The sequence below is a fragment of the Polyodon spathula genome, chromosome 3 (assembly GCF_017654505.1).
Source record: "Polyodon spathula isolate WHYD16114869_AA chromosome 3, ASM1765450v1, whole genome shotgun sequence".
NCBI classification, from domain to species: domain Eukaryota; kingdom Metazoa; phylum Chordata; class Actinopteri; order Acipenseriformes; family Polyodontidae; genus Polyodon; species Polyodon spathula.
The window spans coordinates 16,949,679-17,068,219 of record NC_054536.1 but is presented as its reverse complement, the minus strand read 5'-3'; the positions used below and the strand labels follow the sequence as shown (position 1 = coordinate 17,068,219).

At 37.8% G+C, this 118,541-nt stretch overlaps 4 protein-coding genes across 5 annotated transcripts; 2 read left to right on the top strand and 2 right to left on the bottom strand.

The window, feature by feature from the left end:
* Positions 1-775: 775 nt before the first annotated feature.
* LOC121312785 (probable G-protein coupled receptor 141) lies at positions 776-20,507 on the top strand. Of its 2 annotated transcripts, XM_041244543.1 has the most exons (5): positions 776-1,014; positions 1,338-1,437; positions 1,532-1,642; positions 5,765-5,857; positions 19,598-20,507. In XM_041244543.1, exon 5 carries the CDS (start codon positions 19,614-19,616, stop codon positions 20,487-20,489), a length of 876 nt encoding a protein of 291 aa, XP_041100477.1. In that variant the 5' UTR covers positions 776-1,014; positions 1,338-1,437; positions 1,532-1,642; positions 5,765-5,857; positions 19,598-19,613; the 3' UTR covers positions 20,490-20,507. The 2 variants fall into 2 exon arrangements, with proteins under 2 accessions (XP_041100477.1, XP_041100478.1); XM_041244544.1 differs by lacking the exons at positions 776-1,014; positions 1,338-1,437; positions 1,532-1,642; positions 5,765-5,857 and adding an exon at positions 11,801-11,936.
* Positions 20,508-23,433: 2,926 nt separating this feature from the next.
* On the bottom strand, positions 23,434-59,673 carry LOC121312784 (vacuolar protein sorting-associated protein 8 homolog). Its single transcript, XM_041244542.1, has 45 exons — positions 59,564-59,673; positions 58,129-58,197; positions 57,830-57,969; positions 57,263-57,356; positions 57,138-57,170; positions 56,972-57,026; positions 56,700-56,824; positions 55,879-55,965; positions 55,354-55,421; positions 54,750-54,903; positions 54,562-54,621; positions 52,950-53,057; positions 50,629-50,706; positions 50,061-50,231; positions 49,578-49,652; positions 49,157-49,192; positions 48,976-49,066; positions 48,480-48,526; positions 46,952-47,041; positions 46,410-46,456; positions 45,918-46,140; positions 45,651-45,740; positions 45,508-45,553; positions 45,358-45,400; positions 44,882-44,954; positions 44,517-44,636; positions 43,523-43,594; positions 43,169-43,288; positions 42,909-42,965; positions 42,271-42,353; positions 41,064-41,148; positions 40,841-40,939; positions 39,930-40,022; positions 39,610-39,656; positions 39,285-39,432; positions 38,394-38,483; positions 36,443-36,503; positions 35,802-35,917; positions 34,315-34,396; positions 32,375-32,457; positions 31,709-31,789; positions 30,792-30,958; positions 27,195-27,342; positions 26,518-26,589; positions 23,434-24,877 (listed from the first exon to the last, which is right to left on the bottom strand). The coding sequence occupies exons 1-45, from the start codon at positions 59,636-59,638 to the stop codon at positions 24,755-24,757; spliced, it is 4,125 nt and encodes a 1,374-aa protein (XP_041100476.1). The 5' UTR covers positions 59,639-59,673; the 3' UTR covers positions 23,434-24,754.
* A 5,890-nt stretch (positions 59,674-65,563) lies between these two features.
* LOC121312783 (secreted frizzled-related protein 4-like) lies at positions 65,564-71,650 on the bottom strand. The gene is made up of 6 exons (XM_041244541.1): positions 71,073-71,650; positions 70,619-70,699; positions 70,372-70,437; positions 69,755-69,953; positions 69,051-69,114; positions 65,564-68,139 (listed from the first exon to the last, which is right to left on the bottom strand). The coding sequence occupies exons 1-6, from the start codon at positions 71,512-71,514 to the stop codon at positions 67,957-67,959; spliced, it is 1,035 nt and encodes a 344-aa protein (XP_041100475.1). The 5' UTR covers positions 71,515-71,650; the 3' UTR covers positions 65,564-67,956.
* Positions 71,651-76,766: 5,116 nt separating this feature from the next.
* Positions 76,767-91,023, top strand: epdr1 (ependymin related 1). The gene is made up of 3 exons (XM_041244540.1): positions 76,767-77,182; positions 86,954-87,162; positions 89,306-91,023. The coding sequence occupies exons 1-3, from the start codon at positions 76,929-76,931 to the stop codon at positions 89,494-89,496; spliced, it is 654 nt and encodes a 217-aa protein (XP_041100474.1). The 5' UTR covers positions 76,767-76,928; the 3' UTR covers positions 89,497-91,023.
* Positions 91,024-118,541: the final 27,518 nt, after the last annotated feature.

The window sequence follows — 118,541 nt, the reverse complement described above, 5'->3', positions numbered from 1 at the left end:
ATGTTAACATTCTTTGCGGTTGGGCTGATGGTTCATTTGGTGTTCTTTGGCTCAATATTCGTTCATCTATTTCACCTCTCTATTGGTCCATAGCATGACTCTGCATCAGCCACGGCTCCCGCTACCAGCCAAACGACTTGCGTTGTTTGTAGCAGACGGTCTTCGAGCAGACACCTTTTATAAACCGGATGCAAATGGATCTACCAGGGCACCTTACCTGTGGTACAGTGTTTGCAGCCACACTTTATCTTGCCTTTGCAGGAGTTGCAGCCATATGAAGAGTTTTAAAAGGTACTTTACAGATAGGGAATTTAAATAAGACTCCCTATCTGCTTATGAGTTTCAATCCTCCATAATTTACAGTTAATGAATAAACACAGTTTATTTATTACAGTCCCATAAACCTTTAAACCTGGCAGCTACACGTTGTGCACTTCTTTTGCTGGTCACTCTTGATTTTTTGGCCAGTCATTTTTTTGTCATGAAAATAACATTTTTGACATTTTAATAAAACTGTAACAGACTTTGTGACAATAAGGAAAGCACAGCTGCATTCACTATATAAAGTACAGCTTCTTGTTTTCAAAGGTCTAAATTGTTGTTGCAAAGACCAGTAGTTAGGGGGTCTTTACTTGTGTTTCCATAACCTAAATATAAATTGTATATAAAATAATAATAATTTTTATCTCAGGAATGTGATTGAAGAAAAAGGCAGCTAGGGTCTCATACTCATGTTCCAGGTCTGGGCATGTAGCTTTGTTTGCCGGATTTTTTGAAGGTGTAAACACCATTGCTAAAGGTTAGTGCAAATCCAGTCTTGGCCACCTCCTTTTTCCTAACAGCTTGTGGTTAGTCATGTGATATACTAGTTCCAACAGACGGAAGCAACTGAATATCGCTTTGAAGATAGATAGTTAACAGTAATAAAATTTCACATTTGGACTAAAGCATTAACATAATAAGGACATGTTCTTTATTGGAGTGCCAAATCCACCGGATGTCCACTGATTTAAGGTACTGTATACTTTTGGTTACAGCATTTCCCTGGCCTGCATGTGATTTGTACTGACACCAGGATTTTACTTATAGTGCTACACTTCAATTGTAGGACAACATTTTATTTTATTTTTTTTTTTATTAAAATGCACATTTGTCCCAGAGGTTTTCTTTATTCTTAAGACTGAACTGAGGTAAGGAATATGTCAGCTAAGAAGCAATATGTCAAAGTTACATGTTCCTTAAAGGTAATTAGAAATGCCATTGCTTGAGAACCAGAAATGTTTTTTATTTTTATTTGTGGCTATAAATAGCAACATCTTGCATGTCTTTTAACACAGGTTGGAAAGAGAATCCTGTGGAGTTTGATTCTGTGTTTAATGAAAGTAAATACAAATGGAGCTGGGGGAGCAAGGATATCTTGCCAATGTTTGCAAAAAGGTAAAGTGGCCATTCCTATGAGCTGCACATCTGTTTTTCCACTTTACCAATACAACTTGCATTCACGTTGATCATTTCTTCCTCTGTGTTTTAGGCGCAAGCGGGGATCATGTGTACACACACACACACATACCCAGCTGAGGATGAAGACTTTGCTGCAAAACATGCTTCCAAACTCCACACGTGGGTCTTTGATGACATTAAGGTATTTTAAGATGCTATTATTTTTGCATGCGCCGTGTTTTAGCACACACATGTAAATAGGCTCTTCTTCTCATCACTGATGAATATAATCCTCCAGAAAAGCAGAAACATTTTGCAGACATTGCGTGTAATCTGTGCCGTCCTTACTTAAAACAACTGCTCCCTTCAAAATAATATAGAAAAAATAAAATATGAAATACTAACTTTGTATCTGAGCTTGAGGCAAACCAGAGAGGAAAATTTCAACGGGACTTAGTAAAAATTAGTTCCCAGTAAAAATTGGAATGGCTCAAAATGCTATTGAGTGGCCTTATTTCCACCTGGGTTAACTGTCTGGTGTACCCTGTTTCTCAGTACAGTATTCTCTCATCAACCTTTTTATAGTACAAATTGTACATAATGTGGGGACTGAAATTAATGTCTTCCTACATGTATGGAAATCGAAAAAATTGCTACTTCTGCCTGAAACAACTTATTTTCTGAAATGAGGTTGTGTAGTCTACACTGGTGTTAATGGTCAATATACAGAACTTCTTTCAATCTGCAAAAGGAAATGAAACATTGCTGTCACAGTTACACAAGGAAAAGATTGTGTTTTTACTTCATCTGCTTGGCTTGGACACCAATGGGCATGCTCACAGGCCTATGTCAAGGTATATGATTTTTTTTATATATATCTTATTTCTAATCAACAGTTAGACTTGAGTTCCCAAGACAGCTCTTCAGAGTAGGCCTATGTGATTAAAGTTTTTAAAATCGTAAAAGGAATTGACATAGTTAATCCGAATCGATACTTTAAAGAGTAAGAAGCAGGGTTCTGAAAAATATGTGTTGCTACAACTGTTTAAATAACGTACCTGTAATTTTTCTTTTTATTGTTAACATCCTGACAACTTTGTACACTCATCACTCTAAGCTCTTTTTAAAATGGCCACTCTGATGCACTGAGGTTTGAGATCTGTCCTCTAAATCACTGCAGGAAGAGCGATAAAAAAAAAAAAACAGACTTTTCTGTTCTATACCACATTATGGACCATTATTGCTGTGTTACCTGTTTGACAATGTGGGCAATAATCCTTACACTATCAGTGCACTAGAGCAGACATTTTGAAAAGAGCTTTGAAACAGACTTTAAAGTTATAGTGTTAAAAGTTGTCAACAATGAAAAGAAAAATTACAGGTATGTTATTTAAACAGTTGTAGCAACACATATTTTTCAGAACCCTGCTACTTACTCTTTAAGCACAGTACAAAAAACAGGACCAGAGGACACGGTTAAATTAAGTGGAGATAGACTTGGGACAGAGGGAAGGAGACACGTCTTCACACATAGAGGGGTGAGGGCATGCAATAGGTTACTTAGTCATGTTGTGGGGGCAGAATCCCTTGGATCCTTTAAGACCCAACTTGATAAAGTTCTTAAATCAATCAGTTACTAGGAATTGGCCTCCTCTCATAATTTGTATTAAGTTCTGCCTTGCGATTCATTATCTTCCAAGAGATAAAATGCTCTCACAAGATAATAGCTTAAAAAAGTGGCCTAGGAGCAATCTAAATTGTCTTCAAAATTCTTAATGACTAAACTAAGTGGAAACATATATTATTATTATTATTATTATTATTATTATTATTATTATTATTATTATTATTATTATTATTATTATTATTATTTATTGTTATTATTATTATTATTATTATTATTATTATTATTATTATTATTATAGTGCAGTCCATTTATAAGAATCACATCCGTACCAGGTGTTTTGATTCTTATAAGCGGTTGATTTTTAAAAGCGGACCAACATGATTACTGTGGTGCAGAATCAAACTTAGTATTAGAATGATAAGAGCTTGTTCCTGGCTGCAGTGTAACGGGTTGACCACTAGATGTCCCGAGTTCCCGCATGTATGCACCCCCATGAAAAAAACACAGCTGCTTTCCTTAACGAATTATGGATAATAGTTAATTGGTTAACTGCTTGTTAACGTTAATGACACCTAGATAGAAATGGCTTAGCTGATAGCTTTGTGATGGGGGTATAGAGGCGTAAGGAAGCAGAAGTAACAAAAAGAAACCAAAACTTCAATAAGAAATCTAGTGTTTGTTCCACATGAAGTACTGTTAGTTAGTGCTCCAGCTGAGAGCTAGATTTATTTTGTTTGTTTTGTTAGCGGTTGTTTCACCACAGCAGTGTAAGAAAAATAAAACCAACACCGGTTTAAAACTGTAAATCAAGACTCCAGCCTGATAATTTGCATTGTCCTCAGCCACTCTGTTGCATTACAGTTAGCAAAAGCATGCCATTAGCAGTTTAAATACAGTATACAAATGCCAATGATGGTCAGTCACTGAGGACAATACATCAAAACAAGTCCTCATGGGTAAGCAACTTGTTATATGATCACGATTATATTTACTGAAGGCTGCAGAATCCTATTGTACTACAGTATACTTGCGAAGTGATCATCTCGTGAGGGTGCCTAGTTTAACTGCTGTGTGGTGTTACGTGTAATGGCCTTTTAATTAAAATGACATTACAGCACAGTGTTTTACTGTCAGGACTACCACTGCGTTTAAACATTTTTTAAACATTTTGTAGACACCGAACGATAAAAGTCAACGTTACGTTTTAGTGTCAATCAGTGATTCGTTCACTGCGTCAGTGAGGCGTTAGGGTGGGTGAGGACCCCCCCCTCCCCCTCGCCCCCTCCTCTTTCCTCCCCCTTCCCCTCCCCCTCCTACCCCCCCCCTCCTCCTTCTCCCCTCCTCCTCCTTCCCCTCCTCCTCACCAGCATGCTGCCACTCAATAAGACTGCTATACTCAGTTTGTATTCAATGAATGTGTATTCACTTTATTAAAATTTTTTTCACTAACAGAACACAAAAAAAAGCATACCTGCACTGTTTAATTACAAACTTGTCAAGTGTTTTCTGCATCATTGCATGATTAACGCTGCTTTTGGGTTATATTATGCATTTGCCATAGTTTACCCTGGTTTACACTGCACATCCATGCTTTACCATGCTTTCACTATGCCTTACTACACTTTACTATGGGAAACTTTTATAAACAGACCTAATCCACTTGATGTTTGAGTTTAAAATTCTAATACAACATTGCAACCTGGATTAACAATGGTCATTTTTCAGTTTCACATGCTTTTACAGGTTTTTTTTTTTTCACATAGTTTTACTCTACCATAGTATATGTTTAGAATAGAACAAAGTGTCTAGTTTCATTCAAATATATCTTTGATTTGTTTGCAGATTTGACTCTATATTCCCAATTTAAATTTATGCTGGTATTAATGACAGTTTGGATGGGAATGGTTGCGTTATTTCACAACAATGTACAATAATATGGAAGAGGTAAATATAAAAAAGCCTATAAACCAAAACCTGTATGCAGAGTACAACTGGGGTTCATTTGAAAGAGAGAACATTGTCATTTCATGTAAAAGTGCATTTTATTTCACAGTATACTGTCTGCATTGTGTAGATCGCTGGATTCCACTTCAGTTTTAAATGACAGGTATTCATTTAGGTCCTGGGGGGATAACAAGGAATATAACAAGGAGGGGAATAGTGCTGTCTAATTCTATTTCAATTACAACATACAGAACATTTGAAAGGCATCTAAAATCCAATTTGTTTTCTATATACTGCTCTGAGTTGCTATGGTCAGCCTAACATATGTAGACCTGAAGCTAGGCTGCTTGAAGCGGACATAATGATGCTGCAGTTGAACAGTTTTCAGTGTGTATAATTACAGTATTTTCATACACTGTAACCATGGAAGCAAGCCCCCTTTTCAGTGAATATAAGGCAAAGTGTTTTTGATATTTTGTTTGAGTGGTTAGTTCAAACAGAAAAATAAACAAACTGGTAACTATGGGATCAAAATGAGCAACCACTTGAAGCCACTGCATTCTTACGGGTTTGGAAAGATAAATACATGACAACAATAATTATCAGGTAATTACAGTAATTACAGTTAACTGCTGTAGTTTATACAGATATAAAGATTTACTAATAAATAACATGACAACAATATCTGTAGCATCCCTTCTAATGCTTTGTCACACAGAGATTGAACTGCTTTTCCTGTGTTGTTTATTGCAGGACGTCCTCCCTGTGGACTATGTGAACAGCACCAACCACTTCAAAGCCAAAAGCATGTTTGCAAATGCCATTCAAATTCAGGAGCAGTTGAAGGTAACTAATTTCAGCTGTCTATTCTAGTCTCACCTCAATGGAATACATTACTCCCCATATTAAGAGGGTTACAAAAACTCTATCCTTAAATAGACAGAATTTAAGGGTATAGATTCAGTTGATGGCCTAGCAATGGAAGTTTGTATATTGGTCTCTCTGTTGATATGTTTTTAGTTCATAACCATATGACCTTTGGTTTGTGGCGTATATGTTTATTAATTAGGTTGTGAACATACTCTTACGTTGGCTGAGGATTCTGGAGTGTGTGTGTGTGTTCTGAAGTGACAGCACCAATTGTCAGTATGAAGTTTTTGGGTAAATATGGAGATCTGTCTGTCTGTACATGTACACCACCCACTTAATATATCGCGGATATCGGGGTCCAATACAAATCTGCTATGTATCGAGGGTTGCAATATAGAGAGAGACCCATGGAAAAACAAATACTGTCAACCACTCCCTCATTTTATCATGGGATGTCACTGCCCTGTGACTTTTGCTAGTGGCTGGCGCTAACAAATATAAAAATACTTTCGCTTATCCTGCCTTCTTTACATATATCTGTAACAGGCAACTAGAAACATAGTCAAAGCACCTTAACACAGTCAAATCAACAATACAAACCCTGAATAGTTGAGTGATTGAAAAAGAACCACATAGTGTGATTGCAAACATCATAAAAGTAAGGGAACTGTGAAAAAAAGAAGAATGTTTAGTTTAAGCTACTTTCTTTGAAATAAAAAAAAGTTTCTTTATGAAAATACCATTGGTCAGTTACTATGTGCATTCAAGTTAGTAATAATAAGTAATCAGACAGTATCCTTAATGTTCCAGTTTTACAGCTGTATACTGTATGGTCATTTTGATCACATAACTGGTGTTTCTTTAAAATAAAGTCTTTTTTTTAAGGTTAAGATGGCTCAGAAAAAGCCAACCACTTTACCATTCCTGTTCACTCCATTTAAGTAAGTAGCTTTCCATTTTCAGTGCAATAAGATGTATTTGCTCATTCTGTTCCGAGTCATTATCCCAGCAATGGGACTTGTGAGTCAGATCCCAGCAAAAAAACAGAATGAGCTTTAGAAGTGTTAGAAGTCAGGATGTGTTGAAGCTGCTCAAATGGAAAGCACTCGATGTGTTTGCTAATCTGTTTCTGCTCGATGCGTCGTCCTTGCAGTAAGACCCCTTGCCATGTGCTGCTTCACTTTTAGTGAAGTGTGGGAAGAAATGTGCTTTTACAAGAAAAACAAAAACAATGTCTCCATTCCTGGGACATTTTTTTTTTTTAAAGGAGAAAAAGCAAATGTTCATTTTACTACGGTCTGAACACTTGCAGTTATTGCTTAAAATTATTCATCCATAGCACATTCTATGTCTGGACACTATGTGAGGACCTGATTGGATGTGGATTAACCCTGGTGTGAGGCACATTCCCCTGCTATACTCTGGATCCCCTGATTACTTTAGAAGGCTGAACCCTAACCCTAACCCTAACCATCTGGCTGCATCCAGTTGTTATAAGTATGACTGAATTGATTAATATCCCTCAAGACACATACTCGCGCCATCGTGTCAAGGCTGTGATCAGGGAAACTTCAAATAACAACACTGTCAGACCTTTTTACTGGTAAACACCTGCCACACAGCATTGTTTGAGTAATACAGATTATTTATTTGCAAAATTCCATAGCGTTAGAATTCTAAGTAAACAGAATTCCTCTTATAGGTTGCTTCCAGAATCAGAACAAGCAGATTTCATACGCAGAGCAAGATCTCTAATCCAACACCGAAGTTATCACCAAGCAGTTAGTAGTGAACAGTGTTTTGGGGTAGACAGTAATATTTGTTTATAACATTATGTTCAGGGTCAATGTGAGAAATGTTAGACTTATATATAATATCCAGCTAAAAAGTGACAGCAGAGCCAATAAACTGTGACATGCGTAGAGAGTGGAGTTGTCAGGGTAGCTTCAACATCCCCAGAAAGGTGGTCTATATCAAAGTACTGTTTGAAAAAACAGTGTACTATAAAACTTTAAATAAATGCCCTGGTGTTTATTTACAATATTTGCCAGTAGCCCCGGTGCCTATATAGACCGGCGACTATTTGAGACTCTGTGTTTATTACGTAAAAGAAGAATTCTCTTTTTATGTTTATTTTCTGTGAACATTAGTGTATAGATAATCTTGTTTGCTTTTAAACCAATTAAATTGTTACAAAAAAAAAGACTATTCTGTAGTCCATTAATTTTAATTCTGTACACGTTCTTGTTGTACTAGTGCTAAAATATACACTGCCTTTTTTCTTTATATATTTACCTGAAACCTCGCTTAATATAATTTTAGGAAATTACATGTCAGCACTGTACTTGCATCCAGAGCGCGTCTGTCGATGAAAATAAAAATAAGGCTAAAAACAAAACAGTATTCAGTTCAACAGAGACAGTCAGTAGCTTAAAAACAAATAAGCTAAATGCTTTGTGTCTATCTATGTAGTTTGAAATTTGAATGTGCCACCCCTGCTTGCTCTTTTCAACTTCCCATCCCTGCCTATTTGTACTGTCATGCTCCTCCAATCTGCGGCTTCCACATTGTTTCCTTTTTGGGAGGGGAGAGCAGGTACCCCGGCATGCACTCGTCAGACTGAAAGGAGAACAGAATGAAGAGAATGAGCTAAAGAGAGAACGAGCTAGAGCAAAGAAAGCTAAAAAGAAAGGGCTAGGAGATGAACAAGCTAAAGAGAAGAAAGGGCTAGAGAGAAGAAAGAGTTAAAGAGAGAGCTAGAGAGAACGAACTAGAGAGAAGAGCTAAAGAGAAGAAAGGGCTAGAGAGAAGAAAGCTAAAGAGAGAAAGCGCTAAAGAGAGAAAGCTAGAGAAGGGGCTAGCGAGAAGAAAACTAAAGAGCTAGAGAAGAAAGAGCTAGAGAGAAGAAAGAGCTAGAGAAGAAAGAGCTAGAGAGAAGAAAGAGCTAGAGAAGAAAGAGCTAGAGAGAAGAAAGAGCTAGAGAAGAAAGAGCAAAAGAAAGAAAGCTAGAGAAGGGGCTAGCGAGAAGAAAGCTAAAGAGCTAGAGAAGAAAGAGCTAGAGAGAAGAAAGAGCTAGAGAAGAAAGAGCTAGAGAGAAGAAAGAGCTAGAGAGAAGAAAGGGCTAGAGAGAAGAAAGCTAAAGAGAGAAAGCGCTAAAGAGAGAAAGCTAGAGAAGGGGCTAGCGAGAAGAAAGCTAAAGAGCTAGAGAAGAAAGAGCTAGAGAAGAGCTAAAGAGAGAAGGCTAGAGAAGGGGCTAGCGAGAAGAAAGCTAAAGAGCTAGAGAGAAGAAAGAGCTAGAGAAGAAAGAGCTAGAGAGAAGAAAGAACTAGAGAAGAAAGAGCTAGAGAGAAGAAAGAGCTATAGAAGAAAGAGCTAGAGAGAAGAAAGAACTAGAGAAGAAAGAGCTAGAGAGAAGAAAGAGCTAGAGAAAAAAGAGCTAAAGAGAGAAGGCTAGAGAAGGGGCTAGCGAGAAGAAAGCTAAAGAGAGAAAGAGCTACAGAGCTGGAGAAGAAAGAGCTAGAGAGAAGAAAGAGCCAGAGAAGAAAGAGCTAAAGAGAGATAGAGCTAGACAGAAAGTTAAAGAGAAGAAAGGGCTAGAGAGAAGAAAGCTAAAGAGAAGGGCTAGAGAGAAGAAAGAGCTAAAGAGAGAAAGATATAAAGAGCTAGAGAAGAAAGCTAAAGAGAAAAAGGGGCTAGCGAGAAGAAAGAGCTAAAGAGAGAGAGCTAGAGAAGAAAGAGCTAAAGAGAGCAAGCTAGAGAGAAAGAGCTAAAGAGAAGAAATAGCTAAAGAGAAGGGCTGGAGAGAAGAAAGCTAGAGAGAGAAAGCTAGAGAAGAAAGAGCTAGAGAAGAAAAAGGTAGAGAGAAAGCGCTAAAGAGAAGAAAAAGCTAGAGAAAAAGAGCTAAAGAGAAAAGGAGCTAAAGAGAGGAGTGAGCTGACTAGTAGAAGCATGAGCTGTGGCTGACAGCAGCCTTGTTAAGCAATAATTGAACCTGAACAAATAAAAAGTTTAGCCTTGAAACCTTGCCTTGCATCCTTCTTGACACTATATAGCCCTTTATATTAGTTTAAGACAAGGAATTAGTACTGGATCCTACGCTAAGGTTCTGTTTAGTAATGCACATGATTTAACAGGTTTACATGTATATTTACGGATTCAATAGTAGTCGTAGTTCATTTTTTTTATTTGTAGGTGTTTGTGAGGAACACATTCCCTAAGGAGCACAAGACATGTGGGTTAAAATGACAATCAGGATTCCTGATCCTGTATATCATAAGATAAATTACATTATATATATATATATTATATATATATATATATATATATATATATATATATATATATATATATATATATATATATATATATATATATATATAGGTATAGAGTATATATGCATATACCATCTCAGTACCTGAGCAGTCTCCCAGAAAATTAGGTAAGTGATCATGATGTGATTTTTGTTTCAAACTGCCTGCTGTATTTATTGTGTCTAATGATAAATGTTTACATTGCAGATGTGTAGCTTTTGAATATTGGAATAAATAAATGGAGACTTACAAACATAGCATTGGTATTGTGTGCACTCGTAGGCAGCCATCAAATTAAATTAGTTTCTTACACAAGAGGGGGAAGTTATGTTTATGTCTCGATCACAAGATCCATTTGCCTGAGGAGCTTTACATTTAAAACCATTATATTGAGATCACAAGGTTACAAAAAATATGACCTGCACTGCACCATATTCAGTCGCGTTTTTTATTAATATCCCCAAATCTCTAAAGGCGTTAAACGTTTTTGCTTATCAAGGATTGTGACAGGAAATGGCGTTGCGGTGACGTCAGGCCAGAAGGAGGAAGAATAGCAAACAGGCAGGGTAACTTCAGTTCAAAAAGAGACGCAGCGTGCCGTTTATTTTTAATGCACAAAAATAAATAAAATATTTAAACAAAAAACACTCTTTCTCACAGAGCGAAATAAAAGATTTAAACAAAATAATCACGAACACAAAAATACAAATACGATCCAGGTCAAGCTGGGCAAGTCACCTTCACTGTTCCTAGATGTTTTAAATATCCTCTCTCGCTCTCCTCTCCTCCGTACTCCCTCCCAGAGTGCAGAGAGCTGCAGGTATCTTTACAGGTTACCATGGAAATGGCCACCTTCTGCACAAGGTTTCGTTATTAACGTGGAAGGGCTTCCCATCCACGCTGCAACAAAATACAAAAATAAAACAGAAGTCCCCGGCGTCATTTACAATGAATAAATTTGCAAAACAAAACAAAACGCACGGCTTCGCCGACATATATATAAATCATAGTACAAAATAACACGGGCGGAGGGGGAGACCCCGTTCTAAATATAACTGAACAGGGCTGCTCGCCGTGTTACAAGGATTAATTCACAACTATAGTCCATTACTGGGTTTTTTTAGGTCCTATAGCATTTGCACTCAGTCAACATTTATTTGGAATAGCATATTTTTGTTTTGCTTAGTGCATAGTGCTAACTGGTGGTCAGACATTTTATATCATAAAGAAATAGGAGAGGCTGTCTCATAGCCTACCTAAGTGCATGTGTGCGTGTAGCTGAACTTTGTGAACTCTGCTTTCATATGTTTATCTAACATTATCTAAACACTTAACACTACCCTAAGGAATCACTGTAAATTACAGTTGTTGGGGGTGACCAAATTGTATACCTGTCGAAGTTTTTGTTCTATCCTTTCCCTAAATAGTTAAACCTGAAGAAAAACTACAGAAATGCAATGCAAATTACAGTTAGCAGAATATTAGACAAAGGAAATGTTCACTTTCTTGGACCAACACAAGTAATAATAATAATAATAATAATAATAATAATAATAATAATAATAATAATAATAATAATAATAATAATAATAAACTAACAAAACTACAACTGTGTCCGTTGCAACGCCCCTCCCCTTTCCTGTATTTTAACCAGCATGTCAGTTTGGCAACTTTTGCAGTCCAACTCAGAAACATTAGCTGTGCATCCAGTGTTCGTCAACATCTTTTAAGAAAAACTAAGCTAGGTAAGACACAAGTGACTATTTCCTGGTTTTTTGTATGAACTAATGAATCATTTATTTGCTTAAACTGAAATATACATACTTGAATTGTTAAAAAGTACATTTTATACTGTACAGCATGTGAATACAGTTTATTAATAGCAATCTAAAATTACAATATTAAGACCTCTGCTGGTTTCACTTTAAATAAGTCATGACAGAAATACACCTGATGAAATTTGTTGTATAGGTAAATCCAGATGGAGAGTGTTTATCTAGTTGATGGAATATTATTCATTACATTAACCACTATTAAGTCTTGTTTAATACCAGAGTCCTAATGCATCCAAGTTACAGGCGAAGTACACTTGAGTTTACTTGGCTAACAAAACTGCATACTGTGTGTGTGTGTGTGTGTTTAATAAGAACCAATGAAGATAACAGCCTAGTTGTTTCATATATTAAAAAAAAAAAACAGAATTGGAACAAGGCTTTGCTAAATGGTTCTGAGAAGTCATTGTGTCAATACTGGAAATCTGGAACAGGGGGGGGGGGGCATGCCTAACCCGTAGGGTCTTCCTTGTAATGGACCCTCTAATGTGGCACATTCATTTGTAGCTCATTTTTAATTTCTAGAAAAGAGGCATATCAGAGAAGGAAGTAAGTATAAGGTTTCTTTTCATAAGAGATGATCCCTCTGTTAGGTTAAGCTCTGTCTTTGATCTGCTTAAGAACTGGTTAAAATATAATTCCTTGAATTGTGTAAATATCTTCGTCAATATATAGCCCAAGAGCCTATATTTTATTGTAACCTAAGAGCCTATGTTTTATTATATATTGTATTGTAATATGTTAGGAGACTCTTGTGGACATTTTGCTTTTGCTAACATATTGTTTAGTGTGTCTCTCATTATGTAGACTGTCCCAAGTTCTTTACATATACTTTTATATAAAAGTTTTTATATTTGCGGAGTAATCTAGGAAGCTGTGCTTTTGTATTTTTCATATAAGGTAGGGTGAAGTACATTGTTTAGGCAGATTTGGTGATGGTCTGTTACTTGTGTCCTGTTTTATTTAAGTAACAGTTGTTCATATTATCCTGCACAATGAGAATTTAACTGTTCAGTTTTCACATGTAATCGTGTGCTCTTTGGCGTAGTTACTCCACAAACATTCAATTATCCTATAGTACTGCGTCAGCTGCCCTTGGCCCCTTGTTTCATATAGTAGCTAGGGTGGCTCTCCTTAGTGATTTTCTTCCACACACTTTAAGCACTGAATAAGACAGCAGGTCCAAATTGTGTTAGCGCAAGTTGTAACCAACTTTTAACAAGAAATGCCTCAAGCTTCCTTAACAAGCCTTAATCTCAAGAAATTTGACAAGTCTACGATGTTTACATGAAAACCTCTAGTTTTTCTAGTGCAATGTGGTTTCCAGGAATACAGTCAGGAAGGGGGCAAGTACAAGTTGTTGCAAATTTCAAACTATTAACAATGGTTATTTTAAGTTCTATATATTTTGCAGCATGTTTAAATTGCTCAAATTGGTTTCTCATTGAACCTGTTTCCAATTACATAGATTTTTTTCTTAAGACCCATTGTTATTGAATTGCCTTTATATTTAAGGGATTCAGGTGACTTTATTGGTCAATTAGCCAATGTAAGATTACCAAATGAAAATGTTATTCTAGCTACAGTTGATGTTGTAGGTTTATATACTAATATTCCACATGGTGATGGTCTCAATGCTCTTAAATTTTGTCTTGATAGGAGAAGTGACATCCAGACACCAACTGCATTTTTACTTAACATGGCACATATGGGTCTCACTAAAAATTACTTTCTCTTTGAGAAAGATTTTTATCTCCAAATCCAGGGCACAGCAATGGGAGCTTCATTTGCACCCAACTATGCCAATCTCTTTATGTGCTACTCTTCAAATAGCAGTGTGCGGTTCATTTTTAACTTTTAATTACTTCATGCATTTGGAGATTGTAGGGTTAATTTGCTGAAGCTCTAAAGTTGCTCAAAGACAAACGATCACACCGATCTTTGCATCAAAGGTTTATTGCAGTGGTCATCAACAACAGAGATCTCCGGAGAACATCAGTCACTTCATCAGTTACTAGAGTATTCTACCGGGGTAAAGTATGTACATGGGTTATATAGTTTCTACATAGCATCCCTTACCCCTGTCAGAATCGAGCACACAGCAAACAATTCATTACTCACTGCCTCTTAATTATTGCTATACGCCTTGGTTTAATCAATCAGCACTGGCTTTGGGGCTCTATTGTCCCCTCCCTGTGCGTTTGTTATGTCCATTTCAGAAACTAGTTAATTCTGTCCTTTCCTCCTCTTTTTACTAGCTGCACAAGTTACAAGCTGCAAACTGTGGGGGTGTTTGTTGCTTTGATATCCTTTTCGGTCCCTTCAGTCCCCCCTTATGGTCCATGACCATAGGTCAGATATACCATAGAAGCTGGCTGTTGAGTCCCCGACAGAGGTTACTAGCACTTGTTGGGGACGCCGCTCTTTAGATGCTCAGGGCGTCGTTGTAGGCAGGTGCTGTAGGTCTCGGGGGTGTATTGATCCTGCAGGTGTCTCCTTTCTCGTCATATGGTGTGCATATTCCGCCTCATTCTCCAGAACAAGAGGAGCACGATGAGCAGGCATATGAAGGATCCTAGGGAAGCAATCCTACCTGAGATGTTCCACCACCCAAACCAATCAGGTCCGCCCTGGCCGAACTCCCAGTCCTTACCTCATGTCCGGGACAAACTAATCTTAGCGAAGTCAGTAGCCATATTGGCGTGGACCTCAGCCAGCACCGCTTTGTGCTGGATTTCAGTTAAAGCTGCAGTGATTTTATAAGGGTCTGTGGTCTATTTTATGTAGGAATGCTTGAGCCTGCTGGTCCTGGTAGGGGGTAAGGGATGAATTACGTGGAGCATCCTAAGGTTACAATATAATTTACATATAAGCAGTAGCTGGTGTTAGTGGCACAGAGGCGGGTACCCATTGGTAGGTTTGTCAAATTCATTCGAGCATTACAGGTACATACACAACATTCATTACTAAGTATGCTTCCATTACCCACCCATCCCACATTATTCAAGGTATAGACATGGTTTCCTTCTGGCATCCCCAACGCTTGTACCCGGCGCAATGCCTGGCGTTGGATCGGTGTCCCGGAGGGGATCATAATTTGGTAAGTAACATTAGAGGTATGTCTGGAGTCTTGGGTTGGGCGGGTGAGTACAGCGTCCCATATGTCAGCTGCCCATTCAATCCCGAGGCCGCCTTTTTTACTTTTTAAAGATAACCTGTGCGAAATAGGGAGCCTATTGCTTAACAGATCAGTTATATCACGATTAACGTGTGCCATCATGAGGGTTCCCATTCTACAACACCTTTCTTCAGTCTGAGTAATATTTACATCTGACATTATGGCGGTAATTAAATCCCTGCGAATCTCACTACCAGTTTGTCCCATCATTTTGCCGTTTCTGGAATTCAGTATTCACATTGTTATCGTGTGAGGGCATCCTTCGTTTGATCTAGGAAATCTTTAGTTAGAGATGGGAAACTGGAGCAATTGGTCTGGAACAGTTTCAGCGAGTAATCACAATGCACTGTGACTCGATGCCAGACCACATCCTCAATGAGCCCTAAAGGTTCCCCCATTTCTATGAACCCAGGTGGTGAAGGGGTGAAGGTATGGGGAGCAAAGGGGGATCTGATGGATCCACCGATGCCACGTTCCCTTTCCCGTGACTGTAGCGGTCCTTCTGTTACTCCAGGTGTGGGTTCTGGCGATTTGGTCTAGGCATGTTTGATTGGTGGTATTGTGCACAGTGTATATGCCTAGCTGCCATATCCCATATGGGTCAGTAGGAGTGTACATGTGTGGGAGACTATATATGACGGAGGGTAGGGACATCGTTACAGTTTTGGTCGAGGGGATAAGGGCGTTCTGCCCCTAAGTATAGGGGAACGACCTGAGTTCCCCACCAGTCACATATGTTGTCCCCGGGGATTGATCTAATGAGCCGAGACAAAACATTTTATGGTTATACATTTGTTCCAGATGATCCCTCTGTCCGTTGAGGGGAGGCCCGGAACTTCCTTAACCTATGGATAGCAAATGCGCTCACAAACAATCTGTGCTACCAGATCTCCGGGTCTGATTTCAAAGGGTCCGGTTTCAGTATTTTGGACCAAGATACCTATATTTCCGGTATAGTTGGCGTCCACAACCCCGGCCCCTATGCAATGAGGGGCAACCTTGGCATAGCACCCAGGTGGTACTTTTATTTGTAAATCTGTCAAAATGAGGCTTTGACTTCCTGGAGGCACCAGGTAGTCATATGCTCTGTATAAATCAAGGCCAGCTGCCATCGGCGAAGCCCTCGTGGGCAAGTACCCCGCAGGGGTCAATTTGACCACTTGGAGGACATCTGCTTCTGCGGTTAGATACGCCACCTTCTGTGGGGGTGGCTCGTGTGTCAATCGTTTTTGGTAGAGCTTTGTCTGGGTTTTGTGTACCCATTGCCCTTTCCGCAATTCCAGAGGATTGTGGGTGATAGGGGATATGAAACCGCTGCCGTACTCGAAGTCGACATGTTTCTTTCATGATTTTCCCAGTAAAGTGGGTGCCTTGGCCATTCCAGGCCACCAGGGTAAGGGCCAGAGTGGGTTTGTACCCTCCGTGGAATTGATCGTGATAGGTCCTTATGACCTCAGTCTCATGTGCGGGGGGAACAACCCATTGATCCCCTCTTTGATAGAGTTCGCTGTCGCTCAGGGTACAACCGTACCCATCGTATTGCACTTTTAACATGGGATCTTAAAGGATCTCCTTTTGGCTTTTAGTATAATTAGTATGAATGATCAAAGGGCTGAACCCCACTAAGGGTTCAGTAATGTCAATGGCCCAACATACGGCCCCCAAGTAGGTCTTACAGGTGGGGTACCCGTAGTCGGTTGGAGTTTTCTTTTGGCTATAGTACCCCACCGGTCTTAGATGGCCTCCATCTTCTTGGCTTAATACACAATGTATAGTGTGTGTTTTTTCTGTAATTTGGAGATGAAAATCCCTATCTGGACTGGGTATGCCTAGTGCAGGGGCCTCACTGATCTTTTGTTTCAGGTCGTTGAACCCCTGCTCTGCTTCCTCAGTCCACTCAATAGCTTCATATTTCTCGGGCGTGTCTTTTAATAGTGAATACATGGGTCCTGCTGCTAAAGCTTAGTCCTCTGTGTATTCCCTGACATAGTTAGTGGTACCCAAAAACTGTCTTAACTCAGTAACAGTTCGAGGCTTGTGTATCAAGTTGAGGGCCAGTTTCCTATCTGGGCTCATAGTCTTGCTGTTATGGCTGAGAATATGTCCCAGGTACGTTACCTGTTGTTGTAGGGGCTGAGCCTTCTTTGGGTTGGTCTTGAACCCTTGGTCTTTTAGGAGCAGAAAGAGGCCCTCAGCAGTTCCTTTGCTTCTGTAAGAGAGGTACTACACAACAAGAAGTCATCCACATACTGCAAAATAGTGCCATGTGGGTTGTCCCTCAAGGGTCTTAGAGCCTTGGCAAGACACTGGTGGAACACTACTGGGGAATTATGATACCCATGTAGCATGCGGGTCCAGGTGTATTGGACCCCTTGTACTGTGAAAGCAAACTTCCATTGGTCTGCAGGCCTAATAGGTAGGCTCCAGAATCCATTGCTTATATCAAGGACTGAGAACCAGCTGGTCTCAGCCGGTACTTCAGTTAATATGTTGTGGGGGTTGGCTACTATTTGAGTCATCTTAGGCAGGGCTTGGTTCAAGCGTTGGTAGTCGATTGTAAGCCTCCACTTGCCATCTCCCTTAGGGACTTGCCAAATTGGGCTGTTGGTGGGGGAGTTACACTCGACTACAATCCCTTGCATTAGTAAATCAGTAATAATGCCCTTTACTGCTGTCACTGCTTCAGGTTTGACTGGGTACTGCCGTTGTGGATGATGGGCGTCTCCTTCTGTTGTGATAAGCACTCCCACTGCCTTACTGCCGCCATTGCTGTGCAGAGCGTACACTTCCGGGTACTGCTCAGTCAAGTCCTGGAGTGTGAGAGGGAAAGATGAGACGTACATTACATCTAACTCTAAAATATTTTTCTCATGCGTTTTAGCATGATACATTTCGACTAACGTGGATTGTGAGCCAATTACAAATTCCATGGGTTCAGTTCTAAATGCTATTTGCGACTCTTTTGTTACCGGGATTGGCAGATCTGCAATGGTTATTCCAGCCCCAGTATCAACTAACATTTTACACGGGTGGCCTAGCTTCCAGTCCTATTGCATCGCCGTTGCGAGCCATATTTTATTTTAATCCACTCTCTTATATCAATTACTGAACTAAAGCTTTCCGTTCTCAAACTGTGACAGATCCTGTCCCTTTCCACAGTCTGAGCTGCACTCGGCTATTTCATGAACACAGTTTATGTGTTCCCACTCATACTTATGTAAAGGTCACATAGTGTTAAACACCTGCCTTTTCTAAAATGTTGCTTATCTTTTGCTTAAACAAAACCAATATAACCCAAGCAATTTATTAATAAAATTATCCTTCTAAACTGACTTCTTACCAGTATAATTTTCCAATATGACAAGTTACTCTACTTGGTGGATTTTATTAATGGTTTGTTTTCCTTTGCACCTTAAATTTACACATTGCTGGTGCGCTCATGGACTTTAACTAGGGTTTTATGCCAATCCCCTCATCCGCCCCACTTCGTGACGGTTTGTGTAACAAGTCTTTCCTATTAACAGGTTGTCCTAACTCACAAATAGGTCAACATGTAATAGCCAACAGACAAACATATATTACATACATATGTAACACCCAGTTCAGAGACTCCACATTATGCTCAACTGTTGCTACTTTAAATATGACTATAGTCTTATGTGTATGGTATAACACTATGTAACACAATTTTTGTTCCTGGGTAGTAAGTGTTATTTCCTAATTGCTTATGCCGCAAAAGTATAGAAAATGGCTATTATTCCCCACAAATTTTGCTTTTGTGACCAGGACAGTGATATTTCAAAATATCACTATTTCCAATGGGAAAACAGGCAAATGTGTGTCTTTTCGTTCACATAAAGTCAGAAAAAAACAACATATGAATCCAAATTAACATGTATTTATACTAGAGTAATACAAAAATGACTACAAAAGATTTAGAAGTGAGTAGTTTTTCGAGATTTATGATTATACTGTAAATGACCAGCTTCTGTGGTCTATCTGACCTATGGTCATGGACCATAAGGGGGGACTGAAGGAACCGAAAAGGATATCAAAGCAACAAACACCCCCACAGTTTGCAGCTTGTAACTTGCGCAGCTAGTAAAAAGAGGAGGCAAGGACATAATGTTCCAGCACACAAATAGGTTGGGCCAGATGTCAGGGGCATAGGGAAGTCAAAGATCTTCACACCTGGCTTTGTTTGTTTGGACTTCGCTTTTAAGGCGAAGTACACAATGTGCCTAAATATACAGCAGGTGATCTTGAAAAATAAAGAAAGATTTGAAAGGTGTTTTGACAACTTTTTAAAGGGAAATATTATTAAGATGACATTAATATTTAGTTACAACACCTATTACATATATTTCTTCTAATGCTGCATTTCATGTTTTTGCAGGAATTTGAAGAGGAAAATGTACATCAACAATGGGACAAATGACACCGTAGAAGATATGATACAAATGAATAGCTCAATCACACAATTAAATTATGCCTTGGTAGCCATCTACAGTGTCGCGCTAATTGGTGGAGCAGCGGGAGTCATTTTTATGACCGTCTTCTTGTTGAACAGCAGCACAAAGCTTTCTGTCACCACAACCGCTATCATCAACCTTGTCTTGGTACACAGCGTGTTTCTAATTTCTGTCCCATTTCGCATTGAGTACTTTGTCACAAATGAGTGGAAGCATTCGTTTCCCCTCTGCAAATGGGTGAGCCTCTTCATCCACTTCCATTTATACATCTCCTTCATTTTCTACATTGCCATCCTGGTTGTGCGCTTCCTATTGTTCTTTGGAAAGAATTTAAATTTCTACAGGCCCCTCCACGCTCTTTTTGCCAGCTGCCTGGTGTGGGTGTTTGTCTCTGTCAGTATTTTCCCACCACTCTTCATTCAGTACGGCAAACACGGCAATTACAGTACCAACAAGTGCTTTGAGTTTGGGAAAGAAATTCAAAATCCTTTTGTTGCTTTACTGAACTATGTTATTATCACCAGTGTTTTGTTTACAGTGTTTGCATTGCTTGCTTGCCAGTTGGTGATCCTAGTGAAAGTTGCAATGAAGAATAAGACCGACTTGCTGTCCCGTCAAGAATTCAGGGCTCAGTTGAAGAACTTGAGTTTTCTTATGGTGATAGTCATCTGTTTCCTCCCATACCACATATTCCGATTCTACTACATTCAACATAGCCAAGACAATGACCATACAAACCATTACAATGAAATCTGTTTGGCTATCTCATCTTTATGTTGTTTTGACTTGCTGACATTTATAGCACAAGGCAGTTGAAGAAGCACTCATGCTGTTTCTCAAAATGGGGGGGGGGGGGGGGGGGGGGGGGTGGGGGGGGGGGGGTGTGGGGGGGGGATGTGCGCCCACAAGCACCTCACTTATTTTTTGCTTTTCTGTAACATGTTTGTTTTTCATTTACAATGGTGTAAATGTATATTCTGTATGCCACTCTTCCTACATGTCACTTGTTTTCATTTGATCAAGTTTTGATTATAGATCAGAGTTGATCCGTTGCTTACATAAAGTTTGAGCTCCAGCCCTAAGGTATTATTTAAGGTATTTTATCTAAACTTGTGTTGTAACCCTTATATAGTAAAAGCACAATAAAGTGTAATAAAACTTAGTGAAAGCATTGTATAGTTAAGGATTGTAAAGAAGAGCATGGTATGGTTAAGCATGTTAATAAACAAGGCAAACTAGTGTAAACTATAGCAAATCAAATGCTAGTATAACCATGGGAAAGGCATGGCAAGACTGCAAAAATACTGTGCATAAACAACGTGGTAAACTTTTATAAGGGCAGTAGTGTAAGGAAATAGTCTAAGCTACAAGATTTTCAGAAATTAAATGATAGTGACCAGACTGGAAATAAACATTTGAAACATTTAATTTTGGGGCCATGAATCTTGCCTGTTTTGCACATCCATTTGCTTCAGAAGTTTTGAAAGAAACAAATGTTATAACGGTAACACTTTAAAATAAGTGTCTGTGATTCCAATGTAACTAACATGATTTCCTACTGATTTCAAATTAAATTCCTACTGTATTCAAAAGTCACAAGTATTGGTTCATGACTTAAGATCATTTCCCTTAACACATATGAAGTAGTCATGAACGGACACTTATTTTAAAATGTTACTGTTACAACACACGTATTTTTACATTTTAAAACATGGTATCAGGTAACACTTGATGAAGACAGTTCTCAGTTTCTAAGACTTCTTCACCTGATACACTCGCACATCCAGGGCCATTTCTCCTTAGCAGTGTGTTATTTTTTTGAAAGCATGTCAGTCAATAGAGGAAATAGTGGTTGACCATTGATGCAATTAATGCAACACTAACCGAATGCCTGAATTCAAAGTAAAAGTCCTACCAAAATGTAGATTCCCCACAGTTCTTAAAACATGAATACCAAGGATTAGATTTTGTCATGAAGAAGCATGCACATATGACTGTTCTACTACTGCTCTTGACTATAACTATTCACTGTATCTTGTACTTGATTTTACTCTTACAGATATCCATATTTACTTTTTTGGTAACTGCTCTTAGTTTAAATTGTTCTTATCCATTCATCATACTTACGATGTGCTCTTAATGCACTTAACTCATATAAGCAAACTACTTTTACTATAAGTTAACTGCTTTTAGTCAAACTCGCTCTTAAATGTAATGATGTACAGTATTCTTTACTTTGCTCTTATTTGAATTTGATCTTATTTTCTACTGATGTTATTGTACTTTATAACTGCTCTTAACTGTAATGTGATATGATTTGCTCAACTGTTTAAATAAAATACCTCCGAGTTATTACTAAAGTGTAAATATAGATTTATTTTTTAATTTTTATAAAAGTAAAATAAATAAAAACCAACATATTTACTTGGTACTAACTGGTGGTTATTAATTATGTGGTACTAACTTAAACAAGATTTGCCCTTTTTTTTATTTTTTTTTAAAAAATATCCCTCTTAGGTGTTGGCCCATGCTCCTATGTGTGATCACATTGACAGATAGTTGATTGATTATAAATGGTCCTGGAGCCAATCTGTGCCAATATAATCTAGCAAAATAGGTTAAGAAATAAATACAGTACTGTGAAAGCAGGTGTGCGACTGGAGGAAGGTCTTGGGACGGGCGAAGGTTTGGAAACCACCTGGCTTGCCTCACTGTATGAATCCTGATTTATCAACTTGAATAAACTAAACAACGGCATGAAATTGTAAATTCAGTTGTAAAACAGATACACGACCATCTCACAGCCTTATACAGCGAGTTTCAATTTCAGGTATTACATTGTCATGTATGTCCCTATTGCATAACATATATTGCATAACATAATTTAAAAAAAAAATGCAATTATGTTATTTCTCTTTCATGTTTTTAAAAGTAAATATAATAACATTTTTTTAAATTACTTTGTTGTCCTTCTGTTTAGTTAATCTAGTTACCCATGAAAAAGACTTCCATATCCTTAGTGGTAATCATCTCATTAAAAAAAAAAAAAAAACTACCCTGTCTGTATTCATCGTGCCTGTTACACTGGATACATTAAAATGAGAAATTTTCAGAAGTACACTAAACCTCATGTCTAAATGCACTGGCCCTTATTTACATTCTATACAAATGTAGTTTACTCCTGCTGAAGACCTCTTTGTAACACCATTTATGTTCTTTGCCTTTGAGGTAATATTTAAACTGACATTCAGAGGGTCGACTATTCTGAGTTTTCTGTTTTTTCTCAGATGCTCATTGACCTGTAGTCACAGCATTAAAAACTGGAAGAAGAATGCAGAGGGAAATTATTGCATTGTGTTTATTGTAGGTACAATACATAAAACATAAAACACACATTATATACTAAATAATATATATATATATATATATATATATATATAAAGATGTCCAACAAAAAAATTTAGAGGACTTCCTTTTAAAAATACAATAAAACGGAAGCTCCTGGGGGGCTCCCGAGTGGTGCATCCTTTAAAGCCACTTCTTGTGGCTGGAGGTTGCCGGTCCATTGCCGACCATAGACGGGAGCTCCCAGGGGGCAGCGCACAATTGACTGAGCGCCGCCCGGGGGGGAGGGCCTAGGTCGGCCAGGGTGTCCTCGGCTCACCGCGCACCAGCGACCCCTATAGTCTGGCTGGGTGCCTGCGGGCTTGCCTGCAAGCTGCCCAGAGCTGCACTGTCCTCCGACGCTGTAGCTCTGAGGTGGCTGCAAAGTGAGTCTGCAGAGTGAAAAAATGCGGTTGGCGGATGGCACACGCTTCGGAGGACAGCGTGTGCTCATCTTCATCTTCGTTGCTCCTGAGTCAACGCAAAGGTGGTAGTGGTGAGCTGAGCCACGCAAAGGTGGTAGTGGTGAGCTGAGCCTAATAACAATTGGATATGCCAATGGAGAAAATAATAAAATAATTGGCGATTACTAAATTAAAAAATAAAAAAAATCTCCCAATATTTAGCATTTAATTAAGATTCTCTTATTAAACATAAACAGCCACACAGATTTGGTCGTGGCAGCTTCCTGAGCATAGATTAATACTGAATAATTCTGAATAACATTTATTACCCTGGATTGATGATATTCTCCAAAGTTTTTTTTTTTTTTAATACTTTACACAGTGTTGACACACAGGCACTTTAAAATATAAGCTAATATGAGTATGCCAACACAATTAAAACTGATTTACAGCAACAATTAAAACTGATTTACAGCAACACCACGAAACTGACTCTGTATGTTATTTAGTGTTAAATGTTGGGAATATAGCAGATGCAGGGGCCTATTCAATTGAGCTAAACTGTCTAAATACCACCACTGTTTGAATCAAACAAGGCAAAGGTTAATAAAATCAAACATCTAATCAGAGTCTTAAGTATCGGGGGGGGGGGGGGTCTTGTTTTATTGATTTAAACAATAGCAGAGTATTTGCCATCTTTTACAGTTCAATTAAACGACCCCACCATGTGTAGAAATGTTTAATTCTGAATGACACGTCAATGTCGTTTGAAACGGGAGTTATAATTAACTTATATTGTACTTTTGAACTAAAGAATTTACAGATCTGTTATATTTTCTTTGGTCGTGATCAGCACATATTTTTTATTTAAATCATCTTGAAAATATGAGGCCTTGTTATTTATCACCCTTGTTATTTATCAGCTTGTGCACAAATAAGAAGTCATGTATACTGTGTTGTTATGAATGTTTCACATCACCCACAACACCAAGCACCTGGGTAAAACTGTTGAAATCAAGGACAAGGCAGCAGCTGAAATGCTGAGGCAACAGCAAACAAAGATAGTTTCACAGTACTATATAATCACATTCAAATTCAAATATTTGTGAGATAATGTATAACAAATAAATGAATAAAAAGGAGTGAAGTATTGCTTAAGTATATCCTAGCTTCGTGGAATTCCACCAAGTAAGCTACTAATTGCAACCGACCACAATTTGGTTTCACAGAGAAAAAAACAATTATGTTTGAAGAAATGAACCCAAGAGCACAACCACAAAAGTACCCTCGTGTTTAGTCTACTAAAGGAGGTGGAGCGAGTTTCAGCTGAAAATCTGCTTGCTGGAAGAGATCAGTCCCACCTCCCAATGTGAAGCCATCTGAGTTTTGCCTCACAAGTTCTGTTAAAATAGAAAGCTGTTGAGAAAAAACAAAACAAAAAGACAAGGATATTAGACAATGTAATATAGTTTGGCATCCAGCAACTGTGCTAATAACCACCAAAATTTCAGTGACTGTTTTACTGCGTAAAAAGTCAGGCTGTAACTTTATTTTTAATTTTATTTTATTATTTTACTGCTATTGTTTGTTGTGCATTTTAATTGTTTATTATCTTATTCCTGGGTTTCCAATATTAATATTAACATAACCTATAGGTTAATATTCCAACTGAGTGCAAAGGAAAACAAAACTGTAAAAAATTTGGTCATTGCAGTGTATTGTTTGCAGAATGATCGACTTTTTAGAGGGAGATTTCCTAGGGGATTTTGAACACATGGAATCCAGGATAAGTGGCCTTGAGGAGCAATTGGCTGACATGTACTGCAATAAAGATTTAGCAGAATTGGCAGACTTAATAAACACGCCCTACAGAAAGATTGTGTGCACGCCACTAGTAGGGAGGAGAGATTCCAACCAGACAGAGAGAGATAGATGGGTGACTGTTGGCCAAAACAGAAAGAAAGGACGTGCACACCGCACAGGGGTGACTTCTCCAGAACTTGCTGTGTCCAATCAGTACCAGCCCTTACTAGATATTGATCTGGACTCTGACAGTTCAGAGGATGTTGGAGGGAATGGGCCCCTAGTCACCCAGGAACCCACTATCCCCAGAAAAAAATGAGTCACTCTTAGAGGATGTTTCAGATGAAGTTAGATAAAGATTTCAACCTCTTCGCCAACACGAGAACTGTGACACACCTAACAACAAGACGCTCATATTAGAAATGTCAACCTAACCCTTAGAAATTCTCAGGAGGTGGCAGTATGTTGCTTACCAGGAGTAACAGTCTCTGATATTGAGGCTAACCTGAATAAGATAGCTGAAAATCACAATCAGATTTCCACACTAATCATTCATGCTGGAACAAATTATATAAGATTCAGAGAATCCGATATTCTGAAGAAAAAATACACTTCATTGTATCATAAGGCTAAGTCATTATGTCAGAATGCAATTTTCTCTGGACCTTTACCTGTTACTAACAGAGGATGTGAAGCATTTAGTCGAGGATTGAGATTCATTTTTTTAACCAATTGACAGCCCTAGCTATAAGTTATTATAAACACGCTACAAAGATGTTATTAATTATACTAGAACGGGATTAGAAATAAGACTCCTATACACTTTGTAATTGTTTTTTTTTTTTTTGCTATGGTTTATAATCGCTTATAAATTGATATAGTCTGTCTGCCTGTCTTTTCAGGTCTGTTTGTGTTTCTACACTTGTCTGAGTCTGCCTGTCTTTACCTCTCTGTCTCGTCAATTGTATGAGGCTGCTTTGCTTTGGCATTACAGTTATTATACAATTTTGGCATTGCTTTTTTTTTGTTGCTATAACGGATCCCTAAACTAAAGTGTTACCAGGTTTTTTTTTTTTTTTGTTGCTATTGTTTATAACCATTTATAAGCATTTAGAACAGATCCCTAAACTAAAGTGTTACCCATAAGCCTTTGGTTAAGTTTGAATCTTCTGGATGCAGTGCATGTGGGTCTGAGCAATGTTTATTGCAAGTTAAACACAGGTAACAGATAAAAAGAAAATATATACATTTACCCTTGAAGGATTTTTAAATGCTCTTCTCAGATTATTTGATGATGTAATCTGTCTGTGGTCCAGTTCCATCACCTGTAAAATGAAGATCATATTTTTGTTAAACTTTGCATCTAAATCAAAGTGTCAGTTTATCACGTGGTTGTCTAAAGTAGTTTGTGGTGGTATAATTTTCCACTGTAAATTGCTTCCTAATTCTTCAGTAATGTTTGCTCCACCTGCTTCTATGCTATACTATGATGCATTAAATAACTTACTTTAAAAGACAACTACAAGCTTTGCAACTGTGTGGCATGACCTATTATCGCAGAAGGGATGTGACACACATCACCACAAACTCTTTGTTTCGGACCAAGGGAACTAATTTCCATTGTAAGTCTTAGACAAACAAACCAGATTTGCATGAAACATTTCAGATGGATTTTTCAATAGTCTGAGATTGAGGGAGCAGGACTTTCTTTTTGAGCATTAACATCACTAATATTTAGGATTAATGAATAATAACACAGTTTGCCACTCAAAGTTTGAATTGAGAAAAAGAGGATTCGAAATTCTACTAATTTCAGCCTGTCAAGTTGTTTAAAAAAAAAAAAAAAAAGTAATTTACTTTTACTCGCTCAGTTAATAATAACTTGATGACAATGATCCTTTTGGAATATGTTTAAAAGTGAGAAATGTACCTGTGTTTCATGACCAACTTTCCCGGGTGTAACTGATGTCCACTTCTTGTTAGCTGACAAACATTTCAAGCAGGCCCACTCCCCTTGCTCTTCCTCTTGTTGACTGAGACTGTTCTGTAGACAAGCTGTGTGATAAACATGGCCACAGCTGCAGAGAGACAATTTTAATGAATACATGTGTTTTAAAGGCTGCTAAACAAGACTTTACCCACATGTGATATTTTCACTGCTGCACTTTCAGTTGGTACTGGGACTCTTTCAAGAGGTCACATGCAGCGTTCCCGCTAAGCTTTTTGGATACTGAGAAACTTGCTGTTTTGACTGAGAGGGTAAATTTATCAGTGAGAAACCTTCGGTCACGCATTAACCCTTTTAATATATTTTTGTTGCATTATACAATTTTGAAACAATATTCCAACACAAGTATCTCAACAATTTTACAATTTATTTTAACTGTGGCTTTGTTTATAGACATCACTTGGCTCATTGCTGGCATTAAAATAAGCAGGAAAACCTAAGAATTATTTTACAACAGTTCAGAAAAACAATTTTCCAGCACAGTTGTGAGAATCACATTTAAAGTTTTACACTAACACAGTAGTGCAGTCTACAAATAAAGTTGTTTTGAAAATACCTGTATAGCTTATTGCTGGCATTTACAATAACAATAAAAAATATGAAACAGTTTAGTAACAGTCCAGCAATGTCATGTGAGAGTAATCCTATGTACAGTACTCCACAAATTAAGTTTAGCGTTTTACTGGCATTATAATAACTAGAACTGCCAGGCAGTTTTACGGCTCCCAAGCCCCAATATCAATACCTGTCTAAGCGTGTTTAGTTCTCAATGTGCCAAGTTTAAAATCAGCAACTTCAACAGTTCCACAGAAGAAGATTTTGAACGTTTTTTTTCAAAAATGCGCCAGGAGGCCATCTTGTTTAACGCACAAATGCCATTTTTAAAAATGTAAATTGTACCGACACAGGCACGATGGTTTTCAAGTTTGGAGTTAATCAAGTGAACCGTTTTTAAACTGAAGCAGTTTTAAATTTAAGAAAAAAATGTAGGCGCTGCAGCCATATTGTCTCACAAAAGATAACCATTTTGACATATTTGTATTCCGCTGTCACCGGAACGATGCCTACCAAGTTTGGAGTTTGTTGTTCTGACAGTTTTGAAATAAAAGCGGTTTGCTCTTTAGGGCGCATTTTGGTGAAATTTGTGGCAGCCATTTTACTGTTGAAAAAACTTCTGCTTTGCAAGCAGGTTTGGATGGTGATAATATATACTAAGTGTCAGATCAATCACTTGACGGTTCCAAAGAAGATGATTTCATAAGGTTTCAAGAAGAAATGCATCATATGGCCATTTCGGTTTAACACCAGTTTCTTAAAAGTCAGTTGTATTGCCACAATGTCAAGGATGATGCTTGCGAAGTTTGGAGTTAGTCAAGTAAACTGTTTGTCAACTGAGGCAGAGTTAAATTTCAGATGTAAACGTACACCTTGCGGCCATCTTGTTTTATAAAACATAACCATTTATCGCAAAAACTCCTGCTTCGCAAATTTGATGCGGATTTGGATGCTGACGATATATGCCAAGTGTCAGATCAATCGCTTCACCGGTTCCCAAGAAGATTTCGAAAGGTTTCTAAAAAAAATGCATCAAATGGCCATTTTCATTTGGGTCAACACCATTTTTTTAAAATGTCAGTTGTATTGATACAGTATCAGGGAAGATGCTTGTGAAGTTTGGAGTTAGTCAAGTAAATCGTTTGTCGACTGTCCCAGGTTTAAACTTCAAATGTAAACTTATAACTGGCGGCCATGCTGTTTTATAAAACATCACCATTTTCACATATTTGTATCCCATTGTTACTGGGACGATAACTACCAAGTTTGGAGTTTTTCAAACAGCAGCAGTTTGTTGTTAGGGTGCGTTTCGATAAGATTTGTGGCAGCCATTTTGACATTAAAATTTATCACAGCAACTTCTGCTTCGCAAACTTGATGTGGGTTTGGATGCTGATGATATATGCCAAGTGTCAGATCAATTGCTTCACCGGTTCCCAAGAAGATGATTTCGAAAGGCTTTATTGAAAAATTGTTAAATTTTGAAAAATTACTGAAAAATTGAAAAATTACTGAATAATTGAAAAATTACTAATTGTTCATTTAAATACGGCGTTTCAGCTGTGCAGATGTTTGCTATGATGTGCTTGAATAAAACTTTGGAGCTGTGGCCCGTAGTTTGTCTTTCACTTTAATATTGATGTTGTTTAAAATGTGTCATAATGACTCCTGGCAGTAGGTTAACAGTGGTGGTTCTAGTGTTATACCTTCACCACCTGGCTACAGTATAAACACAAACTAATAAAACACACCAACAGCAAGCTGTTATCTGACAGATTTTAATCTTTCCACCCTATATCAAGGGTTTTATTTCAGTTTTCTAGAATTAACTTAGTGTGGTTGTCAGCTACTTTAGCTTTGACCACAGCCCTTGTTGCTTTTCTGCAGCCTAACACCCAGGGCATATCTTTCAAAAGAAAAAAACTCCAAGTGAATATATTACAGATTGACAGGCAGTGTAAATTCCTGCAGAAATAACATAGTCTCTATATTGATCATGGTCCAAATGTCAGAGTTCTCCGGTCAAGTGATTTACTTCAGCAAAGCCAGCTGTTTTAGTGTTCTCATTCAAAATGTGTCCTTCTCACACTGAAGATGGTGATCTGCCTTCCATTTGAACAAACCTCCTATCCTCCTGTAGCCCTTTTAGATTGCATTTGATGAGACTGTTTAATACAGCCCTCAGAAACACGTCAAACCACCAAGTACAGCTGATAAACTACAGTACTGTTCAACCTGTTTCTACAAGCTAAATTTAGACCACAGAGCTTCTGAGTTTTAAAATAATACCAACATGTGATGACTGAAACAGGAAACTGAAATGCAGTCATTCCAAACAATAACAGATTAGCTAGTGCAACTCTGATATTTGATACTCCTACCAAGTCTGAGATTATGACAGAATTGGTAAAGGAACTTCAGTAAGAAAAACCAAAGCAGACAAAAGGTGTACCAAACATTAAGACAATAAGAACGATTACGTCAGCGGTCAATGTCATGGGCAATAACTCATTCAGAATGCAAAGTAAATCCCTCAAATGGTTTCTGAGGTAGCTTTGCTAAAATAAAATGTCAACAACCACCACGGAATCACATAATACACCTGTGTATGCAGTACGAATCCAATATCTAGAAGTCTTGATCACCTGGAAATCAAAAAGTCCCATTATACCATTGTCGGCCATTTCAGGGGATAGTTAAAAACGGGAAGGGTGTCGTTAGATTTTGCCTAAGGAGTTTTCAGAAGACTGAAAATATGAAGTTTCCATCTTAAATGGTTTATAAGGTATTAGCAGTAGCAGCTGCACAGGAGGGCGCACAGGGATGCTTAACTATGACTTCATTTGTTAGAAACTTGTTAGCAAGCTACTTAAATACCAGTATTAAACAGCAATTACAAAACAGCCAAAGTTGCAAAGAAATGGTACATGTAAACGTCTACAAATGAGTCCCAACAAGTCTTACCTAAAAACAATGATCTCCGTCCCTACTCGGTGCTTACTGTACTGCTGTGTGCAGACTCCACAGATCTTGTGGGCCGGAGTAAGCCCTCTGGTGACTGTTGCTCTCAGACTGCACAGGGACCAGTGCAGATCCTGGTTCAGCAGGCTTTGTGTTGCCTCTAATAACGTCTGGAAAGCAGAATGAAGACAAATACAGTCAGCCCCTGTTTTCTGCTTAATACATTAAGGTATGGTATAGCTTTCTGTGCACTCTACATTGCTAGAAACACAATGTTGACATCCCAGATTATTAACATTACCCAAAGGTCATTTAAGCTGTAGCTGTTCACAAAGTCACTATGGGAAACAAACCAAACATTCTTCTGCCTGTAGCAGTGTGATGATGTACACATTAATGTACAGTAATAATCCCAAATCAATTTAAAAAATCAATGTACATGTGTAATTTTAAAAAATCTGAACATTTCATTGCTCATTACTAGTTAAAATATCTATGCAGGCTTAGCAGTAGGGATGAAATATCAATTGTGTTTATACACAAAAGAACTCCCCTCCTTACAATAAAAGCCCTACACAACACATCCTTCCGACCAACATTTCCATTTTTGTTGAACACAAGAAAGCTTGTTCTGTTAGCACTGTGAGAGGTTAGATTATCTGTTGTCAAAAGGCTATCACAGACCGAAAGAGTTTTTATTGGTGTAGACACATTTTATACAAAATATCAATGAAAGATAATCCTGAGAGATCCACTGCAATATCTCTAAAGACCCATTACTATCAATTTAAGGATTTCCAACAGGAATAAAATAGGCAGGAAAAGACACCGTAAAAGGGTATCACAAGACTGTGTGCTATTAAAAAAAAAAAAGAGGTGGTCAAGATATTGTGTTTAAAACCAAAACACATACACAGTACCTTCTCATAAACAAATGTGTCAAGCATTCCTAGGATGATGCTCTTTATCTCTCCATAGTTGCCCACACTGTAAATGGGATCCTATTAAAAAAAGAAGAACTCTTAAATATCTTCCAGTTCATTTTGCCTTTTTTCTTTGGAGTGATGCCAAATTATGATTACATTAATAAAGGAAAAAATACATATAAATACTCCTAAAGCTCTCTTTTATATCCTGTCATTTATTACCTCATAAAATTGCATGAGTACTGCCTAACTGGTGTATACTGCAATTGGGGTTCCTGCTTTTCAGGTATAACAACACCATTATATTTTGGTTTATACTGCTGATGAACAGCTATACAAAACAAATAATACTAAACTATAATAATGTGTGGAGATGAGCCAGAATAAAAATACTAATATTACTAATTATCTGCCCTGTGAATTAGTGTAATCCAAAACATGTACAGTGCTTTCAAAAGGTGAATGTCAAACTGAGCATATATGTGCTCTGTGAATAGTTTATCTATAGAAGTGCCAGAAGATGAATAGTTTGTCATGTCAAGTCTTTTAGGAATGTACCAGATCCAATCCAAACTTACAGACATCATATTTGTCAAAAAGCAAATGCATCCTTCATAATATTGTACTGCAAGTAAATTGTTTACTGCTATTCTTACTTACTTGAATAAGCCTTTGCAGTATATCTGTAAGGGGGATGTAAGCTGCCATGCCTTCTAGCACATCTTTCATTAGAGCCTTCATACCTTTAATTAAAAAACAAATTTAAACTGAATGGGTGCAAAAGCATTATTGTACAAGATATGTCCCTCATCCCGCTGTGGAGTTCCTTCAGTGACTGTATTTCCAACTTCCCAAGAGGCCCCAAGCTCTAGCATTACTGCAGGACAATCTCTTGTTTTATTTATTCTGTGGGTTTCGAAACAACCGCAAGCTATAAATATAATGTGTGTTTTGTTGAAGTAAAATTAGTTCTAACAATTGATTTATGTCTATGTCTATATTTGTTCCCACATTTCTATGGGTATATTCAATTAATGTATCCATATATTGTTAAGTAATGTTCTTTTTCAATCCTATGATGTTTCTATGCCCTATATTTTGTTTTATTTTATTATAAGATTATATTTAGCAGTTAAAATGAATTACCGGCAATACAAAATGTACACACAAAATGTATTGCCTAATGCAAAAAACCAGTAATTTAACACAAACTGCATATACAATAGCTTTCCTATGTTGATGCCCAATATCTTGCTGTATGTTCAGCAACTTGTTTACGTCTAGAACTTTATTAAAAAATATTGCTGTGTTGCTTAAGGAAGTGAAACAGCTGCTGTTGTGGTGGTGTGTTTAAATAAAGCTGCTTATTTGCCTACATCCATTACATTTCATTAAGAGTCATTTCTTCATTGCATCCGAACCCAGAAACTATGGGTTGTATTCATAAAGGGTGTCTACCAGTCATTTAGCTTTAGAACACACATGCAAGTTGGAGTTAAACATGTCTGGCTAAAAGGGCTTTCAACCAGACTTGTATTCATAAGCGTTAAACACCCTTTAGCTATGCGTGGTTAAATGTGAAAGACGGGCAGGGTTTAGCTGTGTTCATGTAGGCCATGCATGCATTAGATCAAGACTTAGCTGCTTCTTAAATTTTGAATATGTCACTAAAAACAGTGCAGCTAGGAATTTAAATATGCCTAAGTGATAATCATGCTTTATGAATATAACCCTGCATTGTTAACTGTGCACAACTCGTGGAGATACACATGCATGTATAAGGAGTTGGCAGCTGTGGGTTGAAATGGTTTGTTGTGGTGTGAAAACACTGAAGATAGACAAGTTGTTGGCTTAGAACAGGGCCAGGCTGGAGCTACAGCTCTGAAGAGGGTGCGAAAATATAGTAACACGGAAACAAAGCAAAGAATTTGCAAGGTTGGTCAAATTCTACATCAAACCTTGTAGTACAGTATGTGTGCATTATGTTACTAGAAATACTGAGGGATTCACCAAGGCTGTATGACCCAGATTTACCAAGCTTTTGATCCAGTGCAAAGTAGAATAAATATATTTTTCAAAAACTAGTAAGATATATAATTAGCAAAAAGATACAGCCCCACTGTTGATGTTTTACTGGAGAATGCACCATTGTTCTGTACAGTACCATTGTCTGCACCGTTGTTCTGCACAGTACCATTGTCTGCACCGTTGTTCTGCACAGTACCATTGTCTGCACCGTTGTTCTGTACAGTACCATTGTCTGCACTGTTGTTCTGCACAGTACCATTGTCTGCGCTGGTGTTCTGCACAGTACCATTGTCTGCGCTGTTGTTCTGTACAGTACCATTGTCTGCACCATTGTTCTGCACAGTACCATTGTCTGCACTGTTTTTCTGCACAGTACCATTTTCTGCACTGTTACAATTCAGAACCAGAAACTGTTACAGTGAAAAGCACAAAAGTGAAAATCGACATCAGCCTCTGCATTGTACTCAGTATTTCTCACTGCAGTTTGGGAGAAGAACTGAGGAAAGCTGTCAAAGAAACTGGTGTGGGACTTTAGCAACTGTGTAATCATTTCAGAGCTTCTTACTACTCACTGTTTATTACTTGATCTGGTAGTGAAGACTCTAAGTACTCTGCTGGTGACATCATTAAATCCAAAAGAGGAAACCAAAGTTCCTACAAGACAAAAAAAAACAAACAAACAAAAAAAAACACAACATCCCATTTCCTTATTTCACTATTAGTCAGTGTTGCATACTGAAAAGGGTTATTTCCCCTGGAATGATTTAGAGAATCATAGAATTCAGTGTCATAGAACACAGCTTATAAACATATAAACATCTGAGTGGCCTGTATCATTGTACAAATCCAGTATTGAAGATAAATTGAAATACAAATGTTTACAATCTATCTATTCTTTAGACAGATTAAGAAAACAAATAAAAGTAATATTTGTTTTGATTTAAAATGTATTATTTTTTCTATATAAAGTAAGCACATGCACATTTTGCCTGAGGAGTTTCTATTAAACCTGCAATTATAAACTCTTTAGTTATTTAAATACTTTTTTACTCTGTTTTGATGGGTTAAATAAAGCTGGATAGTCATTCAAGACTGCTGTTAAAGGTACAGACAATCAGTTTTTATAAATCTCAAAAATAGTCTTAAAATAACTCATGTGAATGGCTTCTGAGATAGGAGGTGTGATAGAGTTTTAGACAGGCTTCTACTGAAACAAAGGTAACAGCCCCTCCCCCTCTTTACAGATAATAGCAGTTACACTCACTGCATGTTGAACTGAGGTCAATGTCAATGTCATAACCATCAATGTTCATACAACCCTGTCAATATGAAGTCACTGTTTCAAATGGTGACTTTGCAAAGAGAAACCTGGCAGGAAAGGGTGTATTTTTCTTGCACGACACCCACAACTGACCAATAGAATCACTGACCAATGGAATCAAAGAATACCTATGTGTACCAAGTGTTAGACCTTTACATCCAGAAACCAAAAAGTCACATGACTCCAATATGGTGGCCATTTTAGGTCACTGGCCAAAGTGATGGGTGCCATTAGAAGTCAGCAGTGGCAGGTTTGCAAACTCATACAAGCACATCTTACAGGGATGCTTAAATATAGGGACCTATGTTTAGATAAGCATACAGGAATGGCAATATAACTCCTATTGTATTGCAGTTTATGGTGTTCAAGGGTTAAATATATTAGGGTTACTGCCTCTTTTACAACACTGTTTAAATCACTGAAAGAAAGGTACTTTTAGTATTGTGTGTGTGAGTCTCTTAAGTGCATTTTTGTCTTTAAATGTAAGACTGCCAGAGCTGTTCCTATGTTTAATACTGAAATGGTAATAGATCTGACACTGTTTAGACTCCCTGTCTCTGTTTTAGAAAGCTGTTGACTGCATTTGCTTTTGTAACAGGCAGTGTTGTGTGATATCCTGCCTTTCGGTGAGACGAGGTTAAAGCTGTACAACCACAAATGCAGACAAGTCCAGCTCTTTTGCATAGTTGTTAAGACAATCGTTTGAGTCTCCTGGTATGACGCTCCAATGTCTCTCACCTCTTTCTGCTGTGTGTCCAGTGTGCCAGAGGCTCGCTGACACAAACCAATGATCTGCTTCAGCAATGAAGGTACAGTTTGTAGCAATCCAGTATCGCAGGAGTGAATTGCTGGAACTAAAGTCAAATACAAATGGTTGTAATCTATATATTCTTTAGGCAGACTACGTACATCGTTATGTATAAATGAAAAAAAAAATAAAAAAACACAAGCAAAAGAAAGATATATATATTTTTTTTTTTTACTTGTTTTGGTTTATATGTATTTTTTACACATATAAAAAAGTACTGTTCAACTTGCTTATTAAAAAAAAACAAACGAACATCTGAACTTGTGTTTCTTTAAAAGACTTTTTTTAGTCTAATTTGGTGGATTAAGTGAAGTCAGACAGCCTTAAAAGTTCCAACGGTAAATTTCAACCTTCTTTCGTAAATCTTAAAAACAGTGTAACTTACGAGTTTAAGATTTGTAATCAAAACCCTGTGTCTCAAAACATCTTCTCAGCAGGAGGTGTTAAGGAGATGTCGATGAGCCTTTGCTAAAATATAACAGCCGCCCCCCCCTTTACAAAGATGTTTAGTACCAGGAGCTACACTCACTGCATGGAGCTCTGGTATCTGTGAAAAGATTCTAAAACCAACCTTCCTGTCCCACGGCTGATTCTCCACATTCTGTTAGGTTGTGTAGTTGTGACTTCATGTGCTAAAAAAGAAAACACCTTTTTTTCTTTTGCAGGCAAAGCACAATACTTTCTCACAGAGCAGCTAGTTTGTAAAACTATACACATTTTCCCAGGAAAGGGGTGCTGCATACTGCAGAGCTCTAGAAAATTTGCGTTGGTTCTGCTGGGCAACATCCCCTTGTGACATTGTGATAAGATTAAAATGACCAGGGCTGCGTTCAATAGGCAGAGTGCTCTGCCGTGGCGCTATGTAAATAAGTTAGCTCTTATTGAACACTGTGTTTCAAAGAAAGAACTTTCAAGATGGCGGAAAACACAACACTAGTGCTGTTTTTGGATGAATTTATGGAAGATTGTGCAGAAAATCTGCTGTTTAATGCCTCTGTTGCACTTGCATCGAGAGCAAACACCATGGATTTAGCAGCAGTGAATTCAAAACACATGCAAGAGTCCTGTACAGATGGAAAACTTCATTGACAGCATTGCTCCTCAGTACTGTGATGGCTGCATATGTTGTACTGTTTTATTTGCAGGTGGCTACAGTGCAGTTTATGCTTGCAATTAAGATGTTTCTATTGTAAAATAAATATAAAAAATAAATAATAAAAATAAAACTTTCCAAAAATAGAACAATTTATTTTTTCAACAATTATTCAACCCAGTAACATTTTTATACAGTGAATAAAATAAAAAAATAAATCTTTCCAAATAAATTATTTCTTCAACGATTCTTTGACCACATCTGTGAATGACTTCAGCAGTTTCTTTGTTTTGCAATGTTATGCATTTCCATGAGCCTTTCCTGTTCCTTTGCAAAGTCTTACAATTGAAGTACTATCGTGTTTGTTTTTTCTCTCCAATATGATTTAAGTCTTGTAGTACATATATCATTTTGTTTATAATATGCTCTTGGTTAGATAGAAATGTAAAAGTACCTAATTTTAGTAAAGTTCTCTTATTCTAACGTCCCCTTTCTGCCACGAAAAAAAGGGTGTAAAAGTTTTCAGTGTAGCCTACACTGCTGTGTTTTTTCAGCCGAGATACACCTAATCTTGCAGAAATAGCAAAACTATTAAAAAAAAAAAAAAAAAAGCTTTACATATATTCACCTTTAACATAGCGCTATTCGTCCATTATTTTTCTTTTCAAAATGCAGTTAAGAAAATATTCCTTAATATAAAGCCAGCCAAACAAACAACAACAAGCTGAGCGTTGCTAATGTTGCAGGCGATGCTGCAGATTCACTTAGTTCAAAAGGAAAAATAGTCAAATAATCATGCTGTTAATTTAAATAAACTTTATCAGACTTATTTTTACAAAAAAGGATGCACAGACATGTCAGTCAAAAAGTCCAATATGTGGGGATATTATACCACAGTTCACCGCCATTTTGAAACGCCCAACTAGTAACCTTCTCAGAATGTCAGCTAACATTGCGAAGTGCTCTCAGTGTGCAGGTCATTCAACAGAAAGTGCCACTTAACGCTCTGGAGTGCTCTGCCTATTCAACACACCACAGGCGCTTCTTTGATGACTACATCCTACAAGGTCACATCGCAGACACTTCCTCTGTTGCTGTCTGTAACTTGCTTTGAGTTTGCTTGGAGAAGGCCTTGTCTTAGGTGGGGCAAACACATGTGACTAGGAACAGTCTCACATGCCTTCTCTAGAAACAGGAACCCCAGACAAATAGTCTTGATCAATGCAAGTAAGGTATCTAAATGATATTTAAGCAACACAACACAGAAACACTTAATGTCTGTAAACACCATACATGCAAAAAACTAAATAAGCTTGAAATGGCATTCAAAGCTACATAACTTTTTAACTGTTAGGTTTGGTTTTTTGCTTCATGATTTATTTTTTTTTTTAATTTATTTGATTTGTTTTAAGATCTGCTGTAAACTTACCTCTAAGAGGACAGAAAATGCTCCCTGTATATTCCCTTGCATCTCTAGGAGAAATGCCAAAGCATCATACACCTGGTGTTTCTGCACAATCTGAAATAAAACACACACACACACACACACACACATATATATATATATATATATATATATATATATATATATATATATATATATATATATATATATATATATAGAGCACTAAAACACTCAAGATGAGATGCGTAGAGTAACTTTGTACAGCTGTTTCAAGTCACCTCACTCTGGTACCTCTTTAAAACTAGAACTTAAAGCACATATCTGGCCACAGTAAAGCTCTCCAAGTATAACTGGTAAACAACAGTGTAACTATTACAATGGTCTCCCTGCAGCACAATGAATGTTAGAAATACATCAGTAAGAAATACACGTCGAACAAAGTGGGACTTCTTACATCCACTAGGGGAAGGGTGTTGCTGTATGAAGACTACTAAAGACATTGAGCATAAAAAAATAAACACATTAAACATACCCTTACTTAATACAGTGTACTTAATGGTCTCATACCATATTCCAATTCAGAAGAAGTGGTAACCGATGTGAGGATCCTATATTTGAAAGGGTAACTGTACTAGCTTTTAAACGTCTGTTTATAGATCGATAAAACACCTCTGAAAGGTCAAACTGCCCCTTGTCGAGGGCACGGATGTAGACCCTACCTACTGTTTAGGTGCCACGGGATACTGACTTAATTTTTTCAGTATTTAAGTCAATTTTGTCTTACAGCAAATGCAACTTTAATTTATAAATGTATTTATAAATTTAACTAAATATAGCTAATGGAACAAAACACTATTATAACATTAGAGCTGTATTTTGTAACTACTACTGGAAATAAACATTAGACAGCTGTACCTTGACTGCCTCCTCTGGCCTGTATAAGTCCGACAACTTGAGGAAGCCCAGCACTTGGTCAGAATGATTCTGGCACAGTAGCTCAATATACATTTCATGGAACTCATGATTCAACAGGCTGGCGTTTTTAAAAGGCCATTGCTCCACTCTGCAAGAAACAATTTTGTTGAAACTGTATTCCTCAAGTTTTTTTTTTTTTTTTTAATTATTATTTAAAGCAAAAATAGCTAATAAACAAGACGGTTCACTCTAGTCAGTTCTTAAAAGTACATTTAATAAATAGACTTGAGGACAAACTATTGAGTTTCTTTTGTTCAAAATCTACCTTGGATTGAAAATGCCATGCAGAAAGTCAAAGAGAAGTTTGGAATCCTATAAAGAGAAGAGAAACATTCAGCTTGCTATGTGAGACAGATAACATATGAGAATTACAGGGAAAGTGCTTCAAGTAACTCAAATAATAATCCAATTTACAAAACACTGGCATGAGCAGTAAATGTAAAGACCTTAGTAATCGGACCTATCAACATTTACTTTCATCTCAACCAGAAGGCCTCTGGTCAAAATAGAAGTTAATAAAAGTACTGTTTCTCTAGTCTGCTGGCGAGTGTTGAAAGAAGACTGCAATACAAACTACAAATCCACCTGCTGTAGTGTTTCCAAGATTAAAGGAACGCTGTCTTGAAATTTCTGCAGTATCAGCATTGCAGTCCGATTGGGGCTCAGTGTCAAGAGTTCCTTAAAATGAAAAAAAAATAAAAAAAAAAATAAAACAATAAACAAAATGCCATTTGTTTGCACAATTTCATAATAATGCTAGACATGTCTATAGTGACACGTATTGTACTTTTTTTTTTTTTTTTACAGAGATAAGACTATCATTTCAATAGACAACTCTAATCTAGACATCACAGTGCATCAGCTGGTAACTTTGAAGTACCAGCTGTATTCATTTTTGAGTATGAAAAGATCTGCAATGTTTAATGGACGAATCTGCCATTCACTGATACGTTTCGCATTACTCTCTTAGAACCCTCACCTATCCTCTATGGACAACACAGTTTGAAGACCTCACTGGATAGGCAATCTTGGCACATCCATTACATTGCAACCAGACCCCTAATTATTAAGCTGACCTACAACAGGGTAGGTTAAATAAATGAAGGGTCTGGCTGGAGCAAAGTCTTGCAGTGGAATGGATTTCAAGTGCCCAGGTTGCCTACTCCTGCAGTAGCCAGTGCCGGACTAGAATGTACAGATGCCAGATCATGGAAACAAGGATGGCATGTATAAAATTGAACTTGACTGTGGAACACTACAGCTCTATTGCGACTATTTTAATCTATAATTTAATTAGAAAACTGCACCTATCCCACCACTTGCAATATAATTCTTAGATGGCTCATCAGGAAATCTAATTCAGTATCAATGTGCTGGAAGAGTGATGGGATATTTTGGTTACATTTTGTTGGTTACTGTTGAGCTTATAGAAACTGGAAGGATAGAACCCTGCTGACTAGTTGTAAACAAATAATATAACTCTTATACTTGCTTACCTGTATGTTACAAAATACCTCATTCTGAAATGCTATTTTTTCTTCATTTGTTAGATCAGCTCTAGTGATGATGTCATTTATGTACCCAAATACCTGATCCTGTTGTCAAAAAGTAGGCATAATACATAATTAATACCATTGTTATGAATGCAGCAGTATCTACCTTTTGTAATTAGTTATTTCCAAGTTAAACTTGATGTCGATAGTGTCAAAATCAACTTACTCTTCTTGCTGCATCTTTCAGGTAGCATCCAACAATGCTCGTGTAAAGACGTCTTTCCTCATACACAAACTCACAGATTTGGTAGCTAAAAAAAGATTTTTGTATACTTTAAACAACTGGACAAATGCAGGCTAATGAAGTGGCTACTGGGCTGGCACAACAAAATGGAGTTGTAATGTAATTGCACTATATTTTTGTAAAGGAGATGAAAACCCACATTACCAAAAATTTTTAATATTTGTCACTAAGTCTGCTTTTTTTTTTTTTTTTTTTCAAAAAGTCAGCCCAGTTCAGAGGTATGCAGTCCTTGAAAGAGAATATAACCATGAGTGCGTTGGGAAGAAAACTGGATTTTTTTACCCATAATTTCAATATTCGTTCGGATTTTCATTAATTTTTCAAAAATAAAAGCCATTATATAGCTCTGAACGCAGGCAGAGACAGCACAGCAGCAGGGGCAGGGAGGCGTGGCCGTGGCCCTGTGTGTGTGTGTGTGTGTCTATTTTACAGCAAGACGTTACAATATGAAACACGTTAAAATAGAAAAATATCCCAGGAGTAAAGAATACGTTGTGTAGGACTTACTTTACCCCAGTGAATTAACTACAAAACAAAGGATATCAAATAGCAGGTCAAGTTAAATGTTGTTTTGTTTATTCCCAAAATAAATAGTACATAAAGTTGACAACACATTTCATTTATTTTCTTTTTTTCATTCCTTGCCATTGCTGTTTCTTCACAGTAAACAGTGGCCGTCAACACTTTTTCATAAAGTAGTAAGGTTTACTTGTGCCTTTTAGTAGCTGAACAAGCAAACGAAAACTGAAATTTAACTTTAGACACTTCAAATAAAACACAATGTGGAAATGGCATTGTAAAGTGATGGGAGGGAAAAACTTGATTACATTCTATATAACAGAAAATCGCAACAAAATATGTATAACATATACAGTCTATATAAAAACTACTACACAACATTTTCAGCAGGTTGAGTACTGTTTAAGTGAGGCATTTCAGAATGGCATGCTTTTTTTCTGTCCTATGAGATTCTGTCTCGCTCTAAAGCAGCACAAGGCATTTTTGTCCCAGATGGCTTTCCATAGAGATCACTTATTTACTTTTTGCTGTATTTAAATAGAGGCTCAAGAGAATTATTCGGATAATTCTGAACATGCTGTGAGAAAGTAATAAAGCTCCCAATGCTTACAATTGCATTTTCTCAGCCATTGAAAGCAGCTTGTCTTCATCAAAGTAAATAGCACCCCCTGCCTGCAAAAGTTCCAGCAGGGCCTAAAAAAACAGAAATACAACAATACTATTCCCACACAAATACCTTACGAAGCAGGATTTCACAAGGGACTTCAAAATATTTCGATTCATAGACATGCAATGTTGATAATACCAGGAGCATTGCAAGACTCACTAACGAGGAAAGCTATAGGTGTCATTCCTGTTCAAGTGGACCAAATTCTGTGGTAGTGACTGATCACCTCCTAGACAAACAAAGTTATCATCATTTAATACACACCTCAGTGAATCTGCAACAAAAAATAATGAATTGATGAAACTGGTTACCCCCATTGGTCCACTTGCATTAGAATGACCCACAGATAAGCTATAAGGTGTCCTGAGAGTGGTGACTCGGCCTGAGTCCAGCACTCATATTAAGGCAGCTAAGTCTCAATCAAAGCCAATCGACCAGCTGTTGAATATATGGCAGAATAAGTTAGATGAGATTCTTCCAGATGTCTGGCTCAGCCTGTGAAGTGTTCCCACGAAGTGATAAGTAACGTAGTACAACGTAGTGTAATATAAAGCTAAAGTATCAACTGCTTTGTTGCCTACCTGCTGTCTTTCTGTATGCCTGGTCCCATCCTCTGGATTACACAAAAAATCAAGAACCTGCATTGAACAAATAACACACTGTTTTCAGTAAGACGTTATTAATGTGAATATCCCAGCATTACATACGCAACTTTACATCAAAATTCTTATGAATTGATTAAAAACAAAAAAAGGCATGGATTCATATAGTGAGTAAGTGTAGCAGGTATTTCTTTGAGTATATAAAGTAAAGACCAGCTCGTGTCCAAGACAATACAGACCTGGTCAAAAAGCTGCATGTTCACAAAAAGGGCGTTTTCAGTTTTGGCAATCTGACGAGCTAAGAAAGTAAAGAGAGAGCCGATCTGCGATGGTGTAAAATCAACACTCTCCAGCATGACCTACAACAACAACAAAAGAAAAGGACTCAGTCAAAAACACAGGCTTCCATCTTGATTTTGTATTGTATACTGCAGATGGAACTCATGACTGCCTTAATTTAATGTGGAAACAATTTTACATCTCAGTTTCACTGGCATATAAAAAACAATGATAAGGTTTTCATGAAACTCCCATGTCTTCCACAGTAATTACACAAGCAAAAGCAAACACTTGTTATTTGTTATCAAACTCACCTTAAGCAAGGCATCTGTAATTATTTGCAGAAATTCAACAGCTTGTGAATACTGCTGCATGTCCTCAAATGTCTGTATCACAGAGAAATAATAAATATGTTGATAGAAATAGAATATCCGGACAGAAACCGGAAGAACGGTGAAAAAAAAGCATAACGCTCTCTACAATTGACAATGCAGACAAAATAATGTATCTACCTACAGCAAATCTATGAACTCCATTATAAACTGTAGTGCAAGCTTTGGATAAAATATATGCATTGATGTGAAGTGGGTAATACAAAAAGTCTCCAGGAGCCTTTTCTCCATATTGTGCTAGTCGGTATAATGCCTCAGAATAGCAATCAATTTCACTATCTCCTGTAACTAGAAACAGTACTAAAGAAGCAATGAACAATAATGTTGTACAGACTACCACCTTAACCCAAATGAATAATTTACAAGAAACTTTCCATAGAATTTAAGAAAATGTATAAATAAGAGCCATTTGGACAATCTAAGCGCAATGATTCTGTCTCACCACCATGACCAGGTAACTTATTCCATACCCTGACCACTCTCTGTGTTAAGAAGTATCTGTTTTTCTCTGTTCTAAGTCCACTTAATTTCCAACGGTGTCCTCTGGTCCTGGTTTCTGTACTGTGCTTAAAGTATTGGTTACGATTAACTATATCAACTCATTTTAAGATTTTAAAGACTTCAGTCACATTCCCTTCTAATTCCTTTGTTTAGGCTAAAAAGATTCTGTTCTTTCAGTCAATCTTCACAGCTCATTGCTTTAGGCCCTGGGATTAGTCTGATTGCTGTTTGTTGGACTTTCTCCAGGGCCACAATGTTCATTTGGTAGTGTGGTGGCCAGCACTGGAGATAGCCCTCTAAGTGTGGTCTCACCAGTGCATTATACAATTTCATCATAACCTCTTCGGTTATCCATCAAGCTTAAGTTTATTTGAGCTATCTATTTATTTATTTAAAAATCTTTTTGTGTTCTTACCAGGGCTAAAACATTGAGGAACTCCCGGGTGTTGTACTTGAGAAGTGTGCGGATGTAAGGGTGCGGCCCTTCATCTGGATCAGCATTCTTTGAATGGAATCTTGTGAGGCAACTGAAAACCTGTAAAATAAATGAAAAAGGATGCAGTTTCAGAGCTGGGAATCCTCATTAGACTAAGAAAAACATAATGCTTCACGCACAATAGAAATTATTTATTATTTTGAAGTGAGCTGCTACTTGACTGCTTCAAATTGTTTGGGCTCTTGTGGAATCAGCTTTTAAAAATGAAATAATCTGGTTAGTTTTAATCTGAAGGTTAGAACTTCTCTCTCTATTTGTAGGATGTCAAATGTCTTTCACATTACCTCAGTCTTGACAACAGGAACAAGATCTTCAGAAATGACTCCGAAAGGATATGCTCTGCCAGTTAAACTGCAACTGCATAAATAAATAATACAATATTTGAAAATAGAAACGTGCACTTTAAAAATATATATAATTTGGTAAGAAAGATAAAAAAAAAGTAAATAAAGGAATACAATTACAAATAACTGCATTCCCTCAATGTGCATTCACCTCACAGGATGCACAGACACAATGCCAAATTGGGTTTCCTAACAATTGGTCTAGAACTGAAGTACTTTGACAAAATGTTGTGTATTTATTACTATAAAACTAGTTTGCAAAAAAAAAAAAAAAGGCTTTCTGGGTATATTCATTTGAAAATAATAGAACATTTTGTGGGCTATTTATAAAAATCATCCTTTAATTACACCATAATATCAAGAGACACTTACACAGTACCCCAGAATGAGGGTTCCGGGAACCATGTGAGCTTTACCTGATGTAGACAAGAATCTTGTTGCCAACAGCTCCAAGTTCATCTGTAACAATTACAAAAAAAGAGTATGCATGCATTAATACAGGAGATAGCCCTTACTTGCAAGTTGTTAAGCAGAAATTTAAAACTATGCCAACATAAGACTAGTACCTGTGTTTTCACTTTTCAAAGCATTCTCCATAGCTTGTATCATTTCCTGTGGACCAACACAACACAAAAAAATAACAAAGAAATAAAGCAACTGCAATACCATGTGAACTAAAACTACCCAGGTCACAATTAGAACACCTTACCTCTATGGGCGTGACGAAATCATTCATTCCTTTATTGTAAACATAGATCAAAGCATCAAAAAGTTTATATTTCCTTGTTAACAGAACGATCTGCAAAGCAAAACACACATTTAGGAAATATACATTTTACGTTCTGCGCTGTGACACATTGTTGGCTCTCAACATGTATCCAAAACGGCAGTATTTAATTGTCCAAGATGCATTTTAATAATTGTAATATTTATCTAGTTCACAGCAGTACGTTTAAAAAGTGTGGCAATCACTTACTTGGTGTAGATCCAGGGTTGTTATGTCCAGGTGAGTTATAAGTGACTCAAGGGCATCTAGCATGTCTCCATTCTCATAATACACAACCAGTTCTTTCACTACTGAAGGTGTGATGTCCTTTAGCCTGTCAGTAAGTATGTAGGGCTCAAGGCACTCAAACAGCACCCCCAGTGCTACAGCATTGTGGTTCAGCTTATCATAAACCTCCCCAAACAGCAGATCCCTACATTAAAAAAAGCAACAACTCACAAACAGCAACTGACAAAGGAACAACAAAACTGCTGACCTATAAAACATCATGTCAAAATTGTTTTCTTCTAAAATAACAGCAACAGTTAAAATACCAACAGAATTTACTGCACATGTCACATTGACGTTTTCTTTCAGGACTATTTCCAGCACCAGTTCCACGTTCAGTATGGATACAGTCCATTAATGTAAATCTATCTTAATGTTGCACGGTTGCTAGAAAGTAGGAGAAAATGGCCTTACATTTTATTGAATTTGAAGCAGCAGGTGACACAAAGTGGTATCGTTTTCTAAACAGAAAGAAATAAAAATGTCATGTCTTTTACATCGTAGTTCAACCAGTAATAGTGAGACATAAGGTCCCTATATTTACAAAGACATAAGGTCCCTATATTCAAACAAATGGATGTAACTGGTCCAGTTAGCCTTCTTATGGCTTGAAAATAGTGAACAGCTTTCCAACTGCTAATTCAACCAAGCCCAATTACCCACATAATGGGACTTAAATTCTTTCCTTTCCTGCCTCTCTCAGAGTTACAGGTACCAACTGTTCAAAGCAATCTCTTAATTACATGAAGTAGAGGGTGCAGCGCTCCAATGGGATAGTAATTTGTAACAGCTAGGAGATCAAGCAGTGACCACCTTCAGACAATGAAAACAGGGAGTTCCAGCTGTCCATCTTAGAAACAGGAGGAAATGCTGAATTATGGGACTGTCCAGGTAATCACACATATAACTGTAAGCGTCACGCTATACTATATTAAAATACAGACTAAAAAACTAACCTGAAAGTGCTCTTCCATTATCTCCAACTTGCCTTGTTCAGGACACCTCCTCAGAGATATCTCTACATAATTTAACAGCAGTTCAGCCACCTACAATGAAGCAGGTAAATGATATAATAAATTACAATATTTTAAGAAAACTGGTTCTCTTTTTTGTTAGAAACTAATTTCTAATCAGCACTAAAATTCAGGAATCAAATACCGATGTCATACTGCAGAACCATGTCTATTAGCCTATATACAAAATGAGCCTCCTTAGTCATTTACATTCATTTGAAGGAATATTTATAAAATATAACATGTATTTAGACCTATAAAAAAGAACCTGCATTTAACTAAAAAGCAAAAAAAAAATATTTTGTTTTTGACTTAACATTTAAGTACGTTAGATATACAACAGCTGATCAAATGCACAGAGATCAGTGGGCACTGAAAGCATAACTGTAAAAATTCAGTTGTTTTCTAATCTAATACATTATTCGAAGGGCTGAAGTCTTTAGATTTCAACTATGTGGATATTATCTAAATATAGCAGCGTGTGTGTGTGTGTGTGTGCTCCCATTTGCTCAGAGCTTTTCAAAATTAAGGGCAAGCGTGTTTTGACCTAGCGTCATACGTTTGCCCCATCATCAAAATCTGGCCCTGTGTGCGTCATAATAACTAAAGGTAACTGCTAACACTTGGCACAAAGGAAGCAGTCTCTGTACTCAATACCCATGTGTGACACGGTACACCCTGCCCCTGTGTTTATTTGTATTATTTGGGTATTATTAGTAGTAGTATTATTATTGTTTAATGTACTTGTGTTTATTTTTATAATTAAATATAGTTTGGCAGGGACGACCTTTGCTTCTCCTCTCTGCCAAAATACCTCCTTGACAATGCTTGGTCGGCAGCTAATAATTTATTGACAAATTGACCTACCAACGAATTGGTCGACCACGCTCATTAAAAAAACCTGTGCCGGATGTGGTACTGGAACCACTATATATACCGGCAACTGTGTGCTGGAAGGGTTAGATTAGAGAGAGTTGTGGAGAAAGGAGACAGAGACACTAAAAGAAATAGCAATTGCTACTCGTGCTGGATTAAGACCAGCAAAATACTTGTTAGAATTATAGTGTTTGGTTATTGTAGCCACTGTGCCGTTTTGTTTTGTGTATTTGTTTGTTATTTTTGATTTAATAAATAAAAGGGCATTTGCTACACAACTTGCAGTACTGAGCCTGTGTTTACTTCCTGGTCTGACCTCACCAATCAGTCGCCCGTGACATACGGTGTCAATGTGGGATAACAGCACCTCCATGTACTCAGGCCAGGAAAGTACGTGCGGAATCCTCACCTCTCTGTGGTGATCCTGCTTTTACCCTTAAAGTGGTTGATGCAGGTGGATTCCCTGATACTGGTAAATGTTCTAAGAAAATCCAGTTGCTTTACATTTATTTTCAGATAAAAAAAACCATCTTGTCCAGTATATAAACGTGTAAAAGCTTTATTAACAATTCTTTATTAAACATGCATACAATACCTTATTTGCCACCATAGCTTGCTTGTTCTGTTTTTTACCAGAAAGACCTAAAGGAATTTGAAATATATATTTAATTATGGTATCACTCTGGCTGCAAACTAAAATACTGTAGCAATAAAAGGTAATGTTAAGACAGGCAGAACTGTGAGAAATAATATTGTATTCAGAGGACTTACTGTAAAACTACACTCAAGAACAGATTGTTATTACAGTCTAGCAACGATAACTCCACTCAGCAGATGATAGGTTAATAAATACAAATAGTCTCGGTCATTTGTAACTATTTCAGGAACCAGACACCGGTATTGTGTAATTAGTAATATAACGGTTGTTTTTCTGTAACAAGCTTTGCGTTGGAAATGATAATATGTACCAGTATATTTGTGACTGGTGAAAAGCAAGAGACAGATACTACGATAATCAATGTATTACATTTTACGCAGTGATGAAGACATTAGCAGAAACACCACTTTGTTTCTTTAAAATAGTTGCCTACCAAAAACAGCTTTGGCAGTTCCATTGAAAAACACCCAGGCCAAACCCAGTGCTTCTGCAAAACGATCTTGTTTTACAAGGAAGTTGATCCGCTAGAAGATTTGAAAACGATAAAACCTCCAAGTAAAAAAACAACACAAGAAAAATTTACTTCTCATAGCATACAATCTACTAGGTCTTACCTCTTCCCAAGTTCTTAAAGACACGACATGCACCGACTGGGAAAATAAAAGCAAAAACGAGTTACAGCTAATGTTTTAACAACTGATAATATTAATATCATACTCACTTCACTGGCACTACCAGCTAGAGCTCACTATTAGATAGACACCAGATTTACCTACAGGTTGAGGTTAAACAGCGTTATTCAATGTCAAACCAGTAGCTTCATTAAGATACAGGATGAATCAATTTATTGGTGACTTAGAAATTAATAATATTACTACATTACTGTGATACAGTAGGATATTATGGAATGTGTACCACTGTTTAACTTAATAAATCATTATCATTTACAGTGTGTGTGGTCATTCTCCATATGAAAATAATATATGTAAAAAATAAATAGATGAATAAATTAAAGGGAGACCATTTAAACTGTACCTTAGCACCCAGTAAAACAGTTTCCCCACCATGAGTGCACACAGATTGATACGTGGCCTTCTCTCCTATTTCAGCCTTCAGAGAAAGTAATTGTTGTTAATCTATGCTCACATTAAGTTTCATTTTAGGCAGAAAATATAACGAATCAATTTCACATATTCCCCTTACGTTTGTGTTTTATAGTGTTTCATCAAAATCGGGCCCAAAAAAATTAGTGTTTTTTCCATTAAACTGTCCAGGGATAAAAAGTTTAGACAGGTTGTTGTTTTAATTGTAATTAAAAAAAATTAGGAAAAAAATAATAAAGAGCGCACACAAAAAACCACATCTCTGTAGAGGTGAAAGTAGTGGATAGGACAGGTTACAGCAAACCAATATATTTCTTATTACAGCCTTATGTCACACTCACAGAGAATAATCTGGATTCTTTATAAAGTTAGTATCATGATCCCATCAACATTTCTGTTGTCATGCTAGTCATACCAGTGTTGGACTGATGTGCTCTCCAGGAATCAAGGGCCTGAGAAAACTGCTGGTGTGAATAAGCTGCATGCCAGACAGGTCCAACAGCTCCAGCTCCTCTTGGCTCTCTCGATCCAAAACATGCAGCTTGTCAAGAGGGTCAATTAGCAGCAGAGTCCGCGAATTCATCCACTATGAGACGAGTCAGAGCAAACTAGTACTAGTGACAAGTGTCACAAGAAAAACTTCATAAGAACCCTTACTGAAGTTTATATGGTAAAGGAATAGCAAAACCAAGAGAAGCACAGTGAAAACATGACAAAGCACAGACACACATGGTAAATCATTGAGCTGTGGTAAAGGAGAGTAAAAAAGACACGATTGACCATGGTAAAGTAGTAAACTAATGCCAAAAACACAGTAAACTGCTGAATTGAGATGCAGATATACCGAGGGTTTAAGAAAATCTGTAATTTAGAAAAGGTTTACCCAGTATAGCCTAATTGACATTTCCATGGGTCCCTTGTTTGGGAGGCACATTTCAATTGTAGTTGATTGGAATAATTGAGTTGCATGATCCCTTACTTACCTTAACGTTTACTATGTCATATGGATGATTTGCCTCCATAATTTTGACACATTCCAGGCTTTCCCCAGTGCATTTAACCTGGAAATTAAAAGCAAAGCAAACAAGGTCATCTCGATTCAATCTGATCGCTGTGTGGGTGTTTCATTGTGCACCAAATCACAATATGTAATTATTTGAAGTAGATCACCTGTAACATGCATTTACAGTGCCTATAGCAAGTCTACACCCCCTTTCAACATTTTCACATTTTGTTACCTTATAGCCTGAAATTAAAATACATTAAAATAGTTTTTTCTTTCATTTATTTACATATGCTACCCCACAACTTCCAAGTGAAAAAAGTATTCTAGAAATTTGTAGAAAATTAATTAAAAATAAAAACTGAAATAGCTTGGTAAGTGTCCACCCCCCTTGTAACAGCAATCCTAAATTAGCTCAGGTGTAACCAATAATCTTCAAAATCACACACCAAGTTAAGTGGCCTCCACCTGTGTTAAATTATAGTGATTCTCATAATTTCAGGATAAATTCAGCAGTTCCTGTAGGTTCCCTCTGCTGGGTACTGCATTTCAAAGCAAAGACTCAACCATGAGCACCAAGGCGCTTTCAATAGAACGCTGGGATAAAGTTGCTGAAAGGCACAGATCAGGGGACGGGTATCGCTTTCAATAGAACGCTGGGATAAAGTTGCTGAAAGGCACAGATCAGGGGACGGGTATAAAAAAAATATCAAAGGCCTTGAATATCCCTTGTTACATGGTCAAGACTATCATTAAGTGGAAGGTGTATGGCACCACCAAGACCCTGCCTAGATCAGGCCGTCCCTCCAAACTGGATGACCAAGCAAGAAGGTGACTGATCAGAGAGGCTAGCAAGAGGCTAATGGCAACTTTGCAAGAGCTACAGGCTTTTATGGCCAAGACTGGTCAAAGTGTGCATGTGAGAACAATATCCCAAGCACTCCACAAATCTGGCCTGTATGGTAGGGTGGCAAGAAGGAAGCCATTACTCAAGAAAGCCCACCTTGAATCCTGTTTGAAGTATGCAAAAGAAAAAAAAACACTCAGGAGATTCTGTAGCCATGTGGCAAAAAGTTTTGTGGTCTGACAAAACTAAAATTGAACTTTTTGGCCTAAATGCAAAACACTATGTTTGGCACAAACCCAACACAGCACATCACCCAATGAACACCATCCCTACTGTGAAGCACGGTGGTGGCAGCATCATGTTATGGGGATGTTTCTCATTAGCAGGGACTGGGGCACTTATCAGGATAGAAGGGAAAATGAATGGAGCAAAGTACACAAAAGTCCTTGAGGAAAACCTGCTGCCCCTGCGAGAAAGCTGAAACTGGGTATGGAAGTTTACCTTTCAACATGACAACGACCCAAAGCTCACAGCCAAAGCTACACTGGAGTGGCTAAGGAACAAAAAGGTAAATGTCCTTGAGTGGCCCAGTCAGAGCCCTGACCTAAATCCAATTGAAAATTTGTGGCATGACTTGAAGATTGCTGTCCACCAATGCTCCCCAAGGAACTTGACAGAGCTTGAACAGTTTTGTAAAGAAAAATGGTCAAATATTGCCAAATCTAGGTGTGCAAAGTTGGTAGAGACCAATCCCAAGAGACTCACAGCTGTAACTGATTCCACCAACTATTAACTCATGGGGGTGGAGACTTATCCAATTATTTTCTTTTAGTTTTGTATTTTTAATATATAATTTTTTTTCTCAATAAAAGCTTTTTCCCCTTAACAGTGTGGAATATGGTGTGTAGATAAGTGGAAAAAAATCCTCATTTAAATGCATGAAACTCTAAGGCACTGACAACAAAATGTGAAAAAAGTTCAAGGGGGTGCAGACTTTCTATGGGCACTGTACCTGGATATTGGTACATTTCTTTACTGTTACATTATATTACGCCTTTATTATAATAGAGGTGTGGCAGGGCTGAAGTATGTGTTTAATATGGTAGGGCTTTGGGTAGAATGCCCTTTCTGCTAAAACATGTGTGAAATGTGGCCAGGTGCTAATTGATTAATGGATTATAAATTAGACCTGGCTATAAAAGCTGGGATCAGCTCCAGAGAGTGCAGCAGGTTATGCTCCCTGGCTATGCTTTGAACTCATTTTTGCTTGGGTGCTGTTTCAGATATTTAGTTGGTTTGTTTTCTGTTTATTTTTCTTTAATAAAAAGTGGGTGAAAATCGCTTTTAAATTGTAATCTCCTATCTCCGCTATTCCGCCCGTAAGCCTTGACTGCCTGGCTACCCTTCCACAGGCTATAGGAAAGATAAGTACATAAGTGCTTAATAAAACTTACATGAAACAGTGTCATAGAGGAGCCTCTGCAGAAAGCCAACACTGGATCAACACATTCCTTGATCAACATGAAGTGCCAGGCCAGGACTGGAACGCAGTACGGGTCAGTCTATTTGTATACGAAACACAGTATATACAATAGACCGTATGCATTTTTAATAAAAGTAGCACATTTTCAGAATTTTATCCAATTCCATCAAACAACCTGGGTTATCTGCTGTTTTGTTGCCAGACAGAAAAGTCATATGGCTCACAATGTAATGCTTAAGCATATCCAGGGCTGGAATCCACAAAGCAACTTAAGAAAATTCTTATCTTAGTTACCATGGAAACTTCTTAAGAATTTCATAATTTTTCTTAAGTGCAATTCAAAATGATTCTTAGACATATTTTCTTAAATATAAGAAAAAAACTTGAGATGACTTAAGAAAATTCGTAGCTCATTATAAAATTAGTAGCTGTGTATCACGGCTACGTTTGTGGTTCAAGACATAATAAATGAAAATTTATGGACTGAAAGGCGTTTGATAGATCGAGAGAATCCCCTAGAATGTCTCAGAACTCAGAAAAACTTAAGCAGGCTCCCAAGTGGCGCATCTAGTAAAGGTGTTCCGCATGCAGTGCAGGATATGCCCTATAGTCTGGACGTTGCCGGTTCGAGTCCAGGCTATTCCTTTGCCGACCGATGACGGGAGCTCCCAGGGGGGAGAGAGGGTTAGGTCGGCCAGGGTGTCCTCGACTCACCGCGCACCAGTGACCCCTGTGGTCTGGCCAGGCACCTGTCGGCTTGCCTGTAAGTTGCCCAGGGCTGCATTGTCCTCCGACACTGTAGCTCTGGGGGTCAGTATGGTGAGTCTGCAGTGTGTAAAGAAGAAGGGCGGCTAACGGCACACACTTCGGAGGACAGCGTGTGTTCGTCTTCACCCCTCCTGAGTCAGCGTAGGGGTGGTAGCGGTGAGCTGAGCTTAAAAATAATTGGACATTTCTAAATTGGGGAGAAAACAATTAAAAATAAAAAACTAACTGGCGACTAAATAAAATTAAAAAAAAAGAAAAACGTAAGAAATCTTTGTGGATTCTAGCCCAGGTTCAATTTGAGGTTATTAAAGCACCATCTCAGTGAAACCTGTTGGACAACTTTTAGCAGATATTTTAGAACCAGAATCTGGGAAACAAATATGCCATTCTGTCTGCCTAGGCAAGTCACACAGTTAAATGTATATTCTGTCGAAGTACTTGCTTTTTCATGATACTGCTAGCTCTAATTGTGTTGTGTGGAGGTTTGTTACTAACATACTTTTTATTAATAGAAGTAGCAACATTAACAGTACACACAATTGCACTGCATTATCTTGCACTGTATAACTGTACTGTCTTAACTGATGTTGGTTAAAACATTATTTACAAGAATTGACCTGCTTCATTTAAAAAAGTTCAACACCTGCTCTAACTTACTCTGGCTTTGAAATAATTGACAGTTTTAGCAGTAAACTAGTTAGTGAACATGCTGCTGGAAAAAACTACTCAACAGGTTAGCTCCCACTAGGTGACATTACTTCCAAATTGAAAATACAACTACAAGAACAGCTTTTAAACTGCTAGATGTTGTTTACCTTTAGAAAGGGAGAAGCGTGTATCACCTGGAGCACTGGTTTAAGACTTATAACCAAAAGCTGGAAGAACAAATTGTGTAAATGAAATCAAATGCAGTACATTCATTACAACACCTACAGTGTATCTTTAACAGTACATACGTTTCCTGAAGATATAGGCACTTGAAAGATGCTAAAGGATTTTGTACCTTTTTTAAGGAAACCATGGCTACTAATAAGTACTGTGTTGCTGGATGTCCTAAGAAATCCTCTGGGATGCGAAGAGGCTCAACACAGCACACCTGCCCCTTGTCACTGCTCAAAAGACAGCGTGCTTCACATGTTTTGATTCCCATAGATCTTCTACAAAAATTAAGAATTTAAAATGTTGTGTTACCAGAGGTATTTCAACAATTGAAAACAACTAGTTGGCACATGGGGGGAATTATCTGAATATGTTACAAACAAATTAAGCTTCAAAGGTTAACAGATAAAGTTACCAGACTTGTCATTTATTTAATGTTTTTTTTTTTTTTTTCAAATGATTTTTGGCCTTTAAAGCACAAAATATTAATAACAAAATGACAGAATATGTGTACAGATTACAACTTTTGCTGAACAGGCTGGCAAAGTCATCTCACTAGACTAGACTCTAGAAAAATAATTTAGTCAGTCATTTTAACTGCAACAATCTGATGCTAGAATTGTTGTCATGCAATGAACTTCTAAATTTACAGCTGTTAAGGTTTGTCGCAAATGTACTCCCATATAGCAGGTTTGAATCTTCTCAAAATCAATTGATATTGTACTTACTTGAAACTAAGCTCAAACACTGAACCTGTGCTGTCACTGCATACAGCCACAGATGAGTCGTCTGTGAACTGTAAAGTGAAATTAGACTGCATTAGAACCTGCACTTACATGTAAACGTTTATGTAACTTTAATAATATGTAACTATGGTAAAGTCTAAAAAAAATATTACCACTGCCACTGCAAAAATAAATATTTACCTTAAAATCTATTTTAGTTAACTGGGGCAATGTGGCAACACGTTCAATAGCTGTCAATTCTCAGATACAGAAAAAACACTAACAGCAGCATTAACTGTAATATCTGTGCACTGAATGTATGTTTCTTAAAGTCAGAGGCTACGATAAGTGTTTGCAGTTATACATAAATACCTTTCAATATAGTATTTGCAAGCATTGGACCTGGTACTGACGGGCAAATGACAGAATGGTAACTAGATTAGCTAGTTTGCAAAATATTACATGCAATGTCAGTGCCGAGGATCTGGCGCTCAACATGTTAACTGTTAAAACCAGCATGATACTGACCTTGACATTGAGAACTGTAGTGCCGAGAGGCAGCACACTGGTAATGGTCCTGAGGAGCTTTCCTGTTTCTAGATCCCATTGAAGAATCTGAAATCCAAAACAGGGTTCGGCATAAAACTAGATATGTAAAACAGGAATACTCTGCCCGAACTGGTTGGAATGCTACACTTAATCTTACTGGTGCTTTTTTGTGGCGAGGGACAGACTAATGGTTACACTCTGGTGTACCAGATGTACTTAGAGGTTAGCCGTGATTCTGAGAGCCACAGAGGTGCTTCAAACTCCTCAGTTTTAAAAAGTCAACAGGCTGTGAGGACTGAAACAGTAATGATACAGAGTGACCGCAAGACTGCATTTTAGTTCACGTGCCTGAAGTTGCTTTTTCAACAAGTTTAACACATTGTGATGTGCAATATCTCAAGCAAGTTGCCAGGTTAGTTTTAAACTACTTGTTAACTATTAGGAAACGCCCATTCTAAAACATGTATTTTGAACAAAATTAGTCAGATCAATTAAATACAAGTCACTAAAGCTGAGATGATATCCTTGGGATGTACTGAGGAAAGGTATCTAATACAGGGTTATAGAAGGTATACGTTTGTGTATAAAGGAATATCGTCAAGAGTACAAGTGAACGGACTGAGGCTGACAGCTGAGATACTGTGTAACCCTTACACAGATGCCCGCAGTCTTACAACTCAATTGTATTCTGTTTTGCTGTTAATATACAATCCAGCTATATTAGATTTTTATTCATGACCAACCTTTATACAGACCATTGTGACTGTCATTGAAAAGAGGGATGAAGAGAATACTGTTACCTGTCCTTTTGTAAACCCGCTGACTATCTGAGTGCAGTCAGTATTAAGGCTGAGTGCTGAGATGGCTCCATACTGGGCACCAAGACTTGTACTACCCAAGCACAGCTTCAACACCTGACTAGAGTCTACAAAAAACAAAAAACACAAGAATGTCATTACTGACAATTAGAGCTATCAGAATGACAACAAAGTTGATAACCACGACATTACACAAACAATAAATGATAGAAACCAACCTTGCTCCTTTTGTAAAGAAACGTTAGCTGTCTTACCAAAGATTAGGAGCAGTCCATTTGATGTTCCAATTGCTATAATCCCACAGACAGCCTGAAAAATGTCATGTTATTATGATTTTCAAAATATCCCAGAAACTAAATTCTGTAAGACAATTGCCAGCACAAAGCTGAAAAGGCAGATAGAGCAAAACATGTGCCTTACCATTGCAGTCGGTGTTCCTGCATCTACTTTGTTCTGAAACAAAAAAACATATATATCTATATTTTTTTTTATCAACCTTACTCATAGGAAATTGTATTCATAGGAAATAAATACGAACAACTTACTGCGGCTGAGGTAACCTGGGCAGACAGCCCTTTTAGAGTGATATGGTGCAAGACTGCCTCCTGCTTGACGGCTGGCAATGGTGGCTCTTTTATCCTAGAAATATGAAGTGTTATCAGCTTCATGTTTCTTGTAGTATTTCTAAAGTGACTGTGGCTAACAAAATAATTCCATAAATCGTACCTTTCTTGCATAGGTAGGTATCAAATGTGAAGTTTAGAAAGAAACACATTTTAGAGCAAACATTTTCATTTTGAAACATGATATATAGTACTACATTAGGCTAAATGACATTCTCAGTTTCCACGCCTTAGTCTCAATATGTTACACTTCCTAGGTCATTTATCCTCAGCAGTCTTCTGGGTCAAAGCATCCCGCTGGCTGAATGCTTGTCAGTCAATAGGGCAAACAGCTGGTTGGTTGAAGGGGTGGGGACAAGTTCCCTCTGTATACTGCAGTGCTCTAAAGTAACTGGAGAATGATGTTTTTAAAACAGACAGTACAGGCGGCACTGCCTCAAAGTGTGTCCTTTCCTGGTTTTACTCATTCAAAAAAACATCTATTTTTACCACTCAGAAGTTGCTGAATCTTTGGCAGCTCGCTCTTCATCTTCTTCAGTGTTAGTGCTGCTGCTGTCCTCAGGCATTGCTGTCAGCTGGGAAAGCTCCTCGGAAAGAAGAAGGTCAACATCATGGTCACAGAGAACATCCTGGGGGAAAAATAAATAAACACAAAAGGGACGATTTGTTAAGCTTTTGCTCCAGTGAAATCTTTGCCCCAGCATTCCACCATGAGGAATAAAAAGCTATTATTGTTAACTAATCACTGCCATTCAAATACAGAACTGGTTACGAATTGCTAATTTTACCTCACTTAAGATGCTCTCCAGAGTAGGTAGTGCTTCTGCTTGAGGGATGTTATACTCCTTTTCATCCAGCTAAAAAGTAAGCAGGGATTGTTCAACATAACTTAACAATTGCATTGAATAAACTGAGGGATAAGTTAACAAAATATTCAGTTCAGTGAGCTGTAAGGACAACACACTGGCAGAAAATCTTAATAAAATACAATACAATGTATTATTGTTATTATTGTGCTACTGCTTCAATTGAACTGGACACTGTATCATTCATAACACCTTCATAAAGGTTACACAACACAGTAAAACTACATAAATATAAAATGCCAAGAACAGAGGGAGTGGTCTCATTGGCTAACACATGCTACCATACCAGTACAGAATGGAACATTGGCTGATTCACTTGACAACCAATTCATTTTGGGTGGAATGGGTTAGGGTAGGGTAGGATAGGGTATGGGTGCAATTCTAGAAGCACCTTAACACACTCCAGGGTGTTGAAATACGGTCCAACATCCACAGACCCAGGCTGTTTAAAGGCACTTAGCATCCCCTAGTGATTACCACCCCTAGCGCATGGCTACTGGACGATATTTGAACACCCTGCCATGTGTTACTGTTTTTAACCACTTTGAAAACTTAAAATGTTTTGTCAGAACAACAATGCACCACAATAACGCTACAAAGTGCTATATAATAGAGTTCAATATTTACAATAAGTATTAATAACTACACATGCTTAATGTTTAATTGTAGTGCATTTGGTTTTTAATTTTTTTTAATGAATTCTTATATATTATACCAGTTTTATGTGTGGTACTGAGAGATTATACACGTATGCAGACTGTGCTATATAGATTTTAAAAATGAGTACTGCATGTTACACGTTGTTTAATTTGAATACAGTGCAATTCTTATAATTATCAAGGGAATACAATGTCAGTGTGCGATATTAAGAGAACACCACTTGGACACATGGAACAATACTTTGTTTATTCTCAAGAGCACTTATTGAAGCACTTTCGAATTACGATTAAACGTCCATTCAGTACAGTCCGTAAGCAGAGATATGAAAACACAGCATTTCCTGCTTCGCCTTTATCTTGGGACAATGACTGAGATATTTAAACAAATCGGTCTTGTTGCGGTATCATAAGAGGAAGTGTGTGTGTGTGTGTGTCTATATATATATTATAATATTATATATATATATATATATATATATATATATTATATATATATAGATATCTTTATATAGAACACATAAAAGTACGAAGTAATGTTTAGTTTACCAGACAATTAAAATGCAGTGGAAGGAACCTGGCTTCCGCTAATCGGCACATCCTCAGCTCTGGTGTGCAACATGTGATGATGTAATTATTACTGCACATATTTTAAACTGCAACAAACTACTGCTTTATTATGTAAATGCATGTTCCCATACCTCTTCCGCCTCTGGCAAGCTGATCCCTGAAAATATATCAGAACTGGACAGGTCGTCTCCCTCATTTTCAGACATTCTACTAACAGAAACACACAGAGTGAACGACTCGATCACATGACATGGCTGTTCACGTGATTGAAGTACAGATAACAGACCAAAACCATTTAATTTAGGTAAATGTCTGCGTAGTTATTAGCAGTAGTTTTAATTTAATTGCAGTTATTGTATGTGTTGATTGCAAGATAGTGGATTATTTAAATACTGTAATTGTTATTCAACAAATTCAGCGGATAACATAATGTGACTCCACTTCCTTGCCAAGGTCCTGAAGCGTGCGTAGCGTATTCTCCTATTGTGAACGTATTGTGAACAACATAAAAATGTTGAAAGCAGCTAACTCTTATATAATAGATTACCAATAATTTCAACACACGATCAAATACACACAAGGCCTACAGTGAGTTTTCACTTTGCGTCGATGGCATTTTGAAATTGCAGTTGGTCAACCTGTAGATGGCGCCATTGTTATGTGAAAAATATGCCATTGTCCACCAAGTTTATCTAAGTGGGTGTATGTAAAAACTGAATAAATAACAGACTAGAATTAAAAAATTAAATTATATTTTATATATATATATATATATATATATATATATATATATATATATATATATATATATATATATATATATATGGGTGATTCTACCATTATGGTACATTTTGACACATGTGAAAAAGGAAAAACAATAAATGCTTTTTCAAGATATGTTTTTATTCAAAAAATTAACCTTTAAATATACTGAAACTGCTCTTTGCAGATCAACAGCAAAACACCTAAAAGATTTATGCTAAAAATCCACATGTAAACAGTATTTCTGGTCAACTCTGTTACTAACATGTAGCATACTGTTCAGCAAAGTGTGTCGACTATTAAATATCTAATTCATGGATATATGGCAGTTCATGTGTCCCTTATCTTAGTTTTAAAAAAGCTGGTTGTTAAGTAATGTACTTATGTTTAAAATCTATTAAGACTGTTGATCTGCAGAAATGACTCCGAGGTATTACAATTTTTATATGAAAGTCTTAATATAAGGTTCATTTCTATAATCTGAAGGGCATTGTATCATTCAGTTTGATTTTGTTTGTAATCAACTCAAGCTATCTTTTCTCTAAACTATATTAAATACATTTTAGACTAATAAATTCAAAGGTAACATAGTTGAAATTAAAATGTTGATTTCATAAATTGTCCCATTTTTAAAAACAACATTTTGTATCAAACATCTCTTAAAATAAACCCATTAAACTATGCAAGAACTGGTTTGCACACTAACATTTATAGTATATATATATATGTTTTAAATTCCACAATAAACATGGATAAAAAGTCACAGGTTTAGAGTCTTTTCATTGCTCCTTGTTTAAACATTTTGTTCTTTAAACATTTATGAAAACAATTTAACTTTTAAATTCAGCAATTTAAGAACACATTTAAAACTTGTGAACATTGCAAACAAATGCCGTGACTAAGTGACTGAGACTTAGAAGTACTAGGATGCCACAAAAAATGTAATATGCGCCTCATAGTGTATCACACATTACGCACTTAGTGAAAACTAAAGCTGCTAAAGAAATATCAAGGAGTATTTGGAGGTGGTGTGGATGTTGTATGTGTTTAGCTTGTGTATAGAGGCTCCTGCAGTCATGGAAACTCATGGATATTGTTATAGCATACAAATCAATTACGTGTTTTACACTTCTATTATTTTGGACCATACTGCTTTACAGATCTCAACAGGATGGGCAGTCACGGGCTTTGGTGGTGGAATCATGCATATCACATCATCATATAAGTACCACAACATATCATCACGATTGGGCCAATAAAATCTGTTGGACCCAACATGATGCATGCACACCACTTGTACATGTGTTTCATTAGTTTGAAGTACAATTCCAGGATACGGCTCATCTTCATACTTAAGGACACACCATTTCCCAAGGACATTTGGGTTTTGCCATTGAATGTCCCAATCAGCAGGCTCTGAAGATTTAGAAAGAGGTTGAACTGCAAAGCTGAAGTTTTGTGTATTGTAGCATTGACATTCTAGCACCTGTTGTGTTGAGCACAAACAGCTAACATCTCGATATGTAAGCTGTTCTTTTCAGAAGACCACCTACTCCATGGGGAGCACCTTTGCCATGGCTTGCCTCAAAGAAGTTCCATGTTCCTGCAGTGAACCCTCTCTTGTGTAGTTCAGTGCTAAAAAGATAGACATTTCCCTTTTGCCTGTATTGTGTGCATGGCCCATCACTGAAATAAGTGAACAACAGACATAAAGCGATACACTTCTTTCAGATGATCTAGAACAGGAGCAAGGTATTCCCATATTGCTGGAGGGCCCTTTTGTTTGGATGGAGATATTGTACTAAAGCAGACATGCTCTTCTTTTCCACCAAGATACAGCACTCCAGTATGTAGTGTAGCTTGTTGTTGAGATGAGGCAAAGTGCACTGCTTGAATTTCACTACCGAACTTGCAAGAATAGTTTTCTGAGAAGTCGATATGAATCAAGCACTCATGTGCTGACATGTTTTTCTTCAGTTCACGGTGGCACAACAACTGTTGTTTTATGTTGAAAGGATGTCTTCCTAACTTTTGGAGTTGGTTTTGAAACATCTCAACTAGCTCCACCATGGCGCTTTCCATTTCTTGCTTTACTGTGACTTTTACAGGGACCTGTTCCTTTACTTTATCTTTGTTTTGTTTTTTTCCTTTAGCACTGACTTGGCTGTTCACTGCCAGTATGATACATTGACCTAGAAGGTAGAAGTAAGTGGAAGCTCATTATCTTTGCATTGGGCACATTCACCATACATACATGTTTTCGAAGCAGAATCACAGCAAATCGATTCAACCAAGCATTCCAAGTCAATACTATCAAGAAGTTTAAGCTGATGCAGCTTGTCTGCAAGGAAAACAAGATTCTCATGAAGTTTACAGACATGTTTCTCGATCAGAAATTGTTGGATGCACAACCCAAAATGGTCGCATGCGGCAGAACAATGAATAGGAGATGGTTGCAAATGGATTCTCCAGAAGGAATTTTCTGTGCAGATTCTTCAATGTGTCAGTTAGGAAGCGTTTTTGCATTTTATATTTGTTCACTGTAATGGTTTGTTTCTTGCTTGCAGTTATACGGCTGGTATCATCTCTGATGTAAAAGACAGCAGCTTCCCCCTTTAGTTCACTGGCAGCTGTTCTGAATTTTCTCAGAACAAATGTTAACGGTTCCTGTTCGTTTTCTAGGCCTACAAAACTGCTTTCTGGAAAACCCAAAGGCTTTCTGAGCACATTTCTGCAATCTGTACTTCCTTAGAATTTTTCCGGTAATGATTTGTGAAATAAGTTGCTTGTTCTTTTCTTTTGTGGAATTGCAATATTTCTGTTTAACGTTAATTAATGAATGATGAAAGACAAGGGTGTTACGGAGCGTATCTGGAACTGAAATTCCTCTTAGCAACCTATTTGTTTTTGATATGGGAGATTCTGTTTTCTTTAACAAGCGTTGATACCTTTTCTTATACCTGTCTGTAAGTCTCTGCTGACCTTTTATTAACACTAACCACTGATTTATGTTTTTTTTTTTTTTTTTTTTTTTTTTTTTTTACATGCAATCTTAAATGTTTACACTTATACTGTATGCATTTATACTCTAACCTTGATGGTCCAGGCTGTGGATTCTCCTCAGGGCTCTGTGGGGGTGTTACCAGAGATGCTACTCTTTTCTTCCTTTCCCTACACTGCTGTTGAGCTTTTCTCCAAAATTTGCGTTTTCTCTGTTTCTCCCTGTCACTTAGCTCTGCCACTGACTTTACTTTCCCTGCTTCTTTTTTTCTTGCCATTTCTGGCGCTCCCTTTGCAAGCACTGCTCTCTTTTAATGGGATCGGCATCACGGTGAGCACAATAGCGCCGTTGCTTTTCTGCAGCAGAAACTACCATTTTATTCTACATCTGTCTGAGAAAAAAATAAGAATTTCCTTACTGGTCTTTATACAGTTTAATTACAAATCCAGACAAAAATTAATGTTAAATATTGTAACAAAGTAATCTTATTTGTATATATTTTTAACTCTGTTACTTTAAATGGGTAACAGGATTGACTGGCAACAGTGTTGAAATTTATCACTTATTCGGCCTTCATGCGCCATGTGGAAAGCAGCCTGAAACCACACGTTGTGATCTTAGTAGAGGGCTTTATAAGCAATGTAAAAGTTTTTTTTTTTTTTTTTTTTTTTTTTTTTTAATGGATCAGCTATCATAATTACTTTTACGTAACATTGTTGAGGGTTAGATAATACTGTCTACCCAAATACAACTTACAGTAAAAAATATTCACAGATGCATCTTCTTCCCTGTAGATGAGGTCACATGCTGAAGATCACATGGTTTTGGGATAAACCATTATTTTGAGGGGGATTTCTTCTCCAGTAACAGGGTTGGCACTGATTTTATGGACAACATTACATATTATACATTTTAGACTGTTGATACATTTTAACTGTAAATATATATATTTGTACAAATATGTTCTAGTTTGTTTTACATGACAATGGCTGAATTGTATATATTTTATACAAGTTACTGAGTTTAATTAATTAATGAATTTATATATTAGCCTATAGGGACATCACCACAACAATATATCCTATATGCAGATTTGCTCAGTTAATGCTTTATGTTATATTATTTCAAATTTAAAATATGCAATTAGCATTGTATTTTACAATGGACATTGGTTTTGTAATTTTATAATTTACCCAAAATATGGCCCAGGGACATAAAATGTACCTATTTGTAGAATCACCCACGTATATATATATATATATATATATATATATATATAAATATATATATATAAATGTGTAGGTTAATCCTATCCATATGGATCCTATAGGACATTTCCCTAAGGGAATGGTTTTAATCAGTTCCAAACAAAGTACACAAAGGAAGTGAGTACCAAGGAAACACTGTTTTTTCATACTGGGAGCTTCCACAACACAGGGGTTGAATACTTATGCAAGCAAGAGATTTCAGTTTTTTATTTTTCTTAAAAATATTTCCCCACATAAAATCAATGTCACATTACAATAATTGATTTTGAGTTTTAGTGTTTAGAAATAAAATATCAAACAGAACAAAATTTCAATGTACCATTTGTAGTTCAGTAATATGAGAGAATTGGTCAGGGGTATGAATACTTTTGCAAACCACTGTGTGTGTGTGTGTATATATATATATATATATATATATATATATATATATATATATATATATATATCTATATAATTGAATATCTGCAACGTTGAGTTTGTCAGTGAAGAATTCTGCAACTCAAACAGTTTGTTGGTTCGTTGCCCCTTTTAAGCAGGACCCAGGACACAGAAATGCAAGTTTAATGTGCTGGCATTTATTTATTTATTTATTTAAAAAAAAAACAAACAAACAAACCAAACACCTAGCGCTTATTTGGAGCACTAACTTAACACACCGGAGAGCTAAGCTGTTTACCAGTACACAGAAACACAGAGTCCTACACATGACTGCTCAGAAACAGGCCACACACCTTCCTGCTTCTCTCTCCACAGCAGCCCCGAACAGACTGGGCTGCTTTCTTAAATACCCTGCACCTGGCCCTAATTTACAATAGTCACCAGGTGCAGGGGATAATTAATAATTAACAATTAAAAATTAACAATTATTAAACACCAATGTGCGTTTCCACCTGTTTTAGGCAGGGAGGAATCTGCCCCTCTCCCTGCTACCTTACTATATATATATATATATATATATATATATATATATATATATATATATATATATATATATATATTTTTTCAAGAGCCAACTTCCAGTCAACACACATTGAAACATCATTGCAATTCCCTTCATCTGCAATCATGGGACGACCATGCTTTATAAAGGTAGTGTGAATATTGACACAAGTTATATAAATTAAGTTATTAGTTTTTCATTTGGTAACAATTTGTAATTGTTCAGCTTTTAAAAAAATGCAGTTAATGAAAGATATGTGCACTGCTGAACAAGTGGAATTAAAAGAAGCATCTCCCTGAATCACTGCCATTGTTGAAACAGAAAACAGCAATGTGATTGGAGGGACAATTATTTAGACAGAAATGAGCAGCAATACAGTGTTCAAAATGCAAGCTGAGCCTGTTAAAGACAGTTGATTATGAGCTATGAGGCAGGCTGAAAGAACTGAATCTATTTAGCTAAAACAAAGAAAATTAGGGGGTGGGTTGGGGGGCATGATTAAAGGAGTTGACATAGTTCATCCCAATCAATACTTTAAGTAGCACAGAAACCACAACCAGAGAACACAGCTGGAAATGAAGTGGAGATACAGTACACTTAGAACTGTGAGGAGACACTTATTCACACAAAGAGTGGTGAGGGTATGGAATTGGTTACCTAGTCATGATAGTGATCCTAAATCACTTGGATCCTTTAAGAGCCAACTTGACAAAGTTGTGAGATCATTCAGCTACTGGGAATTGGACAAGCAAAGATGGGTCTAATGGCTCCTTGAATCCTTTCAACCGCAGTTGTACAATACATATACCTGACAACGCTACCAAAAGTATGTAATGTGTAATAATCAATTGTGAATTAAGTGAGCAGCAGTCACCTAATTAAGTGAATAGACCCTTGTAACATTTTTACAAAGTTTTCCCTGCCAGTGTCTTGGGATTAAATGTGATCATGTTGAGAAAAAAAACTCATTCAATAAAGGGTAAACCCACAATGTATACGATACATTACCAGGACAACAGCTTTTAACATAGACATGCATTAAAAGCAGCCTTTGAACAAAACACTTCTTAGACATTTGCAGTAATATATTTTATTTCTGTAACAGGAATGTTGAACTTTGAAAATGTATGAGGGAATGCTGCACATTGTGGTGGAGACAAGCATTAAAAAATCCTATTTTTAATCCTAACAATCTATTAAAAAATAATGTGACATATATTTTTAAAAAGCTGTTCCAGTAGTTTTGTTCAACTCATTAAAAAACAACATTGAGGCATGCAATTAAGCCTGCTTAAAAAAAAATACAAATGTTAAAAAAAGGTGAACCTGCGATTCACTTACTTATTATGCCTGAAATAAATCAAAATTCCTTGTAATGTACATTTATTACAACTTCAAAGTAGCACTCATTTTGATTATCCAGGCCTTGCTTCCATAAGTGATCAGTGAACCTGCTGAATATGAACCTTCATTTTAATTAAACTTGTTCTTTTTATTTGCTAATATTGTTTTTTGTTTATTATTATTTTTATTTTACTTTATCAGAAAGCATACACTGACAGTCAACAGTGTTTATATTGTCCAATTATCAGTAGAATATTATGGACTCAAGTTTCCCTTTCCTGTATATCTGCTTACCACTCTGGGAGACAAGCTAATGTACTTCTGAAACCCCTTCCAGTAAGAGAAAGGTTTAAATGACACCTAATATAAAAGCTTTTTTCAGACTGTGTTTTTTTATACTGATAATATTTTTTTTTTTACATGAAACACCTAAGAGATGTTAATGCCTCATTCAATTATCTTTTGCTCTGTATGGAGCAATTTATCTTTAAAAACTGTTATGAAAAGTATGCATGTATCCAAATTCTAACTAGATTCACCTTATATTGTCCTGGCAAAATAAAAATAAAAATATCCGGTACTGTTTGTTAGAATTGAAAAAGCATCTAAGCAACCCAACAGTTCTTCTGAGTGCTACTTTTATTGTTGAATTAGTTTGAGGTTCATTTTGGCATTGCATATGGCCTGCATATGGGTCACATCATTTACTAACAAAATAGCTTCCAATTAGCCCAAATGAAAGGACAGAGATTCAGTCAAAGCCAGGGACTTATCAACACTGACATGTTATTTTGCAAGTCCCTAAGGAACACCTTTTTTTCATACAGATAACTTTTAGATAAGGAGAAAACAACAGAAGCCAGTAGCCAGTCTGAAGTACACACACATTCTAAGAAAGGAACATTTTCAAAAAGTGTAAACAAAAAGAAAAACCAGATATTTGAAAACATCATAATTAGCTATTTTTTGGCACACAGTACTGTCACAAAAGGCATAACCAGATGCTGTCAGCAAGGAATATGGGAGAGCACACATTGTGATAATTATGAAATGTGAGCAAGCTTGATAAATGATAACCACAAGTTTAGTGCAAAACCATTGGCACTGGCTGTAATGTGATGTGAGATGCTGCAGGAATAGTGTATGAGGACAGTGAAGGATCTGCCCATCCCTTGTCATGCAAGTACGTCACACATTTCACAACTGCACTTATGGTTTCTTGGATCTTGCATCTCTCTGAGTGTTCTTGTTTTTTACTGTTTTCTTTGGACTCCCAGGGGTTGAACTTGACGTCTTTGGTTTTAGTTTAGGGGTTTGTCTACTGCGGCCAGCATTCTGGTTCTTTTCATGGTTTACATGCAGCTGCTGTTCCTGTAATCTTTGTTCCCATCGCTGTTAAAAGACAGTTACAACATTTTTAAGGATGGTGATTTATGGATCACAGTTGTTTATGAAACAACGTAGAGCCTTTTTTATGGTGTTGGGAAAGTACTACTTCTTTGTTTAGGAGGTCATTTTATGGCTTACCAAGTTTATTTCACTCCTGAATGCTTTCTGTACTGTAATAAGGTATTCTAAAATGTTGTACCACTAATTCAAAATTAAAGAATATTTAAATATTCGCTTGGATTTTGAAAGACTGTTGAAACATTAAAAACCCATGTTGTTCCCAGAAATATTATAGTATTATCTACTTCCTTTTTGCAAGGCTTCATTTGGCTGTTTAAAAACAGATCTTATCATGCTGCTTCATAAATCGATTCAAGCACCTAATCAAGAAATTAGTTCAAATATCCTAGGATCTGATATGAAATTAAAAGTGATATATATTTCTATATATATATATATAATATAATATATATATAAATATATAATTCTGTAAATGGCTTGTTACCTTTTACCAAAAAATAGTTTGCTGCCAGTAAAACACAAATTGGGGATTTGTACACACTAAGATTTTTTAAATACAAAGAAAGAAAGAAAACATAACAAAAGTAATTTAGAAACAAAATGCTTCTTCTGGTTTATCATGGAGATGCTGCTTCAGGGGAGGGCTACAATATACAGCAGTTTGAGCCAGACCTGAGGTATCACAGAAAAGATCAATTCACTCAACTTTATGTTCATAGCGTGCACAATGCATAGTTACATGTCAATGTCAGGAACATGATTTCTTATTATAATGTTTAAAAATCCTTATCACTGCTAGTGTAAAGCAAGCACTTACAAACACCATGTCACCTTCACTCTTAAGCTTTTTACAATTTCAGTAGTTGATTTGGAGCATATACATGGCTTATTACCTTGTACCTCTTGACTAGTTGCTCTTTCCATCTTTCAACAAAGCAGCCTTCCAGCAGCATCAGCCTGCAACAATAAAACCCAAAGAATTCTTGATAAGAGTAATCAATAATGCCATATGTTTCTGTAAGCAATCTGGCATTTTGCCTGATTATTGACCAAATATAGCTACTTTAACAAGAAGACACAAATATGGGGGTACCGTTTGTAGTTTTAAAGTGTTAAAACCTTGTTCATACTTATCTTCTTTATGACTGAAATGTTACCAAGATTTCTTACACACTACAATAGTTGAACAGATGATTGAGACATATTAACTATACTATAAAACTAAATACCTGTCTACTGCTATTCATCTGCTTGCAAAAGTTAACAAAAAACAAAGGCGAATGTGCGTTCAGAGAAATCAAATGCAACAACGGTTAATCTAAAGCATTATTTTTTACTTAATAAAATATTTCAAAGGGTCAAAATTGACATTTAATTGGATACTGTCAAATACTTATTTTAACAGAAATTAAATATTTGACCACGCCATTAAATCATTAACGATTAAAACATTAACGCCTGATATACATCGTCTACAATACATCTCAAGCTAAATTACAGCAAACTATTGACAAATGTTTATCTCACAAACGAGTATGTGATAATAGTTGAATCTGCCTTGTAATGCTTTTCTATCATCAATGAAACAGGTCCTTACCATGAGCGCCCCTGGTAGCACATGATGAGTACATCCTGATTGGGGGAAAGCTGTGGACACTGGCAGGATGAGTTGGTGAATATAGGAACATGAGCACGCGGGATGGGAGTTAAAGACTTCAACGTCTCTTTAACCTCCACCACGGTTGTTATTTCATTGCAGCCACTTCTACTTACTCCTTTAACTTTAGCATGGATAACTAACAAAAGAGAGATAACCAAATATGTTAAAAGGTCCAATACAAGTATAATAGTCTTTATTAATCTAAAACAAGTAGCTAAAAACAATTAATCACTCAGTCTATATAACAACATAATAAACAACGGCAAACAAAGACATGAACAGAAATAGACGTGCACCGAATCCGTTTCCTCTGAATCCATACACATTTAATTTTGCCTTAATGCTCATGGTTCGCGCTCTGCATGGAATACTTAAATTATATTCCCAAATTAACCGAAATAAAGTTAACATGAACCTGAAATATGGATTTATAGGTTACAGAAGGGCATTTTTAGCCAACAATTAAGATATTAAGATGTTAGACACAAACTGAAATGGTCTGTTGTCTTTTATTACTTTGGATATTTGCATGCTGAAAAATATGAAATACTTACCATAGCTGTATTTCTTTTCAAGGTAAGTTGTTAACGTTGGCTTAATTTTTCTGCATCTGCAACTATCTGTTGAAACACATTTTAAACGTGTTTACTTTGTGACAGCATTTAAAAATGCATTACTTAATCCTTTTTTTTAAGAATTCTGGACAAAAAAATATCAGGACAGTCTCAATTAAGGACCAATTACAAAACAGGAGAGCAATTAGCCTTCAAGACATTTCACCCCCTTTTTTATTAGACTCACCTGAACTCCAGCTTTTGCAGTCAGACGTTTGTGGTGTTTCATGAGGCATCATGTCCCTTGAAAAGTCCAGCCACTTCACATCTGGGTTAAAACACAGACCATAACTAAAATTAAAACACACGTTAATGCTCCGAGACCCCCATTGTCTTCTATAAATACTTTAGGATTTTTCAGATTGTGGCCCACAGTTGTTGTTATTATTATTATTATTATTATTATTATTATTATTATTATTATTATTATTATTATTATTATTATTATTGATATTATTATTATTATTAATGTATATTTTGAGTAATTTAAACAATTTACAATGTATTATGTGTTTGCACACTTATAGTGCTTGCATATTATCATTCTTTATGCATTGCATGCTTCTAAATTGTTTTCAACACTTGCCAGCAAATAGCCTGCTTCATGTTTTAAAATGCATCCTGTGGATTTTAGTGCTCACCTTCAGGTAAATCAGTGACAATCGCCTCTGGAGAGATGCAGACCCCCCTGTCATAAACAGGTAAGTCGTCACACGCCAGGCTTTCTGGCCAGCTGTGGTTGTACCTCTGCAAGATGGGCTCGCAACCATCGCGGGCTCTCTGGCACACAGACTTGCAGGGTTTGATGGGGTCGTGAAGGAATTCAAGGGTACAGATGGGTGCGTACATGGCACAAAGGAAGAACCGCAGCACTGAACTGCAGTCGATATTCACCAACTCTTCATACTGCTCAATAGCCAAGATGGCATTCTCCTGGGTGCTGTGATGGAGATGGTTGGGCATTCTAGTGATGTTCCAAGGCATGCTCTTGCACATAGGTATCTTGACAGGCTCGCAGGGAGCACCCCGGACCAGCACACCTGCGCTGATGCACAGAGACACAGCAGCAACTACAGAGAACATCTTAGTGCATTTATTTTCCACACAAATCACCTGCAGAACAGTCTGGAAATCCTTTTATATGTAACTTTTTTGAAGTACAAAACCACATCGACAAGGACGATTCCTACTTGCAGTTAATCAAAAAAACAAACAAACAAACAAACAAAAAAACAACCAGCAAATGCCAATAAATCCCAACAGTCTCGGTGCAACAGGCTGACGAAGTAAGTGAGGATGGACACCCTTGGATTTTATTATCAGGAGAAACTGGAGATTGAGCAAGAGAGCCAGTTCATAGAAATTACTATAGGACTTGATTTAAAGTGGGATGAATACTAACACCACAAGTGACGCGGGATCTTTCCATTTCTTTTTTGGCTGCATCATTTATTATTTTCCAGACACAATGACATCATCCCCATCTCGTTTAATCCCTAGACATCTTCACTAAATTCTTCCTGTGCCCGTTTTTTATATACTTTACACTCTGCAAAGGTACCTGTTTGATGAAGCTGAAATCCTGTCAGCCCCAAGGCTGCAGAGGGAGTTTAAAAGGAGTACTTTTGAACTGTCTAGGACCAGTAAACATTTTTTTTTTTTTTACTTCAAATATAATGTACATTTGCAATCAAAATATAAATCTATAATTTAACAACGACAGTATGCTGTTCTTATCGTGAGGGCTGATATTCAATTTTCCAATGTGCACTTTGTGAATTTAAGTTAGCGTTGCTGTTGCAGCAGTTTGAGGCGCAAGTATTTGCAACCTTGTAAAAGTCAGTTGCAAGTATCTGGACATTATATGAGACATCTAATAATAAAATGGTTGAAACAACTGGATAGCTATAAAAATAAATGTAACTTTTCTGAAACTTCTGATAAATGTTCTTACAAAAGTTGACAGAAAAAACATTTTAGAAACTACATAAAAATTAATAGGGAGATGTAATTATATTGTCCAACTACAGTATATACAAATCAAAAATAAATAATTACACATTGCATTTAAAACACGCCTGCTTTTGGAAAATAGACATACCTCTGCATGCCCTTGCACAAAATTACATTTCTGATCCCATTTCGAGACCTGCCCAGGAAGAAGCAAACAAGGCCTCTAGGTTATTAAGAAATTAAATTAAGAAAGAGTGATAAATGTCCATGTGCTTTACAAAGCAGGGCAGGATAATAATACTAAGGATTCCAAAACTGCTGCACAGTCACCTACATATAACCAGCTCAAGTACAAAACCTCTAGAGCAGGGCTCTCCAATTTATTATGAAAATTTATTATTAATTATTATTACTAATTATTAATCCGATTTATTAAGAAAAAACAGACATGTTTGTTCACCTGTTGATATTGCTTTGTTTACAAATTAATCAATGCAATTACAGGTGATATTTACAGTTAAGTAATTAAAGCTGTGAACATAATAATAATTAACATTAAACTAATTTGTAGAGCCTATTGATTTAAATGCATTTAGCAACTTAGTCAGCAATGTATATTTAGGTTAATGATATTCACATACCCCTAAATCTCTGTGTATAGAAACTATACAATACTGTAACTCTCTACTATACAGACTTATTCACTACTATAAACTATTGCAAGTTTCTATACTATAAAACTATTACAGGCCTCTACAGCATGTTTCCCAATTCTGTTCCTGGCAGCACACCGTGTCTGCTGGTCTTTGTTCCAACGCAGTGCTCAATTGCTTAATTGAACTGTATCAACAAACAAAGAGCTTGACAACAAAGGGGAAATGTTAATCACTTTATTAGTTCAATGAAGGGTTCAATTAAGCAATTAAGCACTGTATTGGAATGAAAACCAGCAGACATGGTGGGCTGCCAGGAACAAGGTTGGGAAACACTGCTCTACAGCAACAGTATATGGTACTATTAGTACTTATAGTGTTATGGAAAACTGTGAAAGTACAATAGGATTCTACAATATGATTATAATTTTATATAAGATTCTATAAATGAAATCTTAATCTTATATAAAACACTATATAATACTATAAAGTTATATACCAAGTAGTATAGTAATACACAAATACTACAGCACACTATATGAATCCTAAGGTATGAAATGCAGGCCATGTGTGTTATTTTCTAACATATGTAATATGAAACAGTACCAAATAAATATATTAAAAGGAATCATGATGACACACAGCTGTTTAAAATGAATGATTAAGCACTTTTCAATGCATGGCACTGTATTTAATACAAAACAACTTCGCTATAACTGTAATAGTTAATTATTTTTCACTTCAATTATTTTTTGACCAAAAATGTATAATCATATGTTACTGGTGTAGGGATCAGAAAATTATACACTGTCAGAATGTGGTACGTGTAGCAAAACTTGACCCCGTGTAGCGCCAGAAAATGGTATGCTGTGAACACTGTGATTGAATACTGCCCAAATCACTATGAACAAGGCAAACTGTAGTTCACCACCAAAACTGTATGTTTACAATTTTAGATAACCCAATGTGTTGCTCATCAGTTAAAGTCACATATATTTGCTGAATTGTGAAAAAAAAAATTAAAAACAACTTTAAGGGCCAAACTCAGTACATCGTACCCCCTTCAGATAGACATTTCCTTGTTTTCGGAAATAAAATCATTTGCGCATGTCCAGGCAAGCGAAGTACTCCATGGACCACTTTTAACGTATACCACAAAAAAATACCACACAGGTACTTCAATTTCAAGAAGACATTTACATGATACAGTAGCAATTTCAAACCACTGATGGACTGTCCTGTTGGAAATTTGAGCAAGGACCAGCACTGATTTATCGGTCAGAGCTATATGTGCTGGCTTATGATTGGTCCAAGACACTGCAATGTTGGTCATATTGGTTCCAGATTTGTATTATAATGTATTCATTTATTTATTTGTTTATAATATTTTAACAGCTTATAACTCCCACACTTTAACATTCTAAAGTTAATTTCTATTCATTACTCACGAGTCTAAAATATATATATATATATATATATATATATATATATATATATATATATATATATATATATATATATATACATACACACAGTGGCTTGCAAAAGTATTCAGACCCCTGACCAATTCTCTCATATTACCAAATTACAAATGGTACATTGAAATTTCATTCTGTTTGATATTTTATTTTTAAACACTGAAACTCAGAATCAATTATTGTAAGGTGACATTAGTTTTATGTTGGGAAATATTTTTAAGATAAATAAAAAACTGAAATATCTTGCTTCCTATATATATCTTGCTTCCTATGAAATATCAGCCCCCTGTGCTGTGGAAGCTCCCAGTTTGCACCGACGAAAGAATCTGCCCTAATGAGGACACAATTACCTTACCATTGGCCTCCACCTGTGAACCATTAAAGTTGCTGTCACATTTTCTGGATAAAAACCCCACTGTTGAAGGATCATTGGTAAGGCTGTGAATCTGAAGGAAAATAAAGACCAAAGAGCATTCTACAGAAGTTAGAGATAAAGTAATACAAATGCATAGATTATGGGAAGGGTACAAAATAATATCCAAGTGTTTGGATATCCCAGTGAGCACAGTTGGATTAATAATCAGGAAGTGGAAGCTGCATCACACCACCCAGGCACTGCCAAGAAAAGGCCATCCCTCAAAACTCAAATCTCAAACGAGAAGGAGAATTGTGAGAGAAGCCACAGAGAGGCCAGCAATCACTTTGAAGGAGCTACAGAGTTCTGTGGCTGGGAGTGGAGTAATGGTGCACCAGTCAACCATATCAAGAGCTCTGCATAACACTGGCCTGTATGGGAGGGTGGCAAGAAAGAAGCCGTTACTCAAAAAGTACCATCTGAAAGCATGTCTGGAGTTTGCCAGAAAGCATGAGAGTGACCCAGCTGCGAGGTGGGAAAAGGTTTTGTGGTCAGATGAGACCAAGATAGAGCTTTTTAGACAAAACTCAAAGCGCTATGTGTGGCGCAAACCTAACACTGCCCATGCCTCAAGACACACCATCTCTACAGTGAAGTATGGTGGTGGCAGCATCATGCTGTGGGGATGCTTCTCATCAGCAGAGACTGGGCATCTTGTTACAATTGAAGGAAGAATGGATGGAGCAAAATACAGGAAAATACTGCAAGAGAATCTGCTTCAGTCCGCTAAAAAACTGAAGCTTGGGAGGAAATTCACCTTTCAGCAGGACAATGATCCCAAGCACAAGGCCAAACTAACATTGGAGTGGCCCAAGAACAAAAAGGTGAATGTCCTACGGTGGCCCAGTCAAAGTCTTGATCTCAATCCCATTGAGAATCTGTGGCACTATGTGAAAATTATGGTCCGCAAGAGTCGTCCAACCAACCTGAACAACCTGGAGCAAATCTGCCAAGAAGAATGGGCCAAAATCACTCCGACACTGTGTGCAAAGCTGGTACATACTTACCCCAAAAGACTTAAAGCTGTTATTGCAGCAAAAGGTGGCTCTACCAAATATTAATGTGTGGGGGTTGAATACTTATGCAAGCAAGATATTTCAGTTTTTTATTTTTCTTAAAAATATTTCCCCACATAAAATCAATGTCACCTTACAATAATTGATTTTGAGTTTAAGTGTTTTAAAATAAAATATCAAACAGAACGAAATTTCCATGTACCATTTGTAATTCAGTAATATGAGAGAATTGGTCAGGGGTCTGAATACTTTTGTAAGCCAGTGTATGTATATGTGTGTGTGTGTGTGTGTGTGTGTGTGTGTGTGTGTGTGTGTGTGTGTGTGTATATAATATATGATATCAATATATATATATAGTTGATATATACATATATTATATACGCAGGAAAATTTGTCCTCCTTTTATGTAAACTTGTTAAAGGATAAAATAAACTTTTGAACAATTTAGATTTTATATATATATATATATATATATATATATATATATATATTATATATATATATATATATATATATATATATATATATATATATATATATATATATATATATATATATATATATATATACTGTAACATATAATGATATTACATACATAGGCTATAAACCATAAATTAAATTACACTTTCAATATTCTCTACTAAAATTATTTTGTAATAAATGACTTTAAAACTGTAAATTACTATAACTGTGACGTTACTGTAACATATATACATATCTCAGTATTACTGGCACACTGTAAATTTACAGAAAGCATAATGTTGTCTATATAGACAAACAAGTGAATTGGTGCAGCTGTGCTGAGTGCTGCAATGGGAAAGGCATATCGATTTTATTTTGCCCCAGTAGCTACCACACTAGCTCTCGTTTCTTCACACAGCGAGGCACTGCAGAAGTGCAGGGTTGCATGCAGTCTGCAAAAACAGCACTAGTGACGCCTTTATAGCTGTAAAGATTGTACTTTTTTCCCCCAAAATTAATCATGTTTTGTGTAACAACTATGTCTTTATTGAAGTTTGCTGCAGTCTGGATGTCTATTGCTGCATCCTCGCTGGGCAGCCCTAGGGCCAGCGGCCCCATGCTTCAGCCGTGCCAGGCTCCACTCCAATGGGAAGGCAGGACGGTCGAGTACGATCATTATACCGGCAGAAACACCAGGGCCGTGGTTTCCTATGATGGGCAGAACCAGCGCGTCAGAGTCTTGGAAGAAAGGAAGGGATACATCCCTTGTAAAAAGTAGGTATTAAAAATCATCTATAGGCAACCGGTATATAATTATACAAATAAGACGGTAAGAAGTATGGAAGCAGGCCGTCTATAGCATTTATGCACCGATTGTGATGTGCGAGTGAGTGTTTGTGTTATGAAACAAAACAGACCTGTTTGTGGGTGCTGTACAAAACGGTATAGCCAGGGCTGCGCTGGTTGAATCGTTGATGTTTGTTTCACTATTTATTTACACGTGGGAAGTAATATAACCTTTTTGTAATTCCATGTATGTTAGTACCTCAGTAGACTATGCCTAAACATTACGGGTCGATTGCAGTGTACCAAAATTAGCCCACTTGATGTGTTTAACTAGTGGATTAAGCAGGTTTAGTCCACTTGGACTAAAATCAGTACACATGCTAATCCCGTTTGCAGTGTGCCATACGATAATCACCACAGGTTGATCATCCGCTAAATCGGACTAAACAAGATCCTGATTGCACCCTGCCAAATCGGACGTGAGATGATGATCCTGTAGGTGCACTAATTTTAATAGTACTGTGAAGTATACGACTAATTTAGTAAGTTTGCTCGTCCTACGTTTTATACAGCACATTTTAAAACAAAGGCAGCGCCATTATTATTCTCTGAAATTAAGTCTGAAAATTATTAAAATGAAGTGAAGCCTGAAGCATTTTCGTTCAAGGTTCGCTCGCCGATGCCGTGTCGCTTGAAGCGCTTCATCATGCTCAGTGCAAGGTACAGCACGTTATCATTACCTTGTGTCGTCGATGCACAATATTAAGCATTTATAGATTTTCTAGGTAGACTGAGAATGTAGCCTATAATTTAAATATGCGGCACATTTTTCCTTTTTTCTCATTTATTATGGTCGAGGAACGAAATATTCTGGAGACTTTTTTTTTTTTTATTCATAAAAAATGTTGCAAAAACTGCAAGTGCCACACAATAAGATACCCCTATATTTAAATAATAATAATTAAAAAAAAACAAAAAAAAAAACAGAGATGCACGTTTGATGTATTCAGTTTAACCAACTGAAACGTCAAATGTATAATTAGTATTATATAAACAACACATTTAGAACTTAACGTTCAGTGTCAAAATGCAAGTATGATCCGCTAGTGTGGAATGTGCACAAAATGTGCAGTTAGGCCTAATGATTATGAAATATGTATTTTAAATGTGTTTGCCCGAATCACGTATAATAATAATAATAATAATAATAATAATAATAATAATAATAATAAGAATAATAATAATAATAATAATAATAATAATGAAGTTAATGTCACTCTATTCCCCCTTAAAAAAAAAAAAAAAAGCAGCGTTATAAGGGGTAGCAAAACTATGAGAATAATAGCGTTTAACATTCTTTAGTAACGTAATAAAAATAATACAGTGTGTGATTCCAAGTTTATATTTATTTACAATAACATTTATAAATGAGTGCAGCTGTTGCAAAACATAAGACTGTTTACTTCTTGTATGTGTGGAAACATACGAAAAACGTCACTTTTTTTGAAGCTAACAAGATTTACACATTAACAATGACTACAAGCATAGACAGTAACACAGTCAAATCACTCTAGGCCACTTATTTCAAAGTTCATTCTCACAGAGGGGGAACTCCTCTATGGCACCCATGGGCATTTACTCCGGCCCAAGACGGATTTTGATAAGAAAACAGCGGGCAAACATGGCACAAATAGAACATTCCAGCTTCTTTGGGCACAGCAAATGCAACACAAATTGAATAAGTAACTGGGGTGTTTCAGGGGTTAAATAATTTTTGGGCCACATATTTCGAAGTTGATTCTCACAGGGGGGTACTGTTCTGTGGTACCTATTTCTATTTACAATGGCCCAAAAGGAATTTTGATACGAAAACAGCGGGAAAATAATCAGGATCTTGTTTAGTCCAGCTTAGCTGATGATCCACCTGTGGTGAATATCTTCTGGTACACTGCAACCGGGATTAACAAGTGTACGAATTTTAGTGTAGCAAGTGGACTAAACCTGCTTAATCCGTTAGTTAGATGTATCAGGTGGACTAATTTTGGTACGCTGCAATCGACCCTAAGGGAACAAGTGTTTGACATTGATGTGACTGCTAATATGCGTCGCAGGTTGTAACCCTGAAACTCCCGTGGGGTCAGAGGAAAGCACCGTTCTATACCGTGTCGGGAGTTGGGCATTGTTAGGCATGACGCTGCATGTACTGCTAGAATCCCACAAGCTCATTTGCAGAATTTCTGTTATTGCACCACCTCGTGTTTTCGTTGGTGATTGAGAACGGTATGTTTATTTGCTTGACGTGGGTTCAGCATTTAATCACACGAATGTCAAGCATAAATGAACACAAATACATAGTTTAGGAAGAAAGAAAGATTCACTACATACAGTTCTGGCCAAAGGTTTTGCATCCCCCTATAGAATTAACTCATTTTGCTTCATAGTCGAATGAAACCAGCTGAATAGTGTTACGTTAATATATTGAATTACATACTGCTTTGTAGCTTTCCATATACTGTACTTAACGAAAAACTAACAAAAATAAAAAAAATGGTCTTCAGTTTTAAAATGAAAACGTTTGCTAAAATATGTGTTTCTTTCAAAACTTTACATTTGTGATCTATATAATGAATGGAAATGCATGGTGGAGAAAAATACTTTAATATCTGCTGCTTGTTCAGCATCCCTACTGTGACCAGCCTCATTTATTATTTTTGATGGTTTAAATGTTTAAAAAAGATGTATGTCATTAGCTCATGTTTTTCACCACACCCATACTGAAAAACAGAGGGTCAGTTCTTCAAGTTTCCATGGTTCGTTTTGCAAGTTAACTGCATTTCTGAAAACATTGGTACAACATCATTGGTTGTTTGCAGTGCCACTCAATCAGCTTTCGCTGGAAGGACCTTCCAACGGTTGACACTCCGTGTGTTTTTTTTTTTTTGGGGGGGGGGGGGGGGGGGGGGGGGGATAAATGTGGGGATGTGGGATTTAGAGGGTTGGCAAGTTGTCATGGCTTGGGAACTTGGTTTTCGACTTTTCCATAAAATAGTAGAGCACTTAAATCCCTAAACATCTTAGCAGAGCGAAATTAACATTTATTCAGTAGTTTAAAGAAAGTCTACCTCAGTAGCTATATTGAAGATGTCAATGGATAATGCTATGATATATTGAAGGGCAGGTGTACAATAAATTGTCAGCGTACTTGTGTCGACACCTTCTACTGCGTCTCGGTAGGAGTAGCTGAAAATGCAAAGGCAAGTTAAAGTAAATACGCTTTTGAGGTACACTATTCTGGGCCACTGTAATGTTGGGCTGAGCCCCTTTATGTATCCTCTTTTGATGTGATTAACTACAGCGTGTTGAGTAGATCAAATCTCAGTATGAGAGTAACAGAACCTAGAACCCACTCTGAAGTATTACACAGAATATGTTTTATAAAAGGAAATGCAAATAACATTTGAAAAATGCAAGAAGTAACAAAAATGATATGATGCATTCACATAAAAACATAAAATGCGAAGCTTGACTAAGATTAAAAAAGAAACAAAAAATTCTGAATTATATTCAGGTAGGATAATGGATTTACACCTTTTTCTGAATTATATTCAGGTAGGATCATGGATAACCCTTTTTTATTTTTTTCATTTTAGCGACAGTGTGCTTGTTGAATTGCTTCTCACATGCAGACAGATATGCATGCAAAAATATATATATATATATATATATATATATATATATATATATATATATATATATATATATATATATATATATATACTGTATTCCTTCAAATTTAAGATGCAACCTAAATTTACCACCCTGAATTTGAGGAAAAAATAAAACATCAAATAAATATGCATTTATAAAGATGTAACCTCAATTATACTGTTGTATCGTACAAACAGTGTTGTTGTAGATTAACCATGGATCTTGTTTATTGTGCAGCGTATAATATACTGTATAATACATAAGATGGCATCTCTGTCTTACACATACCACCACTCACTTACGGCATCACACACAACAGCAAGCACGACACAACACTCCATGACATCAGACAACATGTAACCCTGCAACCACAACAGCATTGAGCTTGGCATGTCGAAAAATCCAGGGATCTGATCAGTATTTCCTATGTGTCCAAGCTGCTACTGTTTGTTAGAAATGCTGAAATTGTAAGCGTTTCTCTTGGAATTTCTCAGGAAGCTTGGTTTGTTTTTTCTCAGCAGTGTCACGTTGCTGCTTGTGTATTCGGGCAGACACCTTTGTTGTCTTTTCACGGCAGTCAGTCACGTTGCTGCTTGTGTACTCGGGTAGTCACGTCTTTTGTTGGTGATTTTAATACATGCATCACTATAGTTAGGGCTTCTAGTTTTTGGTTTTTATTTTCCATCTCTCTTCCTCCCTTTAAACCTTAATAGTCGTTAAGCCTTAACTGAATACCAGATTGTTTCAATTAGCGATTCAGTACTGGAAGCTAACACAGTGGAAATTAATACGCTGAATTCGGCTATTACAGCCAGAACGAAATGCAGGTTCAAATAGAATCAGGTGAGATCAATACACTTCGTTTGTTAACTCAGTCAAGATATGAGGGTAAAAAGAAACCACTTTCTTTGGTAATTAGTGTTTGATTAAGAAAGCAAATTGGCTTAAAATATGTTTAAGGGGTCATCACATGATCGAAAATGAAACCTGAAAACTAAAAGCCCTAACTATACTGTACTTGAATTTAAGATGCAGGCTATTTTTGAGAAGCAAAAAATGGATAAAAAAGCACGTCTTAAATTTAAAGGAATACGGTATATATAATAGAATTAAAGCCATTGTTAACGTGAACTTAGATTAAACACATTTCCTGATATTACGAATTTTCTACAGTTGCTTATTCTCTAAACACACATTTCCTGTTTGTGTGAATTATTTTGGAGCACCCCCCCAGGTAAGAAAACATTGAATAATATTAATCCTATGACACATTTCAAGTTGCCGTAGTGCTCACCCATCAATGCCATTTCTGTGAAGCACTGCAATTAATGTCCTTGCAAAAAAATAAAAAAAAACGGTGATTGTGTTGAAAGTGATGGATAAAGGAGAAGTTAGACAACTTGTGGAAGTGGAAGGGTTGAAGAGCATAGACAGCAGTGCTTTACCAGGCAAATTGAAAGATGCTTTCAGTTTGGTCTACTGCTAAGACTGCTGTGGCCACTGACTGTGTACAAGGTTTCCTTGACAACAGTTGAGAAGCTGGAAGCTTTAATCGGTTCATACGTCAGGAAATGGTTGGGAGTTCCACGCTGCCTCAGCAGAGTGGGACTTTACGGTAAAGGAATACTGCAGCTACCAGTCTCTGCTCTAACTGAGGAGTTTAAGTGGACCAGAGTCTGACTGGAAATGACATTAGTAGATTAAAACTGGAAGAAAATGGACGGCAAAGAAAGCTGTGGAAGATTCTAAGGCTGCCCTTTGAATCGGAGATATTATGGGGCAAGTTCAGCATGGAAAAGGAGGTTTTGGTCTCAGTTCAGCTCCTCCTACATGGCACAAGGCAACCCCAGCTCAATGGAGGAAGCTGGTAGTCAACAAGCAAGCAAGGTGCAAAAGCAGGAGGAGAGGATCAGTTGTGTAAAGGCCGTTTCCTAGGCCAAGCAGGGAGAATGGATGAGATGGGAGAGTGTGGAACAACGCAACATTGGCTGGCAAGACCTATGGACAGTGGAAAAGAGCAGGACCAGTTTCCTCATCAGATCAACAAATGATGTTCTCCCATCACCACAGAACCTAAACCTCTGGGTGGGTGAGGATCCCTCATGTCCTTTGTGTTCATCACCTGCAACACTGAGGCACATTTTGACAGTATGTAAGGTGGATCTTAGCCAAGGACGGTTTACTTTGCGCCATGACCAGGTACTGCGATGTTTGGTCTTAGCATTGGAAGACAAGTGTAACCTGACCAATAAGTTGCCACCAGTTCCATCAAAGCATTACACACAAAAGACAATATTCTTCCATTCAGGAAAGCAACCACCAAGAAAAGGTGTTAAAACCAAGCCTCGCCCAGTGCAACTGGAAGCTGCTAGAGACTGGAAGATGCTGGCAGATGGTGAACGGCTTTTCCACCTGAGAGTGCAACCACTAACCTTCGACAAGACATTGTCTTGTGGTCTGGATCAGCACGCCTTGTTCATCTGGTAGAGTTAACAGTGCCATGGGAGAATGCTGTGGATGAGGCGTATGAGAGGAAGAAACTTCGATATGCTCAACTAGCTGCTGAAGCGAAACAGCGAGGATGGAGAGTCCGAGTTTACCCAGTGGAGGTGTCGGGTTCAGTGGCCAAGAGGTGCGTCGCACGGTGAAGAACTTATCTGAAGCAGCAGAAAGGAGCAGCAACTGGCTGTGGTTGAGACGGAAATATTCTGGATGGGGATCTCAAGCACAATAGAAAGAAAGCAGCCCTGATGTACAGGTAAGTAAGTTGGGCTGAGTTCAGTTGGGGACGGAGAGGTGGTGATGCTGGGATGCCAGAGTCACTGTTGAGCCCTTTTGAGGTGTCGTGGGCTAGTCGACGAAACAGAGGACAGAAGGTGCCCACTTGAAGACCCCAGAGATGTACTCTACTTAGCTCAATCCAGACGGTTGTCATGCTGATGTGCTGGGGAGGCCGCGCTCTGGTTGATCCCTGGAGCCAGCATCGCAGCCGTTGTGTGGGCTGATGCGCTGGGGAGGCAAATAAACTGATCCCTGGAGCCAGCATTACACTTCAGCCATCAACACCAGGCAAAAGGATATCTACATCAAGAAACGCAAATGTATGGGGATGCAGATGGATCACATTAGTTTACTGTAAAGCTACGTCTTAGTTGGTGCTTATCTTGGCAAGAGCCTAGTTCAAAGCAGCATGAAGTTTTTAACAACACAGTAAAAGATAATTTATATATATATATATATATATATATATATATATATATATATATATATATATATATATATATATATATATATATAATATATATAAATTCTCTTTTTACTAAAGATCCCTGAGTTCCTCTTTAGCATGGTAATAGTGGTATCAGTGAACCCTAGACCCAGCACAGTCTCTGTATGCAGACCACAGGTTGCAAACAAGATAGTCCTATCAGATTTCAACCATTAGTCTTATATGTTATACCGCTGGCCCTTGTTCAGCTTGTGCTTTCAAATTTAGACTAGCCTTGCCCTTCTGTTCCAACTGCAGACTCCTTGCAAAAGTTAATATGGAGTTGTCACTGCATCTGACTTCCTCATCTCTGAAAGAGTGTACTGAACCTGCATAAATGCTGCAGTATCAACATTGTACACAATGTGGTCGAGACATTGACTCCAGGCAAATTAGAATTAGAAATGTTTGTAGATTGTAGAAATTAAAAAATTGTGTACTGTATACCAAGTATCCAAATTGTTAAAATGCATTCATATTCTGCACAGTCATCGACACACTAACGTCACATGCAAAACCAAAAAATAACATCAAGAAAACATACTTTCATATTTGAAATTGAGAAAAGTGGAAGGTGTGTTCATGTACTTCTCATTGCTCTCCCTGTTGAAGAATAAAAAACAATACTTGTTGTATGTTGTAGGGATTTGAATTAGCAAAAGCCCTCTGTAACACTTCTATTGTTTTTCAGCAATGCCAGCACCTGTACTTGCTGTGAACATGCTGATGTTTAGAAAGTGTGTCTACCAGTCGAGCAGTGGCACCTAAATCACCTTTGTGTTGACATCACAATGAATCTGTGCTACTGTTCAGAATGTCTAGTTTATAAATGACCGTCTAGAATCTGTTTCTGTCTATTAGGAAAATGGAAACATAGCTGAAACTGGTACTGTTGCTAAGCAGATGTGCAGGTTTGGACATACCCACGTGAATGTTCTCTTAATAACAAGGTGTTCAATGGGAAGAAATCCTTCATGAGATACTGGAGTATCCAGTAATAAATGTGTACTTGATATGACAGATGGGACATTTTAAAATGTAATTTTCAGTTTCAGAATATTTCTTACATATAAGATTGATGAGATTGAATTGCTTTAGGTTTGCCCAGATTATTGAATAGCTGTTCTGTAGCATTTACAATAAATATATTCGAAATTCAAAAAATGCACAAAGCTTAATTTGTGCTAATGCTCTATAAATCTGTCCGTTGAACAAAACTAGAATGAACTTCTGTGAGGTGTACAGTATGTACCATAAGATTTCTGAATTTCTTATAAAAGTTTTGCTACAAAAATAAATCCAGATTAGTTTACTAATATAAAAATGATTTCCTGTGCAATGGAAAATGTTCAACAGGGACAGTGTTCTATTTTTATACCAATATTATTTACAAGTCTTGTCCTTCTTGGTAATGCTTCTTGCACGGAGCCGTCTTTGAAGAATAAAGTATGAGTTGTGCATGTCTTTTTGTAGCTGTGTTTAATATTTCTATAACAGCAGAGCTCCCCAAATCTATTGGAATTCCCTGTTTAAAAATATTAAAACATAACACTGGAGACAAGACTCTCAGAATTATTGAAAACACTGCACTTGAGTTAGTTGCTTGACATTCATGATGTTTTTAATAGTTACTGTACATCACTGTAGTTGTAAGCATGACCCGTAACTATTAAACCCATCATAATTGTTAAAATCAATCTCTTCTGTGTGTTAAAATGGTTATGGAGCATACTGAACTGGGTTCACTGTAAATGCACATCCATTGAAAGGTGCTAGTCAGGTAATGGCCTAACAGTTAAAAGTCCAAATATTTCTAGTTGTAGTTTTATTCATACTTTTTTTAACTTTAAAAAAAAAAAATCCCCCTTCATCAGCTAAGTTAGCCTGAAATGCTGACTTAAAGTTGAGGTACACATAGACTATTGTAGCTGCCTTCGTGGTCTCCTAGACCCCCACAGGTATATAACAAGCTGTTTCCAAGCTGGGAGGGCTGGTATATTTAAACAATAGAGCACAACAGGGTGTGTGTCACCAGGCCTCAAATGCGTTGTCAAGTCGAGTTCTTTCACCCGCAGGAGAAACACGCATTAGTGCTGTGTTGAGATTTTACAATGGTTGTGAGGTCATTTGAAATTAAAAACTAAAAATACCGTTAAAGAGATTGTGGCCATGTCCTTACAGCCACATGTTTTCTGTATGTTTGTGGTTTACATTTACCATTTACTATGCAACGGAACAGTTCTTAGTTTTTGTTTCACTGTACCTCATAATCATTCTGATGTGTTCTTGTTGCAGTTACTCAACTATTTTTTTATTTATTTTTTTTAGTCTTGATAATTATGTGCTGCTTTTCATTAGCATACCATAGACATGTATAATAAAGGCTGGATCAGTCGAAGTGTCTTTGTATTAGTTTGCTCCAGCACCCTCTAGTGTACAGCCATGTATTGCCATGAAAACAAAAGTAAAAATAAGAAAACCAAATTTGAGGACAGACTGTTTAAACTACTGTAGTATACATAATTATTTAAAGGAGTGCTAACCAAAATCTAAGTTCTTGCCACTTTTTAGCAGTTTTTGGGGAATGTATTATTATTTTTTTTACAACAAATTAAGCTTCTAGGTATCAGGAGCAAGTAGGTACTTCTACTTTGAAGTTGCGCCAATACTGCGTTAGTGGTCTTATTTATAAGATCATTAACTCCAGTGTCAGTTTTAATCTATGTTCTTTTTTGTATTCCACAAACCTGGCCGGTTAAATGTGATGTTTCTGTTGTTTCCAGGTTCTTTGAATATATCTACCTGTACCAGAGTAAGCTGATGTTTCAGATTGAGCAGATCACAAAGCAGTGCTCCAAGATATTTCTTCCTGATGCTTGGGACCCCTATGATATTCCAGATAACTCCACCTATGAGGATCGCTATTATATTGGGGGACCCGATGATAAGATAGAGGTGCAGGAATGGTCAGACAGAAAACCTGCACGCAAAAGTAAGTTTGCTTTGAAGGTATTATTTGCATCCATGCATCACATGTCACACTAATCTTGGACTAGCCAATGTTGAATTGTGTGAGGCAGTTCAAGAGTTAGTGCTAATCAGGGTCTGTGGAAACAGTCCTCCATTATAAAGTAGTTTGAAAAGGAAACCTATTTAAACAAACATTTCAGAAGTCTGTATTCACAGTTTTTCATGGGTGCCTTTGCATTGGCAGCTGGCCACTAGTTGGAGGTAGCTGAGATACAGCTCTGTTTGTAGTTATGAACCTTGCTTTTTGTTTTTATGATTTCTCTTCTGTAGGCCGACACTAATTAAAAGAAGGGGTTGGTTTTGTATTTGGGATACAATAAGATTCCAACTATTTAAAACCATTCGATCTGATATGGCATACCACTTTAATTATGGTAGATTATGTTTTTGTTCACAAAAACTCCTATTTCTAGTTTGTTAGGGTTTCTGGTGTATTAATGTTGCTGGTATGTGTATATCCTGTGATTAGAACTGTATGCATTCATATGCAATTTATGTACATGTATTCATTTATAGATAGATAGATGGTTACATACATACATAACTGATATTGAGAGATAAAGAAATTGTCCGCTTTCAGAGAACACTTTGTCACTCTGTTCCCATCCAGGTTTTGGTCCTGGGCAATACATTTAAAAGACTTTTCACCGCTGTTTTTGGCTTTCACATCTCTCAACAGAAGAACATCAGGTCCTTTGTGTAAACTTTGCAGAAACCTGCACAAACTATTTTGATTTTTTTTAACGGATGATAAAGCGCACCTTTTAATATATGTGAATTACATTCCATTTACTTTCTATTTTGAACTGTCTGCAGGTTAGGTACTTTTTCAAACCTTGTTCTACAGGTGCCCTTGGGAGCCCATACTGGCAAGCATTTGAGTTTTTTTTTTCCACTGGATCCACAGAATCAGATATTGGGGTTCCCATAGGATACCCTTCCCTATGTACAAATAGATGAACAGGCTTTGTTGACCTTAGCAACGATTGCATTACATTGGGTAACCAAGGAGAGCTTCCTCCCTGAGGATTCAGCCTCCTTGCCATGGGAATTTTGTTTCTCAGCCCATTTGTATTCATTGAATCTTCTGTAAATTGATTAGTCTTCACAAGCAAAAAGCATGTGCTGAGATACATGGATAAACAGCTTGGCTGACAATGATCTAAATGTTTAAGTGGCCCAAATAAACCTTGTTTGCCTTTCCACCTGCCCAAGCTGTAAATCCGAAGCTATTTGCATCAGTTAGGTACATGGTGAACCTTTGTGAAGACTTCTGTATTCAGATACTTGGTTAAGATGGTTTATAAGCAATAATGTTCTCATGGCTGGCAGCGATTCGGTCTTATTTTCCCAGGACTGTTGAGCAGGCTGTTGACCGGTTCTTGTGTTCTATAGAGCCTCGTGCATTTGCTGGTTTTACTGTATTGTCTGAAAGCCTACTGAGCCTTTTTTAAATGCTTGAATTAAAGCCTCGGTCTCGCACTCCAATTTGATTCCTTGATAGGATTCAGTGATGTCTGTTTAATACATTCTTCTGTTCTTTCCAATACACACAAAATCATCAGAGGACAAACCTTGTATCTGCATTCCGCAAAGGTATAGGCAATAAAAGATACTTGCATTCAATGGCAATCATTTCAATTCAGTGCCATGCATGTCTTTCACAATGTCTCCATGAAGAAATGTTTGCCATTTAATTTTTTGGGGAGTATTTCTATATACACCACCAATGAGTGTTTTATTGTTATATACCCAAAGGTATTTTCAGCTTCCTTACTTACTGAAACCAGTTTGCTGCTTTTCACTGTACACACCACAAGGTGCCTGTAAAGTGATCATGCACTTTCCTCAGATAATGTGGATTCCATTCCATGTACTTTTACGTTTCAACTTCTTAAATATTAAACATACTAAGAAATAAAAATACTGCTTCCGTGTCTAGTAGGCCTTTCAGAGTCACATTTTTAAAGAGTAATATTTACAACCAAAGTAGCTGTTGCTGCTTACAAAAGGTACTGTTTCATATCTATTTTAGTACCCTGTATAATGTCTGAATCCTTCCCTTGCATCATACTTTAATAGAGAAACTGTTTGGTTTGTTACAGCTGAAGCCTGGGTTGGAGTTTATACAGTCAAGGACTGTTACCCCGTGCAGGAAACGTACACCAGGAACTCCAGCGTGACAACCTCCACCCGCTTTTTTGATCTACAGCTTGGGATCAGTGACCCAGGCGTGTTCACTCCACCCAGCACCTGCCAGTCGGCCCGGCCAAGAAAGATGAGTGAAGGCTGCTGATTGTGGGCACCAGCTGCCACAGACATCATCAAAAATAATATACAAAAAAAAAAAAAAAACCCAGCCTGCTGACATGTTAACTGGATTTTAAAGCTGCTAGAAGTCACATAGGAGCAGTAAAATGCATTCTAATTAGCTAGTTAGCCAAAGTAATATTTTAACTCATTAACTCAGACCCTGCTTAGCACTAATCTTGGATTACCTTAACTAAGGTAACATCCAAGATTATTGCTAGTCATGGTTTGTGAAACCAGCCGTAAGTGTTTACAGTCAATGTAGAGAACTCTGAGTCTGAAGTCTGATTGTAGTGAATGTTTTGTTTGTCTGTTTTATTGCCTATTAAGTTATTTATTAAGTTACAGAATAATGTTTGTGTTCCTGATTAATATGCATAAATAGATATGGAGTAGATGTTTTGTATTATTATTATTATTATTATTATTATTATTATTATTATTATTATTATTATTATTATTATTTTATTAATTCTTTATTATTAAATTATTTTTTTAGGTACAATAAACCAATGAGGTTGGAATCACAGAAAACTAAAACAGTGGGTGGTGTTAAACTAAACAGTGAATCTATTAAATATGTAAAACTACATAATTACTCATTAAATACAAATTGATGTCAGCAAAGAGATGTCAATCAAATATAGCAAGAGGCTTCCAGGTCTGGTTATCAAAAATATGTTTATAAAAAAACTTGCAATGCAAATTATAACATTCTAATAGGACATTTAAAAAGTTGTTTTTATTTAGTTTGTGACCTCGTCATGTGCTGTAGACTTATAAGCTTGTTGACTGTTGCGCTTAGCACAAGCAATAATAATAATAACCCTATTAAGTGTTAACACAAGTTTGTGGCATGTTTGTGTGGAATTTTGATTAAGTTAGGCCATAGAACTAGGAAATAAAGTGGATTATAAAGTGACAGTATGTGTTTCTTTTTCTAGACCACAACATAACTTTTAGCTGGGAAAAAAGTATTTTAGAATAATATGTATTTGGAAATAAACAGGGCAAATATGGATCCATTTTCACACGATTAATCAGTAATGATAGTAGAATAAAAATCTAATCTTTAAAAAAAAAAAAAAAAAAAAAAATGTATTGCATGCATTTTTCCAAAAATGCCTTTTCCCCAGCTAAAGAGTCTCCAACATCTATATATTTCCATGCTGTTGAACTTCAGTCTGCTCTACGGGCAGATCTCATGTTCGCTTCATTGTTTGCGTCTGAATGTGTCCAGAGCAGTCCAACGGGTAAACCCAATTGTGCAGTTGATTCCTAACATTTGGGTGTATGATAGACACGCTAGGTGCCGACACGTGTGACAGAACTGCATTGCTGATTGTGGACAATGCATCTAAAACATGCAAATTGTGTACTCGACCTGCCTAATCCCACTTTACAAAGCATTACCTGGAGCTGGAGCATCAACCTGTGTTTGGCTACCAGCTCTGCCTCCATCACTTGATGGTGAACATCCTTGTAAAAATCAATAAAGTATCTTATTAATAAAGTGTCTCCTTATAAAAGTATTATAAATTGCATATTTCCTGTTTTTGAGCAATCTAAAATATTAGCTTTTTTTTTTTTTTTTTTTTAAATCCAGGCCCTCTAGTGGATGCACAAATATCTATATATCAATAGCAGTGTGAAGGAATGAGAAACTCCCGACCACTGACTCTGGATTATATCATTATTCATCAAAGAGAATAAAGAACTGAGTTGCACCGTTCATTGTGTTTTTAGTTTATAAACATTATCTTTATTTTCTATCTATTATAGATTAAATAGGGCCCATTTTACAGCATTTACATTACTTCATGTAAGGATTATCAGAGTACCACATAATATGAATGAGTCACTATGTAGGAAATATGACAGACAAATAATTGATCAATTATTTATAGCTCAGTTTTTTGCTTCCCTGCTGGACAACGTGGAAGTAGGCCTCAATTTCCTTTTACATTGCTACTGTAGTAGATGTGACTTTCTGAAACATATCATTGTATCTACCCTGAATCTGACAGGCTAAATCTCAGCATGGATACTTGTATAATAATGTTTCCAACAGCAAATAGGTAATATGCACTTTTCAATGATTTGCTAACCAGAATATTTCTTTTGAAGCCAAGTTTTACTCTCCCTGTGGTTTCCGCGATTTCCTAGTGTTTATGTGGTAAACACAATAATCTACCTTGGTGGTGTGTTAACTCTAGAGCTATAGTTGTGGGTGTCCAGCAAAGGTTCATTTTTAAGAACACAACTGGATTATTAAACTAGAAAACTACATGAATTGGGCCATTGATTGAATAAAGATAATACTTTCCTGTTTTATGACTGTCATTCATTAAAGGCCGTCTCTGGGACGCCTCAAAATTTCCGTTCACAGTTGCGGTTTTAGGGGGCCTGAGTGCGTTCATATATGTGGCTGAAAAGGAAGCCTAAATTGCATCGAAGTGCTTGTCAGGAATGTGAACAGTGACGTAAACATCGCATTCCCAGAAGTCAACATAAGAGATTGAGCTGGGAAATTTGCAGACGTAAATATGGCAATCTTATTTTTTGCAATACTTTTGGTACTGTGTTTATTGCATAAGATATGATAAAGGTGTGTGTTGACAGTGCAGTCGGTTACTGTGGAAAGAAGCGATCGTGTTGGATCATGCGTAAATGCAGCAAACAAAGACGTGTACATTACATTAGTCACAATACAGATTATTATATTAATGGTGACTGAATATGCATTATTTATCAATATTGAGGTTTACAGTCTTAGCTACAATTTGAAATGTGTGTGTGTATATATACACACACACACACACACACACACACGTTTTAATGAAAAATGTATAATGAAGAAGTACTTACCATTCATGACTGACCCAGCATCATCATCATCAAAAGTGTCGGTGTATTCAGTGCATTCCCCATTGCTATTTAACGGGCTGGAGATCACCGTAGGTTCCATAAAATCCAAGATCCCTGGTGGGTTTATTTCTGGCCTGCTGCTCAGTATTTCCGAGAGTTCTCAGACAAACTTGCAGGTTTTCACCAGAGATACCACAAACATAAAGGAGATAGCTGCTTCTGCATCCAATGCTCAAAGAGTATCACAGACATTTGCAGAGCTTTTTGAAATGCTACAGTAATAAAGTAATGACTTGGATCACATTATTGAGGAGTTTGGTGATAAAACGAGTGATTGGGAGAGTATCTATGTCTATAAAGAGGTATGTGAAAAATACACGAACAAGGGGTGAGGCTTGGCTGGAGATGCAGGACTGTCCGTTTAGGATTCAATACATTTTAAACCTGCTTTACTCTGGAAAAAAATTATTTAAAACTGCGTGTGTGAAAATAAATTGGACCTGATGCGCCTGACAAGTGCTGAATAAATGGACCACTAAGGGTTCATTTCTGCATCGTCCCAGCAGCATCCCTTAAAACCGACATTGTTTTGATCTACGCTCAACCTAGTAGGGGAGTGGTTTGAGCTACTTCATCGCACTGACACGTTAAGGCCGGCTCAGGGCCTGCGTTGGGTTCACACAGGCAGATAGGCCAGCCCTGAGGCGGCATTGGTACTTTAGGCCGCATCAAAAAGATGGTCTAAATTTCACCCGGCCCAGGGCCGCCTTTTCATTTTTCGAGCGTTCACACGAGATAAGGCGGCCGGCCTAAACTGCAAGTGTGAACGGGGTGTTAGTCTAGTTGTGAACTGCTTATAAGGGCCCTTTCATACCTAGTTTGTTTATAAAGGTCCAATTCAGAATCCACTTGCAAACAAACTAAAATGTTACAATTTTGCTTCACTTTTTTCATTGAAAAATATCAAACAAACGATTTTTTTTTTCTCTCCAAGCGAGTTTAAGTTCATCTTCACAACTGTAATCGCATCGGAATGCGTTCGTTTTCACATTGCAATTCTTTCAAATGAATCTGATTGACTATTTGTAGATGTGACCAAATTGATATCTTCCTGTTGGTGCCCAGACAGATGTTAGTGACCTTCGTGCTCCTGCTGGTTGAGAAGGAAAAAATGGCCGGCCATTGTTCACGACATCACACTTTAATGACACAAGAATTCCCAGGCTGGACCATTGCCTCCAGGGCTCAGTAGAATAGTAACATCCGTTGCTTCGGTTAGGAGGGTGAACAGAGGTATTGATCTTTAGCACTAAGGGGTAGCTACAAGGGTGGAGATGGGGGAGGTGGTGGGATACAACTAAACCAAATGCAAAGAGATAAGTTACCTGACTATTTATGTTATAAAATATATTTGTTTAAATCATGTTCATGCTCCTGCAAGTATTACAATTCTGTTACTAATAATAATAAAAAATATATCAGTATATTAAGATGCAAAAGAAGCAATTCTTATTTAATTGCAAAACCCTTCCTTAATTAACACATATGTTAAAGCTCTGTGAATAGCTGTGGCTTGTTCACAGCAGATTTGTATTAATATTTTCCTTTACCACGTTTGTCATTTATTGTTGAATTTATGCAGTACCATGTTTTAATTTTTTTACTGCTGTGGCTTCACTTATTGCCAATTGAAAATATCTGGGGCTAAGAGATACTAACTGTAACAGGGGGGTTTGTTACATGTGTGGGTCGTCATTGAATAATAATGGCAGGCACAGCATTGGGTGTTGACACACCACAGAGGTGCGCAGATTTCATGAACAACATACAGGCTGTCACTAGTGTAGAAGAAATGGTAGCCCTAGTGTCAGATTTAATAACGAAAACAAAACAAAGCTAAAATTAAAAGTTTGCCACACAAGGCAAGCGCTAGTCCCATTAAAAGAACTTCCCGCTCCAGGACCTATAACTTTATGCAAACCCTCTCTGCACTGTCTGGGATCAACATGCCCTAAACTGACCTCATTCTGGGCTGCCGGAGTCCCGGCATCCTCACGTTGCTAAGCTTTTACTAAAGTAAACGTTTATAAGGGGAGAATCAAAATGGAACTAACAAGCCCATGTGAAGCTTTTGCATTTGGTATGGTCAGAAATAACAGAAATACTAATTTGTAATGCCTGTAGATGTCAACATGTATTCAAAAATTCGACAAAAACAATGACTACAAGAGACTGATGGTCTGTAGTTATTAAAAGGAATAATATGGAGAACATATCAATAAGTAAAAATGTAATGTTTTTCTCCACAGTTGTATGGGTGGGTTACACCATGGCAAATTAAATCAAACAGGCTACTCAATGTATTCTTGATCCTTGCAATTCAACATTAAAACAAAATGAGCAAAATGTGTATTTTGAGCCTAAAGCCACCTTCCACCAGAATCAACAACTATGTTAAAATCAGCCACAGGAACAAGGGATATACAGATTTATAAACATAGAATTTTCATAAAAGAAAATGTTACATCTCAGCGTACACCCACTTAACAACTGAGAAGAACCTTCTAAGGGTATAAGCTAGATCCTTAAATAAATAAAAAGTTAACAGTAGACTCAATGAAGTGATTAAGTAATCCCCATAGGGATGTCCTTCCAGCTGCAACCCCTAGTTACGTCAGCTAACAAGCCCTTCAAGGATCATTAACAAGTGATTGATGACATTAGCAGAACATTGAAATCAGTTACTCCATTAAGAGTGTAATTTGTTATTGCCCTTCAAGCCCTACCTGAGATATACTGTAGAACCGATTTCAAATGTTTGTTTCCCACAAAAGGTATGTGCATTTATACAGATATATAGATATAGAATGCATTGCATGAAGTATGATGACAAAAATGTACTTGCTTTCAACCAGTATGAATTTTATATACATAGAATTATTTCTTATTTGTGTATCATCCCTACATTCTTTGTCTGCATAATATCCAGAATAATTGGTTTGTTAAAGTGCCTGAAACCAATTGTTTCTCTTGAGTCAGTCATAAACATAATTTGCTAAGTATTTTGCTTGTAACAAAATCCATTACATTAATGTGTAATGAATGCATTACACAAATGCATTACAGCCTCAGTTTTTACAGTAAAAATTGTTGGTAACAATAACCCAGATCACAGATTCAGTTGTAACAAAGGTGCCATAAGAGCTAATAACCCTTGGTTGAATGAAGGGAACTTCAGTAAAATATATTGTCTGCTTGTCACCACCATAGCAACTGAAGATTTGACTCCTTGTTTTTCATGACAACAAATGTATTACAGAATAATTACATGTTTTCCAGAAGAACAGCTGGGACCAATTTAGGATCCACAAAAGGTAAGTCAAATGTAATTCATGGTGAAGTAGCATGGCCGTCTGTGGATGGAAAAAAAGGAGATTCCAGCAATAAAGAAAATATCACCAACAGTTAATTGCTGTCATCACGTCTGTAGGGTTCTGAACCACATCAGAAAGCTATCCTGGTACAGTATCTCCAACATGGACCAACAACGCAAGGGGATGAGACTTTTTTTGTGGACAAATTTTGTAAACATATTGCCAAACAAATCATTTTAGAAACTTTGAAGCCAGTTACTATGGTAACATTCCCATTGTTGACACCCACCTATGCCTTTACCTGCCAGGTAATTTGTGTTCAGCTAATGAACCCTGAAAAATGTTACTCTTCCCAAGGCATTTCAGCAAACAGTTCCAGAGGGGATCCATCAGGAGCAGGCAGATTGGTCTCCAGATATGACACCACTTTGTGAAAATGATCCTTATGAGGACAGATGCAACCCTTTCTTGACACCCCATCCCACCATCATTTTCAAGTCTTTAACATTTTCTAGTGACTGGCAGCAGTTGTTAAGCATGATCTACTGTAGGTGTTGTTCATTAATCACATCTGTACAATAGAAGTAACACCATATCCATGTTTACATGGATTCTTTACAGGCTGTGTAACTTTACACCATAACTTGAGGTGCTATACATTAACATTTACTTGTTTTAATTGCAGATTATTAAAAGTGCCATTCCGAATTAATTGTAATGTGTTGTTTGAAGAAACTCGTTAAAATCACTGTATGAGACATACTGAAAAACTGTAAGATTGCCTACTTTAACCAAATAACTCTAGAGTGACGTCACTGGAGAGTCAAGGCACACTACATGTAACCATGGAAACAACATTACTAGAGTAAGGGAGTGCAAGGGAAATTTGAAGACACTACAAGAAAATCAAATGCCAGTCTATCTGAATGGTCTGTTGTTCTAATAATTATTCATTAAATAACAAGTACATTTTAACTTTTGCATGGCATCTCTTAAGAAGTCCATTGGAAAGTGTTCCTTTGCTTATTTCGAAAGTGTATTTTATTTGTAACCTGTCTTCCCAAGGCACCTCATTAACTTCCTTAAGCAACTGATTCACCGTCTTACCTTTGTGATGGAGCAGCTTCCCAGTACAAGATCAGGAACACCTTCATGAGCATGTGTCACTGGGAAGCCTTCTCTGGAGTCCCTTCTGAGTGACTTGTTTACTATGCTGCATGGTAAATGGTCTTCTGATGGGGTAGGAGGAACTGTAATGCAACTTGCAGCATGAGCAAATCTTTAGTATTCTTATGATCTCCAAATAACGTCACCTCAGAACCTCTTTCAATGTGCCATGAGTACTTAAACAAACAGTTCCTTTGCCAGTGTTGCTCTTGAGGAGGTGGCAAAAGAAAGACGTATCATAGAGCAATGATCTCTCTTATTTATCTGTATTTTTTTTATAGCACCTTTCATAGTGGACCACCATCACAAAGCGCTTTACAAAGGTAGGCTGTGAACTGCATTATATGCAGCGTCACTTACAATAGGACATTGAATTAACATCTCATCCACAGGATGGAGCACAAGGAGGTTAAGTGACTTGCTCAGGGTCACACAGTGATCCAGTAAGTGGAAGAGGTGGGATATAAAATGGCTCACTTCATCCCTGGGACTCAAAAGTGGTATGCATATCCCTTCATTGCTAAACTCAGTCATGCTGTCATACTCTTTATCCCCAGATGGCAGCATTGAGAGAGACTGTAATGGAGATGATGCCTCGGCCTACTCAAGGGATTTATAACAACTGAGTATGATGGGCAATGGTGAGTTGCTTGAGTTATGAATACAATTCCAGAAATCGTGGAATGCAAAGTCAGCTTTCTGCACCTGCATTTTCCTGCCTCGGCTTTCTTCTACCCCCTATCATCAAAGCTGCACAGACTGAACTAGAAGCAAACATCTTTCTAGGTTTAGACAGAAGCTGCCATTTTTGGTGATGCCCCATCTGTTCTTTTGCCATGCCCCTTCAGTGGCACCCTACCGTAAAGGATGTATAATTAGAATGTGTGATTTCAAACAAACATTTTAACTGAATTGGATCACTCTTGAAGTGTAGAAATTATCATCTGAAGTTTGTTGCAGAAAATGTTAATATAAAAATAAATCCATGTTCATAAAGTTGTTTGCGCTGTTCTGAGTAAATGCCTCCATACTAACAGCAAACCTTGGATTTTTGTAGTAACGGTGTATCTTAATACAATCATTTTTAAATAATAACAAGTATTATACTTGCTTTTATTGATGACTTATCCAAGGTAACCATAAGGCTGATATTCTGGTGAAGTTCATTCAGGATTCATTGAGCAGAAATGGCGGTGGAGAAATACATTCTTTCTGAGTTTTCTGAGTAAAAGAGTTTCAACATTAGTGGAAGATTATTGTAAACACCCTGTCTAGTCAAAGAACGTTATGCTCAAGTCATTTAACTCGGTAGCTCAATCAGAACAAATGGTATCACAGTAATGAATCTGTAACACACATTTTACAAAGTTGCATTTTCAGCCAACACTATGTGATGTCATATCTCAGAAACTAACGGTCACAGGAGCATATAAAATGGAATTTGTCAATATCTAGATACCATCAACATGTACATCAAGCAATTTCCATAGCAAGTACATCAATTGTAACTAATTATTTGGTTGAAATCTCATTTTTAATTCAATTTTTGTTTTGACTTTTAAATTGTTTATTCTTTTTTTTTTAATGCTTCTGTGCTTTTTTTTAAGATTGCAAAAATAACAGAACTCTTCATGTTTTCTCATTAATGCCTTTGGGGAATGTAGATTGCATCTCTATTTCTGAGTTTGCCAAGAAAATAAAAAAGTGCTTTTATATTTATGACTTGTTATAAGACTATTCAACTGGATAATGGAAAATATCATCAACAATACATTCGCCACATGTTCATTTTAAACAGGCAGTCGTTTTAAAGTTTCACTAGAAACTCTTTGTTTTTGTACTGGTTTTGACACTTCCAAAACCCCACAAGGATATATTCCAGAAAGCGTTAATTGATTCTTTACAGTACATTAGGTCTATAAGGAAGTCAAATATGAAGAAAAAAAAAAATTCCAGTCACATCTATTGCACTGTTTATAAATACTCAGACTTATGTTATGTTATTCTTTGAAAAAGACGTGCAGGAAACTCACATGTTCCTAATTAATGTGTATCTTGAGCTGGAAAAAGCTAGATTCTAAGAAATCCTAAGAAGTAGTATGTATTGCCGCCTTTCTATTTTCCAAGAAATGTCTGATGAAATATGGCAGCAGAGAACTGGTGCTAAATCCATGCCAACTCCTCCCTTTTTAATTTTCACCTTGTGTTCTTTCTTTTTTGGGTTCCTCTGCCAAATAATACTTCCCTTAGAGTTAGTGCGGGGCTATTTCATTCTTACAGATGTTGATAAAGAGACAGAAGGCCTTTACAGGAAATATGAGTTCAGAGAGTACCCCCACAATGCTGTTGGGCAAAGTACGATCTTTTCTGTTACACCTGTCTCTCTCATATCTTTCAGACTGGATGTTCAAAAGATTGGAACAGGGTAGATGTGTGTCATGACACTTCCACCTGAGGCTTTGGAGTTCTGAGAAACAAAAGCATCTAGTGCCATGTTCTTCATACTCCATGAACTCTACTGATGAATGAGCTGCACCCTCCTGGGATAGTTTTGAAGAGCAGAAGGAAATGTTGGCTTCTACCTCAATTAATAGACTCTAATTCAGCCAGCCAAGAGCCTCCTTGGGTTTGCCAAAGAAAATACTTTTCTTTATAGCTTCCTGCAAAGGTTGGACTTTATTTCCACAGCAGCTGCTCTTAGCCTGACTGTTAAAAGACTTTCTGGAGGTACAGAGAGGAGAGTATTTGATGCCTGCTAAGAGCCTTCAGTCAGGTGCTGCAAAGGGTTCCACCTGCTTTCTACTCACAATAGTTCTTGTTTTAACTACAGCAGTGCCCTGTGTTCAGTTGTTTCAAGTGCATTTTTTTATGCACACGTGTCACAAAGACAACCGGATTGGGGGACGTCAGACCAGAAACAGGAAATAAACAGAGAGAGAGGTGGAGTTTAGTGGAGCTGAGCGAACGGTTTCGCTCAGCGTTTAATGAGTTAACAGAACAGTAAATAGAAAGGTTGTAACAAACAAAAACACAGGACACAGCACTCGTCGCCAAAACCAAATGAACAAAACAAAACAAAACAGACTATACAGACAAACACGGTGAGCAGATACTATTACAATTATCACAATTATTACCTCCGTCTCCTATCCCGTTCTCCACTCACCAAACATCCAACCCCAAGTGGATGAAAACATGTAGCTTTTATGCAGCTGTATCGAGGCTCGATTGCTAATCAATCATTCAATTGGAGTCGCGGTACAACGGCACGTGAATTAATAAAGTGCAATTCCCCGTGCTCACATATTATTACGTTTTACTTGCATGTGAAGTGCTGTGCAATCCTCTTGCCTAAATACAAATATACATTTTAAACACTTATGTTAAACAAACCCGTTTATGTCCCGTGTACCAATGACTACACACCAACATTAACACACAACACAAAATACACACAGGGGTGGGCACTTTGCCACAACCATATGCAATTATCATTGTTTATATTCTAAAATAATGGCTGTTATGTGAATTTCAATGGAAAAGTGGCTATTACTAATTATTACTGTTATTAATCTGTGGGAAAGTGTATCTATATGTATTCAAATGCTATTGATTTTTCTATTGGAATGCATATACATGTGTGCCCATTATGTTACAATGTTTGTGCTAGAAGCGTTTCATTTTTTCTTGTAAGTGGACTTTTTGTTTTACCTTATGATCCAATCCATACCATATTATACACTGCTAAGGATCATTCAACCAGTTTCCTTTGCTGTATGCCTCACCAAATCACAGCGGAAAAGTGGTTGTTGGTTTACATTGTATTGTTAAAAGTTAAAAGCAATTTTTGTAAGGAGGAATTTCAAGTAGAGTTAGTAAAGTTCAATGCACGCTATTAAAATCAAGGACACCAACAAAAATCATGGAATCCATAACAGCCATGACTTAATCCCAGCCTTAACGATCTATTTTTAGGGTGCGTACAAACAAAATGAATTTCAAAGGAGCATTTCATGGCAAAATCCAAATTGGAATAACTTTTTTTCTGGATTATACTAAACATAGTCACATGTTTTAGAATAAATTATTCTGATATGCAAATGCCAACAATATAGAATGTTTCTTAAAATTTCCACTGAATAAGAAACTTTTAGGCCTATATTTTGCATTAGCAATTTGCCCACAGTGGAAAATCAACCCTTCGGGTGTTGAAAGCTGGTGTTAGTCTGATTTGCTTTTAACAAGTGAATTGTGACGGAATTACATTCTTCCCTTATAACTTCAAAATGAATGGTGATTTCACCATGCAATCCATTTTATTTTATTCTGTCAACATTGAGAAATGTGCTTGGCCAATAATGTGCTGTCCCCTGGGAACTCCTGACCACACTCGTTAGTAGAGTAGGGCTCATCCAGCACTCCACGTGGAGTGCCTTTACCGGATGCGTCACTCGGGAGTCCATTCCATTTAATTTTTGATCATACATAAGGATATTAAAATGCTAAAATTAAATATTGTATTTGCTGTACTACTGATATGCTTGTTTCCACAGTCTATGCATTATAAAGAATACAGTCACAGCCTGAATGGTAGCAGCTGGTTATGTTAACGTAACATCTAAGGCACGGGTGCCCAATCCTGGTCCTGGAGGTCCGGTGTCCCTACTGGTTTTTGTTCCAACTGTACACTAAATTGCTTAATTGGGCCAATTAAGCTTCTAATAAGTGTCTAATAAGTAATTTAGGGGACAGTTGTAACAAAAGCCAGGAGGACACCGGCCCTCCAGGACCAGGATTGGGCACCCCTGAGCTAAGGTAATGTCAGTGTTGTTTTGGACATCTGTTCAAGTTTTTGACAAGGGTCACTGATATGCGATTTCTATACAAAAACAAGGCTTTGTTAATGGTCTGTAGCCTGAGAGTTTGCATTCATATAAATAGTATACTGTTGTTGTTAAACAGACACAATGTAGGAGTTGCGAGTGGCACAGCCAGCGAAGGCACTCTGCGCAGAATGCAAGATGTGTCCCATACCCTGGAGATCACAAGTTCAAATCCAGACTATGTCACAGCCGACTACGACTGGGAGTTCCTAGGGGGTGGCACTCAATTTGGCAAGCGCTGCCCGGGTAGGGAGGGCCTAGGTCAGCAGGGAAATCCACGGCTCACCGCGCATCAGCAACCCCTATGGCTGATAGGGCACCTGTGGTTCTGCAGTGGAGCCTCCACAACAGTGTTGTCCTCTGGCATTATAGGTCTGGTGGCTTCATTGTGGATTCACAATGACGGCTTGGCAGGAGCACATTTAGGAGGACGTGTGCCCCAACCACTGCTTCCCGAGTTGGCAGGAAGGATTGGGAGCGGTGAGCCGAGGATACAGATAATAACTGGGCATTCCAAATTGGGGAGAAACCAGGGTAAAGAATTGGCAACGTCTAATTTATAAAAAAATAAATAGGCAATGTAAATGCAGACTAATTGGAACACTGTGTTATTGTTTATTAAAAAACCCTTTCTGTACATGTTACTTTATTGTATTTTGAAACCCATAAAACAAATGCAAGATATTTTCTAGCCTTGTTTAATTCTATTGAATTACTGATGCAGGTAGGGTAATACCTGAAGCACCGAGCTGCCAGGGTGGATTGAGCTGATCTTACAAGGTAGGTTTTCCTTGCTGTTGCATTTTCTTTTGTTAAACTTGGAAACCTTTATGTAATAGCTGGTTGATTTTTGTATGATAATCAATATCAGTTATTAGGGAGGGAGTCTCGTCTATATCTCAGACAGTCTCTTCTTCATCTCAGACAGTTTCTTTTGCATCTCTGAGTCTTCTGCATCTCAGACAGTCTCTTTTTAATCTCAGACAGTCTCTTCTGCATCTCAGTCAGCCTCTCCTGCATCTCAGGCAGTCTCTTCTGGATCTTTGCTTTCTTCATCTCAACTAGAGGCCCTGTGGATCAACGCCAGCCTTTACCCCTTCGGACCAGGGATTTCCCTGAGTTTTATTTTTTTGTAGTCACCAGCGACTAATGCTTTCTATAAACTGTAGTCAATGGAACAATTCAATAGTCATTACTAGCACACAACTCAGTCTTCAAGGGGGGCGAAAAGCATTTCTGAGAACAAGTTTAGTCAGCTTATTTAACTTTCACGTAAAGTTATTTATAGTTCTTTGTTTTTCATTGTTCTTTGTGATTTTTTTTGTTCTTGAACTGTTGGATGGTTTTCATTATTACTGTCAAGCTTAAAGAATGAGTGTAATTTCCTCTGATGCATTTTACTGTTAATTGCACACTGCTTCATAATCTTCCTCTACCTTGCATATATTTCCTGCGTGCAAGAGAAACAAAAGTTTGAAATCACTGAACTCAAGTCAAAGGAACGCCTGCAGTGACATTTTAAATTGTTCCAGAGTTTAGTACAGCTGTATGATATTCCGCTTCATCTGTCTCTCTGTCATATTATGTGATTGTGTTTAAACTACAAACAGACGATTAATAATTATTTTAAAATGAAATAAACTACCATACAAACAGAGGCATTCGTCACAAGTGACTATTGAACTGATGTTTTCTTCTTCACTGTCAAAATATATTCGTAAGCAACAGCGAAACATACTGCTTCGGGACAAAGCAAGACCAAGGGAAACACCCAACGTCAGCAGCTACTGTATATGAGACAACCAAAGGACTTATCGTCTACAAGCAAGCTGGAATCACAGTAAGACAAGGTTGCAATAATATTCTGTTAACGCAACTATACTGGACTCAGAAGACATTATTATCTGAAAACCGTGGTCATTTTAGACATAAATATCTATGCATGTTAAACCACTGAATACTAATATTAATTTTAGACCCTGGTTAATAAACTAATTCCTGCTTTAAATCAATTTCTTGAATCTGCCGAACCTCATTAAATCATTTGATAGAACCTAAGAACTAAATATTGATTTGAGCCAATAATGATTAATATTACTGTGAATGTATCATAAACCAAGCAATCCTTTGTTTGGCAAATGAGTGGATAAATATATTTGGGTTATGAAATATTTAAGTCGACGTGCCACTAAGCATATCACCAAAATAGTTCTGACATCTTGGGTTCAGGGATAATAATCCTTCATGAGACCTCACATCTTGGAGGCCTGTCCTAAAGGACAATAATATCTTCAAAGGTGTACTACAGGGGTCTCCAACCCTGGTCCTGGAGAGACCCTATCCAGCAGGTTTTATATGTGTCTTTACATCATCAGTGGCTAAAGATCAGGAACACCTGTTAATCTTGACTAATTAAGCCAATACTTGGGTCAGTTAAGTAACTAAGAGATTGGTTGAAACGAAAACCAGCAGCCACAGTAGCTCTCCAGGACCAGGGTTGGAGACCCCTTGTGTACTAGTTTCATTTTGGATAACATGTTATTCACAGGAAGTGGCCACTCTCCAAGTTCAGTAAATTGGTATTCCAAGAACCTCTAGGTCTCCCTAACACACCATGTAAGCTGAATTCTACATGGGAGTGTGTCACAAAATTGCTGAATTTGGTCCTTTATCATTTAGACCAGTGGTGCACAATTCAGGTCATGGAGGGCTGCTGTCCCTCCTGGTTTTTGTTCTAACCATACCTTAAATTGGTTAATTGGACCAATTAAGCTTCTAATAAGGTCCATTGAAGTACTTTAGAGTGCAGTTGGAATAAATACCTGCAGGGACACAAGCCCTACAGGACCAAGTTGTGCATGACTAATTTAGACTAACGACTTGTTTTACTTAAAAAAAAAAAAAAAGAAAAAAACATATTTTAATAGGCCCCGTACAAACTCTTGGGCATGTTCATATACAATGGTGTTTGTTTTTGTTTTGTTTATTAAATCAGGCTGCAAGTGGGAATCTTTGTAGAAGTGCCGAGATCAGCGATCCATAGGGGGAAAGGCTTCTGAAGAGGATATTGTTTCTTGTACTTATCTCTAAGAAATGGAATCTCTGTTCTGACTAGAAATCTTTCTGTTCACAATTAAGTTTGCCAGCTTACGTCCTACAAACTGTCTGTATAGATCTTATGATGTTATTTGCTCAGCTTTCAGAAGGCTTACCATCTGTTCATGAAGTTAGTTTCTATTTCAGTGTTTCTTTGTCATGACTCCTGGGCTGAAAATTAGCGAGTTTAACGCCCAGCATCCTTATAAACACCCTTTTTAAAGCTACTTGCTAGAGGTCTTTAAACTAGCGCAGCTCTGGCAGGTCTTTGTGAAGTTAAACACTCAACCCCAGGAGAAGGGAATGCGCCTGGTGTGAGCTCATTCTTCAGTTCATTTCATGCCCCTGCTCTGCTTACAGAAAAACTGAGATTAAGAACGCAGGGTGACGCAAAATGTTTGCTGAAATACAAAGAGTTTTTGCAAAATAAGCTCCTGAAAACTGTCTCATGGCAGGTCCTATGTTCCCTCACTAGGTTACCCAGACTAATGGATACTATTGTCAAATGAGTTGGGAATATGCACCTCCAAACTTGTTTTGCAATTAGAATTGACACCAATATTTTGGCACTTGGCACATGTGCTATATTTGTGCATAAGAGCTCTCTAAAATATAGGTGCACCAGAGATGCCAAAGTCAGAACATAAAATTGAAAGAGACTTGGAAAAAATAGGAGCGTATTCTCTGTTTTAGAAGTGAGTCTGCTAAAATGAAATGAGTCTGACTCTAAATGAGTGTCTGCTTATGTTTATATTGGTGACTGTATAATAACGACTGCACACAAACTCTAAATTGTATTGAAATTCGAATAAATCATCAATATAATCGCAAAACCAATATGAAGTATTAAGAGCCGGGCCAGCATGGACTTCAAAGCTAGTGTTTGTCTATCACAGTTAACAGTATCACCTCTTCAAATCTATTAAGGACAAGTTGATTCAACGTGATACCAGTCTTTACAGTCATCATTGACAAAAAAGCACAGCTGCCATCCATCTTGGCTACGAAAAAGATGAGGAAAACTCAACCCAAATTGAAATCAAACTAAACAGACTACAAAAATGTGAATCACATAAAAAAAAATTCTATGCCTTTAGGATTTATTTTTATTGTTTAGTGTCAAAACACCTGGAATTATAATGCTACAGCATTATGGTACAACAGGGTGGTGTGGTGAATTACCATAATGCTTTTATAAAAAGGTTTTTAAAATCATAAGCAATAAACATTTTAGTGAAGTTAGTACTTAATTCTCAAACATGTTTCAGTAGAGTGTCCAGTTTTTCAAATAAGAACATCCATATATGAGCAAGAAGTATGTGTGAGAGAGACATGTCCCAATAGCAGTGATGGTCAACAAGTAACAGCAAATATGAAAATAATACCTTCAAGCAGTTTCAGATTTACAACTGCATACTGTCACGTTAAGAATTTCACTCTGGAAATATTAACAGCCTGGTGGAAAATACAGAGCAACGTTAACAGGAACCCGAGAAAAATAACAGAAGAGAACTTCAAGAGAACAAACTCTACTGTTGCATTTATTAAAATGGTGTACATCTCTCCAGGATAAACACATTTTTTTGGTTTTAGATTTTTCTTAAGGCTATGCATGTCAGGATGTTACTATTACAAAGGGGAGTAACATTACAGAAATTCTCCTTGTGCTTAATCACCTGTTTGTTTCTACTATCAAACTCGTTTTGTAACCAGTTTCATGGATGGGCTGTTGAAGAAGACGCTAAAGTTGCAGAAGAATTTGTTTTGCATTTTGAAGTTGTCAAGTTAAATTAATTGCTTCTTGTTAGTTGATTTTGGCCAGAATTACAGCATAACAACTAATGACTATCATCCTTAAAAGTAATTCACAAAGCATGCGGTCTGGGACAGTTGTCTGTGAATAATTGAATCTCAGCCTAACATTTGAACACTTTCAGTACTAAAACATATAGTTAGTTTACTCGTCTGCTGTTTTGAGGAGCATAGTTCACTAGTATACTGCCCATCTGCATTATAAGGTGCCAGTTGGTTGGAGATCTGAACTCACAAGGCAATGTAGCATGATCCTGGGTCTCTCTGGGAGTGATGAGGTGAGTAATTACCATTCATGGTGGAGAGGGTGAAAAAAAATCCTATTGATCTTTTACCAGGAATGACACAATTTATTGCTTAATAATAACATAAACCTGCAGCTACTCCAGATCTGTCCGAACTGGGGTTGGATTGAGTACATACATAGTTCATATCATAGTTGATTTCCGTGTTCTCTCTGTAGTGTGGAAGGGCTACCTTATATTATAAAATGGGTCATAGGAGGCTGTGTGTTCTAGTGGTTAAAGAAACAGGCTTGTAACCGGGAGGACCTGGTTCAAATCCCAGCTCAGCCACTGACCTTGTGCTCCGTTTTTCAGGTGAGACGTTGTAAGCGACTCTGTAGCTGATGCATAGTTTACACACCCTTGGCTTGTATCTTAAAGTGCTTTGTGATGGTGATCCACTATGAAAGGTGCTATATAAAAATAAAGATTATTAATATGTTGTCCTGATTGGTCAAAACCTGTCATATGGGGTTGTGACTACTACAGCATATACCCAAGGGTTGTCACTTTTCAAAAAGTGGCAAATCACTTGTTGATATCCAGAGGGCACTGGAATTTTGAAACAAAAAACGGTAGCCATCTTTAAATTTATATTAATCAACATGACTAACCACATTTAATATAGAATTTTGAAAACAATAATTTAAAAAAATTCGCAATAAAGATGACTGACAAGATTTGTCAGTTTTGATCATTTGTGTAACCAAACTCTAGATGAGATTTTGGATGAGTCTGAATCAGACACCAACACCAATTGAAGTGGTGAAAAAAAAAAAAAAAAAAGTACGGTACGATTAGGTGTCTTTAAACACAGCTTCTGGACATAGAAAAAGAAAAGGAAGAAAAAAAAAATACACAAAAGACCACTGCCTGGGCATCGGGTGTCCTGTTTGACTTGCTAAAACAAAAATCATTAAACATTGATTTCAAAGTGATTCCTCTGCCTGATCTAAATTATTTGCTACGGGAGTTTTATACCACTGTAGGTAGCTCAGAGGGAAGGGAGTATTCAATCTCAAGCTGACCCCCTACACGCCAGTTTTAACCTATTTTTAAAATAGTCCAGTAATAAACCGCAAATTGAATTTGATAAGTGACCGACTATTTCAAAATGCAAACATCTTTGTTGCTACTGTGAAGCGGTACCTCCTGTCACTCACAAAGGACGATTTAAAAAAATTTAAAACTTCCCTAGCACTGTCACCTGACACTGCTACAGATCTTAAAGGTTTGGTTTGATGTGCAAGTAAATATGGCCAGACGTGGCAAAGGAGGTCTGCGTGATTTAAAAGCAGACTCGTTTGTGCTTTGCCATGATGAAAACGGCCAGGAATACTCTGCTTTATAATTTAATGAACAAACCAAGAATCACAAGAATTATATTGAATCAAATAAATAAAACTCCAGAGGTTTCATTTACTCCATCCGCGGAAATCATCTCTGCCCTATCTGTACCAAAACTAAGCAAACTAGCCGGACTGAGTCACCGATACACAAATCACAGCGTTAGGTCCACAGCGGTGCACCTCCTTAGCGAAGCAGGGCTTGAAGCAGGGCAAATAATGTATGTTACTGATCATAGGTGTGATGTAAAGCCTTAAAAATTACTGGGTGCCGTCTTCAAGTGATCGCAAACAGTGGAGCATGCCCTGCACTTCCTCAGACAATGACACGGCCAGCTGCAATGATCAAACGCCTCGAAATCCATCGCCGCAGCTTTACCTACTGTTCAGAATGAAAACCTAAAAGAAGGGCCTGTAAATTTTCAAAACTGCAATTTTAATTGCAATGTTCTATTTAATATGTATAAATAGTACTTTTTGTTTTTAATCAGTTCAATGTTTATTACAAAAAATGTTGCTTTTAATAAATCTTTTAATTAATGCATATTTGGTTTTATTTTTTTAAGTTTTAAGGGACTCTTTTTTTTAGGTCAGGCAGTGGCAGAAGGATATTTAATAAAAATGACTTTTTGCTAATTAAAACATGTTTGTATGTTTTTTTTTTTCTATTTAGTTAGTTGACCCATTTTATAAGCACAATAAGGCACTTCAGGGTGTGGGATATACTGTAATGTCCACATGCTCTGGGCAGTTAAAGCCACTCGGCTTCACCTTATGACTTATAACTAGTGTTGCACGTTTTCAGTTTTTATCTTTTAAAAAAAAATTCCGGGAATTTTTTGGAGTTCATTTTACATATATTAAAATGGGGATAAAATCGGTGCAATCGGTTTTTAATTCAAACATCTGTAAATTTGGGGGCAAAAAATCTCAGAAAAAAACACTTTACATGTGGAATATGATGAGGAGCAGTTCTGGTCTCTGATTAATGTCCCTGGCATGTATGATGAAGCAGAATCTGTGCAAGTGGAAGCCACATTTTCCCAAGTTAGCTGATAATAACAGAACAATTGACCGCCATAGAAACAGTGGGAGATTTTTTTTATTTGCAAAATGCTTGAACAACCCCCCACCCCCAAGAAATTTTATCTGAATTCATTAAAAAAATATGCCCTTCAATATAGTTGAGATATACACAGTACCAGAGCTGGACCTGGCAACAGTGGGACACAGTACCTGGACACCAGCTCAGTAACCGAGAAGATGGATTTAACAATAATTAGTTATAGAGCAGTATGTCTGTCTCTTTGAAATAAAGATTTAAACCAGAACTCCCCAAAACACAAAGCATTTACCAGTTAGCAGTAATAAAAGTGTCAGTTCTGATTTCTGTTCCAGCATCAGCCTTGCTGGAGTAAGTGGGATCTTGATATCCTACTGTGCTCATAAGATCATAAGACAAATACCTTCTCCTGCTCAGCGAACCAAATGAAATTTGAGAAATGTGTTAAATTTTGTTCCCCAGCTGATCTATGACCCTTGATACATGAACATTTGAAAAATATATACTGCTATGCAAAACTATTTGGTCTGATGGTGTGGGAGTCCACTTGAGAGAATGCAAATGTGCACAGGTACGAAGATGTTTTTATTTTATAAAACAAGTGAACAATACAGGTTATGGACTGTAATACCATGTGCCACCTCTGAGCTGCCAACAGCGATGTCACTCAGGGGCGTGCATAAAAATACAATCGAAAACTTTCAAGGAGGACACAGTCCCTGACTACTCAGGACACAGCAAAAGTGATGCTGTTAAAAAAAAATGGAGCAGCAACTGAAGGATCCAACTGCAAGGCTTACATGTTCATCATGGCAGGAGCCACCTTCAGGAGAGGGGCTATGAGAAAGGACACAGGAAAGGAAACTACAATTTAACATGGTTCTGAAACCCTTTTAGCAACGTATTTGAAAGACTTTTCCCCTATTATCAGATGTTGAACTCTGATTGTGAATGTCGTGAATAACAATCACTCGTTCTGAGTGTTGATTATGCATTGTTTGACCAAGGTATGTGTGACGGAGAGCGAATGAATCCGAATCAAAAATCTCCCTCTCGACCAGTGAGGGCACTGTACAACAGGAGCTGCGGGCTTCCTACTGAATGGTTGGGCAGTTCATCCTGGGGACAGTCGGGAGCCGGCCATTCAGGAAGAGGGCGGCATTACGGTACCTGGAGTCATCGCCCTAGTACGGTGAGCGAAGTTTCAGTCATGAATTGGAGGAGACGTGATTGAACTAGCTATCGGAGGGGGCGGGGCTTAGGGTACTTTAGGGGGACGTGACGCCGTAATCGGCTCCTTTGTTGTGGTTAATGGGAGGAGACAAGGACGGAATTGTGAATGAAGTGTGGGTTCCTTGAGGAGTATTGTGTTTGTTTTACCAGACGGTTGATACGAAGCTGGAGCTGCAGCAAGAAGCCCGGACCTGAACGCGCACGAGCACCAGCACTCAGAGCACCGCACCTGCACCAGAGCACCCAGTTTGGAGACGTGTTTTTGTGTTTATTGTTTCGGGACAGCAACCCCTTTGTGTTGTAGCTGGTAATACCCATTGCTGGGTAGAACCAGCTTTATTATTTTGGGTCCAGTTTTCACTGGCAATACCCATTGCTGGGTAGAGCCAGCTTTATTATTTGAAACCTGGATTAAAAGGGGCATTAAAAGAAACTTCGTAGACTTCGTGTTTGTCCTTTGTTGGAGCACCTCAACTCACCTATACACCGGAGCACTACAAACCACTTTGCCACAATTGGTGTCAGAAACGGGAGCCATGGACATGGCTGCGCTAACCACGCTGCTACAGGCACTGGAGCACAGACGGGAGACGGAGGATAGACAGAGGGAGGAGAGATTCACGGCGCTGATCGAGAGGGTCGGTCTTGGAAACGCACCCCGAACTCCAGCAGTACCCATGATGGCACCTCTCAATACACAGGCGCAAAAGATGACTGCGGAGGATGACCCGGAGGCGTACTTGGTTGCCTTCGAGCGGTTGGCCACCACTGCGTCATGGCCGAAGGAATACCGGGCCAGCCAACTGGGTCCCTGTCTGATCGGGGAGGCTCAGGCAGCATATCAGGCCATGACCAATGAGGAGGCTAGCCAGTACGACCTGGTCAAACAGGCCATCCTCCGACGCCTCAATATCACGGGGGAGACACATCGGCTGCGGTTCCGGGAGTATCAGAGGCCACGGGAGACCCGCCCCAGGGTGGTCGCGCAAAAACTTTGTGACCAGTCTCACCGTGCAGGGAAAGATCAGTGCCCTCGTCTCTCCAGTTGGGAACCAGACCTCCCAGATCACCAGCCTCAATGGGCCGGCCCACCTCCCTACCATGGAGACAGCGGTTGGCCCCCAGCTGGGGTAGATTTACTGCCCCCGACCCGCTGCAGTATCAGCAGCGGGACAGACAGCTAACCCCAGTGCCTTCTGCCCCGATCGTCTGTTTCAGGTGTCATGAGCCTGGACACATCGCCCGCTTGTGCCCCGCGGCAATGGAGTGCAACGTGGCGACCTGTTATCTGGCATCTGAGGCAGGTAAGGTACGGGGAAAGGGTCGGGAGGGGCCTTGTATTATTGATGTAGTGGTTGGTAATGTGAGTACCCATGCTTTAGTGGACTCAGGGTGTGCACAGACCTTAATTCAAACGTCTCTCTTAGGCGGTATGTCGTGGCAGCCACAAGGCAAGGTGGCGATCTCCTGTATCCATGGAGACACGGCGACATATCCCACCCTAAAAGCATACGTGTCGATAGGCTCGACACAACGCCACCTCATAGTGGGGGTGGTGGAAAGGCTGCCGCATCCCGTAATCCTGGGTCGGGACTGGCCACAGTATCGACAATTGCTCCAAAAGGCAGTCCCAACCACACACGTAACCGTGGCAGACAGAGCAGGGGAAACGATTGTTGATATTTTTCCCCTGCAAGCCGACCTGTTTAATTCTCTTTTTCGTCCTAGGAAAACAAAGAGAGAGAGACGGATCGAAAAATGGGAAGGTGCATCTCTAAAACGAGGCTGGGGACTGGTGGGAGAGAGCGCAGATGGTATCAAACGCCACTCAAAGGGAGTCGGTACGCAGTGTGACCGAGGGGGCGAGGTTACTGGGCCATCCAGGGCAGATGCTACTCCAGCCCCTCTCAATGTACCGGACATGTGGGGCTCAAGCGCGGACCTAGTGTGGGACCAGAAAAACGACCCCACACTGGTGCACGCTTGGGAACAGGTCCGGTCTATTGAAGGTAAGGACGTTGAAGGCGCTGGGGCGCTAGTATATCTGCACTTCATTATCAAGGGGCAATTACTGTATAGGGTAAACCCTGCCACGGGCACAGGACAGCCTGTAACGCAATTGATGGTTCCCCCGTCGTGTCGGCCTGAGGTCATGAGGCTGGCGCATGACATCCCCTTTGCAGGACACTTGGGAGCCGACAAGACGAGGGAACGCATATTGGCTCGATTTTATTGGGTAGGACTTCATAATGAAGTGTCGAAATATGTAGCCACATGCCCAGACTGCCAGCGAATAGCGCCGGGTCGAGTGCGCCCCACTCCTTTGGTCCCACTGCCAATTATTTCCACTCCCTTTGAGCGCATTGCAATGGACATAGTTGGCCCTTTGCTACCTTCTGACTCTGGGTATATGCATATATTAGTAGTGGTGGATTATGCAACGCGATACCCAGAGGCAGTTCCATTGAGGTCCACTAGTGCCGCTGCAATAGCCAAAGAACTAGTACAGATTATGTCGAGAGCAGGGATCTCCAAAGAAATACTGACTGACCATGGGACTAACTTTCTGTCTCAAACGCTACAGCAGGTGTATAAAATATAAAAAATACGTCCCATCAGGAAGTCCGTTTATCACCCACAATCGGACGGTTTGGTGGAACGTTTTAATCAAACATTAAAACAGATGCTGAGACGATTTGTGAATCAAGAGCAAAAACATTGGGCATCGCTTCTCCCCTACCTCCTTTTTGCAGTGAGAGAGGTGCCGCAGAGTTCAACAGGGTTCTCCCCCTTTGAGCTCCTGTACGGCCGACAACCTCGCGGTATCCTCGATCTGTTGAGAGAGGGGTGGGAGGAGCACAAGGCTCGTCCAAAAATGTAGTGCAGCATGTGCTCCTACTCCATGATCGCCTGGATTTGGTCGGTCGTTTGGGCCAGGACAATCTAAAATCGGCACAGCACCGACAACAGCAGCATTACAACAAAAATGCACGGATTCGGACCTTTCGGCCAGGAGACAAGGTAATGCTGCTTCTTCCCACGTCGGAATCGAAGCTATATGCTAAATGGCAGGGGCCATATGAGGTGATTCGGGCTATAGGGAAAGTTAATTATGAAATTTGACAGCCCGATCGCCGTAATGAACGGGAAATTTACCATGTCAATTTATTAAAGCCCTGGCAGGCAAGGGATGCCTTATTTATAGCCCCAGGTGAGGTAGAGGATGATTTTGGACCCTGTATAGAGGCTCCTAGCATACAGAACATTCCGATGGGGGAACAGTTACTCCCAGATCAGCAGAGAGATCTGCGTAGGTTAATTGAGGAGTTCATGGATGTTTTTTCTGATGTGCCCGGCAGAACTAATCTCGTTGAATATGACATTATCTCTCCCCCAGGTGTCACGGTTTGAGAGAGACCTTACCGGATCCCAGAAAGTCGACGAAGTGGCGTTCGCAAAGAGGTGCGGGCGATGCTCGAGCTTGGGGTGATTGAGCCTTCCAGGAGCGAGTGGTGCAGTCCGATTGTGATAGTCGCCAAAAAGGACGGCACCAACCGCTTCTGCGTTGATTTCCGCAAGGTGAACGCTATTGCCAAGTTCGATGCATATCCCATGCCTCGGGTCGACGAGCTTCTAGACAGACTGGGAACAGCGAGGTTCATCTCGACTTTGGACCTGACGAAGGGATACTGGCAGATCCCATTAACCCGCAGATCACGTGAGAAAACGACATTTTCTACCCCTGATGGTTTGTTTCATTTCACAACCATGCCGTTTGGGCTACATGGTGCGCCTGCTGCCTTTCAGAGACAAATGGACCAGGTTTTACGCCCACATCATGAATATGCAGCAGCGTATATTGATGATGTGGTGATTTACAGCTCCACCTGGCGGGAGCATTTGGCTAGGGTCGCAGCCGTCTTGCAGTCTCTGAGGGTAGCCCGGCTGACAGCTAACTTGGGTAAATGTGCCTTTGCCAAAGAAGAAACACAATATTTGGGATTTATTATGGGACATGGGCAGGTGAAACCCGTCGCCACCAAAGTCCAGGCTTTGATGGACGCGGCAATCCCGAAAACCAAGTCCCAGGTGAGGTCTCTCTTGGGGTTGGCCGGTTATTACCGTCGATTCATCCCCGAGTACGCCACAGTGGTAAACCCTCTAGTGAACCTCACTAAAAAGAGCGCACCAAATTTAATTAAATGGACAGGGGAATGTCAGGGGCCTTTGAAACCATTAAGCAACGACTCTGCCGAGCCCCCGCCCTGATCACACCAGATTTTGATAAGGAATTCCTCCTCCACACCGATGTTTCGGATGTTGGTCTGGGGGTGGTCTTGTCCCAGCAGGTCGACGGAGTAGAACACCCCATCCTCTACATAAGGAAGAAAATGCTCCCTCGGGAGCGCAACTACTCCGTCATAGAAAAGGAATGTCTGGCCATTAAATGGGCCACTCAGACCTTACGCTATTACCTCTTGGGTCATTCATTCAATCTCGTCACTGACCACGCCCCACTCAGATGGTTAAGCACGATGAAGGATAGCAATGCCCGGATAACTCGGTGGTATCTGGCGCTGCAACCCTTCATGTATTTCATGACACACCGTGCAGGGAAAGATCATCAAAATGCGGATTACTTTTCCCGGGAGGGGGGTATAATGGGTAAGGTAGATTCAGCCGAGTGTTCCTTCGGCTCCACTCTGAGCGGTGGGATATGTGACGGAGAGCGAATGAATCCGAATCAAAAATCTCCCTCTCGACCAGTGAGGGCACTGTACAACAGGAGCTGCGGGCTTCCTACTGAATGGTTGGGCAGTTCATCCTGGGGACAGTCGGGAGCCGGCCATTCAGGAAGAGGGCGGCATTACGGTACCTGGAGTCATCGCCCTAGTACGGTGAGCGAAGTTTCAGTCATGAATTGGAGGAGACGTGATTGAACTAGCTATCGGAGGGGGCGGGGCTTAGGGTACTTTAGGGGGACGTGACGCCGTAATCGGCTCCTTTGTTGTGGTTAATGGGAGGAGACAAGGACGGAATTGTGAATGAAGTGTGGGTTCCTTGAGGAGTATTGTTTTTGTTTTACCAGACGGTTGATACGAAGCTGGAGCTGCAGCAAGAAGCCCGGACCTGAACGCGCACGAGCACCAGCACTCAGAGCACCGCACCTGCACCAGAGCACCCAGTTTGGAGACGTGTTTTTGTGTTTATTGTTTCGGGACTGCAACCCCTTTGTGTTGTAGCTGGTAATACCCATTGCTGGGTAGAACCAGCTTTATTATTTTGGGTCCAGTTTTCACTGGCAATACCCATTGCTGGGTAGAGCCAGCTTTATTATTTGAAACCCGGATTAAAAGGGGCTGTGATGAGTCAAAGGGTTTTCGGTCTGTGATTCAGCCTCCCGACAGTAGATGGCATCAAACCAACTCGGGACTTCCCTTACCAAGATCTCGTGACCATGGCAAAAGTCATCTTTTTGAGGGGCGGCACCTTGGTGAGGGGCGGAAGTACGAGTATGTAAATTCCAGCCACTGGAGTCAAGTGAAGGATAAGGACACGTGTCGGTTGGGGATTGGTGTTCCACTGACTACAGAGGCGGGACATTACATACTAAAGAGAACGTACTACTGTGTTCGGGGTTGGTCCGAAAGTAAAATAGGAGGAGTAACGGGTGGAGGGAGAGACTGGTTTTGTGCAGCGGGATTTTTAAAACACTAACATTTCTTTTGTCTTTTTTTGTTTATGTATGGGTCGCCACGAAGACAATTAAAGACGAGTCATCACAGTTTGTTTTGGATCTCACCCCTGCACTCCTTCCCTCACACCATTTTGTTTTCTTTTGTTATTTAATCCTTTTGTTGTGTATAGAGAATAAAAATAAATTATTTTATTTCTGTACACATAAATTACTGTCTGGACATTCCATTTAATACACTCTCGCCTCACAGGGGCATTAAAAGAAACCTGACCGGTAGACTTCGTGTTTGTCCTTTGTTGGAGCACCTCAACTCACCTATACACCGGAGCACTACAAACCACTTTGCCACAGTATGGTATTTGATTATCCAACAAGACATGTGACTCAGCATAACATGTTATTGTTTTCAGAATTTTCTGATCTTCTAGTTTGGATAGTTCCCCACTTAGTCCCATATATATCCTGTTGAGAAGGACAGGTCCATGAAAACTTTGGATTGGGAAGCAAATGACAAACAGATGTATGGCTGTACATATGCAAAAAGTAAGGAGTAAATAAAACAGAGCAATGTGGCTCCATAAAGGAGAGGCCCTTACCAGAGATATATGCCTTCAAAGCCTAGTGTATTCAAAGCAAGCACACATGTTCCACAGGGACGTGCAACATTTAGAAGCAATTCAATTAATTTTCGTTATTTTTCCTCATGACATCTTTAGCTGAGTTGCTCATAATACCAATGTATGGGTTTGGCTTCATACTTTAAAACCCCCTGAAGAATGTCACAAATACCAAAAGAGTATATGTTTTTTTTATCATATAGAAAATGATATATATATATATATATATATATATATATATATATATATATATATATATATATATATATATATATATATATATTGACTTATTGTTTCTATGGAGGTCAATTGTTCTGTTATTACTCAATTACGAATGGCAAATTAAGCACAGCTTACAGACGAAATGCTTCTCAAGCATGCTTGAGCTCTGCTCTCAGAAACTCTTTCAGTGGGCTACAATGATTATTGCAGACAAACAAAAGTAATTAAGTAAAAAAAAAAACTAAAAAAAAACATTGAAAGTTCTATAATATAATAATAAGAATGGAATAGCTGGGGTGTTTGGGTAGTACTGTAATTCATTCAAATAATGGCTTAAACCTGCAGTCTCTACCATTACTGACACAGGAGTTTCATTATTGCCTGCTGTGAAACACCTCAGCAATGCCTTTATCTCTTAAATAAATCACTCACATTTATAAATAAAATATGTATTTTAAGCCTACTCAGGTTCTTCATTGAAACATCGTGAAACGTATTCATTGTCAGAAGTCACCAATTTAATTGTGATAACGTGGGCTAATACAGTATATCTATCTACAGTAGAAAATGTACCCATTTAGTGTAATTGTTTGATTATCTACTTAGCTGTTAAAAAAAGTGAATAATTTCAATATTACAAATACTGTTTTAATTTTTTTTCTTTTTACATAACTTATAATAGTTGGACGCACTAAAATGTTCATAAAAAAAAAAATAATAATATTAATAATTGATGGACATCTGCCCTAAACAGAGATACACTTAACATTTAATCTAAATTCTAACTGTTATGAATGCATACATCTGTTTGGGACAACCGTGTTTCATTTCAGTAACACCACAAAGTGTTTCTTCGATAAAGTTTTACCATTATTAATGTAAGCTTTGTAGTCCCTCCTGTGCCATTTCCCCTCAGATTGGATGCGATCTTGCTTGGGCTCAGCAATGGTGCCTGATACTCTCATAACATCCTCAGTGATAATATATGTGATTTGTATAAATAGACATTTAATTTAGATTAGAAGACCACACAAAATTATATTTACAAAATTACTAAGTATTATATATTGCTAAACTTTTGTTTTTAAAATGCTGTTCGGCACAGAACAGAGGGTTCATTAATCAATGTGCCTATCCCCTCCGGGCAGTGTTTATGCAGCTATACATTGTTGCAGCAAGAACCTGTTTAAAATAGTGGGACTTATCACATACTTACTGTACACTGTTGTTCAATGTTAGCTAATGACAGAAAATAATCAAGCAGTTACTGACCACAGCTGTCAAAACTTGACTATAATCCACAGTATGTTACTTTCACATTGACATTCATGTAATACTTTCACTTTGCATTCATTTAAACATAACATG

Excerpts from the sequence above, each read along its gene's own strand:
- LOC121312784 (XM_041244542.1), bottom strand. The coding sequence starts at position 59,638 with ATGTCTGAAAATGAGGGAGACGACCTGTCCAGTTCTGATATATTTTCA. Across the intron at positions 45,554-45,650 it reads ATTTCGTCACGCCCATAGAG|GAAATGATACAAGCTATGGA; the intron begins GTAAGGTGTTCT and ends GTTGGTCCACAG. Across the intron at positions 30,959-31,708 it reads ACACATTTGTTTATGAGAAG|ACGTTATTAGAGGCAACACA; the intron begins GTACTGTGTATG and ends TCTGCTTTCCAG.
- epdr1 (XM_041244540.1), top strand. The coding sequence starts at position 76,929 with ATGTTTTGTGTAACAACTATGTCTTTATTGAAGTTTGCTGCAGTCTGG. Across the intron at positions 77,183-86,953 it reads GGATACATCCCTTGTAAAAA|GTTCTTTGAATATATCTACC; the intron begins GTAGGTATTAAA and ends TGTTGTTTCCAG. Across the intron at positions 87,163-89,305 it reads CAGAAAACCTGCACGCAAAA|CTGAAGCCTGGGTTGGAGTT; the intron begins GTAAGTTTGCTT and ends GGTTTGTTACAG.
- LOC121312785 (XM_041244543.1), top strand. The coding sequence starts at position 19,614 with ATGTACATCAACAATGGGACAAATGACACCGTAGAAGATATGATACAA.
- LOC121312783 (XM_041244541.1), bottom strand. The coding sequence starts at position 71,514 with ATGTTCTCTGTAGTTGCTGCTGTGTCTCTGTGCATCAGCGCAGGTGTG. Across the intron at positions 70,700-71,072 it reads TGTCACTGATTTACCTGAAG|ATGTGAAGTGGCTGGACTTT; the intron begins GTGAGCACTAAA and ends GTTTTAACCCAG. Across the intron at positions 70,438-70,618 it reads CTGCAAAAGCTGGAGTTCAG|ATAGTTGCAGATGCAGAAAA; the intron begins GTGAGTCTAATA and ends GTGTTTCAACAG.